Source organism: Cyprinus carpio, chromosome B25, assembly GCF_018340385.1.
Source record: "Cyprinus carpio isolate SPL01 chromosome B25, ASM1834038v1, whole genome shotgun sequence".
NCBI classification, from domain to species: Eukaryota; Metazoa; Chordata; class Actinopteri; order Cypriniformes; family Cyprinidae; genus Cyprinus; species Cyprinus carpio.
In genome coordinates this window covers 9478366-9591034 of record NC_056621.1, presented here as the reverse complement: position 1 = coordinate 9591034, position 112669 = coordinate 9478366, and the positions used below count along the sequence as shown (strand labels likewise).

General features: G+C 36.8%; 5 protein-coding genes across 8 annotated transcripts; 4 read left to right on the top strand and 1 right to left on the bottom strand.

Moving 5' to 3' along the window:
- Window positions 1-44457: 44457 nt before the first annotated feature.
- Window positions 44458-45356, top strand: LOC122142477 (C-C motif chemokine 4-like). The gene is made up of 3 exons (XM_042753390.1): window positions 44458-44613; window positions 44842-44959; window positions 45057-45356. The coding sequence occupies exons 1-3, from the start codon at window positions 44550-44552 to the stop codon at window positions 45184-45186; spliced, it is 312 nt and encodes a 103-aa protein (XP_042609324.1). The 5' UTR covers window positions 44458-44549; the 3' UTR covers window positions 45187-45356.
- A 17645-nt stretch (window positions 45357-63001) lies between these two features.
- On the bottom strand, window positions 63002-63969 carry LOC109081976 (C-C motif chemokine 4-like). The gene is made up of 3 exons (XM_019096921.2): window positions 63823-63969; window positions 63477-63594; window positions 63002-63380 (listed from the first exon to the last, which is right to left on the bottom strand). Exons 1-3 carry the CDS (start codon window positions 63884-63886, stop codon window positions 63251-63253), a joined length of 312 nt encoding a protein of 103 aa, XP_018952466.1. The 5' UTR covers window positions 63887-63969; the 3' UTR covers window positions 63002-63250.
- Window positions 63970-75459: 11490 nt separating this feature from the next.
- LOC109082195 (C-C motif chemokine 4-like) lies at window positions 75460-76266 on the top strand. Its single transcript, XM_042753389.1, has 3 exons — window positions 75460-75584; window positions 75805-75925; window positions 76022-76266. The coding sequence occupies exons 1-3, from the start codon at window positions 75521-75523 to the stop codon at window positions 76149-76151; spliced, it is 315 nt and encodes a 104-aa protein (XP_042609323.1). The 5' UTR covers window positions 75460-75520; the 3' UTR covers window positions 76152-76266.
- Window positions 76267-78861: 2595 nt separating this feature from the next.
- On the top strand, window positions 78862-80136 carry LOC109078060 (monocyte chemotactic protein 1B-like). The gene is made up of 3 exons (XM_042753105.1): window positions 78862-79062; window positions 79229-79349; window positions 79630-80136. The coding sequence occupies exons 1-3, from the start codon at window positions 78993-78995 to the stop codon at window positions 79736-79738; spliced, it is 300 nt and encodes a 99-aa protein (XP_042609039.1). The 5' UTR covers window positions 78862-78992; the 3' UTR covers window positions 79739-80136.
- A 3279-nt stretch (window positions 80137-83415) lies between these two features.
- Window positions 83416-111707, top strand: sept15 (septin 15). 4 transcript variants are annotated; one of them, XM_042753721.1, is made up of 14 exons: window positions 83416-83706; window positions 88736-88832; window positions 97087-97193; window positions 100929-101029; window positions 101195-101329; window positions 103215-103332; window positions 103436-103528; window positions 104421-104517; window positions 104927-104938; window positions 108026-108077; window positions 108238-108363; window positions 108865-109000; window positions 109112-109257; window positions 110082-111707. In XM_042753721.1, the coding sequence occupies exons 1-14, from the start codon at window positions 83668-83670 to the stop codon at window positions 110119-110121; spliced, it is 1299 nt and encodes a 432-aa protein (XP_042609655.1). In that variant the 5' UTR covers window positions 83416-83667; the 3' UTR covers window positions 110122-111707. The 4 variants fall into 4 exon arrangements, with proteins under 4 accessions (XP_042609655.1, XP_042609653.1, XP_042609657.1 ...); XM_042753719.1 differs by having other exon boundaries at window positions 88733-88832; XM_042753723.1 differs by lacking the exon at window positions 104927-104938 and having other exon boundaries at window positions 83418-83706.
- Window positions 111708-112669: the final 962 nt, after the last annotated feature.

The following is a 112669-nucleotide window of genomic DNA, read 5'->3' as shown; positions in this document are numbered from 1 at the left end:
TAGTTTTATTAAAGGTCAGTAGTGCGTGTAGATGTGTGGACTACAAAACATCTAGTAAGAAATATGAACATGAAATCCTAATAAATAAATATCAAAAGTAAGATTCAGCGTTTCAAATCCCATTCCTTGTTAACCAAGTTTTCTTGTAGACAACAGAGACACTGTGCTAATCCTGGTAAACATACAATTAATTCATATAACTGTAAATGCTTCCAAAAAGATATTTACAAACATCGGTTTTTTTATGGGTGTTTAGTCAGTCCCACTTCTTCATTAATAAATCATTTTTATTGCAATCTAATATGGATCAAATGCAAAGTGAAGAAAAACTGGGTTGTTACCTTGATGCACTGAGGCTCTTTACGATGAGTGCGCTTAAAATTCATCCTCAAATGTGAGATTAGCAAGGCTGATCTTAACCAAAATATTCTTTACTGTGCTTTACAATAAAGAGATGCAAATGTGACACAATACAAAAAAATCAGTGAACATTAGAAAAGTTTATGAATGTGGAGAGAAAGTTTCTTTTTTTTTTTTCCATACTAACTTAATGTATATGATGAAACACCATTTATTTCCCATTCACAACAACTCTGATTACTTATTTCTTGCAAAACTAGCTCTATAAACTTTATACCTAATATTTATCTAAAGGGTCAGTATTCTTATTATCTCATATCTTCTTCATCACGTCATGCCAGACCATAGAATGAAAGGGGAATTATCTGTAATGTGGGAATTTCTAAGCCCAACAGGGCTACAATTTTTTTTTGCATTTCCAAAGATGACAAGAGACCTGGAGTATATGGAGTTGTATCATCAGCACCACTGAACATCTATCTGCTTGACCTGTCTTAAAATGGGTTTGAGTGGGACTGGACAGCGAGTCTGGCTGCGCCTGACCTCTGCTGACATGGCTGAATCAAGGGTTATTTTCTGTTTTGCCCATGTTTGTCTTTTGTTTTTGGTGCTGTCTCTTGTTTTTCCCATTTGTCCCTAGTTCCTCCTTCAGTTAGTTTGATTAATCATTTTGTTCTCTGGTATCTCATTCATTATCTCGTTAGTCCTGGCTATTTATTCTCCCATTTGGCTTGGTTGTCTGGTGTTTGCCTATGCGGTGGTTTTGTGTGCTGTTTGCCTTACTATTAAATACTACTGAAACAACACAATCTGAGCACAGAACGGTCCTACAAATCTTTCATGATTTAATGGGAAAAGGCATTACTTATTCTTCAATTTCTGTAGGGAGGTTTATTATGCTTTTATTATTCTAGAATACATTTTCATAATTCATATTTATTTTGTTTAAAGGATCTTTCTGTTTATACCAGTTGAATGAAAAATGTTTTTTGTGTTTGTGTATACAAATATGAGGTTTACATTGTAATGTTTTTTATTATTAAAATAAGCTTGTTCTTGGATGGTGATCTTTCATAATAATGCATGCTTTCTTGAACACCTTTAACATGTGAACACACATTAAATTCATGTAAATGTTGAATTTCAGGAGAAACAGTATTTAGATTCTGTTCTTGGTCATGATAATAAAATACACATAATAATATACATACTTTCTATCCAGTTTCTTGAAATACACACCATATAAAACATTGAAATGAATCCTTTTATTACTAATTTAACAAAAATGAATACAAAGTAGTACATAAAAATATGCAGTCCCCATTATTTGAAATAACACACATTCACATTTATTAAGCTGAACATAAGAAGGCCCAAAAAAATAGAAAAAGTTGTATGTTGCTTTTCTGAAGCATATTTTTCATTTTTTTGAATCTGGAAAAGAAAAGTTGCCACATTTTCATGTTATGGAGCAGCAAAACATAAAAAGAACGAGGAAAAGGATGAGCTTAAACAGGTCATATGAAGCGATTTTAAGTTTTCCTTTCTCTTTAGAGTGTTAAAAGATGTTCGTGAATAGATAAGATTCCCTAAAGTTGCAATAGACTAAAGTCTCAACTCGTATAATCAGTAATTATGTTCCCACTCTGATGGCAACAAATAACCTCATTTGTAATGGGTTTTATTGGTTTTTGTCTCGTCGCGAAGCCGGGACACAAAAGACGGCATCAACAGTATGGTGAAGGGGCGTAACATTTCCATCACACGTGCTTTTGAGGTATGTCGTCCAATCACAAGGCTCTGATAGCTGGCCGATCAGAGCACACCTCGCTTTCAGACCGGATGAGCTTTGTATAAAATCGGCGCGTTTCAGAAAAAGGCGAGAAAGAATAATGTACAGTATATGTGGAAAAATAATGTGTGTTTGTGAATCTTGAAGACCCCATAACCCATTTCTTACACCAATACCAATAATGTTCATTTTTAGCAACATCATACACCCCTTTAAAACAACCTCTCACTGTTCATGCTAATACTCAGAATGGATTTACATGAATGTCCTTTATGAGGAATATGTTCTGCTATGTATGATAAGAGGGTGCTCAGACTTATTCTGGACACACAGCATCTGAGATTTCTTCAAGCTCTACAGATCTTCGACAGATTCTTTCTGACATTGTGGAAGAAACATCTTGAACAATGAGAAAACCTGATGTGTTGGGTTCCTGGGGATCTTCTGCTCTGTGCAGATGAAATGCTCTTTTTTTTTTTTTTTTGAATTAAAATGAAATGTATTGTTTTCAGATTATTTTTGGCGTTCATTTGTTGCATTTAGTGATTTAAAAAAGTGGTGAAATGATCAACTGAAAACTTTTGACTTTCCAATTTCATCACTATTGCACTTGAAGCGGCACCCAAACTAAGGGTGTGTGTGGGCACTAACCTGAAGATTTATCTGAAACTGGTGAATCTTACTACGGACCAGCAGAAACTGTCCCAACGTTTTCCATGGTACTGTCCTTAGTCATCTGCCCCCTAAGGTGGGGGTTTTTTTCAGTCTGCTAGATTTTTCATGTAAGATAACTTCTGGAAATGGAAAACTTAGATTTATCAAATTTTTCCCAAAGTATTATGTGAAAAACCCTTTTATATTTTTCTCATTTTTTCAGCTTCTGTTTCCCTTGATGTGGCGCAAATACCCGTGTAAACAAAACTAAAATGTGGGATTCCTTGAAAGGCGAAATCATACTGGGCAGCAGCACTGCCCTCGACAGTTTATTGTGTGAGTGTCATAAAACTTTTTAAAAACTGAAAAAATCTCACTTTTAAAAAAATTTAAATTTATTTTTTTAATTGGGTTTAAGAAAATTGCTTTTTTTTGTGTAATCCAGGGCCAGGGGGTGAACAAATATTTTGCTGAAATGAACAAAATCAACAGCCCAAAAAAATTAACCTTTTACTTTTCTAAAGTGTTTTGGACACTTTTTTATTATTAAAATAAAATAAAAAAAATACAATTTTTTATTTAAAATCAATTTTAAAGGCGATACCAAAATTTTAAAAATTAAATAAAAAATCACGTCTGACTGGGGCCCTGAAATACTCAACTTGGTCTCTTGAGAACTTGTGCATACCGGGGGATAGTATAAATTTTCCCCAATTTGAAAATGCCAAAAGCCCCAAAAATCCACCATCTCTAATACATTAGAGTGGCCCCCAGGCCCCCGTCCATCAAATCGTACTGAAAAAAACCAGCGGGTAGATTTCCTTAGTCTAAATGTTTATGGGGGCATTAGGGTTGGGTTTAAAAACAAATATTCATTTTAGTCAGCCAAATAACTTTATGGGGTGGAGACCCTTAAAAAATCACAATTTTTTTGCCATTACTGCTATAAAAGCTGCCCTTTTTCTTGTTATTACATTTGCAATTTTAGTTCTGTAAAAACTGGGCTGAATTTTTTTAATTCCTTTAGACCAACGTGTCCCCTAGAAAAAGAAGTGGTTTTTTTTTCTTTGAAAGGGGTTCTTGGTCCGACAAGTAGTTTAAGTTTTAATTAAAAACCCCGAACCATTTTCAAGGGCTTTTGGGTTTTTGGATAAAGGGTCAAGGTTAAGACTTGAATTTGGGACCACAATTCAGATTTAATATTAAAAACTTTAGATTTTAGTTTATTTTATGCGAGTTTGACGGGCCCGCAAAAGAGGAACGTTGTTTTTTTGCTGAAGCCGTTTTTATTAACGAAAGAAAAGTACTTGGGACTTTTTTAGAAAAGGGCAAAGCAGAAAATTTGGGTGAGAAAAGAAAGGCCCTTAAAAAAGTCTCAGTCTGCGGGGGTTTTACTCAAATGGATTCTGAATGTCTTTAGAGGGAAAATTCTGTGACTATGATATAAAAGGGGGCTCAGAGTTTTTCGGCCAACACTCCAGATCTTCAAGCTCTACAGCTTCTACAATTTTTTCTGTCTTGTGAAGAACCCTCTTTAAGAATGAAAGCCCAGGGTTTTTTTGTTCCGGTGATTTTTTGCGTAAAGGGGACTTCAAGCGGTGAGTGCTCTTTTTTGATTACAGACAAGGTCTATGTTTTCAAAATATTTATGGAAGTTGAAGTGCATTTGTTTGCATTTTTGGTCATTTACAAATTATTTGTTATAACAGCTTATAATCTTCTTGAAAACATTTTTCTTTCTTAGGATTTTTGCACAGAATACAGATTTTTGATATTTCGCTATCTACTCTTCCAGCTGTCTATTCAATTGATGCGACACAATCTGGTGTTGTGAGATTCAGTAATGGGAAGAATTCCTGTGAAACATGGTGACATCATACTCCTGGACCGCAGCAGCTGTCTCCAGACCGCGCTAATTGTGTAGTATCATCCTTAGCTATTATTTCATTTTCAAACTAGAATGTAAACATCATAGTACACGCTTCTGAAGTCTTTTGACTTAAATCATGTTTATGTGTTTTCCTTCCTTTTAAGACAAGCGCAGGGAGAGAGTTTCTGCATTGATCCAGAGACCACCTGGGTGAGCGGCCAGTTGCTAAAGGTGTGGAAAACCAAAAGAACAAAACTGCTACAGAAACTAATTTTCCAAAACAACAACTGCTACAGAATCTATGCTACATCAACAACAAATGCTACAAAAACGACTGCTACAGAATCACTTCTACCTGCATGACAACTGCTACGACAGCAAAGCTCAGACCTTCCAGTCTAAAGCAAGCTACACTTTTTCTATTTTTCTATTCCTGTTCTCTGCATTTCATTCTGTATATATTAACAAAGTTCTGATGTGTATATGAATAGTATTCTACATTTATGTAAATAAATCCATCTTTTTTTAAATAAAATATAAATTAATGATAAAATTATCGTCATGTAGTTTTTTTTCCTTTAAGGATTTAGTCTTATCCTTTTATTAGATTGCATTTAACTTACTTTAGATTTATTTAAGGTCATCTGCGTGTAGATGGTAGGGATAGAAAACATGCTAGTAAAAAATTGAACAAATCATATTTCAAACCCATTCCTTGTTACACACGTTTCTTGTAGACAGCAGCGACCACTTGTGCAAATCCTTGTAACTACAATTAATTCATATAACTGTAAAATGCTTCAAAAAGACATTTACAAACAAATACTTTATTTTTTTTATGGATGGTTTATTCAGATTCACCTCTTCATTAATAATTCTTTTAGTGCCAATCTAATATGGATCAAATGCAATTGAAGAAAACTGGTTTTGTTACTCCTGATGCATTGAGGTTTCATGCTGAGAGGGGGTTGATTTCAAATTCAGCCTCAAATGTTTGAGATTAGCATGCATTTAGTGTGATTAAGCATTTTTGGTTCACGTCTGGTGTCCCGCATTCATAATCTCGTTATTCCCTGGCTATTTATTCTCACGCAGTTTGCTTGTTGTCTGGTGTTGCTAGCTGTGGTTGGTTTGCTTGTTTGCCTACTATTAATACTACTGAACACACATTCTTAGCACACGGTCTACAATCTTGTTCAGATTTCATGGGAAAAGGCATTACTTTATTCTTCAATTTCTTAGGGAGTTTATTATGCTTTTATTACTCTTGAATATATTTTTATAATTTATATTTATTTTGTTTAAATTATCTTTCTGTTTATATTTAACCAGTTGTATGAAAAATTGTTTTTTTTTGTGTTTGTGTATACAATATGAGGTTACATTGTAATGTTTTTTTATTTAAAATAAGTTGTCTTCTGATGGGTGACTTTCGTAATAATTCATGCTTCCGTGACCCTTTAACATGAAAACAATTAAATTCTGTAAATGTTAATTTCAGGAGAAACAGTATTAATCTGTCTTGGTCAATATATAAAATACATCATAATTAATACTTTCATCCAGTTTTCTTGAAATACCACGATATAACTTGAATGCATCCTTTATTACTAATTTTTTTTAAAATTATGCAGCCAGTACATAAAAATAATGCAGTCCGTATTTGACAATAACCACATTCACATTTATTGCTGACCATAAAAGGCTCAAACAACCTTAGAAGTTTGTGTGTTGTGCCTTTTCCTGAAGCATATTATTTAATTTTTTGAATCTGAAAGAAAAGTTGCCACCTTTTCATAGAGCGGCACAAACATAAAAGACGCGAAAAGGTGACGCTTAAAGAGAGTCATATGATGGCAATTTTAAGTTGTCTGGTGATCTTCTGCTCTTGCAGGATGACCTCAAGCGGTGAGTGCTCTTTTTTTTTTCATTTTTCGAATGAACACAGAACGGATCGTTTTCAATTTATTTTATGGAAAGATTCCTTTGGTGATTTAAAATGGGGTGGCATGGGATCAAATAAAAGCTTTGTCCTATTTCTCATATGTCAGCTACCATTGCACTTGCAGGCGGCAGCAATCCTAGTGGTTGGAGAGTTTTCACTGTATGTGAAGATTCCTGTGAAACTGGTGACTTCTTACTACAGGTCCAGCAGCAACTGTGGCCAGACCCGCTATTGTGTTAGTATCACTGACTCTCATTTTCCAAACATGTAAAGTCCAATTCTGTAAGCCGACTCCTTAAAAAACTTTGATCCAACTTTTATTTCTGTGTCTTTCCCATCAGGTTTCAGACAAAAGCAGTGAGGACGTTCTGTGTAGATCCATAGACCCCCTGGGTGAAGAGTTATATTGATAAAGTGGATAAAAAGACATCCCGTCCTAAACTGACGCTACCAGTTTTCTATTTGAACTGTGCTTTCATATTGTATGTTTTATAATCCTGTGTTATGCCAATGTGCATCTGAAATAATTTATTTACGGAATAATTCATGTGATTGGTTCAGCTTGTTTAAATAACATAATCAGTTGATAAATTAATCATAAAGGTAGTAGCCTAATGGTTTTATTCTCTATTTAATACAGTATTACATTTTATTTAATGTTTGTTACTTATGGAAACAAAGCATTGTTTAAATATCTCATCATGTATATAGATGTATTATAATGATACAGTATACAGTAGATGAATACATATGAAAACCACATGCTTAAAATTCTTGCTTTTTTCTGCTGATGTCCACAAACTGCCATATTCATACAGTTTTGGCACCTTCACAGAAAGACACACGCCATCAACGTCATAATCACCACAGTGCTCAGACAACTTTTTCAGCTCCTAATTTGTTTTATTTATTTTATTGATATCGAAATCACGTCCCAACAGAAGTACGAATAGGAAATGGAATGGACTTTTCAAGCAACTAATGCTTCATTTATTTATAGCCTAAAGAGGACCCAACCACCAGAGTAACTAGATATGTTTATACGCAATATGCACACTAATGTCAACATAAACTGTATATAATAAAACGGTCATCTATTGTTAATTGGTAATGTTATGGGCATCTTTTCAAGGCTGTAAAAAGCTCGACTACTGTCTGTTTCACTGTTTGCAATGTTTGGTGCGTTTCTCTAACATAAAGAATAAACAGGTCCCATAAAAATTATTTAAATTGGCCCACTATGCATAAAAGCCACAATGTCCCTTTTAAAATTGATGTATCTGGAAGCTGCAGAAGGTTGTTTGCAAGTGATTTGTGTTGGTTAATGGAGCATTTCCTCAAATCTGTTCCGAGTATATTTTGTCTACCCTCATGCATAATGAACTTGGTGCACTTTTTCACGAGAATGCAAAATCGTAGGCTACCAAATAAGTACCTATCCTGGGGCAGTTTCCAAGATAAATGACACTAGAGGCACCTTTATTCCTTTTCCACACAAATTTTACAGAGTTCGTTATTGTAATTTTCTCGCACAATTACTTGAAGACTATCTTGTTATTACTGTCAAAACAGACTCAGATTGAAAATTGATGCTTTGGAATGTTAGCATCGCACTATACACGTCATATCTATGGGTTTTCCATAGCTGGGTACACTCTCATAAAAAAAATGTACAAAAGCTGTCACTGGGCTGTACCTTTTTTCAAAAGGTACCTCCATGGTATTTGTACCTAAGGTCCATTTTGGTACCTTAACGGTACATATTAGTACTTAAAGTGAACAAAGTAGAACCCAATGTAGGTACAAAAGTGTACATTTTTGAAAAGGTACAAGGCCCCAGTACAGCTTTTGTACCTTTTATCTCTGCGAGTGTACAGTTTGTTCTGAAGCTCTACGGAGTACGGAGACATATTTGAGAGGCGGGAGCAACTTTTCCATGGGGGCACAAAAAAGATGACGCTGAAATGGCATAGATCGAAAGCGGTGTTGGTGATGCCAGGTATCAAATATGCTTTATCCTGGCAGCTACTATCAAGATCTGATATATAAGAAGTTTAAGATATATTTGGAGTTTAAACTGTGTTGTGCTCGCTATGTGAGGAGGACATTACTTCTTTTATGCGTTGTGTTTTTTCTTCACTAAGTTAATTTAGATGTGTTTTCTATTTTTTTTTCTGCCCCTTCCTTTTAATTATTTCATTTTATAAATTAATAAAAAAAAAAGAAAACGAGTCACAAAGTGTCATAAGCACAATCAAATCCTTATATATAATCACATTGCACCTGAAATCAAGTTAATGTGTAAACGGCCGATTGTCCTGCAGTGACCGCATAAATCGGTTATTATGCACTTAGGGCTTTTGATTTTTTTTTTAACCCTCCCGGAACACTTCGGTATAATCTCAATGATTTTTTCAGTGCTCTTAAGTACAAGCTTTTGGGAAACAACCGTAATATAAGATCAGTCGACTCGTTTTTACGCACTCTTAGGCTTACTAAGCGTTTTAGAAACTCCCCTGGGCTGGGTTTTCCCGATAATCGATGATCTTTGCGCTTAAGAGCATTTTCTAAATGAGTAATTTTACGAAGCGTCGTTTATTGTTTCGACGTGCGTTTCCCAAAAGTGAATTAGGTGACATTTGTAAGATTATGTCTCATGGTCATATTGTGCAAAAAGTCATTTTAGAAAACAATGCAAGTTTAGACATTATGTTAGGTTATGAGATGGTACTCGCAATCGGAAATTATGATTTTTTTTTTCTAGTTCAGACACTCAAAAAATTGATATCTCACATTTTAGCTACTCAGTGTTATATGAGGCGTAGGCAAGACACAAAGCTTATTGATCGCCAGAATCATGGAGGTCAAAACACTCAGGTATGATACTGATAGCTGCTTCATGGGAATACATTATGAAACTCCCTGGTACTATTTCTGTTGCAATAATTTAGAGAAATTGTTTTGTTTTTTTCTGTTGATCCTGGGGTGCGTTTTTCCTACAACTAACGAACTCGCTGATGTACCCCATAGTACGATGCATCGTTGTGGAAACGAACTAGCTAGTCACGACTGTTTCCCGGAAACCATGGTAACCGTGTCGGCAGTCTCGTTCAAACTCGTTGGTTTTTGAGCTGCTATTCCTTCTTCTTCTTCTATCTAATGGCTGACTGTAGCCATGAGCAGCATAACACAGCCAGCCTACATTAATTTGGTTTTATTTCAATCTTTTCCTTCGCCTCGAATTTGAAATGACGTTCGTAGGAGTCGGTAATACATCATTTAGTTGTTCGCGCAATACATTATATACATATATGCACACCGATTTAAACATGTCTCTTTTCTGATCCCAATGTCTATAATTTCACAATTTGTCATAATAACTACCATTTCTTTTATTTTTTTTGTTAATAATTGGTAGGCCGACATACTGCGAACAGCACAGTTGAAAAAAATACATGCGGTTTTTAAAAAACTGGTTTGATGTAGTGTTGCTGGACACCTGTGGCGTCACCTTATCCTCAATTTTTAATATGTAAGTCTTCTTGCCATTTCAGCACCATGGTGTTACATGAAAACGGACATGAAAAACTGCAATTTTCAAAGTATGAAATAGCAGTTCTTTTGGATGGAGGTGGAAATTTAAGAAAGTCCCAGCTATTTTTCAAAGCTAAAAAAAATACTGCAGTACAAAATACTGACAAAATTATAAGAATCTGGGCCAGGAATTACATCTCAGAAATAAAAATAAATTGAATGCTGGTTATGGCTACGTAATCAAGCCCAGCAAGAAGTCAGGTAGAAGTGGAGGGACCTGGCGCAAGTGTGAACAAAACGGAGGGCTGCGGACAGCTTTATTGGCCATCCTGGTGGGCCTTGTTATTGCCCATTGGATAGAATCCATTGGGGTTGACAATAGAATGTACATGCTGAGCAGCAAACCTGAACCAGGCCTTTGTGCCACTTCAAAAAGTTCAGGACTCCAACCTCACGCCCCTTTCTCTACACATAGGGCCCCATTCAACGATCAGGGCTTCACATTTGTCAGGAGGGCGAATAAGAGAACAAGAGACGCAAAAAAACGCCTTACGTGGCAGCTTCAGTTGTTAGCTACACTGCATTATATGCTGTTGCGAAACATCCGGATTTTATAGAGAGTCGCAGTGTAGAATGGATGATGGGCAATGGGTACCATAGCAAATCATTGGTCCCAAGCTAATAGGACTGGGACATAAACCAACCGTTGATGTGTCACAAGCGTATGAATGAAACATCCTGATTGCCCCCAGAGCACTCCTGACGAAATACAGTATGGGCCCCGCTGCTCCATGTAACTCGGAACAATCATCTCCCAGAAGGACTTATTGCCAGTCATCGATTGGCAACCATTATCCCGATTGTACAAGCACGGTGGTAAATGAGCCCTTGTACATTCCTACCGGAAGGGCTGATCCAGCCAAGAAATGTTCAAACAGTGGTTGTGATCACAAGGGGATGTTCAATGACAGTTGTAGCACAATGGCCTTGAGCACTCTTTGACTCTTTTGTGTGGGCCACGTTCTGGCAGTTGTTTGCAGGTGGCTCTGAAGAGGGTGGCTAGTGATGATAGCTGGCTGCTGGGGGAGGGACAGTGGATAGCTTCTTTACCCCTACCTCCTGACACCTGTGGCAGCCTCCAGCCACCATGCAACCCCCTTAAACTCTTTCTTTTATTATGACCTCAACATCTGACTTAATATATTGTTTATTATGCCCATTATGGCCCCCTGCCCCCCCAGTCTTTAAATGAACAAACACGATAAAAAATACTTATAACACTAGAAATAACTATATTCTAATTCTGTAAAAACAATCAAACATCACTTCAGGTATTGATAGGTACATTTTGGTTACTATTTTGGGTACATTCTTTTACAATACTGTGATTTGGATGTAAACATTTAATATCAGGAAAAACTTTTTAAGACCATACGTTTTACCACTATGATTATATGCAGGAAATCTGCGTTTATGTATAATTTAAAAATAATCCTCATTGACGAATAATTCATCTTTTCTTCGCACAACATGAAATGAAGGCTGTGTTACCAAACTGCATTAGTTAATGCTTTCAGAGGGCACTTCGGCCATGGACAATAATTGCGAGGGCCATGGCTTGCTATTATAGTTTTCAAAGTGACTTTGTGATGTAAAAGTATTTTACAAAGGTGAAGTAGGTAAGGAATCTACGCACCAAATTCTTTCTTCCAAATCACGGCCTAGTGGATGGTGAACGCTTTCGAAAGGCAAATAGGGCAAAGGGGTCACGATAAACTCTGACTAGCACACAGCCCAAGGTGCGGCGCAAATCAACGGACGGTCCGACCACAGCAAACTAATGACGACCTAATCCTCTAACCAAGGGTGTAAGAGGGAAGGAAAGGTGCGAGGAGCTGTCGTTTTCCAACGATTCACAAGTTGCGATGGACGTTTTGAACTATGGGGTTTCGGGAGAAACACCAAATACTTTGGAAGCTCTGTTGGTAATGACGGGAAAACTGTGCGACCATAGTTGGGCTAACCGATGCTTTTGGGAAAGCGCACACCCCTGATTCTGTAATATTGCGTTGTGGTGCTACCCACTGGGTGATGACCCAATTAATAAACAAAAAAAATTCACTAAAAGCAATCTTTGTTGTTTAACGTCTATTTATAAACATTCATATATATATATATATATATATATATTATATATATATACATATATTATTATATGATAGATATATCCATATAGATAACTCCAATAAATATAAAAAAAAAAATAACTGCAGTGGCTATGCATTCATACAACAGCAATTTCTTCTAGACAACAGAGACTACTTAAGCACCTCCTCATATATATATAGTAATTTCTATGACCTGTAAAAGGTTTTAAAAGACAGTTACACACCTAAAAGTAAAGGAAATTGGGTTTATTACTGCGAAGAAACATCATGCATTGAGGTTTCATGTTCAGTGCATAAAATTACATGCTTAAATGAGACTATCAAAAGCCAGTATTGAGCAACAATGTTCCAGCCTGACTGTTGCAGAGCATTAAATACAAGAACATGTACAAAGTGATGCAATACAAATGGTTGGAAAATGCAGAGGTTGGTGATTTTAAACACCACGCCTAATGAAAACAACAGTGTTTAATTCCATTCACAATAAAAGCTGCATTCCTTTCCTGTTCTTAGTGCCGCATCGAAAAACTGCGTGGGTAGCACTTGTTTTCAGCTTAAGAACGTGTATAAGCTTCGTATGATGGTTTTTGTAACCTGCCCTCATTTGTATAAAGAATTTCTAACAGTTTATACGAATTGGTCCCCCGATATTCCATGAACGAATTAACCATGGTTTTTATTACAATACAACCAAAACTATGGCTTACCTAGTGTTGTAACCTACTATAGTTTGCTACACGAACCCATTAGTTTTAAACCAGGTGTATTTGTAGTAAATGCAAAGGGCATAACGGGTAGAACATGAAAATAACCAGGATACGTATGTGTAGCTAAAACTATGGTATTATATTGTCAATCAAATGCCAAAAAAAAAATAATTGAATACTACACTTTTACTATATATAAAACCATGGTTAATCAATTTTTCATAAAGGACCTCCCTGGCTACATAGAAAGGTGAAGGAAAAAACTGATTTATGAGAGCAAAATACTCATATCCTGAGATAAATGCAGTCCAGAGGAAAGTCACAAGTTAACAACGGTTAAGGGTCAATGGGTAATGGGTTCAACGATTGCAGAAAGGTTATTCAATGTTTAAGGGGTTAAAAAGTGTAAGTCTTATCTAACAGTATGTTAGACCACTTGAAAGGAAAGCAGCAGAAATCAACACAAGAAAACAAAAAACAAAATGTTTCGACCAATTTCATATTAAGTAAATTACTACAATTCCTATCGGCAAAAGAAATGCAAGATGACACACATAAATCCAAAAAGGTATTCATATGTCCATGTTTTACGTGTGTGTCATAAAGTCAGTATTGACTGTTTACGATGCTTGTCAAGATGTCAGAATTGTAATATTTCTTTTTGCAACATAAGTAATTGCATCGTTCTGTTAGTTTTATGAAAATGGGGAAACATACAAATTCTCATGAGTCATCATTGCAAATTCCATGAATGTATGATCGACAGTAGGCCCGGTAGGTCTCTCTTATCCAGAATAGCGGACAGGTGAAATGTTCAGACACCAGATACCATGCTGAATAAGACAAACCGCTGAATGGCAACAATAAATCGTAATCCTTCCTCTATAACACTGAAGAAGATTGCAATAAAAATAGAATGCAGATGAGACAACGAACCGCGTTTAATTCGTTCATCATTTTCATATTTTTAAACATTTATAGCCTAATCAAATGAATCTTTGAATAAACCAACCTTACACGGGATTAATACTGTTATGTAGACTCAATGGTGGTCGCAGTATACAGAGTAGCCTTTAGCTTTGTTACTGTACTTAAAGATGTTGTCAACGACACGCTGTGGCATAACGTTTACAGGGTTTTTTAAAACCTAAAAGAGTCTGGGTCTAATATGTTGTTTATCTTAAAACGTATACATGTTTAAGATTATTTGGTTAACTAGCCTCAGTAGACATATGAATGTTTTCTTCAATAATCACTAACTGAAAAATAAAGAGTCTTAATTATTGTTGCTGATCTAGACTGTATAGTCTAACAACGTTTGCCGTAGTCTAAACGACAAGTACTTGCTAGTGATTATAGTCCCAAATGAGTTTTTCACCACCTACATTAGATACGGATTCATCCTTTGGAATAGAAAGGAAAGGCTGTGATGTTCAGACAGAACATAACTACAGTAATTATCACGGATTGAGAACGTGATGCCCACTCTGGGGTGCATATTGGCCAGGAGGTGTTATATATTTGTTACGGTGCTGGTAAAAATGCTCTCCGCCAGCGTAGTGCCTAACCCTTCAGGCCTTGATTCATCATGTCGAATATATACCTGTTAATGTGTAGGTTGTCATATGGATTATTGAAACAGCAAACTTTAATAAACCACCACTATTGTGGTACGGGTGAATGATCAGAATGGTGAAAATGATAAGTTTTCTTGTCGAATGCATCGGCAGTGCTAAGCTTCTCAGTCAACGACAATACTGCATCAACTCCAAAACTAACGCCTAGCCATGTCAACAAGGCAAAGCAGTACTGATCTCCATATAATGGTTATTTTTGCAGTAAAATCAGACCAGGCATTCACGAACAGTGGATTTGTGTGTAAAACGAATCAACGTAAATGGACAACCTGTATCGTGCGTGAAGAATATAATCACTAGTAAAATTTAAGTAGCCTATAATAAAAATTGCAAAATAACATCTATAGCTATCCTATCACTCCTGTCTGATTCACTTAAGTACATACACAAGACAAATTTAGAGCTACTCTTCTGTACTTTGACCAACTACATGTGTAAAAATTCGAAAACATGGATGTACTTTTACATTTACTGAAGATAAATATTTTCATTATGTGACGTATCTGTACTTTTCACCTGCAATAGTAACTGTAATCTATGTGATACACTGTCGTCCACCAACTAGTTTATCACATTGAAAATATGCGCCTATTTGTAACATGTAATTTGTGTAGTGCATCGATTATATTATTTATTTGAATAATATGATGAATCATACACCCAAAGTTATACAGTACCAAACTATAGATATTGTCACAATATAATCTATTGCCAAACTCCATATTTTATGTCTTAGCAAGATGGTCTGTCTTTCCAGGAAAAAACATTCTTTTTTACATAAAGAAAAAGTAAGTACCAGACAAAAAAACAAAAACAAAAAAAAACAGGAAAGATATTGATCCTCATTCAGTGTTGCTTTCAACGTTTCTATGAAACATCTGCTCCAAAGAACTTCTCTCCTCTCTCGTCACTCACTATAACAGTGACCAAGCAAATCATTCAGCACACCACTTCTAGACCAGATTTATTTTGTGTGAGCGAGGATACTCTGAAGAATGAGGATCCTGATTGTCTCGTGTTGCTGCGTAGGGTGCTGGTTTCTGCTTCTTCTTCAGCTGGACTTCAAGTGGTGGGTAGTGATTTGACAGTATGTACTTCAATGCACATGAAAACTCATGCAGGTTTAAAAATAAATGTATAATTAGTGTGGGTTAAAGGTAACTTTGTTGACATTTTGGACACTAGTTCTAATACGTATGAATTCTGTGTTATTATCAGCTCCTCTGCACTCTGAATCATCATCATGCTGTGTCCAGTGGTCTATAAAAAAGAAAATTCCTGTTGAAGCTGGTGGGTCTTTTTTACCAAGACCGGACAACAACTGTCCCAATATCAGGCTAATTGTCGTAAGGGTGTCCGTCATAAAGGATTTTCAGGCTGATCAAAAGCGAAGCACTGATTCACGAAGATATATTTAGTGAATGCATCTCTTACCTAAAAGTTGTTTGTGATGGGTTTTTTGCGGCCCTAGGTTTCGAACTGCGGGCTGGAAGGGAGTTCTGTTTAGATCCGAAGACACAGCAGCTGGGTGAAACAGCCATATAGCAAAAAGTGAACAGACCACCCAGCAACACACAACAACCTACTACTAACAAAAGACTCTAAGCACTACACATGGTCTAAATACTGTATCTGGTTTTCAAAGCATTTTATTGGCTGGAAAATGTTTATAATATTTCTCATATTATTTCTTGTAGAGCGATTCATTTATTCTTGTAACATTTGTTTTTTTGGTAAATTATATTTCATTTTGTAGCAACCAGCTGCTCAAAGCATTTGCATTTCTGTATATTATAGTAATTAAAATTAATGTAAATTATGGGTAAATTGCAGTGTTGTTTTGTGGTACTTTGGACAGTGATCCTTTTTTATAATAAAAGCGAATATTTAAAGTTTTTTTCTCATTCGAGATCTTGTCTAATAATAGTCCATGGGTTTTCATCTTAGCTGATTCAAGGGGGCTAATATCATTTGTTTTGTCCAGCGTCTTTTTTGAAGATGCATTAAAGTGCTGTGGGTGGTTGGGTATTTTAAAAATGTGTCATATCAAAAATAGTGATTGATCTGTTGTGGTCATAATTACAGTCTGCGGATTATAATACGATACTTGTGCGCATTACCAAAGGCCAAAAGCAGGTGTTCCATAGATTGAATTAGTAATATTTTCCATAGTACTATGTTTTGTTAAGTATTATATACAATGCAACCTATCAATTATTAGTTCCTGCAGTTTTTAGCACACTACATAATTTTTCTCTCATCAGTATTAAAGGGGGGGTGTTCTTAACACATAATAGCAACTATTATTATAAGAAGGATGCGATTTTGTGGATTCTGCTCTCAAGATAGGTTTAAGCCGAGTGCACTGGGTCAAAAAAAAAAAGTGCACTTACTTAAAGGGGTCCATACTGGTATCCTAAAGGTACACGCCAACCAATGATAATCGCGCACCACCTTGACCCATGCCAGCCGTTCAAAGTGCAACATCAAAATATTACGAGTAAGTAGGTTTTTGAGTAGATGAACCTAAACCGCTAGTTTTAACAGAAACTTTGACATGGATTAAGCTGCCTGTAAGTATATGTGTGGAATTTATCTAGGTTTTCATAAACTCTGTCATAAAATTATAAAATCACAGGCAGGAATCACTCAAAAAATAAATGATGCTGGTTATGGATCACGAACAAGAAGCCCAGAAAGAAGTCAGGAATAAGTGGAGAGGGGACCCATGAAGTGTGACAAAGCGGAGGGGCTGCGGCTTGCGTTTTGGCCATCCTGGGGGCCTGTTGCATTGGAAGAATCCTTGGAAGTATAGATACATGTGCATCAGCCCAGGCCTTTGCGTACCAAAGTTTCAGGCCTCCAGCATCGGGCCGCTTTCCTTTCTGGGCCTCCTAACATCAGGCTTCACATTTTCCAGAGGGCAATAGAAGAAGTAGCGCCTTAAGTTCAGTTATTAGCTACGCACTGCATTATTATGCTGTTGGAAATTTTATAGAGGTGATGGATGATGGCCTGGGACTCAGCAAATCTTCAGTCAACAAAACTGTGACATAACACCTTTGCTGTTACGGCTTATAGAAGAAACATCCTGATTTCCCCCAAACTCCTGAGAGAAATCCAGCTGGCCAGTCAACAGTATTGACAACATATCTCTCAGAGTTATTATGGCATCACTGATGGCACCCCTTATCCTAATGTCAATCCCACTGTGGTAAATGAGCCCTTGGCCATTTAGGAAGAGGGAGGGCTATCAGCTGTAAATGTTCAAACAGTGTGTGATCACAGGGGATGTTCAACATTGTGTAAAATGGCAGAAGACTCTTTGACTCTTTTGTGTGGGCCACTTCTGCAGTTTGCAGGTGGCTGGAAAGAGAGGTGCTTTGGTGATAGCTGGCTGCTGGGAGACAGTGGATATCTTCTTTACCCATACCTCCTGACTTTACCTGTGCAGCATCCAGCCACCATTGCAACTTAAACTCTTTTTTTTTTATTCCTGACATAACATCTGTTAAATATTTTGTTTTATTTGCCAATATGCCCCTGCCCCACAAGGTGATCTCTAAATGAACAAAAAATTAAAAAATACTTATATATACTATAATACTATATTCTAATTCTGTAAAAACAACAAAATCACTCAGTTATTTATAGGTACATTTTTGTTACTTTATTTGGGTACATTCTTTTAAAATACTGTGATTTGAGTGTTAACATTTAATATAAGTGAACACTTTTAACATACCGTTTTTATAATATTGTTATATATGAGAAATATGCGTTTATGTATGTTTTAAAATACTCACTTGACGAACTCATCTTTTCTTCGCACAAAATGAAATGAGGCTGTGTTCCAAACGGCATGATTAATGCTTTCAGAGGCACTCCAGATGGACAATAATTGCGAGGGCCATGCTGCTATATAGTTTCAAAGTGAATTTGTATTTAAATATTTAAAGGTGAATTAGGTAAGATCTACGAACCACAACTTTCTTCCAAATCACTCATAGTGGATGGTGAACGCTTCGAAAGGAATAGGGCATAGGGTCGATAACACAGAATAGAACACACAGCCCAGGTGCGGCGCAATCAACGACGTCGACACAGCAAACTAATGACGACCTATGCCTCTAACCACAGGTGGAGAGCTGTCGTTCCAACGACACAAGTTTGCGATGCAGTTTGCGAATGTTCGTTTGAACTATGATTTCGGAAACACCAAATCTTTGAACTATGTTGGTAATGACGGAACTTACGACAAAGTTGGCTAACGATGCTTTTGGGAAACGCACCCCTGATTTGTAATATGCTTTGTGTGCTACCCACTGGTTGCTGACCAATTAATAAAAAAAAAAAAAAAAAAAAGAATTACTAAAAGCAATCTTTTTGTTTAACTTCTATTTAAACATTATATATATATATATATATATATATATATATATATATATATATATATATATATATATATATATATATATACATATAAATCAATAAATATAAAAAAAAAAATATTGCAGTGCTCTGCATTCATATCAACAGCAATTTCTTCTAGGACAACAGAGACCTTAAGGCAATCTCCTCATAATATACTAGTAATTTCATATGACTGTAAAGGTTTTAAAAAGACAGTTACACACTAAGAAAGTAAAGGCAAATTGGTTTTTTATTACTGCAGAAGAAACATCATGCAATTGAGGGTTGCTATGTTCAGTGCATAAATTCATGCTTAAATCGAGACTATCAAAAGCCAGTATTGAGCAAAAATGTTCAGCCTGACATTTGCAGAACATTACAATACAAATGTACAAATTGTGATGCAATACAAATTGGTGGAAAAATGCAGAGTTGGTGATTTAAAACCACGCATTAGTGAAAACCCCCAACAGTGTTAATTCCATTCACAATAAATCTGCTTCCTTTTTCTTAGCTCGCAGTGCAGCATCTAAAAACTGACCCCCCCTGTGGGTATACGTGTTTTCAGATTAAGAAAGTGTATAAGCTTAGGTATGATGGTGTAACTGCCTCATTTGGATAAATAATTCTACAGTTATACGAAGTGGTCTCCTTATGAAAATTAACCATGGTTTTATTACAAATACAACCAAAACTATGGTTACTATTGTTGAACCTACTATAGTTTGCTACACTAACCATAGTTTAACCATGGTATTTGTAGTAAATGCCAAGGGCATAACGGGTAGTAAATAAGTAAGTATTTGTGTAGTAAAACTATGGTTATAATTGTAATCAATATGCCAAAAAAATAATTGATACTACACTTTTACTATAATTAAAACCATGGTTAATTTTCATAAAGGCTGCTAAATAGAAATTGTGAAGAAAAAACTGTTATGGACAAAAATACTAATATCTGAGATAAAGCAGTAGAGGAAAGTCAAGTTTTAAAACGGTTAAGGTCAATGTTAATGGGTTCAACGATTGCAGAAATGTTATTAATTTTAAGGGTTTAAGGTGTAGTCTTATATAACATTATGTATACTTTAACATTAAGCAGCAGAACTCACACAGAAGAAAAAAACAAAAATGTTTCCCATTTCATATTAAATGAAATTAATACATTTCATATAGGCAAATAAATGCAGAAGATGAACACATAAATCCAAAAAGTTATTCATATGTCATGTTTTAAAGTGTTGTCAATAAGTCAGTATTGAATGTTTAGATGCTGTCAATATGTCAGAATTGTACATTTCTTTGCAAACATAAGTAATTGCACGTTCTGTTATTTTATGAAAATACATACAAATTCTCATGAGATCATATTGTGACCCATACTTCGAAATGGTGCTCTGAATGTCTGAGATGTAGGCCCTATGTCTCTCTTCTCAGAATATCTGACCCTGTGAAAATGTTCAGACAAGTTAATGCTGAGTAAAGACAGCACAGAGGAAACATAAATTGTATGTCTCTCTTCTCAGAATATCTGGCCCTGTAGAATGTTCAGACCAATTAATAATGCTAGAGTGACAGCCTGGAAGAAACATAAATTGTATCCTTCATATAACCTGAAAGAGATAACTAAAACAAGTAGAAAGGGATGAGAAAGAAGCGGTTTAATGCGGTTAATTTCATCATTTTTCATATTTTATAAAAACATTTATAGGCCTAATGCAAATGAAGCTTTTACAGGTCAAACATTAAACGGATATATACTGTATGTAGACCAATGGTGGTCAGTAACAGAGTAGCTTTACTTTGTTTACTGTACTTAAATTCCCCGCTGGCATAGCTGTTTACAGTTTTTTTAAACGCTCTACATGATGTCCTGTTTTATATTGTTTTATCAACAGTATACATTTTTAGATTATTGGCGCGTGGACTAGCACGATCATCAGGTAGACAAATATGAGATGTTTTCGTTCATCGCCATCTACTGCATAACACCAGAACATTAAAAGACCAGTTAATATTGTTAAAAACTATGCTACCACTGTATAGCTAACTTTCGGCTTGTGGAGTGCTAAGTTAGTATAATTTGTTAGACCTATACTTGAGTACCCACATATGTGGATTATCAACCACCTAACAGTAAGATAGATTTTCCTATTTTGGAAAAAGAAAAGGCTATGATGTTCAGCCGGCTATAACTTCTGATATTATTCAGATGAGAAAGTGATTGCCTCTCTGAGAATATTTTGCCAGAAATTCTTTCTATTTTTCTTAAAATGTTCTTCCCTAACTTCAGGCCTTATTTACTCATATCATATATATAACTGTTATATTCTGAAAAACAGCAGGCTTTTAAAACACTTTTTTCTTACTGAGCAGAGATCAGATGGTACAAATCTGTTTTCTCTCAGGTACATCGCTTGATGTAAAGCACCACAGTGAACATTACCACATCACTCCTAAATCAAGCATGAAAATCCATGTCAACAACAAAAATATATCTCCATATAATGGTTATTTGGTGTTGGAAAAATTCCAGGCATTTCGAGACAGTACAGTTATAAAAAAAAAAAAATATGTGCCTAATATAAAATTAAATTGAAAGTAGGCCGATATAAGAATTGCAAAATAAATCTATCTCATCAGTACTTTGTTTAATTAAGTACTAGATAACTAAATTTAGTACTTTTTTACTTTCATGCCGTAAAATTGAAAAAAGGAGTACTTTTACTTTTTACTGGAAGTAATATGTCTATTATGGTATTATCTATCATTTTACTCCAAATTACTTAATTTGTATGCTTGCTCCACCTTTCTTCATTCTAGATATGGCCTATTTAAAATTGAATTTGTATGTGCCTAGAAGTGATCTTATTATTTGAATTATATAGCAGATATACACCCAAATTATACTGTACACTGACTATATTATCAGATTATATTGCCCAAACTCCATATTTTATGCTTAGCCATAAGATGGTTCTATCTTTCCAGGAACAGCCCATTCTTTTTACCATAAAGAAAATGTAGTAACAGACACAAAAAACAAAAACAAAAAAAAAAGGAACAGATGGCAATTCACTCATTCCAAATTATTTAGCTTAAAGATTTACATGAACATCTGCTCCAAGAAATGCTCTCTCCTCACTGTATAGCAGTGCACAAGCAAATCATTCAGCACACACTTCTAGGACGCAGATTTTGTTTAGGCAGGCAACGATACATATGAAGAATGAGGATCCACCAATGATGCTCTCTGTTACTGCTGGTGCTGTTCTGCTCTCTTCCAGAAGTGAAAGCTTCAGAAGTGGTAGGTCGTGATTTGAACATTATAGCCACTTCAGTACAGTAGAAAGCTCAGTACAGGTTTAAAAATAAATATATAGTAAGTTTTACAGAGTAAACTTTTGACATTTTGGCCACTGAGTTCTAATACGTATGTGAAGTCTTTTCCAATCATCATGCGCTTGAGATCATCCTTCATTCTGTGTCCAGTTCTATAAAAAAGAAAATTCCTTTGGAAGCTAGGTAGGTATCTTTTTACCAGACCAGAAAAAACTATACCATATCAGCTATTGTATGAAATTATCCTCCTAAAGATTTTTTCGAGTCAAATCTCTGAATGGAAGTCCTAATTGGTAGAATCTCTTGCCTAAAAGTTTATTTTGAGGTTTTGTTTTTGGCCCTAGGTTCGGACTGCTGCTGGAAGGGAGTTCTGTTTTAGATCCAAACAGCAGCTAGGTGAGACAATACATATTACAAAGAAGTGAACAACTTGGAACCCAACCAAACCACTACCACTAACAGAAGACTCCTTTTCATACAGTATAAATGCTGTATCTTATTCCAACATTTATTAGGGGAAAATGTTTACTAATTATTTCTCTCTTATTTCTGTTAGAGCGGAGTATTTATCATAAATTTATTTTAAACTATTATTCATTTATGCACCGAAAGATGGATATCAAACGCAGTTTTCCTCTGTATTTAGTATAAAATTAAATTTCAATGTAAAATTAGTAAAGTTGCATTATTGTGTTTTATGGACTGTGCTTATGTGTTTTTATAATAAAAGTGAGATAATTAAATGTGTGTTATGTTCAAGATCTGGTCATAATAATCAGTTCATTTTGCATCTTAGCTGATTCAAATAATAAGCCATTGTATTTCCAGCTCATTTTTTGAGAATGGAATTAAATGCTGGTTGGGCCTTTTAAAAATACTTAGCACAAAAATGGTGATTGATCTGGTGTAGTCATAATGCTTACAGTCTGCATTGTAAATACGATAACTTTGAATTACAGGAATGACCAAAAGCAGGTTTTCCGAGTATATTAATTAGTAATATGTTTCCATTAGTAATAATGTTTTTTAAGTTATATATACAATGCTAACATATCCAATATTTACTTCATGCAGTGTTTATCACACCTACTAATTTCTCTCTCTCAGTATAAATGAGTTTTAAACATATATAGCAGCTATTTATTATAAGAAGGATGCATTTGTGGATTCACTCTCAGAGATAAAGTTAAGCCGGTGTCACTGGGGTCAAAAAAAAAAAAAAAGTGCACTTACTTAAAGGGTCCATACTGGTATCCCTAAAGGTACACAGCAAACCAATGATAATCCGCAGCACCTTGGACCCAGACGTCAAAATTGCAAATCAAAAATAATAAAGGTAGTAGTTCTGAGTAGATGAACCCAAAGCCGCTTTCACTTTAACAGAAACTTTGACATGGATTAAGCTGCCCTGTAAGTATGTGGAATTATCTAGGTTTTCATGTAAACTCTGTCACTGGGGTGGTACCTTCTTAAAAGGAACAATTTTGTACCTTTTATGTACTAATATATGTACACTTTAGGTGAAAACCAACTATGTTAACCATAGCATAAACCACATACTTAGGATGATCCTGCTGTAACAAAAAAACAATAGAAACCATCACAGAAATTCTAATGGTTTCCACTATAAATACCATTACAAAACATTACAAACCATCAACTATTAACCATTTAAAAATTGTTTCTGTATATGGTATGTTTTGGGCATATTGCATTAGGATAGTAGCGTTTTAACAATGAAAAAAAAAAAAAAAAAAAAAAAAAAAAAAAATAACAAAAGAGAAAACCAGCATTAAAACCAATAAAACCGATTAAATTCTCACTATAACCAGTAAAACCATTACAAATTCTGTGATGGTTTCTCTGTTGTTTTTTATACTGAAACAAAATTATAGGCATAAATGAATTTTTGTCTTCCTTATCCTGTGACCTATGCTGTATGCCCAATGTGCCTAGCTTACTTGAAAAAAAATGGAGTTTATTCAAATTGTGCTATTAGTATACCTCTCTTAAACTAAAAATAGAAAAATTGTGCTTTTAGTTTTACTTTTATGTTACTTCTGAGAAATGGGTTTTATGTTACTCCCTCAGAAATATACATCAAAATGACATTTTAAATATACTTGACTTATACTTACAAAAAGTCTAAATATATTTGAGCTATACTTTATGCTCCTAGAATCTGTGTTTTCTTTCATTTATATATGGTAGAGGGCAGCTAGTACACATCTTCTGTACAGAATTTCCAAAAAACACAAGTGAAGAGAAGAAACGAGAAACAACAGATACTAGCACATGTAATCTAACACAATCATCTGACATGAAACAGCATCAAAACTGTAACGTTATGGAATAAAATGTCGACCGATGAAGGGGTAATAATTACAGTCAAGCTTTGGGGTGTTGATCTACTCCATCTACATGATTATCATTCTGAATCCAATTCATAGTCTTTTTTCAGCGTTTTGTTCAAAATGTTATTTCTTTATTTTTTTATGAAAGTTACCCACATTAAAGTGTTTAAAAAAAAGAATACATGAAGCTAGAATAAAATGTTTTTGTTTACAAGCAGATACCCTGTTCTTTCTTCGGATGTTTTGTATGTTCAGATATTCATACAACTAAATATATACAAATTAAAACCTAAATAGGGAAACAGTAGTATACTTAAAGTATGATGTAAAGTTCACTTAAAGAAAACTTATGAGTATACTTGCAGTATAAAACTACTAAACTAGTAGTTTATTGAGACTTTACTTCAAAGTGTACTAAGTATTCGTAACACTTTATAATAACGTTCTGTTATAAGTCATTTATAAATTATTAGTTAATGATAAACTAATCATTTACAAAACATGACTATACATTCATAAATGATTAATAAGTAATAAGTTAATATTTTAGTAATGTTTTATTAATTCAGTTATAAGTCACTTATAAGTTATTAGTTAATGATGAACAAATCATTTACAAAACATGATGTTCATAAATGATTAATGAGTGGTATGCTAACGATTTACAAATGTGTTGTAAGTTATCTTAAAAAAAGTTTAAATCATGAAATAAATCAAACTGATCATTAGTAGCTTTCTGCATCCCCTAATCTAAAGTGTAAACTATTCATCACTTATAAATGTGTTAATATCATTCTGTAGACCCTTTTTACCTGTTACAAATATTGATATGTACACAAGTTCTTTATAACACTGTCTGCAATCCCCTATCTAAAGGTGCTAAGTCCAAAGAGATTTGTATCAATTTTAGGCAGAGATTTCTTATCCGAAACAGAAGGATTATCCAGATTTGGGTACCCTCCCTGCTTGCTGTAGATATAACACCTCCACACCTATCGATAAGATTTTTTCTTGATTTTATTTGGAGCACTAAATCTCACACTTGAAGAATATGTTTTAGCAAACAAAAGGAGTGATTGGGGTCTTGACGGTCCTGAATTTGATGATACTAACAGATAGATTTAAAATTACAATTGGATTCAAATGATGTTTGCTAGAATCAGATTCTTTGTGGTATTTTTATTCCTCCTATATATATAAGAGGGTAGATGGCCTTTCTTTTTTGATTACAAGCCATTCCTCTACTGGTAAAATTACCTAATTTAAACTGGCTAGCTTTCATTAACAAGCTTTGTTAGCCTGTACAACTTTTCCCCCCACACACACCATCATATGGAATAATTTGGATATTAAAGTTAGAAATAAGATCCTCTCTTTTTGATAAAGGGTTTCACTGCAACATATATATATATTTTTTTTTTGCTGCTCGATTCAACTCTAGAAGGTGATTTGTTAATCTGAGGATGCTTTATGCATATCCATCAATGTCCCGTTCAGGTGTTAAGAATTTAACTATGTTATAAAAAAGCACTTCCTGATGGATTAATATGTTAATGAAGCTTCCCTTTGCCATGAGTCATGCACAAAACAACTTCGCAGTTATTTTGGAGGGGTTTCACTTTTAAGTAAGATATAATAATACATTATTTGTCACTTTCTCAATCTCGAAACTCAATTCTCCAAAAGGGGAATTTTAATTCTATCTAAAATAGATCATATACTGGAGGAAAACATGGTACCTACTTTATGGATTTCTTATGTGAAGTAGAACATTTAATTAAATCACTAAGATTAATTAATAACAAAAAAAAAAGTATTTCTTTTTTAGGAGATATGATAAGATATTTCATGTACCGTGATTAATACTTGGTTTGATGTATTTTTGTGTCTTTTTTGTTATTATTAATAATTCCCTTGGTTGGTTTTTTTTTTATATATATATAATAATTCTTTTTATTTACTTGTTCTGTCCCTGCTTTTTCTCTCTCTCTCTCTCTCTCTCTCTCTTCTCTTCCATGATTTCAGATGACTTTGGATGTATTGTTTAATACATTTTTTATGTAATGTATGCTAAGTTGTATCTCTTTAATGTCATTTTTGAATTTGCAAAAAAAAAAAACTGCCTGCGGCTGAGTCCATACTGTGTTTCTCGACACGAATTCATGTAAGGTCTCCAGGTAGCTGCATTAACTCAAAATGGCGATGACTTCTCTCTATATTTGCGGTCTCCGTGTATCGCCCCTCCCCCAACATATAATTGACAGACACGAGTTAAATGGTGCCAGAATCTGATTTATGAACATCCTGTGTCTTGGGCCTCCTGTGTTAAAATCATTCGCGAGAACGACCGCCAGGTGGCGCAAAGGGACGGATTGCGAAATGAATGTAATTGTAAAATGAAAGGAAGACGTAAAACAACGATAACATTATAATATACATTATCACATCCTTAAAAAGACATTAAAAAATAGGATGGATAGTTAGGCTACAGTCTACTCATCAAAAATTTAAAGATACGACCTTTACACAAAAGGCTCTTAGGTCATGCTAATGTTATAAACAAGGCTTATAGAGTATTATTATATTATATATATATATATCTAATCTATATAATATATATATTATATAGATATATTACGGATTAAAGCTAAGTTTTCATTTCGGTTCATTCTTGGTTAAAAAATAATACTAATAATTTCAGGTTACTATGCAGAGCGAAATGAGAGCGGTCCAGTTTCAATAATTCTCATAAATCTGTTATTATTCTTGATTTGTCAAACTGCTAACACTTTGAATTTTTGAATTATGCCTTTACTGTGTGACCCAAAATTGTGCATTGTGACTTTATCGCGCTGGCGGTCCACTTGGCTATTTTTTGTTCATTGTCGTTTTTTTCCCGTGCTACTGAAACAAGTGTGAAAATCCAAAAGCCTATTTACATAGAATAGAGTTTCGTTTCAAATGGGCAAGATTGTTTGGATTTGTCCGAAATGAGAGAAGATAAGGCACCAACTTACCTTATGTATAAGCTTTAAATTATTTTTAATTATTATTATTTTTTGTTTATAAGCCTATATTATTATACACTGCAATTATATTTATCCATTATTTGTAATTCTTGTTCTGTTCTGATAAATTTGTTAAATTTAAAGGATTTGTTGTAAAGTGAAGGGAACTAAAAATATCCTGTTGGTACAATAGCCTATAGCATTATTAGGCCTGCCGTTAATATTTCTAGATGTAATAAAATGCAACTCTCACAAACTTGAAATGTATTTTTTTAGCGTGTTAAAAAAAAAAAAAAAAAAAAAAACATGCAGCAAACGAAAATATTCGGTTTATCGGTTAAAATGTGTTATTGTGGGTTAACAAATTTACATTACTTATATACTTAGGAGGAACAGAGTATGGGCTAAATCTGAGGCTATGTTATTTACTATTTACAAGTTTCGTGTATGTTTTATATCAGCTTTATTTTTCATTGCATCCTGAAAACTGACTTTGGCATCACCTTCACTCCGCGCGCTCAATCTGCCTCCCGCAGGTGCTCAGCTGTGGACGAATTTCAAAATGTTTGATATAAAGGTTGCTGTCACATTTTATACCAGGATTGTTCATTTAAAAAAAAAGAAACAAAAATCAAATTCTATTGTTAGTTTTATGGTAACATGCAAATCAAGGTCTTCAGATACTATACAAGATACAACAATGATTCATTTAGATTTAACATGCAACTGTGACCTTTTACCGGTTTCAAAAATTATAAACTTCTTAAGATTTTAAAGTCAGTTTAATAGTGTGGAAATTCAAGTTGGATCAGTATAAAAAAGGTTTTAATTGATTAGTGGCGTATGGATTAATAAGTTAGCGTAACTTTTCCATCATAGCATTTTACGAACTGTATTCGTTTTCAAGAATAAGCACCCACTTTTTTCTTTTTAAATCTACTAATCGCTCATATATCTCCTGCAATCTTTTTTTTTAAGGAAGGTGCCGTCAGAGTCAAAGATAAGGCCAGAAAGCAGTGAGAAGAAATATGGATTAGACTAATTTGGCGTGGCATGGAGTCGATCAGTGTGTGGCACTGCTCAGGTGTTTATGAGAGCCCAGTATTGCTCTGATAGTGGCCTTCAGCTCTTCTGGATTCTTGGGTCTGGCATATCGCATCTTCCTCTTCACAATACCCCACAGATTAACTATGGGGTTAAGGCCAGGCGAGGCGAGTTGCTGGCCAATTAAGAACAGGGATACCATGGTCCTTAAACCAGGTACTGGTAGCTTCTGCACTGTGTGCAGGTGCCAAGTCCTGTTGGAAAATGAAATCTGCATCTCCATAAAGTTGGTCAGCAGCAGGAAGCATGAAGTGCTCTAAAACTTCCTGGTATACGGCTGCGGTTGACCTTGGACCTCAGAAAACACAGTGGACCAACACCAGCAGATGACATGGCACCCCAAACCATCACTGACTGTGGAAAACTTTACACTGGACCTCAAGCAACGTGGACTGTGTGCCTCTCCTCTCTTCCTCCAGACTCTGGGACCCTGATTTCCAAAGGAAATGCAAATGAATTTACTTTCATCAAAGAACATAAATTTGGACCACTCAGCAGCAGTCCAGTCCTTTTTGTCTTTAGCCCAGGCGAGATGCTTCTGACGCTGTCTGCTGTTCAAGAGTGGCTTGAGACAAGGAATGCGAAAGGCTGAAACCCATGTCCTGCATACGTCTGTGCGTAGTGGTTCTTGAAGCACTGACTCCAGCTGCAGTCCACTCTTTGTGAATCTCCCCCAGATTTTTGAATGGGTTTTGTTTCACAATCCTCTCCAGGGTGCGGTTATCCCTATTGCTTGTACACTTTTTTCTACCACATCTTTTCCTTCCCTTCGCCATGCAAGGTGTCAATAGTCGTCTTTTGGACAACTGTCAAGTCAGCAGTCTTCCCCATGATTGTTTAGCCTACAAAACTAGACTGAGAGACCATTTAAAGGCCTTTGCAGGTGTTTTGAGTTAATTAGCTGATTAGAGTGTGGCACCAGTTGTCTTCAATATTGAACCTTTTCACAATATTCTAATTTTCTGAGATACTGAATTTGGGATTTTCCTTAGTTGTCAGTTATAATCATCAAAATTAAAAGAAATAAACATTTAAAATATATCAGTCTGTGTGTAATAAATGAATATAATACACAAGTTTCACTTTTTGAATGGAATTAGTGAAATAAATCAACTTTTTGATGATATTCTAATTATATGACCAGCACCAGTTCGTCTTCTGCAAACTTTGCGAGTTTGACATTCCTCTCAAGATGCACATTAGATCGTTGGCTTTGCTCTGGTGTCGCGGTGAATGTTTTTGGTCGTTTAGTAGTGTTTGGATGATACATAGGCTTCGGAGCTGTTTCGGCAGAGGATGTGAAACATTGGCGGAGTTCCGAGTGCTTTCCAGTGTTGCCAGGTTTACTCAAAACCGCAGTTGCTACTCAAAACTAGCCCAATCGTGTTTCGAGAAGGGTTCCCCGGAAAAATTTGCATTCCAGCCACTAAATATCACATTATTGGGGTCACTTCAACCCACGGACATGTAAAGCAATCCACAGCAACAGTGATAAAATAGCCCAATTCCTCGGAAAAATCGCGGACGTGGCAATCCCGGTACTTTCCGAGCTGTCGCGTCGGCGCTGCTTGGGTCTCTATCAACAAAATATTTCATCTGTACGCTCACGTAAACCTGCACGCATGAAATCTCTCCGGGCCTGTGGTCGGAAACAAGGCTCCCGGTCTCCTTCGGCATCTCGCCTTCATCACTTCATCAACCTACACCTTTATAAGTATCATTTTTGTTTTATGCGCTTGGGCATAAATTTTATTCTCTGCAAGGTTATTTACTCAAACGTTGATTTGTAATGAGGCATTTCGAGGCTCGTTATTAAAGGCTTACAATCTTTATAGCCTACTGATAAAGATCGTTGCTCGAAAAAAATACTGATAAGTATTTTTTGTCTTAATCATATGCTTTTGTCTTTGTTTATTCAGTCATTGTTTCATTTGCGTCTATCTACAATAATTCCTATTCCTAGTTTCATTTGCGTCTATCTACAATAATGCTTTTTAGCTACTGGAATGGGGTAAGTATTACAACTTAAGTCTTCTGTTGCATAGACCATTTCTGCAAAGAGGTCCTTCTATTTTGGCACCAGCGTCCTCTGAATAAAAGCATGAACGTAAACGGGCACTTTTTTGTATGCTCAAACACTGAAGTGTTCCCAATATACAACATACTGACTAACTAAGCATTTTATCATACTTTTGTACAATCCGTGTTCTTTTACTATTCTCAGGGCATATTTAAGGTGATTAGCTCTAGCTTAGCTATGTGCCATTAGTTTGCTCTGATAAATAACTAGCTGGTGCTCTTTCTGTGTGGTGAGCATTAAAGTATTCCATTTTGTAACTTGCATTCGTTAAGGCCTTCTATAGTCTGATGTTTTTATGTACTTCCTACCTATAGATGACTTCCTCGCCGGATTTCCTCCTAAAATTTCGTCAAAGTTTGGACCTGAAGGTTATACTTACTACTATTCTGTTAATTTAGTTTGTGCTCCGTGACTTTAATGTCCTCGACAGTGCATGCTCACTCATAACATCTGCTTTAAAGTTATACAAAAATCTATGTGTAAGGGCTTTATGCTTTTACAGGATTCAATAGCTACTGAAGTTTAATCGGCTATTAATGTATCATTGTTTAAATTTAATGCATTCTTATCCTTCTGCAAGGGTTCACTCATCGGGTTCCCATGGTTAAATGGGGTCATCAAGCTTTGTGGGAATTCCATGGCTGCAGATGCAGAGAACTTTGGCTCTCACCTCATCTTTACACAGGTCACTCTTTGGTGCGCTAGTAAAGTCATTTTTGATTTCACATGGATTTTAAGTTATAATCAGGGCTTGTTTGGTCATACCTGGCTGTTGCTGCCTTCACATTACACGGACTGTTGAGGCACTTTGCATAACTCTGCTATGGTGGTCATCAGGTACATTTGTCCATTACCGTTTATGAAGTTTTGCCTATTGTGGCCTTCACATGTCAGCCTATCGGGGACTTCGTTTAACACTGAGTATCTCTTTTTTATGGTTATGCTGATCTGGCTCATTTTCTATTTTTGGGAGGAGGATAGGTTTCCTCTGCAGGTTCTGGCAGTTAGATGGAGTTTTATCAAGCGTGCGTAGGAGTCTAGCCTAAAGAATTGTATCTGTGTATATGCTCTTATGTTACTGCTAGAACCCTAATTCTACCTCTATCAATTAACCTAAACTAATCACCTTTCTTACTCAATGCGGTGGTTTAGAATTCCTGTAATCTGCCATCAAGCTGCTATGTACATGATCGTCCTCATCGGATGTCCGTCAAGATCAGACTCTATTTCACGTAATGCTCAAGGTACAGTATAATACTCTTAGCAAATTACTGGTGGTGACTACTTCTCACATGCTCATGTCCAGTTTATCATGGTTTTTCACATACAATGGCCTATCGTGGTCATCTACACACAAGGCTTTCACATCACATAGTTTATAGAAATGTACGTTGCCTATCAACGTAATGTAATGCATGTGTTTAAGGTAAATTTAAGCAAATACTGGTGGTGGTGTCACACCTATTCATTACATCTACTCTTTCACCGCCTCTCGCAGGCTTGCGTCATGGCCTTAGCAGCTATACTCTCTACAGCCGCTTGTAGCCGTTCTCTCATGGCCTATCAGGGCCTTTCTCTCTTTGGCTGGTTCAGCTCCATGTAGTCACCTTTAGAAGCTGCGGTCTGTCACCGCTTCTATACACTCGGAGTTCAAACATCAGATATCAAGCTACTGGGAAGATGGTCATCCTCCGCATTTGAATCCCACATTAGACCTGAACCACTAAACATCTCAAGGAATATCAAGCTGTCCTCAAGGTAATCTATATGCAATTAATGGTGGTGGTACAATACCTCTTCATATTACTCCCAACAACCTCTATGATGTACTGTGGCTTAACTTGGCCTTTCTTTTTGTGGCCTGTCTTTCGTGGCCTTCCCCTCTGTTACCCATTTTGTGGCATTTCCCACCATGGTCTAATTACATGGCCTTCCTCTCTGTGCATACTGAGGCATTTCATTCTACTGATGCATATGGGACATAAAAGTGGAAACAATTCAGGAGTGTTGAAGTCGTCATCGGATTGGTTCTACAGGAGTTCTGCGAGACATGTCACGTTCTTTAATGTTCTGCTGGAAACAAAGATTACTGTGGTGCCAAACCCCCCTTCAAAAGAAGGCCCCCGTGTTTAAAACTGTGAGTGCTTATCAGGATCAGCTAAACACTGGATTTTTAAAAGTATATGAAATTATTTAAAGTTCACGGGATAGAATCTTTAATGTCAAAGTTTTACACACCAGTATGTTATTGTGGTGACATTTCTATGCCTCCAAACGTGACTATGAACAAAACAAACCGTGATTGGTTGTTTGACACGCCGGGGATCAGATGTCGATTGCAGCATCGGGGATGTGCTATTGACCTCAGTGGATGAAGAAGCTGCCCCCCTCGGGTGTTGTCGCCACTGCCGAATTGGACCCAGGGTTGACAGCCGTGCTTGCCCGGGCAGCTGTGAGCATCAGGATGGAGGTGAATACACCACCCAGCCCTGAGTGCTCATGGCTGTTGATTGGTTCTCGGTGTAGAGCACAGCTCACAACCGCGTTTTGCTCTGGTTCCTTTCTTCTCGGATGTGCATGGGGAAGTGATGTAGTCGTGGATGGCCCCTTTTTACGGCTAGAAGCCACTCGTTTCCTTCCTTCGTCCTCACTACCCTCAATGGCGGGGCAGCTAGTGGGTGCGTCGACATTCCCCAGCAGGAGAGTGTGTCCGCAAAACGCCGCCACTGGGAGGAATAGTCCGCGTCTCCCGTCCAAGGCCTGTAAGATGTTGGCCGCTCTCGCTGCCAAGGCTTACAGTGCTTGCGGGCCAAGCTGCCCCTGCCCTGCATGCCATGGCTATCCTTGGTGAGTATGACGGCACGTCTCAACAGCTAGCATGCCCAGTCAGTGCTGAGCTGCCTGAGTTCCTTCAGAGGCAGGACAGTGGTACCACTGAAACGCTTTCAGAGGCTCCTGGGGTATATGGCATCCGCAGCCGCAGTCACGCCGCTTGGGTTGCTTCATATTAGGCCACTTCAGTACTGGTTGCACTCCCGAGTCCCGAGATGGGCATGGCGCCGCGGTACACATCATGTCACCATCACACCGATGTGTCACCGCCTATTCAGCCCCTGGTCGGACCTTGCCTTTCTATGGGCCGACGTGCCCTTAGAACACAACAGATGCCTCCAACATGGGCTGGGGCACGACATGCAACGGACAGGCAGCTTCAGGGTCCTGGACAGGACCTCGACTGCTTTGGCACATCAACTGTCTGGAGTTGCTGGCAGTTCATCTAGCTTATGGCGGTTTCTGCCTCTGTTGCTAGACAAGCACGTGTTGGTCCGCACGGACAAGACTGCGCCTGTTTCGTACATCAACCGACAGGGCGGTCTACGATCACGTCACATGTCTCAACTCACCCGCCATCTCCTCCTCCGGAGTCAGACGCACAACAAGTCGCTTCCCACTAACAACACCCAAGAGCACAACAATCCAGCCGACAATGCTCTCTCACGACAGCTCACTTTCCCCGGGGAAGGGCTACTCCATCCCCAGACGGTCCAGCTGGCGGTGGTAGACACTATCACTCAGGCTAGAGCCCCCTCTACGAGGCAGGCCTATGCTCTGAAGTGGAGTCTGTTCACGAATTGGTGTTCTTCTCACCAAGAAGACCCCCGGAGATGCTCGGTCAGAGTCGTGCTTTCTTTCCTGCAAGAAGGTTGGAGCGTAGGCTGTCACCCTCCACCTTGAAAGTGTATGTGGCTGCCATTGCAGCCCATCACGATGCAGTGGACGGCCAGTCCCTGGGGAGGCATGACTTGAACGTTAGGTTCCTGAGGGGTGCCAGAAGGTTAAATCCTCCTAGGACACCCCTAATTCCCTCCTGGGACCTCTCTATTGTTCTGGCTGGACTTCAGAGGGGTCCCTTTGAGCTGCTGGATTCAGTCGAGCTTAAGTTCCTGTCTCTCAAGACAGCGCTCCTGGTCATGCTCACTTCCATCAAGAGGGTCGGGGACCTCCAAGCATTTTCGGAAGAGTGCCTTGTGTTCGGGCCGGCCTACTCTCACATTGTCCTAAGACCCCGGCGTGGATACATGCCCAAGGTTCCCACCACTCCCTTCCGAGACCAGGTGGTGAACCTGCAAGCGCTGCCCCTGGAGGAGGCAGATCCAGCCTTGGCGTTGCTGTGTCCCGTAAGAGCGCTTTGCATATACGTGGACCGCACCCAGAGCTTCAGAAGCTCTGAGCAGCTCCTGGTCTGCTTTGGAGGTCAGCAGAAGGGGAAGGCTGTCTCCAAGCAGAGGTTGGCCCACTGGATAGTGGATGCCATCGCCTTGGCGTACCATTCCCAAGGCGAGTCGTGCCCCCTGGGGGTGGGGGCCCACTCCACACGGAGTGTGGCCTCCTCCTATGTGCTGGCGCACGGCGCCTCTCTGGCAGACATCTGTCGAGCTGTGGGCTGGGTGACACCTAATACTTTTGCGAGGTTTTACAACCTTCGTGTACAGCCAGTTTCTTCCGGTGTGTTGAGTAACAGGTAATTGGCGGAAAGGGCTGGCTGGGTGTCACGCTTGCTGCGCCATTACCCCTAACACGGGGATGCGAGCGCCTTTCTTCTCCCGGTAGAGTTCCCCGGTTGGCGTACCCTGGTCGAGCATCCTCCAGCACCCTTGGTGGTCAGACTTGGCGGAGCAGTCTGCCGCCAGGCCCAGCACTGGTGTTAGCATGCCCGGAGTTCTGGTCAACCCCTGTACTGGGCTAGGTGTCCATTTGGCTTGATTCCCTATGGGTAATCCCATATGTGTATTCTTCCACGGTAAGGTTTCCCTCTTGGCAAACCCGTGTCTTCCCTTGACAGACCCGCTCTGTCAGTCTCTTCTGGCAGCTATTCCATCCCTACTCTAAGGTAGGACCTGCCTCAGAGACCCATTCCATATATAGTACTGCCCCCTGGGTCAGTCCATATTAGTATCTCCACATGTCACCTCCCTACGGGTAGGATGTGGTCTCCGTAGCAACCTTTTCCTAAGGCTCGCTTCCCCATCGTCTTGCCAAGCTGTAAGAACAAATAGGGAAGATTTGAAACAATCTTTCTCCGAAGGTTGAAATCCCTTCTACTAACTTTGTGTGGGCGGAACAGCAGTGTGGCCTTCTCCAGCAGCGATGTACTCACCCTTTGGCCCCTTCAGTACCAAGGTCAGTGAATTTGCGCTGGGGCTTTGGGAAGGTTACAATCTTAGTGTAGCTTTTGTGGCACACCACGGCTTGCCAACAATAGCAGCGCCACAGGTTTGTGACGGTGTTCAGGTTGTGGAGTTTTCCATATGACCCCATATGTCGTTCGACATAACTCGTAGTGACAGACAGATAGGGAACGTCTCGGTTACATATGTAACCCTCATTCCCTGATGGAGGGAACGGAGACGTCATGTCCCCATGCCACAACCTTGAACCATTCGCTGTTGCCGGGACACGTTCTCGGCTCCTCAGCGTAAAACCTAGTGAGTGGATGCACCTGCTGCCTATTTATACCCGTGGGCATGGGGAGTGGCTCAGGTATGTTAAATCCACTAGCCAATTTTCATCACCGTTTTCTCTTAAACTCAGAGATGATTGGCCTCCCAAGTGAGACCCCATATGTCGTTCGACATAACATCTCCGTTCCCTCCATCAGGGAACGAGGGTTATGTACGTAACGAGACGTTTGCACTGTAATTGTATCCTAAAACAAAAATCAAGAAAAAAAATGTACAGAAAGTTTCTGAGAAACTCATATTGTCTTATTGTCTATATTGTTTCTCAAAGGACCTTGTGGATCTCCGGATGTTTCCAGAGAAAAATTCCAGAGAGTCATCTTTTTTTTTTTTTTTTTTTTTTTGTCAAAAAAAGAAAAGAAAAGAATTATTGTTTTAGTCTGACAGATAGGGTTTTAAAGTGAATGTCTGACTCCCAAGTAAATCACACCTTTTTTTCTCACTAAATGAGATCTCACTAAAAAATTTTTCCCTTACTTGTGCATATTTTAGTTCAAATGAAAATGAACCTGTACCTTTAATCACTGAAAAAAAGGAAGCTGTGTGTTGTTTTCCTCAAGCACATTTTCAGTGAACTTGAAAGAAAAGTACCTTGAACTTTCTTGCATGGGCAGAAAGCAAAAAAAGGATGAGGAAAAGGAAGAGCTAAAAACAGCCCTCATTCTGCAATGTTGATACTCAGAAAAGAATTTGCATGACTGTATTTATGAGGAATATGTCTCTGACTATGTACAGGTGCATCTTAATAAATTAGAATGTTGTGGAAAAGTAAATTTATTTCAGTAATTCAACTCAAATTGTGAAACTCGTGTATTAAATAAATTCAATGCACATGTGCTAGATATTAATTATTTTCGCACATTTTTATTTCTAGCCTTTTTCTGCGTGCAGTGTGAACGCTCTGATCCGTTAACATGGGCTCGGAAAAAAGCGAAGAGGAAATGGAATGGACTTTTCAAGCAACTATGCTTCATTATTTTATAGGCTTATAAGAGACCCAAACCACAGAGTAACTATGATATGTTTATACTGCAAATATGCACACTTATGTCAACATACTGTATAATAATAAAAAGCGGTCATCTATTGGTAATTGGTAATGTTAATGGTCATCTTTTCAAGGCTGTAAAAAGCTCTACTGCTGTTTCTGTTTCACTGTTTGCAAGGTTTTGTGTCTGTTTCTCATATAAAAGCATACAGTTCCAATAAAAATGTATTTAAATTGGCCCACTATGCAGTAGAGCCACAATGTCTTTTAAAAATTGTGTATCTGGGAAGCTGTAGAAGGTTGTTGTAAGTATTTGTGTGGTAATAGTCTCACAGTAGAATATCTACATATTGTCTGTTCAGAGTATATTTGTCTACCTGGTCTCATGGCATAAATGTACCTGGGTGCACTTTTTAGCGAGACGCGAAATACGTACCAATAAGTACATATCACTGCAGTTTCCAAAATAAATGAACACTAGAGGCACGTTTTATTCCTTTTCACACAAATTTACAGAGTTTCAATTAATAAAGTGTAATTTTCGCACAATTACTTGAAAAATATAATGTTATGACTTCAAAACAATATTAATATGCAGGGAGATTTGAAAACTGATGCTTTGGAATGTTAGCATCGCACATATCCAGCTTCATATCTATGGGTTTTCATTGCGGGTAGGTTTGTTCGGTAGCTCACAGAGTACGGAGACGTACTTGAGAGGTGAGGAGCAAGGACTTTTCCATGGGGGTACAAAAAAGTTCTTTGGGACATATGGAAGAAGCTCCCAGAAAAAAAATGTTTTTCTTTTCCTTATTTTTTCGTTGTTTGTAATATGCACCTATGTTTGGATGTTAATTATGTAGGGTGTTAAGGTACTTTGGAAATAATTTAATGTTTTGTCTACGAATGAACTACATGTGGGTATGGAAGAGGATTAGGGCCAAGCAATAATAAAAAAATAAAACCATCTCGAGATTAAAGTCATTATATTGTGAGATTAAACTCGTTAAATTTCGAGAAAAAAAGTCGAAATACAATCAAAAAAAAAATCATAAAAACTTGAGAATAAAGTCGTTGTATTTCAAGAAAAAAACTCGTTAAATTTCGAGAAAAAAAAGTCGAAATACAATCTTGAGAATAAACTCATTAAATTTCGAGAATAGAGTCGTTGTGTTTCGAGAAAAAAAACTCGTTAAAATTTCGAGAAAAAAAGTCGAAAGACAATCGTGAGAATAAACTCATTTAATTTCGAGAATAAAGTCGTTGTGTTTCGAGGAAAAAAAAGTCGAAATGAAATGTAGAGAATAACGCATTCGATCAGTGTTCATTGCATAGCCTATATCTTTCAGTAACAAAGAAATACTATCAACTTTAGCTAATTATGACACAATAATAATTAGCACACGAACTTTAAAGAGAATTTGCAAGCGGCTAGGTCTTTTTAGAAGAAAAAATCAGTCCAATTTGCGCGATGTAGGCTACTCGCTTTTGCCCAACATGAAATGACAACCAGAGGACAAATGCAAGGTTATCGCTGGCTTCAACCAAATGCACTCTGGCACTTGGACAGCTATGATAAATTAAAACCGTACGGCATTGCCATTAATGGCGTGTAATGTAATGCATTTATTCTCAAGTTTGTATTTCGACTTTTTTTCTCGAAATTTAACGAGTTTTTTTCTCGAAACACAACGACTTTATTCTCGATATTTAGTGAGTTTATTCTCAAGATTGTATTTCGACTTTTTTCTCGAAATTTAACGAGTTTAATCTCGCAATATAATGACTTTAATCTCGAGATGGTTTTATTTTTTTATTATTGCTTGGCCCTAATCCTCTTCCGTATGTGGGAGATATTTTCTAGTGATTCATTTTGTTTTAGAGGGGCTGTTGATTTCTGCAACAGTAATTAAGTATTAGAAAGTTTCTTTGAACATGGAAAATAGTTTATATATACGTAGCTGGAATCTTAAAGGGGTAAATAATGTTATTAAAAGAAAGAAAATTTTAAATGTATTAAAGAGGGATAATAATCAAATGCCTTTGTTACAATCTAAATAATAAGGAACATCAAAAGCTTTGTAGGGATTGGGTTGGCAGATTTATTATTCTTCATTTTCTACAAAAAGCTGTGGTGTCTGTATATTACTACATAAAAACCTCCCATTCACATTAATAACACAAGATTCTGATGAAGTTGAATCATTTTTATAAAGGGTTCACTTTATGGTAAGGAAATTGTTATTGGATGTATATACGGCCCTAATAATGTTAATGAGAATTTTTTTTGTGTAAGTATTCAGTATACTGGCAAATTTAAGCTGTAATAATGTTATTTTGGGTGGTGACTTTAATTGTTTTTGACAAGAAAAGCCATTATGTATAAATGGGTTGGAGGTAGCCCTCCCTTAAAGGGAATGGCTATATATGATAAAAGACCTTATATCCCTAAAAATTAAGATTCGGTCATATGGGTAAACTTATGTTATTTAACAGAGTGTGGAAAGAACCATTGAGATCTTTGGGGGTTGGTTAAGATCCCAGCATGGTACCCATAATATGAAAAATTAAATATAAATCTATATACTCCTACTTATTTATTTAGTTATTATTATTATTATTGGCTTTTCTGTTGTGATCCTGATTTGTGATATGCTTTGTGTGCTACCCACTGGTTGCTGACCAATTAATAAAAAAGAAAAAGAACAAAGAAAAGAAAGCAATTATTTTAAAGACAGTAGTAAAGATAGAAGAAAAAATAAATAACTAAATAAATATAAAAATCCAATAAATTAACTGCAGTGCTCTGCATCCATATAGACAGCAATTTCTTCTAGACAACAGAGATACTTAAGCAACTCCTCATAAGATACTGGTAATTTTTATGACTGTAAATGTTTTAAAAAGACAGTCACACACTAAAAGTGAAGAAAATTGGTTGTAAATTATTGTAAAGAAACATTTCATGTTCAGTGCTTAAAATTCACGCTTAAATGAGACTATCAAGGCCAGTCTTGAGCAAAATGTTCAGCCTGACTGTTGCAGAGCATTACAATACAAATGTACAAATGTGATGCAATACAAATGGTGGAAAATGCAGAGTGGGTGATTTTAAAACCACACATAGTGAAACAACAGTTAATTGTACATTTATTTGCAAACGTAAGTAATTGTACGTTCTGTAGAACCATTTTACAAAAATACATACAAATTCTCATGAGATCATATTGTAATTCCATGAATATCTGTGACGTAGGCCCTATGTCTCTCTTCTCAGAATATCTGACCCTGTGAAATGTTCAGACAAGTTAATGCTGAGTAAGACAACTTGAAGGAATCCTTCCTTATAACACTGAGGAGAAATAAAACAGAAGTAGAAAGAGGATGAGAAAAAAAAAAAGTTTAATTCAGTCATTTCATCACTTGTTGGACCTCAGTAAGGCATTTACTTGAATATCTGTTGGAGAAATATCTCTTATACTCAGCAGGCTATAATAAGTTCTTTTGTGCAGAAACAGTTCACTCAAAAATTTTAATTTGCTCAAAAAGTTCTCATCCTCATACCATCCAAGATGTAAATGAGTTTGTTTGCTCATCACAACAGATTCTGAGAAATTTAGCATTACATCACTTGCTCACTAATGGATCCTCTGCAGTGAATGGGTGCCGTCAAAATGACAGTCCAAATAGCTGATAAAAACATCACAATCAGCTGCTTGAACTTTTATTCTGATGGCACCCATTCACTGCAGAGGATCCAATAATAAGCACCTGAGGGGGGTACATTTTCAACAATCGGTTATAAATTTCAGATTCAAATTAGACCAGTTTATGTTTTGATTAAAATGTTATGACCCATCTTAAAAAAAAAAAAGAAAAAAGAAAGATAATAGACTAATTTGTGAGACTAGCCTGAACCAGTTTATGCAGTGACTACTGACAAAGTCCCTTTAAGACAAGTCATGTCACTCGGCGGCCATATTTGAAACGCATCCAAGTGCAACTCCTATCTCTTTGAATGGGGAAACATCAAATTCTACAAAACTGTTCATTATGCTTATGATTAAATTTCATATTTGAAATCACCAAAGAAATCTGACAACAACTCTGTCATAAATGTTATTTTGCTCAAATAGCGTTATGAAAAGCTTATTATTCAGGCTAGATCAGTCAGTGCGCATGTGCAGTCCTGAGCGCACGTCTCAGAATGCTAACTGTTTCTATAGCAACCGGGACGCTTCTAACGGCAGGTGCAGTGACGCGCTGACTCTACCGATTAGCGATTGGCTCCTTCATTCAGAAGGCGGGGCTTCCTGTGATTGAGCAGCCATATTGAGCGTTGTATTTTTCCCCATTCAAAACTATACATGGGGGCGAGCCAAGATGGCGTCCGATGCAAACAGAGTTTTTTGTTGTTAGAGTTTGTATTCGTTTTTCACACCCACTGAGCAACTTTATAGTCCTTTAACTGATGTATTGAGTAAGGCATTGAACAATGGAGCAACAATTGTGTAATTTAGTAACCTTCAACCTTTAGAAATAAACACTTACAAAAGTTTATACTGACGTCTGAAAACTATATAGTTCAAAGATAGTTGGAATCTCTTCCCCTTTGGTCGTATGATGTAATGGCAGAAAAGAGACGAGGGCAAAATACAGATAAAGGAAAATTTGGTTAAGGAAGAGATCGTTCTGCTGACAATCAAAAAATGGATGTCATGGAGACTCATTCCTACTCTCGACGCAGTAGTCCAGAGCTAAAGTTAACTCCAGTCCTGGGTTCGGAGCCATGCATGCCAGATCCCAAGAAAAGTAAATCGGAGCCAACGCTTGCTGAGGTACAGAATAACATCGTGCAAATATTGGTGGAGAAAATGAATCAAAATACTGAAATCATACACCATGAGATAAAAAAAAAACAGAGAATGCATAAATCTTTAAAAGAAGCTACTGAATTTCTCTTCAAAGAGATGCATGATGTTAAGAAATACATTGTGACTCTTAAGGAAGTCAACAAAGAACATCAGAAGAGAATTTCAGAGTTGGAAGAAAGGGTGAATGAAGCTGAAAGATACCAAAGAAGATGGAATCTAAGGCTTTACGTTCTAACAGAGCAAGAAGGAGAGAATGTCATACAATGAGTGATTGACATATGCCGCGCCGTGTTACCGGAGGATGCAGATAACTTTCCTCATCACATTGATGTTGTTCATCGCATTGGGAGGAAAAGCGCTGGGAAGGTTCGACCTGTCATCTTGAGGTTTATGGCGAGATCAGCCAAGGAGCTCCTGTGGACGAGTTCGAAGGGATCAGAGTATCTTCAGTATAGAAAGTTAAGATTTGGAGAGGACCTAACAACAAAAGACAGACACGCGTAACAGACATTGGCCTCAAATCGATGCTGCGCGCATACAAGGGAAAAAGGCATTTTAGTCGGTGCCAAAGCTATAATTGACGGCAAAGAAATCCGTGGATAAAGTATGACTGATGTTGAAGCAGATGTTTAAATTTTTTGAGGTAAAGGTTAAAGGTTATTCTTTGGTTTCAAGATGTCAACTGGAAAGAAACCTTTAAGATCTCCAGACGTTGTTGTATCACAAATAAAATTAGAGAAGTATCATACAATATTGTTCATCGTATTTATCCTGTAAAACAGGTAATTGCAAAGTTTTGTAAAGATATTGACTTGAAGTGTGTGTTCTGTAAAGAGGAAAATGAGAGTATTGTTCATTTATTTTATGATTGTATTTATACAAAATTATTTTGGTGTGATTTTTATTTTTTTTGTTAAACAAAGTATTAATATTGAATTGCAGCTTAAAGAAAATGATGTTATATTTTTTTATGAGTATACTGTTGACTTCACAATTTGGAATATTGTGAATTTACTCATTATATATGGAAAATTCTTTATTCACAAATGTAAATGGCCAGCGGAAAAAAAAAACTAATTTTCATTTCAAAATAGAAATAGGTCACTACCTGTATACCTTAAAAGAAACAAGAAATGACAAAGCCAGAAAAACTGTAAGTTACTTTAAAGCCTTAAATCTATTCTTTGAATAATTTGTGATTATTTGTATTTGTTTACAGATGTGTGTTTTATTGTTTATTGCTTTTCTTATTCAATTTTTTTAAGCATTTGTTTTAATTAAATTTTAATGTTATTGCCCTTATGTTCTTCGTTCTAAAAACTGCAAAAAAATCCACCTATCCACCTTTTTCTTGTCGTAAAAATGGGCGCGGTCATTTGTAAATTCTGTGGGTCTGGCTTCCGGTCTCATCTGCCTCCACTCCGTCCAGCTATTTTTAGCTGAACAAAACAATTCGTTTTGCTGCTTGATATTGAAAGTTGGTGTGTCTTATCATATTATTTTAATGTATTATCTTAATTAAGAACACAATGGTTTGAAGTGCAAACAGTTTTACTGTTTACTGCACGTTGTTATTCTCCTCATTATTTACCTTTAGCGGCTAATGAACCGGACGTCTCACCCATAGGCTTACTTCCGTGTTGAAGAAAAAGGTGGATAGGAGTGACGTCTTGGGTATTCTATAGTCTTTGCTACTGATCACCATCATTAGTCACTTTCATTAATTCATTCAGTTATTAATAATATGTCCTTTTGAATTCCACAGAAGAAAGAATCTCATACAGGTTTGGAACAACAGTGAGTTTGTATTTTGGGGTGAACTGTTCCTTTTCATTCTGAATATGGCCTATTTAAATTAATTTGTGTTTGCATCAATTATATTATTATTTGAATATATATGAATATACAACAAATTATACTACCAAACTATATTATCAAATTATATTACCAAACCCCATATTTTATGTCTAGCAAGATGGTCTGTCTTTTCAGGAAAAACTATTTTTTACCATAAAGAAGAAGTAGTAACAGACACAAAAACAAAAAATGAACAGATATTGATCCTCATTCAGTGTTGCTTCAAAGTTCTGTGAACATCTGCTCTAAGAACTTCTCTCTCCCTCACTATATAACAGTGACCAAGCAAATCATTCAGCACACACTTCTAGACCAGATTTTGTGTGAGAAGATACTCTGAAGAATGAGGATCCTGATGTCTCTGTTGCTGCTGGTGCTGTTCTGCTCTCTTCAGCTGACTTCAAGTGGTGGGTAGTGATTTGAAATTATGTACTTCAATGCAATGACCACTCAATGAAATTCATTTCAGGAAACATTTGATGGTGTTTAATTCAATCTGTTAATCCCGTCAGCAGTTTTTCATGTCCAAGCATTTATTTAAACACGGAAGGGTTAATAAATAAATGTATATTAAGTTTAAAGGTAAACTTTTTGACATTTTGACACTGGTTCTAATACGTATTGAATTCTTTCAGCTCCTCATGCACTTGAATCATCATCATGCTGTGTCCAGTTCTATAAAAAGAAAATTCCTTTGAACCTGGTGGTGTCTTTTTACCGGACCGGAAGCAACTGTCCCATATCAGCTATTGTGTAAGTGTCCTCTAAAGATTTATGGAGTCAAACTGAACGAGTCTATTTGGTGAAATCTCTTACCTAAAAGTTGTTTTGTTGTTTTTTTCGGCCCTAGGTTTCGAACTGCTGCTGGAAGGGAGTTCTGTTTAGATCCAGACAGCAGCTGGGTGAAGAAGCATATTACAAAAGTGAAAAGCAGAACAACAACCTCTACTACAACAAAGACTCTAAGCACTACAGTTTAAATACTGTATCTTGTTCAGCATTTATTGGGGAAAATGTTTAGAATTATTTCTCTATTATTTCTGTAGAGCGATTATTTATCTTAAATTTGCTTAAATTATATTTCACTGTACACCAGCTGCATCAAAAGCAGTTTTCTGTATATTTAAATTAATGTAAAGTTGCATTGTTGTGTTTTGTGGACTTTAACATGTCTTTTTTATAATAAAAGTGAATTTTTAAAGTTGTCTTCTAATTGAGATCTTTCATAATAATAAGTAATTTTTCATCTTAGCTGATTCAAATAATCATTTGTTTTTCCAGCTCATTTTTGAGAATGAATTAATGCTGTGTTGGGTATTTTAAAAATGTATATTTCAAAAATAATGATTGATCTGTTGTGGTCATAATGTACAGTCTGCATTATAATACGATACTTTGAATTACAAAATGAAAAAAAGCAGGTTTTCCAGTATATTTATTAGTAATATTTTCCTTTAGTAATAATGTTTTTTAAGTATTATATACAATGCTAACATGCTAATTATTTAATTCATGCAGTGTTTATCACACCCACTAATTTTCTCTCTCAGTATAAATGAGTCTTAAACATATATAGCAGCTATTATTATAAGGATGCATTTGTGGATTCACTCTCAGAGATAAAGGTAAGACGGATGTCACTGGGTCAAAAAAAAAAAAAGTACACCTTACTTAAAGGGTCCATATTGGTATCCTAAAGGTACGCAGCAGCCAATGAGAATCGCAGCACCTTGGACCCAGACATCAAACTGCAAGTCAAAATATTAAGAGAAGTGTTTTGAGTAGATGAACCGAAACCACATACGTGGATGATCCTGCTTAAAAAAAAACAATAGAAACCATCACAGAAATTCTAATGGTTTCCACTATAAATACCATTACAAACATTACAAACCACCAACTATTAACCATTAAAAATTGTTTCCTGTAGTGTGTTTTGGGCCATATTGCATTAGGATAGTAGTTTTAACAATGGTAGAAATAAATTACCACTAGAGAAAACCAATATTAAAACCAATAAAACCGATTAAATTCTCATTATAACCAGTAAAACCATTACAAATTCTGTGATGGTTTCTGTTGTTTTTATACTGAACAAAATTATAAATGCAACATGTTTGTTTTTGCCCCCATTTTTCATGAGCTAAACTCAACGATCTAAGACTTTTTCTATGTACACAAAAGGCCTGTTTCTCTCAAATATTGTTCACAAATCTGTCTAAATCTGAGTTAGTGAGATTATCTCCGAGATAATCCATCCACCTCACAGGTGTGGCATATCAAGATGCTGATTAGACAGCATGATTATTGCACATGTGTGTCTTATGCTGGCCGCAATAAAAGGCAACTCTAAAATGTGCAGTTTTATCACACAGCACAATGCCACAGATGTCGCAAGTTTTGAGGGAGCGTGTAATTGGAATGCTGACTGCAGGAATGTCCACCAGAGCTGTTGCCCATGAAATGAATGTTTATTTCTCTAACATTAGCCATCTCCAAAGGAGTTTCAGAGAATTTAGCAATACATCCAAGCAGCCTCACAACCGACTTGAGTGGGCAAATGCTCACATTCGAAGGCGTCTGGCACTTTGGAAAGGTGCTCTCTTCATGGATGAATCCTGGTTGCATTGTACGGGGCAGATGGCAAACAGCATGTATGGCGTCATGTGGGTGAGCGCTTTGCTGATGTCATCGTTGTGGATCGAGTGGCCCATGGTGGCGGTGGGGTTATGGTATAAGCAGGCGTATGTTATGGACAACGAACACAGGTGCATTTTATTGATGGCCCAGTTCTTGCATGGCCAGCATACTCACCGGACATGTCATCCATTGAGCATGTTTGGGTTGCTCTGGATCGGCGTATACAACAGCGTGTTCCAGTTCCTGCCAATATCCAGCAACTTCACACAATACAATAAAACTGCACATTTTAGAGTGGGCTCTTATTGTGGCCAGCATAAGGCACACATGTGCAATAATCATGCTGTCTAATCAGCATCTTGATATGCCACACCTGTGAGGTGGATGGATTATCTCTGCAAAGGAGAAGTGCTCACTAACACAGATTTAGACAGATTTGTGAACAAGATTTAAGAGGAATAGGACTTTTGTGTACATAGAAAAAGTTAGATCCTTGAGTTCAGCTCATGAAAAATGGGGCAAAAACAAAAGTGTTGCATTAATAATTTTGTTCAGTTTATGTGTACAATTGTAAAATAAACCTTCAGTATTGTATGTTACTTTTTTTTGTCTGCTGTTTCATTATGTTTTGAATTTTTGTCTTCCTTGTCCTGTGACCTTTGCTGTGTGCCCAATGTGCCTACCCTTACGAAAAATAAGTTTATTCAAGTGTGCTATTAGTATACTTCTTTGAACTAAAATAGAATAGAAAAGTGTGCTTTTAGTTTACTTTTTATGTACTTCTCAGAAATGGGCTTTATGTAATATACTCAAAATTAAATTTAAATATACTTGACTTATACTTACAAAAAAGTCTAAATATATTTGAGCTATACTTGTGCTCCTAGAATCTGTGTTTTCGTTGTTATATGGTAGAGGGTGCTAGTACACATCTTCTGTACAGAATTTCCAAAAACAAGTGAAGAAGAAAAAGAAACAGATACTAATACATGTAATCTAACACGATCATCTGACATGAAACAGCATCAAAACTGTAACATTGTGGAATAAAATGTTGACCGATGAAGAGGTAATAATTACAGTAAAGATTTGGGGTGTTGATCTACTCCATCTATGTTTTGATTATCATTATGAATCCAATTCACAGTCTTTTTTCAGCTTTTTGTTCAAAATGTTATTTCTTTATTTTTTTATGAAACTTACCCACATTAAAGTGTTTAAAAAAAGAATGCACGTAGCTAGAATAAAACGTTTTTGTTTACAAGCAGATACCCTGTTCTTTCTTTGGATGTTTTGTATGTTCAGATATTCATATAACAAAATATATACAAATTAAAACCTAAATAGGGACATAGTAGTATACTTAAAGTATGTAAAGTTCACTTAAAGAAAACTTATGAGTATCCTTGCAGTATAAAACTACTAAACTAGTAGTTTACTGAGACTATACTTCAAAGTGTACTAAGTATTCAACTAGTAAACTATCAGTATACCTATAAGTTCACTATTAGTATAATTGCAGTACAAACTACAAACATAGAGGTAAACTAGTTGTTTACTCAAAGTTTGCAACTGTTATATTTAAAGTATACTCTTATACTAGAAAGTGGTCCAATTTAGACCCAGGGAGTATTGAAACAGAACACTTACAAGTATACTATTAGAACACTGATATTTGTATACTTGCTACAAAAAGTATACTTAAAAATATACTTGAACTTTACTTAAGTATACTTTATAAAATAAACCTCCACATTTCATTTCATTTAACTTCCTACTGTATTGAAGAGGAAAGAAGTAGCATGTTGATCTGCCAGCCGTAGGCCTTTATGCGGAGGACTCTGCTCAGATTTTCTGCATAATGATGCATTTAAAAGTTGATAGACAAACAGATGTTTATAAAAGTTCACATTATTGTTGCAGATGAAATATAACACAGATAACACCGAAAAAATATTTTTTCTAAGTTAAATGTTGATTATTAGTAATTCAAACCCATTTCTCCTTTTCCTTAGTTGTCTGATTAGTTATCCTGTTCACCTGATTTCTCATTAATTAATTCACTAGCTCCCTTTGTTTGCCCTGTATATAAACCTGGAGTTCTCCCTCCTGTTTTGCCTGAAGCATGCATTGAGAGACTTATTTGATTGATTGATTGATTGATTGGTTGGTTTGGAGAGTTATTCCCAGTATCCTTGAATCTCCTGCATCTCTACTGATTCCATCCAGCCCAGAATCTCCTATGTCACTGCATGTTTTGCCCAGCTCTTGTTCTCCTGTGTTCCCTCCCAGCCTCCTGCTCCCACCCCCTCAATCAGCCAGTTCCTCAGCCCCACCTCTGCTGCTGTCCTTCAGCACCTCGACATCTCCCACATGCTGTAAGGATCTGCCATGTGTCTTTAGGCCACCAGCTCCATCCAGCTTTCAGCCTCTGTGCCCATCGCTCCACCTCGGCCTGTCAACACATCGGTTCCCCCTTGGCTCCTTCCTCTTTCAGCTCCAAAGGAAACCATCTGCCATATGGTTTCTCCGGGTTTCAGGGGCGGACTGGTCATCTGGACATTCTGGAGAAGTCCAGAACGGCCATCCATCCATTGGCCGTCGGCCTGACTGATTCTTCATCAAAGAAAAAGTGTCAGATAAAGTGACGTTGACAGCCGACAAAGGGGAGCACTAATGCAATCTATTTTTGTTTATAAGAAACCGAAACTGCCGTATATGGCCCGCAGTAGTATGGTCCGCTGGATCATTTTAGACTCGGATGATCAATTTTAAAATATTTGAAATGTAAGTCATGTAAAGATTGCTTTCAGTTTATGATGTTAATACTATCTCCAACCTGGAGAGGTCGCTAGTTTCCAGCTGCTCCTCGTATTAATTTCAGTGTAGTAGGACGTGAACTCTAATGTAAACATTCACGATTATTAGCAAATAATAAATGAAAAACTAACCATGAAAACAGCATTTTCCAGTCAAGATTGTAAACAGATTATCTTTTTAACAAGTTCAAGGAAATACTACTTATGTTTGAAATGTTTGGGAAATGTGTTATTTAAATCATCATCACACCACTACGCACAACGGGGATGCCAGGGTTGCACTTGCCTCAAATTTCAAAGGTAAAGTGCATTGTCAACAAAAGCTTTTTGCCAAATGCATGACAGAAATGTTTGCACTGAACTATGTTCTTAGGGTTTCCGCGGGTCCTTAAAAAGTCTTAAGTTAAATCGTTTAAATTTAAGGCCATGTAAACTTTAAAATTATACAGAAACTCTTAATTATAAGAGGTCTGTAATTTGGGGACAGAAAGATAAGGATTGCAATATAGATTAGTATGTAGATTAACCTTCAAAAGGCTATGATTTCACTAAATAAACTTGAGCGCTGCACATTTCAAAGTCACGTGTGCTGCTTTGTGCTGCGGTTACGGGGGAAACTGCTAGTTCCGGAAGTGAAACCTGCTGGCAGAGAACAAATTAGCTTTTTCAGTAAGCCCATCTGCTGTTTTTGCTACATATTTTTAAATGTGAACCAGTGGATTGACAAAAAGCTAATGCATTATAAAAATCTAAACAATTAAGACACTAAGATATTTTTATGTAATTTAATATAATTGATTAATAATAGCCTAATTGTGTAAATTAATATAATAATTTATACTTTTGACTTTTCTTTAAAATTGTTTAAAGGCTGAAATGTGAAGTGCAGGTCCTAAAAGGTCTTTAAAGTGTCACGGTTGGTAAACCGTGGTCTCGGGTTTGCACTATGTGGGTGGAGTTTGTGTGCACTTGCTTCCTCACCCTTTGTTCCTGTTACAGAATGCTCTGACCAACATGGAAGCAGCAAGTTCCACGTCACTCTCTGAATTCATCCACCACAGCATCAACCGCATGGATCAGCAGCAGGAGAGCATCGTCAACACCAGACGTGCTGTCCAAGCGCTGGTGACACAGGTGTCCGAGCTCACCCAGCAAATCCAACAGCTGACGACTCCCGCTGCGCCACCCGCACCGTTGGTTCCCCGGGCTATCCCCGAACCCAGCTACCAACCTGAGCCATGCCTACCAGTTCCCGAGAGCTACTCTGGTGAGCCCAACTACTGCAGAACATTCTTAACAAAGTGTTCCATGCATTTCTCCCTGCAGCCTCGAACCTTTGAGACCAAGGAGTCCAAGGTGGCGTTCGTGCTGACTCTGCTTTCCGGGAAGGCTGCCCTGTGGGGAATGGCGGTTTGGGAGAACCGAGATCCATGCTGCGCCTCGTTCCTCTCCCTCTCCGAGGAGATGTGGAGAGTTTTCGACCAGGCCGTGGCCGGCAGGGAAGCGGCCCGCGAGCTGGCGGAGCTCAAGAAGGGGAATCTCTCCGTGGCAGATTACTCCATCCGTTTTCGCACCTTTCGGCCACGTGCAAGTGGAATGAGGAGGCGCAGTGGGATATGTTCCTGCATGGGTTGGCCGACCATGTTCACAAGGAGATCTACCTCCTCGAGTTGCCAACCAGTCTCAATGGTCTCATCGACTTGGCGCTCCGCGTGGATGCTCGCATCTAGCGCCTGGGGGCACACGCCTGTCCTACACGTCTCCCTGGCAACCTTGAGAGTGGCGGCTCGAGTAGAGAGAACACAGCCGGTCCCGTCTTCGATCATGAACCCATGCAGGTGGGTAGAGCTCGACTGACCCGGGAGGAGAGAGGCGGAGGTCCCAAGGACTTTGCCTGTATTGTGACGGCTCTGGACATTTTCTACTCTCCTGCCCAGTAAAAGAGCCAGCCCGGTAGTAAATTTGAGGCTACTATCGGGTGGGATCTCCGCTGGGAAGTCCTCAACATCATCCACTCTCCTTCTGCGGAAACTGAGATGGGCCAACAACACGCACACCTGTCACGCCCTTCTGGATTCGGGAGCAGAGGGTAACTTCATGGACATAACCCTTGCACAACACCTGAGACTCCCGATCACTTCTCTGTCATATCAGATCACCGTCAGCGCACTCAATGGCCAGGAACTGCCCTACATCACCCACACCACTGGACCTATTACCCTGCTCATCTCCGGCAACCACACAGAGAACATCCCCTTCCTCCTCATGGACTCCCCTGTGGCACCCATCGTCCTTGGTCACCCCTGGCTGGTCAGACACAACCCGCGAGTGGATTAGGGTTCCAACACTATCACCTCGTGGAGTGAATGTTGTCATGAGTCTTGTCTGGTTTCTGCTTGTCCTGCTGTGTCTGTTTCTGTGTTTCAGGAGGAGGCAACTGTTTTGTCAAACGTGCCCGCTGAGTACCTGGACCTGAAGGAGGTGTTTAGTAAGTCCCGTGCTGCTTCTCTTCCTCTGCATCGTCCCTATGACTGTGCTATAGAGTTAGTTCCAGGTAAGTCTCCGCCTAAAGGCAAGCTTTACTCTCTTTCAGTTCCTGAGAGGGAGGCCATGGAGAAATATATTTCTGATTCTCTAGCATCGAGGTTCATCTGCCCTTCCTCTTCTCCAGCGGGGGCGGGATTCTTTTTTGTGGGGAAGCAGGATGGTTCTCTGCGACCTTGTATTGATTACCGAGAGCTGAACAACATCACGGTAAAGAATACGTATCCTTTGCCGTTGATGTCTTCAGCCTTCGAGAGGTTACAGGGAGCATCCGTCTTCACAAAATTGGATTTAAGTAACGCTTATCATTTGGTCCGCATCAGGAAGGGGGATGAATGGAAAACCGCTTTTAACACTCCCAGAGGGCACTTTGAATATTTGGTTATGCCGTTCGGGCTCTCCAACGCGCCTGCGGTTTTCCAAGCACTCGTTAATGATGTGTTGAGAGACATGGTAGCTCAGTTCATATATGTTTACCTGGATGACATACTTATTTTTTTCCTCGTCTCTCCAGGAACACGTGCAACACGTCAGACGAGTGCTCCAGAGGTTACTAGAGAATGGGCTTTTTGTCAAGGCGGAGAAATGCCTATTTCATGCACAGTCTGTTTCCTTCCTAGCTTACATCGTCTCGTCTGAGGGAATATGTATGGATCCTGAAAAGGTTAAGGCTGTGATAGATTGGCCAAGTCCAGATTCCCGTAAGGCCCTACAGTGGTTTCTGGGGTTCGCCAATTTTTATCAGCATTTTATTCGCAATTTCAGCCAACTAGTCTCACCTCTGACTGCCTTGACCTCCCCCAGAACTACGTTCAGGTGGTCGAATACAGCTGAAACTGTATTCTCCAACCTCAAGAGCTGCTTCGTTTCGGCTCCCATCTTAGTCGCCCCTGATCCCACACGTCAGTTTGTGGTGGAGGTCAACGCATCAGAGGTGGGAGTAGGTGCAGTTCTTTCCCAACGCGCTGCCTCAGACGACAAGATGCATCCTTGCGCGTTTTTCTCCCATCGTTTATCTCCTGCCGAACGTAATTATGACATTGGTAACAGAGAGTTGTTGGCCGTCAAATTAGCATTGGAAGAGTGGTGTCATTGGTTGGAGGGGTCGGGGGTACCTTTCATCATCTGGTCCGATCATAAGAATTTAGAGTATATTAGAACTGCCAAAAGACTTAACTCCAGGCAGGCTCGGTGGGCACTGTTTTTGGGTCGTTTTGATTTTTCTCTATCGTATCGCCCAGGTTCCAAAAACGCCAAACCCGATTCTTTGTCACGTATTTTTGATCCATCCGAACGCCCGGTGACTCCCGAGTGTATTTTACCTGAGAACATAGTCATCTCATCACTCATATGGAAGGTCGAATCGAAGGTCAAGACGGCCTTAGAAGGGGTAACGCCTCCGCCTGGGTGTCCACCAAACCAATTGTTTGTTCCGGAGGAGTTACGGTCCAACGTGATTCATGGGGTCACTGCTCCAGTGTTGCTTGTCATCCAGGAATAAGCCGCACTAGATGCTTGGTAAAGCAACGATTCTGGTGGCCACTTATGGCTCGCGACATTCACGATTTTGTGTTGGCCTGCTCCGTTTGCGCCAGTAGTAAGACGTCTAACCGACCTCCGGATGGGTTTCTTCAACTGCTGTTTGTCCCTTCGAGACCCTGGTCCCACATCGCTCTAGATTTTGTTACCGCCCTCCCGCCCTCTAATGGCATGACGGTCATTTTGACCGCAGTGGACCAATTCTCGAAGGCGGCACATTTCATTCCCTTGCCCAAATTACCTTCAGCCAAGGAGACAGCGGTCACTGTGATTGATCACGTCTTTCGGTTACATGGCCTCCCGGTAGACGTGGTTTCTGACAGGGGATCCCAATTTGTGTCCAAATTTTGGAGGAAATTTTGTAAATTGTTGGGAGCGACGGTTAGTCTGTCTTCGGGTTACCATCCGCAGAGCAATGGTCAGTCTGAGCGGGCCAACCAGGATTTGGAGAGAACGTTGCGATGTTTGGTCTCCAAGAATCCTTCTTCCTGGAGTCAGCAACTCTCTATGGTTGAGTACGCTCATAACTCACTACCAGTGTCTTTCACGGGCCTCTCTCCGTTTGAATGTAGTTTAGGTTACCAGCCACCTATTTTTCCTAGTCTGGAATCGACAGGAAGGGTCGGCTGGGAATGCCAGGAGGCGTTCCTAGAGCGGAGGGTACTGTCACGGTTGGTAAACCATGGTCTCGGGTTTGCACTATGTGGGTGGAGTTTGTGTGTGTCACTCGTCAGCACTGATTGTTTCATGTGGGCGTCTCCGTTGATTGTTCATCTGCACCAGCTGTTACATTACCCGATCCCTACTTATTGCCCTGTCTTTCGTCTTGTGTTTGTCAGAGTGTTGTATGAAGTCTCCTGTTCGTTTGCCTGGTTTCTCGTTCCTGTTTCTCTGTGCTTTCATCATCGCTGTTTGTCTTACCCTGGAACCCCATCCACTCTTCACCACCGGATTCAACATCTCACCACCACGGACTGCTCATCTCAGGCCTGTGTCATGCTCTCCTGCTGCCTCACCTCACTGCCACTTCCTGGATCACCGTCAGTCATCGCCGCGACCATCCGTTGTTTCACCTGGATTTATTTGTATTTCTGACTTTAATAAACATTCTGATTTCACTCTTGCACTTGCTTCCTCACCCTTTGTTACCATTACAGAAAGCTTGTAAATTTTATTTAAAAAAAATCCTGCAGTTACCCGGTTATTTTATGGTACCATTTGGAATAACTATTTTTTTTTTTTTTTAATAAGCCATTTTTAACTGTCCTCTTATGTTGTTTTGAGAATGTTCTGTAATAATAAAAAGGACCTCTGTACATTTGTTTGTTGCAAATTTACAGACAATGCAACTGAGATGTTTATTTGTTGGTGTGATATTGCTGTCAACTGAAATTTTCCTTCTGAATTAGCTTAACTGCAGTTTTATAGTTTTATAGTTAATAAAATCTTTACAAACAAATTACATTAATTATACTTTATTTTCCTTCAATAAAAAGTAAATTGAGTAAGATGATGTAAAAGATGTGTGGATGTGAAAATGTTGGCCCTCGTCACTATCAAAGTTGCCCATCCCTGCTATGGAGCATGTAGCCTATGAGCACTATATTAAAATCCCAGGACACCCCTAGCCCAAACGTTCACTACTATTTATTACTTCGCATTGTCTGACATGAAGATTCCATTCATTTATAAAGAGACAGCAGTGATTCTACAATGGGTTACATTTGAGAGAAAGGCCTATTGAGTTAGAAAATGTAAGGTGATAAGTCTGATTAACATGACACACACACACACACACACACACACACACACACACTCAGAGAGAGACATGTGAATACTCAAATAGAATAATTCTGTTGTTTTAGGTTTCTAGATTCTAGGTTTATGCTTATTGTCATATTATACATTTTGCATTCTGCTCTTTTTCTATAGATTTCAAGTATTTTAGTTCATACAATAATACATTTATTTCAATCCCCTACTGATTTTTTTTTAGAAACCATCACATATAATTTGTAATGGTTTTACTGGTTATAATGAAATTGTATTGGTTTTAATGGAAACTGTAATGGTGCCTGTTGGTCTCTACTGTACTGTTAATTGGTCACCTTCTGTTGGTGGCTTTTGTTAAAACCATTACATCCTAATCTAATATGTCCCAAAAAACACACTACATGATACCATTATTTAATGGTTTTAATGGTTAAAAGTTGATGGTTTGTAATTTATGTGATGGTTTTTATTGTTTTTGTCAGAAGGTCCACCATGGGTTTTGTGATGTTATTTGCCATAAATACGAGAGAATTGCTGTAATATTGTGAGATAATAGCGACTGTTTGTAGTTTTGGTGGGCCTATTTGGGACACTTGTCACTGTAGCTCTACCTCTGTCTCCAGGACCATCAGCGTTGTGTGGGGTCATCGGCTCATCTGCTCCACCTGGGTCTCAACCTCCAGTGGTTCCATCGGTTGTCCCCAAGGTGTCATCTGCCTAGGTTTCACTATGGCTCCATTCTTTGATTCCACCCTGTGGCTTTGTCTCTGGAGCAACACCTGGCTCCTTTGCTCCTGATTCTATGACTGTTTTCTGCCCTGGACTCTTTCCTCATCCTTTGCTCTGTACCATCCTCCAGAGCTCCCCACCTTCCTTCCTTCCCTCCCTCTGGACTATGCATGGTATGAGGATGCGTCTTCCTGGGAAGGGGTGTACTGTTACATGTCTGCTATGTTTCACAATGTTTTGAGTTTTGTTTTCCATGGCCTGTGACCTAGTTTTCCTTAGTTGTCTGATTAGTTATCCTGTTCACCTGCTGTCTCTTTAATTAATTTAGTTCCCTTTTCCTCATTTTCAATAGTCTGGTGTCCCCTAGAGTGTTGATTTTGAAAATGGTTTCTTTTTATTCTCTCCGTTGTGCACTTTCATTGATTGCCACATTCCGTAACAACCATTGTAATATATATAAATGTGTTGGTTTCATGAACTGTATGTCTGTAAGCCTTACTGATCTGGGGTGCATTTCCTGTACATCGACGTAACTCACTGATTAACCACCATAGTATGATGCATTGTTGTTGAAACTAACTAGTCACAACTGTTCCCCTATACCATAGAACCTGTGTCGCAGATCCATCAAGACTGTTACCAAGGTCATATATCTCAACATAACGTTCTTCTTCTTCAATGTAATGGCGGACTATTGCCATGGGCACATACACCACTTACTGTAAAATGGTTTTCTTCTTTTCTTCTGCTTGCATTCAATGTGCTTTCGCAGTGACGTTACGTAGGAGTGGAGTAATAACGTAACCACACAACATTCATTATTTGTACAATAAAACATATATAGGTCTACACAGAGTTCAAATGTGCTGAGAAAGTTTTGGCCATCCTGGGTCCTGAGGCATTGAAAGGCATCCTTGTAGGCATTGATGCATCTGCATCGACCAGGACTTTGCCTTCGAAGTTGAGGCCTCCAACATCGGGCCTCCTCCAGTCTGGCCCTCCAACACCGGGCCTCCTCCAGTCTGGCCCTCGCACATCAGGCCTCCTCCAGTCTGGCCCTCGCACATCGGGCCTCCTCCAATCTGGCCCTTCAGCATCAGCAATGAGACCTGGTCCCAGGCTATTGCTCCCTTCCCCTGACTAACCACAGTCTGACGCCTCCTTGTGTGCTTAGCAACATCCTCCTGATATTCCAGAACACCAGCCATTAATCTCCCAACAAAGGAGAAACAGGGGACGTTGTGGCTGCAGTAAAAAGCTGCTTCAGTCTGAGAAGAATAAAATAACTGAACTCCAGGAAATCAGGAAAGAATTGACAGCCCTGAGGGAGCAGCAAGACAGACATCATCAGGAGGTAATGGCCTATAGGAGGGCTAATTTAGAACTATTAGAACAACAGGCCAGTAAGCCTTCTTTAACCATGTTTTTACCAACCGACAGTAAGTGCAAATGGCATTATTCATTCATTACTCAACATGTAAAATCAAATCCTGTGTGGCTGACTGAGCTTTGTAACTTTTTGAAACTGTGTATTTTCTTTTCACAGATCAACAGATGTTCCTCATTGCAAATGAGGAAAAAGGAACTAAATGAATTAATGAGACACCAGTTTAACAGGATAACTAATCAGACAACTAAGGAAAACTAGGTCACAACTAAGGAAAATTGTTGGTCCAGAGACAAAGCCACATGGTGGAGTCGAGGGATGGAGCCATAGTGGAAACTTGGCAGATGACACCTTGGACAACCAATGGAACCACTGGAGGTGGAGACCCAGGTGGAGCAGATAAGCCGATGACCCCACACAACGCTGATGGTCCTGGAGACAGAGGTGGAGCTACAGTTACGAGTGTCCAAGGTAATGGGACCAGACATGCTACTTCCCAGAGGGAGCCCGGAGAAACCATATGGCAGATGGTTTCCTTTGGAGCTGAGAGCGGGAGGAGCCAAGGGGGAACCAATGTGTTGACAGGCCAAGGTGGAGCAATGGGCACAGAGGCTGGAAGCTGGATGGAGCTGATGGCCTAAAGACACATGGCAGATCCTTACAGCATGTAGGAGATGTGGAGGGACTGAAGGACAGCAGCAGAGGTGGGGCTGAGATACTGGCTGATTGAGGGGGTGGGAAAAGGAGGCTGGGAGGGAACACAGGAAACAAGAGCTGGGTGAAACCTGCAGTGACATAGGAGATTCTGGGCTGGATGGAATCAGTAGAGATGCAGGAGATTCAAGGATACTGGGAATAACCTCTCCAAACCAATCAATCAAATCCTCCTCAAAAAAAGGCTCTCAATGCATGCTTCAGGCAAAGCAGAGAGAGAACTCAAGGTTTATATACAGGGCAAACAAAGGGAGCTAGTGAATTTATTAATGAGACATCAGGTGAACAGGATAACTAATCAGACAACTAAGGAAAAGGAGAAATGGGTTTGAATTACGAATAATCAACATTTAACCTAGTAAAAAATATTTTTTCAGTGTTATATTTCATCTGCAACAATAATGTAAACTTTTATAAACATCTGTTTGTCTATCAACTTTTAAATGCATCATGCAGAAAATCTGAGCAGAGTTCTCCGCATAAAGGCCTACTGCTGGCAGATCAACATGCTACTTATTTCCTCTCCAATACAGTAGGAAGTTAAATGAAGGAGGATGTTAACTGTGACAAGATGAATGACAGGCCAGATTACAGTGACAGGGTATGTATAACAGGGTAACAGAGTGTCCGTTAAAGACGCAGTTTTATGATGTGATACTGTAGTATGTCCCAAAGCATGTCTACTCTTCTACTACACACTCAAAAGTGTCCATTTTTCTTCACTAAAAGAGTACATACTTTAAGGGGATAGTATAAGTACCCTTACCAAAAAGTAGTATACTTCAAGTTTATTTTATTAAGTATACTTAAGTAAAGTTCAAGTATATTTTTAAGTATACTTTATGTAGCAAGTATACAAATATCAGTGTTCTAGTAGAATACTCGTAAGTGTACTGTTTCAATACTCCTTGGGACTAAATTGGCCCACTTTCTAGTATATAGAAGTATACTTTTAAGTATACTTTAAGTATAACAGTAGCAAACTTTGAGTACACAACTAGTTTACCTCTATGTTTATAGTTTGTACTGCAGTTATACTAAAAGTGAACTTATAGGTATACTGATAGTTTACTAATTAAATACTTATTAAATAGCAATGCACCGAACCCCTAACTGCTCCCCGAGCGCCGCAGCATAAATGGCTGCCCACTGCTACGGGTGTGTGTTCACGGTGTGTGTGTTCACTGCTGTGTATGTGCACTTTGGATGGGTTAAATGCAGAGCACGAATTCTGAGTATGGGTCACCATACTTGGCTGTATGTCATGTCACTTTTACTTTCAAGTATACTCATAAATTTTCTTTAGGTGAACTTTACATCATACTTTAAGTATACTACTATTTCCTTATTTAGGTTTTAATTTGTATATATTTTGTTATATGAATATCTGAACATACAAAACATACAAAGTAAGAACAGGGTATCCGCTTGTACACAAAAACATTTTATTCTAGCTTCATGCATTTTTTTTTTTAAACACTTTAATGGCGGTAAGTTTCATAAAAAAATTAAGAAATAACATTTTGAACAAAAAGCTGAAAAAAGACTATGAATTGGATTCAGAATGATAATCAAAACGTAGATGGAATAGATCACCACCCCAAAGCTTGACTGTAATTATTACCCCTTCATTGGTCAATGATTTATTCCACAACGTTACAGTTTTGATGCTGTTTCATGTCAGATGATTGTGATAGATTACATGTGTTAGTATCTGTTGTTTCTTTTTCTTCTTCCCTTGTGTTTTTTTGGAAATTCTGTACAGAAGATGTGTACTAGCGCCCTCTACTGTATAACAATGGAAACAAGGATTCTAGGATCACAAGTATAGCTCAAATATACTTAGACTTTTTGTAAGTATAAGTCAAGTATACTTAAATGTCATTTTATGTATATTTCTGAGAAGTACATAAAGCCCATTTCTGAGAAGTACATAAAAAGTAAACTAAAAGCATACTTTCCTATTTTTAGTTTAAAAGAAGTATACTAAGAGCACACTTAAATAAACTTCTTTTTCGTAAGGGTAGGCACATTGGGCACACAGCATAGGTCACAGGACAAGGAAGACAAAATTCAAAACATAATGAAACAGAGCAGACAAGAAAGTAACACATACAATACTGAAGGTTTGCTTTACAACTGTGCACATATACACTGAACAAAATTATAAACGCAACACTTTTGTTTTTGTCAGTATCTGGTGTGACCACTATTTGCCTCACGCAGTGCAACACATCTCCTTCACATAGAGTTGATCCGGTTGTTGATTGTGGCCTGTGGAATGTTGGTCCACTCCTCTTCAATGGCTGTGTGAAGTTGCTGGAAACTAGCAGGAACTGAAACACTCTGTCGTATACAACGATCCAGAGCATCCCAAATATGCTCAATGGGTGACATGTCCGGTGAGTATGCTGGCCATGCAAGAACTGGGAAGTTTTCAGCTTCCAGGAATAGTGTACAGATCCTTGCAACATGGGGCCATGCATTATCATGATGCGAGGTGATGGTCGTGGATGAATGGCACAACAATGGGCCTCATCGAATGTGAGCATTTGCCCACTCAAGTCGGTTACGATGACGAACTCCAGTCATGTCGAGACCCGATGAGGAAGACGAGCATGCAGATAAGATTCCCTGAGAAGGTTTCTGACAGTTTGTGCAGAAATTCTTTGGTTATGCAAACCGATTGTTGCAGCAGCTGTCCTGGTGGCTGGTCTCAGATGATCTTGGAGGTGAAGATGCTGGATGTGGAGGTCCTGGGCTGATGTGGTTACACGTGGCCTGCAGTTGTGAGGCCGGTTGGATGTACTGCCAAATTATCTGAAACACCTTTGGAGATGATTTATGGTAGAGAAATAAACATTCAATTCACGGGCAACAGCTCTGGTGGACATTCCTGCAGTCAGCATACCAATTGCACGCTCCCTCAAAACTTGTGACATCTGTGGCATTGTGCTGTGTGAAAAAACTGCAGATTTTAGAGTTGCCTTTTATTGTGGCCAGCCTCAGCATCTTGATAAGCCACATCTGTGAGGTGGATAGATTATCTCTGCAAAGGAAAAGTGCTCACTAACACAGATTTAGACAGATTTGTGAACAATATTTGAGAGAGCTAGACCTTTTGGGAGCAGCTGTGGCCTAATGGTTAGAGAGTTGGACTTGTAACCCGAAGGTCACAGGTTTGAGTCTCGGTGCTGGCAGAAGTTGTAGGTGGGGGGGAGTGAATGAACAGCACTCTCTTCCACCCTCAATACCCATGGCTGAAGTGCCCTTGAGCAAGGCACTGAACCCCCAGTTGCTCCCCGGGGCGCTGGAAATAGCTGCCCACTGCTCTGGGTGTGTGTTCACAGTGTGTACACTTCTCACTGCTGTGTGTGTGCACTTGGATGGGTTAAATGCAGAGCACCAATTCTGAGTATGGGTTACCATACTTGGCAAATGTCACGACTTTTCACTTTCACTTTTGTGTACATAGAAAAAGTCTTAGATCTTTGAGTTCAGCTCATGAAAAATGGGGGCAAAAACAAAAGTGTTGTATTTATAATTTTGTTCAGTGTAAAAACAACAGAAACCATCACAGAATTTGCAATGGTTTTACTGGTTATAATGAGAATTTAATCGATTTTATTGGTTTAAATATTGGTTTTCTCTAGTGGTAATTTTTTTTTTTTTTTTTTTGCCATTGTTAAAACTACTATCCTAATGCAATATGGCCCAAAACACACTACAGGAAACAAATTTTAATGGTTAATAGTTGATGGTTTCTAATGTTTGTAATGGTATTTATAGTGGAAACCATAAGAATTTCTGTGATGGTTTCTATTGTTTTTTTAAGCAGGATCATCCATGTATGTGGTTTTGCTATGTTAACATTGTTGGTTACCTAAAGTGTACATATATTAGAACATAAAAGGTACAAAATTGTATCTTTTAAGAAGGTACCACCCCAGTGACAGAGTTTACATGAAAACCTAGATAATTTCACATTCTTACAGGCAGCTTAATCCATGTCAAAGTTTCTGTTAAAGTAGCGGTTTCGGTTCATATACTGAAAACTACTACTCTTACTATTTAGACTTGCACTTTGACGTCTGGGTCCAAGGTGCTGCGATTCTCATTGGCTGCTGTGTACCTTTAGGATACCAATATTTAGTTAAGATGTCATTTTTGTAAAAAAAAAAAAAATTATTTTATTTTTTTGACCCAGTAACATCCGTCTTAACTTTATCTCTGAGAATGAATCCACAAATGCATCCTTCTTATAATAATAGCTGCTATATATGTTTAAGACTCATTTATACTGAGAGAGAAAATTAGTAGGTGTGATAAACACTACATTTATTAAATAATTAGCATGTTAGCATTGTATATAATACTTAAAAAAAACATTATTACTAATGGAAAATATTACTAATTAATATACTGGAAAACATGCTTTTGTCAGTTTGTAATTCAGAGTATCGTATTATGATGCAGACTGTACATTATGACCACAACAGATCAATTACTATTTTTGAAATATACATTTTTAAAATACCCAACACAGCATTAATTCATTCTCAGAAATGAGATGGAAAAACAAATGTTTATTATTTGAATCAGCTAAGATGAAAAATTTCTTATTATTATGAAAGATCTCAAACAGAAAACAACTTTAAAAATTCACTTTTATTATAAAAAAGACATGTTAAAGTCCACAAAACACAACAATGCAACTTTACATTAATTTAGATATACAGAAAACTGCTTTTGATGCAGCTGGTGTACAATGACATATAATTTAAACAAATTAAATATTTCTAACATTTATTCTAATAAAAGCATGATAAATAATCGCTCTACAGAAATAGAAATAATTATGAACTTTTCCCCCATTTACTACTGAGGAAGAAACAGTATTTATACTGTAGTGCTTAGAGTCTTTGTTGTAGTAGCGGTTGTTGTTCTGCTGTTCACTTTTGCAATATGGCTGTTCACCCAGCTGCTGTCTGGATCTAAACAGAACTCCCTTCCAGCAGCAGTTCGAAACCTAGGGCCGAAAAAACATCAAAACAACTTTTAGGTAAGAGATTTCACTAAATAGACTCATTCAGTTTGACTCTGAAAATCTTTAGAGGACACTTACACAATAGCTGATATGGGACAGTTGCTTCTGGTCCTGTAAAAAGACACCACCAGCTTCAAAGGAATTTTATTTTTATAGAACTGGACACAGCATGATGATGATTCAAGTGCATGAGGAGCTGAAAGAATTCAATACGTATTAGAACTAGTGTCAAAATGTCAAAAAGTTTTTCTTTAAACTTAATATACATTTATTTATTAAACCTTCAGTGTTTAAATAAATGCATGGACATGCAAAAATGCTGACGGGATTAATAGATTGAATTAAACACCATCAAATGTTTCCTGAAATGAATTGCATTGAGTGGTCATTGCATTGAAGTACATAATGTCAAATCTCTACCCACCACTTGAAGTCAGCTGAAGAGAGCAGAACAGCACCAGCAGCAACAGAGACATCAGGATCCTCATTCTTCAGAGTATCTTCTCACACAAAATCTGGTCTAGAAGTGTGTGCTGAATGATTTGCTTGGTCACTGTTATATAGTGAGGGAGAGAGAAGTTCTTGGAGCAGATGTTCACAGAACTTTGAAGCAACACTGAATGAGGATCAATATCTGTTCCCTTTTTTATTTTTGTGTCTGTTACAGACACATGTAACAGACCATGTTTATGGTAAAAAAGAATGTTTTTCCTGAAAAGACAGACCATCTTGCTAGACATAAAATATGGAGTTTGGTAATATAATTTGATAATATAGTTTGGTAGTATAATTTGGTGTATATACATATATATTCAAATAATAATATAATTGATGCAAACACAAATTAATTTAAATAGGCCATATTCAGAATGAAAAGTAACAGTTCACCCCAAAATACAAACTCACTGTTGTTCCAAACCTGTATGAGATTCTTTCTTCTGTGGAATTCAAAAGGACATATTATTAATAAATGAATTAATTAATGAAAGTGAATAATGATGGTGAACAGTAGTCACTGCATAAACTGTTCAGACTAGTCTCACAAATTAGTCTATTATCTTTTTTGTTTCTTTAAGATGGGTCATTACATTTTAAGTCACATCAAAATATAGACTCTTATTAGAATCTGAATTTTATGACCGATTACTGAAAATGTACCCCCCTCAGGTCATCCAGTGTATAAGTTTATTTTTTTAATTTTAGCATTACATCACTTGCTTACCAGTGGATCCTCTGCAGTGAATGGGTGCCGTCAAAATAAAAGTTCAAGCAGCTGATTGTGATGTTTTTATCAGCTGTTTCCCACATAGCAAACGGACTTGGCCCAAATGTAGCTTCAAGCTGGCACTGCTGGCCGGTTATGGTCCATGTGTGGCCCTAGTATTTAATCCAGTTCTGGGCCACTTCAGGGCCGTCATTCTTTGCGGTACTTGGGCCGAGGGAAAAGTGATTGTGTGGCCCGGATCTGGGCCAGAAGACATTTGCTATGTGGGTTGGACTGTCATTCTGACGGCACCCATTCACTGCAGAGGATCCATTAGTGAGCAAGTGATGTAATTCTAAATTTCTCAAAATCTGTTGGAATGAGCAAACAAACTCATTTACATCTTGGATGGAATGAGGATGAGTACATTTTGAGCAAATTTTCATTTTTGAGTGAACTGTTTCTGCACAGAAGAACTTATTATAGCCTATAAGAGTATAAGAGATATTTCTCCAACAGATATTCAAGTTAATGCATTACTGAGGCCCAAAAAGTGATGAAAATACCGAATTACACTGTTTCTTTTCTCATCCTCTTTCTACTTCTGTTTTATTTCTCTTCAGTGTTATAAGGAAGGATACAATTTATGTTTCCTTCAAGTTGTCTTACTCAGCATTAACTTGTCTGAACATTTCACAGGGTCAGATATTCTGAGAAGAGAGACATAGGGCCTACATCACAGACATTAATGGCATTACAATATGATCTCATGAGAATTTGTATGTATTTTCGTAAAATGGTTCTACAGAACGTGCAATTACTTATGTTTGCAAAGAAATGTACAATTCTGACATATTAACAGCATCTAAACATTCAATACTGACTTATTGACAACACTTAAAACATGACATATGAATAACTTTACAGACTTACAAATGACTCCTTACGAATATTCAGTTGTCATACCAATGGCATTATGTGTTCATCTGCAATTCTGCATTTATTAGCCTATGTGAAATGTATTCATTTTCTTATTAAAATGAAATGAGTACATTTTGTTTTGTTCTGTGTGAGTTGTTTAAAAGAATACATAATGTTAAATAAGACTACACTTTAAACCCTTAAAATTAAAAGCATTTCTGCAATCGGGGAAGTCGTGGCCTAATGGTCAGAGAGTTTGACTCCTAAACCCTAAGGTTGTGGGTTTGAGTCTCGGGCCGGCAATACCATGACTGAGGTGCCCTTGAACAAGACACCAAACCCCCAACTACTCCCCGGGCGCCGCAGCATAAATGGCTGCCCACTGCTCTGCGTGTGTGTGTTCACTGCTGTGTGTGTGCACTTTGGATGGGTTAAATGCAGAGCACAAATTCTGAGTATGGGTCACCATACTTGGCAGTATGTCACGTCACTTTCACTTTTTTCATTGAACCCATTAACATTGACCTTAACCGTTTTAAACTTGACTTTCCTCTACTGCTTTATCTCAGATATTAGTATTTTTGCCCTTAACAGTTTTTCTTCACATTTCTATTTTGCAGCCCTTATGAAAATTAACCATGGTTTTATTATAGTAAAAGTGTAGTATCGATTATTTTTTTGGGATATTGATTACAATTATAACCATAGTTTTACTACAAATACTTACTTTATTTACTACCCGTTATGCCCTTGGCATTTACTACAAATACCATGGTTAAACTATGGTTAGTGTAGCAAACTATAGTAGGTTCAACAATAGTAACCATAGTTTTGGTTGTATTTGTAATAAAACCATGGTTAATTTTCATAAGGGAGACCACTTCTTATAACTGTGAGAATTATTTCTCCAAATGAGGCAGTTACACCATCATAGGAAGCTTATAGACTTTCTTAATCTGAAAACACATGCTACCCACTCAGTTTTTAGATGCTGCACTAAGAAAAAGGAAGCAGATTTATTGTGAATGGAATTAACACTGTTGTTTCACTGTGTGTGGTTTTAAAATCACCAACTCTGCATTTTCCACCATTTGTATTGCATCACATTTGTACATTTGTATTGTAATGCTCTGCAACAGTCAGGCTGAACATTTTGCTCAATACTGGCCTTGATAGTTTCATTTAAGCGTGAATTTTAAGCACTGAACGTGAAATGTTTCTTTACAGTACTTTTTACATCTTTCTTTACATCTTTATTACTGTCTTTAAAATAATTTCTTTCTTTTTTTTAATCTTTTTATTAATTAATAAAACAGCGTGCATTTTTTTTACGCACATATATTTGTTATTCGTTAAATGTCCTTTATTTTGACAGAGAACTAGGCTACGTGGGAAAAATTATCTGTTCACTAATTAAGAAATTGTTGCATGTTTTATGAATTCTTTCTTTTATTTTAGTAAAACGTGAGGCACTGTATAATTTCACTCCCATTATTTAGGCCTAACTAAAACAAGAAACGAATAATAAAACGTCCTCACGTTTAAACTCAAGTTCTCTCATTATAATCAACAACGTGAAGGGAGCCTTCTTTACTCACTTCCATACAATTTAAGTAAAACTAAAAAAAATATAAGAAGAAGAAGAAGAAAAATAAAAATAATAATAACAAAAATAACAACTGCTGCATCAGCTGCATTAAAATGCAGGAGTGTTCATTAAAATGTCGCATCACGAGCAGGAGATGTGCTGTGGGGTTACATCATTTAAAGCGGTTACGTGATGCTGGTATCAGATAGGCGTTTATGTATCCTGCTACTATCAAGATGTTTGACTCTCCTACAGCAAAGGTGGTGCACCTTTACAATACAAAGGATGCAAATACTTTTCTTAATTCAATTGTAGTTCACTGGACTCTTTTGGGAAGGTCTCATTATATTGCAAGAGGCCTACTTTCTTTTCTTTTCTTTTTTTTTTCTTCCTCTATTGTTTTTATCATTATTATTACTAATACTGTCTTATGTTTCATGGTTTGTATTTATATTGATATAGAAGAATTTTAAGATATGTTTTGGAGATTTAAACTGTGTTGTGCTTGCTATGTGAGGAGCTTTTATTCTGCTCTACTTATCTTACAACAGACATTGTGGTGGTTAAACATCTGTCTTAGCTTTAGGTCCACCTCAGTACTTAACAATAGTTAATTTATTTTATTTGTGTTGTGTTCTTTGGGACATATGTAAGAAGCTCTCAGAAGAATTTTTTTTTCTTTTACTTATTTTTTCATTGTTTGTAGTATGCCCACATTTATGGATGTTAATTATGTAGGGTGTCAGTTTTTAAGGTACATTGGAAATGATTTAATGTTTTGTCTATACGAATGGACTACATGTGGAAGATATTTTCTAGCGATTCATTTTGTTTTAGAGGGGATGTTGATTTCTGCAACACTAATGAAGTATTAGAAAGTTTCTTTGAATATGGAAAAGTTTATATATGAAGGTACGTAGCTGGAATCTTAAAGAGTTAAATCCTAAGAATCGATAGATGCTGTTTTCACTTGACGCATGAACAAAACAAAAGTTTTGTTACTTGATATATGAAACAAAGTGCCAGATTTCAGATTATGTCAATTGTATTACTAAAGTTAAACAGTAAATACAGTTTTGGTGTTAATGTAACGTGAAAGATCATTTTAGCGCCTCAGTACAAGCAGCAGTGTAGAATTCACATGAACCGATCATCTCTTCCAGTTTACTTCTAGTTACGTTACCACAGCAAATAAACATGAACGATCATCAGAAGGTGTTGAAAGAAACGGCTTGTAAACAATGTCACAGAAAAGCCATTGAGTGAGTATAAACTCTAAAAAAAATTAATAGGATAATTTTGCTAAATATATGCACTAGTTGACATTCATTATATTTTTTTTACTAAACCTGTCCTTCAATATGTAATGTCATTTTGAGTAAATTATTCAAAGTAATGAGATCCACTGTTTAAATGTTTGTATGTCAGCAAACTGGAGAAGAAAAATAATATCATAAGAAATATTATTTTAAAAAAATAATAATATAAAAACAGCAATTTAAAAGTTTCTTTACAAATCACTGTAATGTATCAATTGACAGGGTTTATTGTATAGTTGCGGCAATAGTTGAGCGAGATTTTTAACTCAGCTTTAGGTTTATGTCCAAGTAAATCAATGACTAATGTTGTGTTTTTGGGATCTTGTTGTTCTGCATGTTTAAGAATGAAGATTAAAATCAACTGCAATTACATTCCGTGGAGTCCAAGTATCTACTTCAATGAAGACATGGAGACACTCATTAAAAAATATGTGGTAAGTGTATGTCAACCTGTATGTCCACCACAGAGTCCTGAGCTTAACTCTACTGAATGTCTTGAGGATGTGCTGGAGTCGATTTTACATAGCCTGTCCAAAAAGGAGTTGCACACTCTAATATTTCATTGGACCACCTATAGCTTTCATGACATTGTGCTTTGTTGTGGCATTGTTTAAACAACATTATGCATCATCACAGCATTTATTTCCATCAAGAGTTGCATTTATTTTTGGCCTGGATCTTGTATTGACAATGGTAGAGTCTAGCCACTCTGTAAAGTCGACTCCATCATATCCTCAAGACATTCAGTAGAGTTAAGCTCAGGACTGGTGATCAATTCATACATGAAAATGATTCCTCATGCTCACTGAACCACTATTTCACAAAATGATCCTGGTGAACTTTGCTATTGTCATGCTGGAATGTGTACATTGGTACGTCCTCCGACATGGTTGTTTAAGAAATGAAAAGCTACACACTGCATCAGTTTGGGTTAAAATAATTATTGCCAAACATACAAAAGCCAGAAACATAAAAATCACTGTGATAATCATCCAATTCCTGAAGACCCACCTACGGATGTTGGTGTGGAAGTTCTGCAGTGTCACTCTTGGGTGTTTGATGCTTTTTGGACTGATTTATGTGCTTAACTGAAGCTACGCCATGAAGCTCAAGTGCACGTTTGAAGAAAATCCTTGATACAACCAAGCTGTCACCAAAGAACTCTAAAGTAATGACAATCGAGATGTCATTTTTGAGGCCTCAAATTTTTGTACTTGAGTTTATTTAAGTGTTAAAAGGTTAAAATGTGGATGTAGAATGTTCCTTTCGTACTCGTGTACTCCTAAAATGTAATTAAATATGCAGGAAAAGTGTGTTGGTGCAAAGCCACTCAACCCCTGAGCCTTATGGCATTTTCTGTTAAAAATTGTTAAAATTAAATATATATATATATATATATATATATATATATATATATATATATATATATATATATATATATATATATATATATATTATTTTTCTTTTTTTTTTTTTTTTCGCATTTATTTCTGCAGTATGGTTGATTGTGGCAAAAATGTTTGAAAATGGTGTTTAACCTTAATGTGCATGTAAATATGAAGGCACTTTTTGTTTATTGTTGTTGCACACAAGTGTATGAACGCTGTAGCATGTCTTGCTAGCTCATATATAGCCAAATGCTTTGAAGCATTAATAAATTGATATAATGTAGAAGGTGGTCTTGCTGTTCTTTTTTTGTGTATTGTAGTTAGATTTTGTTGTAGCACAGTGTGATTGGGTGGGGTAGGATTTAAAATATATGAAATACGTTGGGTTTAAATTATGTAAATGTAATGCATTTTAAGTACATTTGGTTTATTACCTGATAATGCATATACATGTTTCTTATTCATTCAAAACAAATTAGATTTATTGGTATTATTACGTAAGTCTTATTACTTACTTGTTTCAATTATATAAGGTTGGCAAATTTAAAAATAAAGTTTAAGTTAAAAATATGTAATCAAAATGGATGGAAATTTTATATGCAATTAAAATATATAAATCTTAAGAATAGGGCCTAAATATTTTTTTTTTTTTAAGTGTACTTCTAAAGAGTACACTTTTTTTTTCTCACCCACATCATACTGCCTCTCAAATTGATTATATATTTACTTACCCTTATCTATTCTTTCCTCATTGGTAAAAACAAACTCTTGTTTGTATCCTAAAGCCTAGGAGCATATTTTTTTCTCATGGAAGCAAGCTAGTGTAAATCACATATATGATCTATTCTACAAAAGTGAATTTATGACAGGTGATAAGTGTTGCGAAGCATCAGAAGAGTCGGGATCCATTTGCAGCTTTATTGGATAACCAGACAAGACAGTAGTAGGACAATCCAAGTCAGGACAGGCAGAGAACAATCAGAAAACAATAAACAGTCCAAGGTCAAAACGAGTAGGCAGAATACAAGGGGACAAACGCTCAGTAGTGACAACCGGGGCAAATTAAGACTTCGCAGTGAGCTGGAGTGAGTGTGAGGCTTATACGTGTGAGTGTAATTAGATGCAGGTGTGTGAGTGCAATCAGTCCCAGGTATGAGGCATGATGGGAACTGGAGTCCGAATGAATATAGTCAATATTCAGGGGAGAGTTCCCTCTGGTGGTGAGAAGGAGGCGGTACAGGAGCCTCCTCTGCATAATGACTTTAGAAATATTCACAAGTTAGACATTATGTTAGTGTTAGGAATGGTTGACGCTCAATCGGAAATTATCATTTTTTGGAGAATTGTTTTCTTTGTAGTTCAGACACTCAAACATTTGTATCTATATTTTACTCAGTGTTATATGAGCATATATAGGCAGAACAAGCTTATTGATCTCCAGAAATCTTGGAGTGAAAACACTGGGTATGATATTGATGCTGCTTCATGGGAAAACATTATTAAACTCCCTGTTACTACAGTATTTCTGTTTGCAATAAATTTAGAGAAATGCAGTTTTATATAGTACATCAAGCCTATGTGTCACCATATACAGGAACATAAATACATTTTTCATCCTTTGTTGATGCTGACAAGAAAAGCCATTATGAATAAATGGGTTGGAGATAGCTCTAATTATAATGGGAATGGCTTTTTATGATAAAAGACCTTATATCCCTAAAAATTAAGAATCGGTCATATGGGTAAACTTATGTTATTTAACAGAATGTGGGAAGAACCATTGAGATCTTTACGGGTTGGTGAAGATCCCAGCATGGTATACCCATAATATGAAAAATTAAATATAAATCTACATACCCCTACTTATTTATTTAGTTATAAAAATATGGCGATATAAATTGGACATGGTTGTTTTTGTTTTCATCTATTATGTGTTATGGTGAATATTCTGTATGTGTTTTCTCTCTCTTTTTTTCTTTTGATATGTTTTTGTTACTTTTGTTTATATTATTATTATTATTATTATTATTATTATTATTATTATTATTATTATTATTGGCTTTTCTGTTGTGATCCTGATTTGTAATATGTTTTGTGTGCTAGACAGTAGTAAAGATGTAAAGAATACTGTAAAGAAACATGTTCAGTGCTTAAAATTCATGCTTAAATGAGACTATCAAGGCCAGCATTGAGCAAAATGTTCAGCCTGACTGTTGCAGAGCATTACAATACAAATGTACAAATGTGATGCAATACAAATGGTGGAAAATGCAGAGTTGGTGATTTTAAAACTACACATTTAATTCCATTCACAATAAATCTGCTTCCTTTTTCTTAGTGCAGCATCTAAAAACTGAGTCTAAAAAACGATTGTTTACAAATTAAGAAATTCAAAAAAATAAAGTATAAAAAATACGTATGAGAAATAATGAGAAATAATTTTCATAAGGGCTGCAAAATAGAAATGTGAAGAAAAACTGTTATGGACAAAAATATTAATATGTGAGATAAAGCAGTAGAGGAAAGTCAAGTTTAAAAAAATAAAAATCAAAATTAAAATGTTCAAAAATATCACAAAAATTATAAAAATTAAGAATTTTCACAAGTGTAGTCTTATATAACATTATGTATTCTTTGAAACAAGCAGCAGAACTCACACAGAACAAAACAAAATGTACTCATTTCATATTAAGAAAATGAAGACATTTCATATAGGCTAATAAATGCAGATGAACACATAAATCCATTGATATTCTATGAATATCTGTGACATAGGCCCTATGTCTCTCTTCTCAGAATATCTGACCCTGTGAAATGTTCAGACAAGTTAATGCTGAGTAAGACAACTTGAAGGAAACATAAATTGTATCCTTCCTTATAACACTGAAGAGAAATAAAACAGAAGTAGAAAGAGGATGAGAAAAGAAACGGTTTAATTTGGTCATTTCATCACTTGTTGGACCTCAGTAATGCAATTACTTGAATATCTGTTGGAGAAATATCTCTTATACTCTTATAGGATATAATAAGTTCTTCTGTGCAGAAACAGTTCACTCAAAAATGAAAATTTGCTCAAAATGTACTCATCCTCATTCCATCCAAGATGTAAATGAGTTTGTTTGCTCATTACAACAGATTTTGCGAAATTTAGCATTACATCACTTGCTCACCAGTGGATCCTCTGCAGTGAATGGGTGCCGTCAGAATGATTTCAAACAGCTGATAAAAACGTCACAATCAGCTGCTTGAACTTTTATTCTGACGGCACCCATTCACTGCAGAGGATCCAATAATAAGCAAGTGATGTAATGCTAAAATTCAAGAAATAAACTCATACAGTGGATGACCTGAGGGGGGTAAATTGTAAATTTTCAGCAATCGGTTATAAATTTGAGACCAGTCTATATTTTGATTAAAATGATATGACCCATCTTAAAGAAAAAAAAAAAAGATAATAAACAAATTTGTGAGACTAGTCTGAAACAGTTTATGCAGTGACTACTGACAAAGTCCCTTTAAGACAAGTCATGTCACTTGGCGGCCATCTTTGAAATGTATCCAAGTGCAACTCCATCTATTTGAATGGGGAACATCAAATTCTACAAAACTGTTTATTAGGCTTGCGATTAAATTTTGAAATCACCAAAGAAATCTGATAACAACTGCGTCATAAATGTTGTTTATTTTGCTCAAATAGGGTTATAAAAAGCTTATTATTCAGGCTAGATCAGTCAGTGCGCATGTGCAGTCCTGAGCGCATGTCTCACAACGCTGACTGTTTCTATAGCAACAGGGACGCTTCTAGGCAGGTACAGTGATGCGCTGACTCTACCGATTAGCAATTGGCTCCTTCATTCAGAAAGCGGGGCTTCCTGCGATTGAGCAGCCATATTGAGCGTTGCATTTTTCCCCATTCAAAACTATACATTTACATTTACATTTAGTCATATAGCAGATGCTTTTATCCAAAGCGACTTACAAATGAGGACAATGGAAGCAATCAAAAACAACAAAAGAGCAATGATATACAAGTGTTATAACAAGTCTCAGTTAGTTTAAACGCAGTACACGTAGCAAGGGCTTTTAAATAATATAATAAATAAAAAGAAAACAGATAGAATAGAAAAAGAATAGAGCAAGCTAGTGTTAGAGGTCTTTTTTATTATTGTATAATACATAAAAAAAAATAGATAGAATACAAAAAGATTAGAAAGGTAGTTAGGTTTTTTTTTTTTTTTTAAGAATATAATTAGAATAGTGAGTGCTAAAGTTAGAGGGTCAAATAAAGATGGAAGAGATGTGTTTTAAGCAAATTCTTGAAGATGGCTAAGGACTCAGCTGCTCAAATTGAGTTGGGCAGGTCATTCCACCAGGAGGGAACATTTAATTTAAAAGTCCGTAAAAGTGACTTTCTGCTTCTTTGGGATAACACAATCAAGCGACATTCACTTGCAGAATGCAATCTTCTAGAGGGCACATAAGTCTGAAGTAATGAATTAAGGTAAAAGGGTGCAGAGCCAGTGGTGGTCAAAAATCAAACACCAATAACTTTAATCTAACACCAACAGCTAGCCAGAGCCAGTGCAAATTGATAAACAGAGGTGTGACGTGCATTCTTTTTGGCTCATTAAAAATTCATCTTGCTGCTGCATTCTGGATTAATTGTAAAGGTTTGATAGAACTGGCTGGAAGACCTGCCAAGAGAGCATTGCAATAGTCCAGCCTGGACAGAACAAGAGCTTGAATAAGGAGTTTTAGCAATGTGGTCTGAGAAAGTTAGCTGATCATCAATCATAACTCCAAGGTTTCTGGCTGTTTTTGAAGGAGTTATGGTTGATGTGCCTAACTTGATGGTGAAATAGTGATGAAACGATGGGTTTGCTGGAACCACAAGCAGTTCTGCCTTAAGCAAGGTTGAGTTGAAGGTGATGGTCCTTCATCCAGCAAGAAATGTCTGTTAGACAAGCTGAGATGCGAGCAGCTACCGATGGATCATCAGGATGGAATGAGAGGTAGAGTTGAGTGTCATCAGCATAGCAATGGTATGAAAAGCCATGTTTCTGAATGACAGCACCTAATGATGCCATGTAGACAGAGAAGAGAAGTGGTCCAAGAACTGAGCCCTGAGGCACCCCAGTAGTTAGATGTTGCGACTTGGACACCTCACCTCTCCAAGATACTTTGAAGGACCTATCTGATGGGTAATACTCAAACCACTGGAGTGTGGTTCCTGAGATGCCCTTTGCCTATACGAGTGACATGTCTTAGTCTTTGCTACTGATCACCATCATTAGTCACTTTCATTAATTAATTCATTTATTAATAATATGTCCTTTTGAAATTGCCTATTTAAATTAATTTGTGTTTGCATCAATTATATTATATAATTTTTTGAATATATATGAATATACAACAAATTATACTACCAAACTATATTATCAAATTATATTACCAAACTCCATATTTTATGTCTAGCAAGATGGTCTGTCTTTTCAGGAAAAACATTCTTTTTACCATAAAAAGTAGTAACAGACACAAAAACAAAAAAGGGAACAGATATTGATCCTCATTCAGTGTTGCTTCAAAGTTCTGTGAACATCTGCTCTAAGAACTTCTCTCTCCCTCACTATATAACAGTGACCAAGCAAATCATTCAGCAAACACTTCTAGACCAGATTTTGTGTGAGCAGATACTCTGAAGAATGAGGATCCTGATGTCTCTGTTGCTGCTGGTGCTGTTCTGCTCTCTTCAGCTGACTTCAAGTGGTGGGTAGTGATTTGAAATTATGTACTTCAATGCATTGACCACTCAATGCAATTCATTTCAGGAAACATTTGACGGTGTTTAATTCAATCTATAAATCCCGTCAGCAGTTTTGCATGTCCATGCATTTATTTAAACACTGAAGGTTTAATAAATAAATGTATATTAAGTTTAAAAGTAAACTTTTTGACTCTAGTTCTAATACGTATTGAATTCTTTCAGCTCCTCGTGCACTTGAATCATCATCATCATGCTGTGTCCAGTTCTATAAAAAGAAAATTCCTTTGAACCTGGTGGTGTCTTTTTACCAGACCGGAAGCAACTGTCCCATATCAGCTATTGTGTAAGTGTCCTCTAAAGATTTTCAGAGTCAAACTGAATGAGTCTATTTGGTGAAATCTCTTACTTAGAAGTTGTTTTGATGTTTTTTCGGCCCTAGGTTTCGAACTGCTGCTGGAAGGGAGTTCTGTTTAGATCCAGACAGCAGCTGGGTGAACAGCCATATTGCAAAAGTGAACAGCAGAACAACAACCACTACTACAACAAAGACTCTAAGCACTACAGTATAAATACTGTATCTTGCTCAGTAGTTAATGGGGAAAATGTTCATAATTATTTCTCTATTATTTCTGTAGAACGATTATTTATCATGCTTTTATTAGAATAAATGTTAGAAATATTGAATTTGTTTAAATTATATTTTATTGTACACCAGCTGCATCAAAAGCAGTTTTCTGTATATTTAAATTAATGTAAAGTTGCATTGTTGTGTTTTGTGGACTTTAACATGTCTTTTTTATAATAAAGGTGAATTTTTAAAGTTGTCTTCTGTTTGAGATCTTTCATAATAATAAGAAATTTTTCATCTTATCTGATTCAAATAATAAACATTTGTTTGTCCAGCTCTTTTTTGAGAATGAATTAATGCTGTGTTGGGTATTTTAAAAATGTATATTTCAAAAATAGTAATTGATCTGTTGTGGTCATAATGTACAGTCTGCATCATAATACGATAATCCGAATGACAAACTGACAAAAGCATGTTTTCCAGTATATTAATTAGTAATATTTTCCATTAGTAATAATGTTTTTTTAAGTATTATATACAATGCTAACATGTTAATTATTTAATAAATGTAGTGTTTACTAATTTTCTTTCTCAGTATAAATGAGTCTTAAACATATATAGCAGCTATTATTATAAGAAGGATGCATTTGTGGAATCACTCTCAGAGATAAAGGTAAGCCGGGTGTCACTGGGTGAAAAAAAAAAAAGTACACCTTACTTACTAGGGCCCATACTGGTATCCTAAAGGTACACAGCAGCCAATGAGAATCGCAGGGCCTTGGACCCATGACGTCAAAGTGCAAATCAAAATAGTAAGAGTAGTAGTTTACCACTCAAAAACCACTACAGAAAACCAATATTAAAACCAATAAAACTGATTCAACTCCCATTATAACCAATAAAACCATTACAAATTCTGTGATGGTTTATGTTATTTTTAGTTAGTTAGTTAGTTAGTTAGTTAGTTAGTTAGTTAGTTAGTTAGTTTTATATGACAAACTTGCATATCCTTGGTAAAACTGCAAGTGGATAAAAAATAGAAATCATTTTAATTTCCTTTCAAGGTGTAGCTGGAACACCATGCACTTTACACAATTCACTCTCATAGAAAAACACTTTCACTTTCATCAAACGTTTTATTTATGTTAAAAGTTAGAAGATGATTACAAATGAACAATACTTGGGTTTGCCAAAACAACACTAGGCCTATTTCCTGTGTGAAATGCAATGTGCTGCATTTTCTCTTATGCATTTTTAGCACCTAACAGCTACGCAGAATAAAGAGGAATTAGAGGGTTCAGAGACAGACTGCTTTCTACTTTTCTATGAAAAGATTGTGTTACTGGCTCAGAGAATCAACAAGGGGATTTCTTTCAAAACGAAAATTAATTCACCATCTCTGTTTGATGTCTGTTTATATTTCAATAGTAGGATACAATCCAAATTTGTTGTTCCACAGAATATAATTCATTGCTAGTGTTATATGCGCCTGACATTGTATTGTAACATCTGCTGTCTTCTTAAGTATTTGTAAAATTCTGCTCAGAGTAATATAACATTTGATCTCGCCAGCAGCTCAAAATCTTCCAGTCTATAAAAGGTGTTGTTTCATTTTTCCAATTCCTCATATAACATTATTTTTTAACGCATATTTCATGCAAGCACTTTAAACAAATATTTTAAATGTGGACTTTTTTCCCTCAGGGTTATTACACCTAAAAGTCAATTTTGTGAGAAACCAGATGTGTCTTGGATAAAGACAATAACGTGAACTTCATTGAAAATGCAACATGCCGCCAAAATGATACTGTTTAAACGTTTAAATGTTTTTTTTTTTTAAATCTCCTCATTAACAGAGCTGGTGTGACAGGACAAACAAAGCTCATCCACAATCGACCCTCCTTCGGTCCCCCCTATCGGTATACTAACTTCATCCTAACAATCCACACCACTAAACCCTGCCAGTCTCCCCCACCCCTCAAATTCCATGCCCCTCCCGGCAACCAGTCCTCCCATCCTGCCAAAAGCCTAAAACACACTGTACGATTTTCGGCTGGGTGAGTCCAGATCCATATCTACACAGATACACACACACCCCACATATATGTGTGTAAAATATAAGATGTAAAATAAAGTTCACCTGGCGTCTCATTAATTCATTTAGTTTCCTTTTCCTCATCTGCAGTAATGTGTGGTGTTCTCTGGAGAGTTGATATTTTATACTCTCCGTTGTGCACTTTCATTGACTGCCACATTCCATAACAACCATTGTAATGTATGTGTCTATAAATGTGTTGGTCTCATGATCTTTATCTCGGTAAGCCTTACTGATCTGATTTAAACTTTAAATTGGCTTTTTTAATATAGAGAATATTGCATTTAAGTTGGTATATGTTAAGATTTCCTTTGTTTTATTGTCCATTATTAAAGTATACCTTTAAAGAACAATACTTTAATTAAAGTTAAACTCAGAGCATGTATTTTCACTTGTGTCCAAGCAGATGCTAATGAATGAACAGTAAAGGTTTGACAGAAGAACAATAGGCCTAATTTAAGTCATCATTATTTTAGGAGTTTATTTTAATAGGAAGACTTTTGTGAACAGTAGGGTATTTTTTCAATGCATTATTTTAGCACATTTAAAACCACATGCATAAAGAGGAAGAAGGTTCAAAGACAGTGTGGTTTTGTACTTGGAAAAGGCTGTGTCTCTGGTCCAGAAAATAAGCATAGGGGATTTCTTTCAATGTGAATACTAATTCACTGTCACTATATAAAGGACTGGCAGTTTACCACATGCGTTCACTCTCCCTGTCTCTCATGTGGTGTGTCAACCTGGAGAATGAAGACCTTCATGAAGACTTCATTACTGTTTCTAATGCTGTGCTGTACTCTGCAACTTACCTCAGCTGGTGAGTGTCTGTTTCTATCATAAAATGTAAAATTTCAGGCTTCAGATTTAATCTTTTAAAGAGGAAACTTCATTAGAGAACAAGAACAAGCTAAAACAGTTTTTGAATCTCTTTCTGATTATATCAGATAACCTGTATTTAATTTGTATTTTAAAAACCTTTTCAGGCACAATGTCAGATGAGTTGGCAAACAGTGTCTGCTGCTTTAATGAATCCAGTCGAATACCTCTGAAAGTGCTGGAGTCTTATTTCTGGACAAGTAGTATTTGCCCCCTCAAATTCATTGTGTGAGTATCCCCCATGTTTAGCTGTATACCTATATTATTAACATGCTAGCATTTAATTGTACAGTCCCGTTCCATATGTGCATACTATGTACTTATCATAATTTCAGTAAATGGGTAATAATTAAGTACTAACCATGAACCTAAACATAACCCATGTAATTACGTTATATTACCCAGTACTTTCTAAGCGCATGTACTGTAAAATAATATGCAACCACTGACATTTATTATTTACTCACATTCATGTTGTTCTAATGCTTTTGTCTGTAATCTTCTTTAGGTTCGTAACAATTAAGAATAAACAATTCTGTGGAAACCCTAAAAGTGCCTGGGTCAAGCGGGCCATGACGCACATAGACAAGAAAAGTGCTTCAAATTCAGCAAAATGAAACTTGAAAGATATTGTCTACACAGATACACCCCCACCTCACATATGATTAGAATTGTTAAAGAAACATTTCAGAGTGTTATTATTGTCATGTAAATCATTCAACTATTATTTGCCTTGTCTATTATCTAAGTATGTGCCTTTTACCATTTACCAGCTTAATGACTATTCAGTTTAGATTACTTTACCGTTTTATTGGATTTTGTGTCAAGTAGCAATTTTTGTGTAAATAGTATTTACTTATGTTTTAATACAATATGTATATATTTTTTTAATAAGTCTTTTGATTTATTTATTTCCATTGATGCACAATATTGTTTCCAAGTAAATTTTCTAAAAAGCCTCTTGCAAATATTATTGTTTAAATTGTATTTGTTAAAACTAAAAAATGAACAAAAGTAATTTAATTATAGTATTATTATAATAGAATTATATATTAAATATCATTATTAATATTATCAAAATTATTATTATTATTATTATTATTATTATATGAAAATAGGACACAACAACTTTTTGAATATTCCAATCCACTAGAGGGCACACGCACATCAGAAATACAGAAAGTTGACTGAACACAACTGAAATACAGAAAGTTGACTAACTGAACACAAGCTTGCTGCTTTAACTGTGTATACACATTTTTAAATATTTATTGGCTCCTTTTCCATTTTGCATTTACTTATACTTTTACTTTCAATACGTTTAATATTAAAAAATACTTTACATACTTAGTTATCAGATGAAACCTTTACTTAAAAATTCTAATTCTTAATTACTTCATCACTGTTTCTGATGCTGTGCTGTGCTCTGCAACTTAATATTTTAGCTGGTGAATGTCTGTTTCTTGTCATATTTGTTCTCTGCCACGAGAATGGGATGTAAAGCATTTCAGGCTTCAGATTTAAACTTTTCTGGAAACTGCATTTAAAAAATTTAAAATAGTTCTTAGTTATTTCTTTCTGATAAGGTTGGATATCCCTTATTTGATCTGTATTTTAAAAACCTGGAGGGTAAAAACATGTTGAATCACATTGTAACTCTTCACTTTTTCAGATATTAAAGCAATAATAAACATTAACAGGATCTGCTGCTTTAATGAAATCAATATCATAATACCTCTGAAATATCTGGTGTCTTATTTCTGGACGAGCAGCAGCTGCCCTTTCAAACACATTGTGTGAGTGTGCTCTCAATATGTTTAGATGTATGACTTATATTGTGACTAATCTTTAGTATTTACTTCATGTTCGTGTAGTTTTAATGCTTTTGTCTATAATCTGCTCTAGATTTGTAACAGTTCCAGATTCCAAGAAACAAAAGAAAGAAGAGATTCAGAAGAATCTATTCTGTATGGACCCTGAATATAAGTGGGTACAAATAGAAATGTTCAAAATTTTTGCATTTTTGCAATATTTGCATAAATAAGTCAAATTAAAAAAAAAAAAAAAGTATTGAATTGTAACATTTAAGAGAGTTACTACTGTGATGTGTATTATTCCAAAAAAAAAAAAAAAAAAAAAAAGATGACAGTGGCAAGATATTTAAACTCCATTTGTAACAGAAATGAGGGGGGTTTAGGAGAAACCAGACCCAGTCTGTTTTATATATATAGGTTATCAAACATTTTAACATTAATATTCTAAAGGAAATAGAATAGCATATTATTGTTATGATAAATAGGACACGTTGCTAGTTACTACGTTTTGAATATTCCACTAGAGGGCAGACGTACATTATTACAGATCATATACAGGTCCTTCTCAAAAAATTAGCATATTGTGAAAAAGTTCATTATTTTCCATAATGTAATGATAAAAATTAAACTTTCATATATTTTAGATTCATTGCACACCAACTGAAATATTTCAGGTCATTTATTGTTTTAATACTGATGATTTTGGCATACAGCTCATGAAAACCCAAAATTCCTATCTTAAAAAATTAGCATATCATGAAAAGGTTCTCTAAACGAGCTATTAACCTAATCATCTGAATCAACTAATTAACTCTAAACACCTGCAAAAGATTCCTGAGGCTTTTAAAAACTCCCCAGCCTGGTTCATTACTCAAAACTGCAATCATGGGTAAGACTGCCGACCTGACTGCTGTTCAGAAGGCCATCATTGACACCCTCAAGCGAGAGGGTAAGACACAGAAAGAAATTTCTGAACGAATAGGCTGTTCCCAGAGTGCTGTATCAAGGCACCTCAGTGGGAAGTCTGTGGGAAGGAAAAAGTGTGGCAGAAAACGCTGCACAACGAGAAGAGGTGACCGGACCCTGAGGAAGATTGTGGAGAAGGACCGATTCCAGACCTTGGGGGACCTGCGGAAGCAGTGGACTGAGTCTGGAGTAGAAACATCCAGAGCCACCGTGCACAGGCGTGTGCTTTTGAACCAGAAACAGCGGCAGAAGCGCCTGACCTGGGCTACAGAGAAGCAGCACTGGACTGTTGCTCAGTGGTCCAAAGTACTTTTTTTCGGATGAAAGCAAATTTTGCATGTCATTCGGAAATCAAGGTGCCAGAGTCTGGAGGAAGACTGGGGAGAAGGAAATGCCAAAATGCCTGAAGTCCAGTGTCAAGTACCCACAGTCAGTGATGGTCTGGGGTGCCATGTCAGCTGCTGGTGTTGGTCCACTGTGTTTTATCAAGGGCAGGGTCAATGCAGCTAGCTATCAGGAGATTTTGGAGCACTTCATGCTTCCATCTGCTGAAAAGCTTTATGGAGATGAAGATTTCGTTTTTCAGCACGACCTGGCACCTGCTCACAGTGCCAAAACCACTGGTAAATGGTTTACTGACCATGGTATTACTGTGCTCAATTGGCCTGCCAACTCTCCTGACCTGAACCCCATAGAGAATCTGTGGGATATTGTGAAGAGAAAGTTGAGAGATGCAAGACCCAACACTCTGGATGAGCTTAAGGCCGCTATCGAAGCATCCTGGGCCTCCATAACACCTCAGCAGTGCCACAGGCTGATTGCCTCCATGCCACGCCGCACTGAAGCAGTCATTTCTGCAAAAGGATTCCCGACAAAGTATTGATTGCATAACTGAACATAATTATTTGAAGGTTGACCTTTTTTGTATTAAAAACACTTTTCTTTTATTGGTCGGATGAAATATGCTAATTTTTTGAGATAGGAATTTTGAGTTTTCATGAGCTGTATGCCAAAATCATCAGTATTAAAACAATAAAAGACCTGAAATATTTCAGCTGGTGTGCAATGAATCTAAAATATATGAAAGTTTAATTTTTATCATTACATTATGGAAAATAATGAACTTTTTCACAATATGCAAATTTTTTGAGAAGGACCTGTAAATCGCCTCATAATCTGTTCTTCCGAGTCTGTTAATAATTAAAAATATGTCCCCATTTATTTATTTATTAATACATCTTTTTTTTTTTCTAAATCTTAAATACCAATACTGACATATTTGTGTGTGTGTGTGTGTGTGTTTTTTTTTTTTTTTTTTTTGAATTAGTGTGTGTGTGTGTTTGTGTGTGTGTGTGTGTGAAGTAGGCTATTGCATGCATATCCCGAGGCAACGGCATCTTTGCCCGCCACTACAAATACCACAATCCTTTGTAAAAATCCAGTGATCCAATGAAAATCGAGGGTGGGCGGGATTCTATGACATCACAACAAGCGGCCAGTCGCTGTCCAATAGGGCTTGCATTCTCTAGGAGGAGGACAATCGCCTTTCATGCTCGCAGCATTGTAACATTTTACTTATCCCGGCCGATGCTCACATGCTTGTTTTTGACCCGTGCACGTTTACTTCCCTTAAAAATCCAGTAATTTCGTCCAAATCCGAGTCAGCTGTCAGGGTTCATCATCGCTTCTGCACTCGACCCTTTTTGAGTCGACTCATCTTTTATGCCTGATCTATTGGGATTCGGAGTGGGTGTTGTCACAGGACAATGATCGAGAGACCCGACTCAGCTGTTTCCAGCGTTGCAGTGAGTACAATTTTCATGCATTTACGCAAATCTGTACAGAAAATACATTTAAGGCACATCTGGCTTATAGATTCATGGATTTGCATAGTGGTGGGCGGATTGATTCCTAGCGTGACTGACTGTCCCTCTAATCATCTGTTACGGCAAGCCGTTTTCACATCTATTACTTAAATCTTAGCATCTATTTTTTTTACTGATTTCACCAAAAACTATTAAATAGATGCTAGTACTTTTTCCAATGTTATCTAGTAGGCTACATATTCAAGTAGTAACCAGTACTCTTTCATTACATACATCTATTCTTTTTCTGCTAGTCATTATTCCAAGTCATTCTTTCTCTGTTAATGATAACAAATTGCAAATTCTGTGGTAATGTGTGGTAACTGTTTGTAGTACTAGTACAAAAGGTAATAACAACTGTTGGAATATATACAATACACAGATTCCCATAAAATTTAAAGGGGTCATATGATGCGATTTTCTATTTTTCCTTTCTCTTTGGAGTGTTACAACTCTTGGTGCATGAAGAAGATCTGTAAAGTTGCAAAGACTAAAGTCTCAAATCCAAAGAGATATTCTTTATCAAAGTTAAGACTCTGCCACGCCCCCCTAAAACGTCTCATTCAAACATGCCCCCACATCTCTACGTCACTATGTGGAAATATTTGCGTAATGCCACCCAAATGTTCACACAAAGAAAGAAGGCGTGGTTTCAGTAACTGGAGTTAATGTTGAAGCAGCCATGTCAGGGAGATGCTTTGTGTATCTAGGCGAAAGCAAAAGCACTTTAGTTGGCCTTCCAAAAGTAGATGCATTTAGGAAGCTTTAAGATTACTTACAACAGAACAGTAATGCATTTTATGGATGACCATTTTGTGAACCTATGAGAGGAGGTAATTCTGACTTTGCTATGACAATCTGGCGCTTCTGAATCAGCTACTGTAAGTATGTTTTGTTATTAAAGTATTTCGTGTGTGCACGCATGTGTGTGAGAAAGAGAGAGAGACAGGGTCACACAGTGGAGTCAGCTGTCTTAACCGTCCGTGGCTTGTGTACTGCAAACACATACGAGCTTCATCACTGTGTCTGTCACGCGACTCTGTTCCCCTTTCAGGCTTGAACTGATGGTAAAACTAAGGATATTATTAACTGTCTTTACATTTATTTTGAAAGATGAAGCTTGCGGTTATGGAAAGGGGCGTTACATTTCTGACGAGTGCTTGTGGTGTTCAGCCAATCACAATGCACTGGGTCAACTGGCCAATCAGAGCAGACTGCGATTGTCAGAAGGAGGCACTTTGTAGAAAACGACATGTTTGAGAAAGGCGGGGCATAGAGGACCTACAATAATGTACAGTATTTGAAAAATAATGTTTTTTGAACATTAAAGCATGTCAACACATTCTATTACACCAAATACACAAAATAATGATCTTTAAAAAAGCATCATATGACCCCTTTAACAGCTAGTATTTGCAACTTGTCAAAGCAAAGTAAATTTGACTAGTAAAGGAATAAGCACTAGTAGCCTATATGAAAACAAGTGTCTTCACTATTGGATTACTTTTTAGAAATGGATAAATAAGCACTAGTTACGTTAAAGTAGATACTAGCTGTTTTAAAGAAATAAATGTAAAAATAGCTTGCCATAATCAGGGATCCATAAACTTGATTCAAACCTTTATTTTATTGATAAACAACTATTAATAAAGTGAATTTAGTCACATGTGCCTTAGCTCATGTATTAAAAGGCTGCACTTTTATCCAAACTAAACTAAGAAACAAACTCCTCAGAATCATGTTTTTAGATCCAAACAACCCCTGCATTTTAAACATTACCCGGCCTCTATCAATAAAAATGTCCTCATACCATAACATTGTTGAGGCATATGTGAAATGGTGAATCACATATTTTAAAAATGAACCTGCGTGGGGTGGGGGGGCATATTGTGGTTGAGGCTGCACACATAATAATATACTGATTACCATTGACCTCAAGTCAGATGATTGTGATTGCAGATGCATACAAATGTATTTTTTGAGCACAGTAGTTGGGCTGTTAATAGCTATTTGGAGCAAATGAGAATGACAGGCTCTAAGCACGATGCGCAGCTCTTGCGGAGAGCAGTGAGTGGAGATGCATTTCAATGGGGTTAGAGAGAACAGCAGCCAAAAACTGTCACCAAGCATATATCACAATCCCATTTGTGTGAACTTGAAGGAAACTGACTTCATATGTCTGCTTAAAATCAAAATGGGGCCCTTTGGTTAAGAGTGAATACAAAAATAGCTCATAAAAGTGAAGTTGGTTCCAAGAAAAAAGTCTAGCATCAATTCTTTGCAGATGCCAATTTATATTATATACATTTAAAACTTTTAATACTCTTAAGTGCTTTTTAGGGCCACTATATTTAGGGTCCTCATATCAGCTGTATTATGCATCCTTCAAAGGATGAATTGAATAGTAAGCTTGTGAACACCCACATTGTTTCCCACCTATGCTATCTGCATCATTCAATCGAGGATGCTAGCATTGATATCGAGGGGTTCGATAATCATTGATTTGATTCACCCATTTGGTCAGATGTTTTGTTGTTTTGACATGTTGGGCATCAATGACATCAATCTTACAGTTACATAAGAGCGCTTGAAGTGTGAAAGCATGGAAAATGCCCTGAGCTGTTCACAGAGCAAGGCTATTTATAGACTGCTGTATGAATTATATAGTATGGTTTTGAAGAAGATGCTGTTGCATTTTACACTGCAAATGTCCATAAACTGTTAGAGGTTTCATAATCAAATTCATTTTGATATTTTGGTCTTTTAAAGGGATACTCACACACAAATAAAATCATCATTATTTGATGATGTTCCAAGGCTGTATGAGTTTTAGGGATGCACCGATATTCAAATTCTAGCCAATACCATATGATCATTTTTTTCTGATAATTATGTTATGGCCAATAAATAATAAATGGTATTGCTGGTTGTGCTTTTTACATGATTCTTTTTTTTTTTTTCATATTGTGCATTATTTTTTTGTCATATTGTACATTACAATGTGGCTGTTGCTATATTATTATGTACAATATAAAAAATAAAAAAAAATATTTGTCTAAATCAGTGATTCCCAAACCTGTCCATGAGGACCCCCTGCCCTGCACATTTTGTATGTCTTCCTAATCAGACACACCCAGTTTAGTTCTTGCAGTTCCTACTAACAAGCTGATGAGTGGAATCAGGTGTGTTAGATAAGGGAGACATACAAAAGGTGCAGGGCAGGAGGTCCTCCAGGACAGGTTTAGGAAGCACTGGTCTAAATAAATGGAAAAAGAAAACTCATTAAATTTTGGCATTGCAACATTATAATAAACAATATGAATAGTTAATACTTTATAGCTATTTTTCTGAAGATTTATTAGAGATGCATGTTGCATCGATACCATATCGGTTATTGGGCAATAATTTTTCTAATTTATCGGTATTGTCCGATAACCAATATGGTACATGTATCACGCATCTCTAAGGATTTTCTTTCCAAGTATGCTTTTTTGTGTTTTGTTTAAATGGATGTATTTTGTCTAAATGAAAAATAAAATGCTTCAATTTCCATTGCAACATTGTAATGTACAATATGAAAAAATATTTTTATATAATTTTCTAAAGATTGCATTTGACAGTATTATTAAATTAGTGTTTAAAGATTAACTTTAAGTGAGCATTAGCTTATATATTGGAAAAGGTAATATAAATGTAAAAACAGGGAAAATAAGATCATTTATTCTTGACAAAAAAAACATTAGAAATGTTACATCAGTACCATATCGGTTATCGGCCGATAATTTTTCTAATTTATTGGTATTGCTGATAACCAATATGATACCGATATAACGTGCATCACTAATGATTTTCTATCCAAGTATGCTTTTTTGTGTTTTATTTAAATGAATGTATTTTGTCTAAATTAAAAATAAAATACAAAAAATGCTATTACAACATTGTAATGTACAACATGAAAAATACTTTTTTATATTTTTCTAAAGATTGCAGTTTTACAGTATTAATAAATTAGTGTTTAAAGATTAACTTTAAGTGAGCATTATATAATGAAAAAGGTAGTATAAATGTAAAAACAGGGGAAATAAGATGGTTAATTTTTCTAATTTATTGGTATAATAATTTTCTTACTACGAATTCTAACAACATTTTCATTTTTGTTGAACTAATGAACTGTTTCCCAAAGAATCTATTGGGTTCGTTTTGGTTTAGATTGGTTTAGTACATCTGTGGTTAGGCCCAAAAGAGTTAAATCGCCCTGATAACTGTAGCCCTCCCCATTCAAAATATCTCTCTCTAAATTATGAGTATGGCCCCTACTAGTTAGTTTTCCATTGGCTTACCATGCATGAGAAGCTCCGTGGAGCCAACGCAGAGCGATCAATTGTGTTTGCCTCGCCTAGCGTGTGCTTCAGCGCTGTGCTTCCGAGAGCATGAGATTACAAGAGATGGAAAGCGACGGAGAGAATGGAATGGAGGAGCTCGAGAAGGACTTACAGCTGGACAAGGCGCTGGCTGTGATCTGGAGTGAAATTCACTGTCTCCATGACGACATTGAGTTCATGTTGGATATGATACGAAACGTAAATGAGCATGTGGGCTTCACCTCATCCCATGTGTCCTCCCTTCCCCAGCCTCTTGGTTTCCCAAAGTTTGTGTTTGGGCTAGAAAAGCGCTCAACCTCCTTGTTGGCCTGCAGCTGTTTTGGTGTGTTACTTTCATATGTACTTAACAGATCTTATCCTCAAATTAGCAAAATTCCATGTTATCCTTTGTTGTGGTATCCCTGCATGTGAGATTAGGAGTCGCTAAGTCATTATCCAGTGTAACTAATGTTAATATTAGCATAGCCTTTAAATCTTTCCTCTGAAGTCTTCTTGAACCCTGTTTTGAGAGGGATAACAGTAATGGAGGAGCCGTTCTGCTCTATAATCAGAGGAATGTGGAGTAAAGCTGTGTTCTCTTCCAGCAGAGGAATCTGGAGGGTTATGTCGGCTTCGCCAACCTCCCCAACCAGGTGTACAGGAAGTCCGTCAAGAGAGGGTTCGAGTTCACACTCATGGTTGTTGGTAAGTCGCAAAACTCTTTTGCTCACCTGTGACAAGCTCAGATGTTTGCAGATTAAAGTTTTTATAAGGTTTTAGACATATAACAAGTAAATATTGTGCTTCCGTTTCCAGCTCAATTAAGTGTGGATCTAATTAAGAACTCGAGAATTTCCTGTTAACATTAATAGGGTTGACACGTTTGCAGTTCAATTTGCAAGTATTGTGTTCAAGGTTGTGAAACTACAGTATGTTTCTTAAAAATGAATGTTAATGCTGATTTTTGTCTTTTTTTAACAAAAACTGGATGTCGTTGTGCCTTTAGAAAATATTAGGGAATCATTCATATAATGTTAACAGTTGATACACTTACAGTTCAGTTTGACATTGCAAGTCTTTTGTGAAAGGCTGTGAAACTAGATGTTTTTTTTTATTCATTTAATGCTGAAAATATAAAATTTTTTATATATTTAGTTCTATTTGCATCTATTATTTATGATGTAATCATGGCAACATAGTTAAATTTATAGAATACTAATGACATGAAAAGATTAAAACAAAAAACCATGAGATTTTAAGTTCGCATTCACATATAGAAAGGATGGTGATGTCATAATTACGGTTTTTTTATTATTATTATTATTTATGGTAGTTCATCACTTAAAAAAAAGATAAAATAGGTTGGTAACAGGGTTGTGCATAACCTGGGACACAAATTGTTAAGTTGTTTTAATAATACATAGACAAATAAAATCTTTAAAAAAACAAAAAACAAACACACATAAAGACAAAATGCTGGCTTTTGATTCCAAGTATTTTTTTTTTATCTAAAATTTGATGATAATATTTAAGCAAGAACAGGCCTAAAACTGCATAAAAATAAGAAGAAAATGAAAATAGTAACAAAAAATACATAATAATGTTGACATTGGCGATTATTTGGAAAAGTCTCTCTTTATATACATGAGGAACACAAATGACACTTTTTAATTAAATTGCTTTAATTAAATAATCTGTCTGTGGCTTTGCATAAAAGTGATTTTTTGCTGATGAACGAATGAGTAAATTCCCACATACAAGAGTAGATAAATGTGAAACGTTTGGATGATCAATACTGTTGTCACCATCACACAATCTCTGTGGTTTGGATGCTGTGACTAAAGCTATATTGGAAATATGGATCTCAGTGACATAACTGCTGCGGAGCGCTTCGCCATAGTAACTGGCTTTGTGTCTGTTAGCTTTTGCAGAGGGTTTGCTTTCCAGCTCTGGGGTGAAATAATCTCTTTATTTTTTCTGTTCCTCTATTCCTCTTCCAAGTTGTTACTCATTCCGTGTCTTTGTCTCTCACTCATTCCCTTCCTCTGTTATATAGGCTAGTTGTCTAGTTTGTGGTTTCCTGTTTGGTAAACCGGCCTTTTGAGATACTTGTACTAATGCCAGAAGTTGAGCCGTACTAGAATTTGTAGAATGCTAGTTGTGTTGCCTTGAAGGTGTGTGGGCCTGTTAAGTAAATTTACAGTGCTCGCAAGTGTAAATGTGTGGGCACATATTCTAGTAAAATTTTACTGGTTAAAATGGTCCATTGTCATTACAGTAGCAAAGTTACTTTCAAACCAAGCAGCTTTCTATTTGTCAGTACGGTGAAATTGTGTGACCATCTTGAACATGAACAAATCTGCATGAGGATCTTTTTTCGAATGCACATGAAATGACTGTTTATTCACAAAATTTTGCTGAGCTTCAGTAAATGCGACCTAAAATATCAAACTTTTATCCCGACTGTTTTGTTGACAATTGAGTCTTTAGCTGGTCTGTCTGTTTTTTTTTTTGTTGTTGTTGTTTTGTTTTGTAACCATACAGTATTGCGATTAGTTTTGCAGTAAAAATACAGTATAAAATAAAGTAAAAATAGTAATATTTTTAAATATGTTTACAGTTAAAAGTAACTATTGTCCATTTTCATATTTTATAATTAAATTAATTCTTGTGATGGTAAAGCTGAATGTTAAGCATCATTCGCCAGCCTTCAGTGTCACATGATCCTTCAGAAATCATTATAATATGCTGATTTGCAGCTGAACAACAACAACAACTAAAATATTTTACTGACACCGAACATTTGAACGGTAGTGTAGCTATCCACTGAATAGCACCACTGATCTTAATAAATGCAAATCTAGTAAGTATCAGCATCTGTCTTTAAGTGTTTCTCTTTCACTAATATTGAAATGTCACATTTTACCTCAGAAACAAGTTTCCCCCTCCACATAAATTCTCTCTAAAAAGGATTGTGCATATGTTCCACAAACTGGGCTGAAAATGTGATCTAAGTGTCACGTAATGGGGATTTTGTATCTACTTAAAGGCATGTCAGTGGTCTTTTAAAGGACAGAACTCGTCGTCTTGTTCTCTTGTCACTCATCCTGACAGACACCACTGGGCTTTGGCTGTGGACTCAATTTTTCCCTCCAAAATTTCAGGGAGGAAAAAATCTGTTTCCTGTCTTTTCTGTCTCTCTCAGTCTCCCTTGTGTTTTTTTCCACAAGCATTTCCTTTCTTGAGCTTTCCCTCTCAAACCAGCTGGCAAAATGTTTCTTCAGGGAGAAACCGTTGGAAAATGTGAAGAGTTTTAGAGGTTCATTTTTCAAATTGAGTTATCTGAGGCATGTTTGAGGTGCAAGAACAGGCCACAAAAAGATTCACGAAGTGAAATGAAACCTTGAGGTTTGTAGTCTTGTTAAAAATATGGTTTAGTCTGTTTTATTATTGAGTCTGTGTGGTAGAATTCACACCCGTACAAGCAATGAATAGAAAAAAAAATTGTTAATTGCACTGTTTGCATTCCTTCACAGTAACAACTCCAACAGCTGTGTTTGGACAAAACTTGAGATGTTTTAAGTGCTGATTTTTCTAATCGGTAGCTGAAGTCTTAAAACCGGACATTTTATTGAAATCCATGTCATTCAGAGATATTTTCAACAACACAGCAGCAGTTTGTCAGGTGTGGCTGCACTAGTGTATCTACTGCTAAGAGCTGCCACTTTTTTCGTACATTAGCATGCTTTAGGTCGGTTTTAAAGGTAGATCCCTGCCTGAAACACACACACACAGGGAGGAGATTTTAATCCCTGGATTATGAAGCCAAAGCTTCCCCTCTCTGGCCTGCCAACAGGTCATCTAACAACCCGGTCATAGAGCTAAGCCTGTCAGACAGTCTTAGCCCACACATGCTAATGTATCCGCCAGCGCACAAACAAACACTGGAGTATCTCTGGGTTTTCAAATAAACACTTTTAAAGTTTTGTTGACGCTGAAAAGGGGAATATTTTAAGTTGATGTCTCTTGCGCAGGACTTCTGAGGTTCTCCGCTCTCGATGGCTATGAGTGTATGAAGTAGAGTAACACCATTATGCAAATCCTCTCTCACTCTACAGAAGCCATTGATGACTTTCATGAGTTGGAGAGATCTTTGACCGTATGGAAGATATGTGTGATGGTAGAAATGTTGAAGTGGCTATTCAATTTCCAGTGCAGTCCACTTTGCTGATTATTATGAAAATGAAGCTTTGACATAGAAGTATTTATTTATTTTGTTAGTTAGTTTTTACAGATTCCTGAAGTATTCATTGGTTAAAGGGGTCATATGACGTTGCTAAAAAGAAAATTGTTTTGTGTATTTGGTGTAATGCAATGTTTATGCGGTTTAAGGTTTAAAAAAAACACATTATTTTCCAAATACTGTACATTATTGTTTCTCCTCTATGCCCCGCCTTTCTGAAACATGTAGATTTTTACAAAGCTCATCGTTCTGAAAAGCGAGATGTACTCTGATTGGCCAGCTATCCAGTGTGTTGTGATTAAGCAGGGTCCATGTGGTTAACTTACCAACTTTTAATTGTGTGAAGACTGCTATGAATGAGAACAATGGCTTTTGGAGAACCATTACTCTACCATCTGAAGCAGTTCTTTAAGCGGTTGTATATAATATTACAGATTCAGAACAGAAATTGATGCACATGGGAGAAACATAGTGCATATAGCTTAGGGCAGAATTATGTGTGTTTAAGAGTCTTGCATTGCCGGTGGGCAACATCTAATTAATTTCCACCATATCTGTAGAATTAATGTAGAATGTGTATGCTGCTCGAGCACATGCAGTCTATAACATCACACGTGTCACCTCATGGATCTTATTTTCTATGTAGGTCAGATTGATTTTCCTATTTAAAGTTACTGTGTGTGTGTGTGTGTGTGTGTGTGTGTGTGTGTGTGTGTGTGTGTGTCCGTGTGTGAGTGAGTTTTTTTCAAAGCATTGCTGATTGTTATCTCAGGCTGTTCGGAGATGAACTCTGACCTTTGTTGCCGAACAATGGATCTTATCACTACAGGAGCCCCTCTCTGAAAACCAGTTAAACACACACTTGCTATCACACATGCATTCTCACGTCCTTTAAATTCAGTAACTGTACTAAATACTTGATCCCAAAGCTCTAGTTTGTTAAAATTAAAATACTTTTTCCTGCTGTTTATTTGCACCAGCAATTCAACTTTGTTTATGTGTTGGGGTAGTGGGGCCTCTCTTTCGTTTTCTGTCCACTATCTGTTTGTTAAAGGCTAAGCAACTGTACGGCAGCAGTGCTTGAGCCCCTTTTATGAGGGGAAAAGAGTGAGTGAGTGAGCGAGCAGAAAAGACAGCAAGAGATGGGATGGCTGGGATTGGATGGGGGCAGGGCAGTGGAAAAGAGGAGGAGGTGGGAAATGTCAGGATATCTGAGCCCAGTAATGGGCCCTGGGGTGCTTTCTGGCCCAGAGCGTGAGGACAGGAAGAGGTAAAAAGATGAAAGTCAAGAAGAATGTGCAGAACCTCTTGGAAAAATTGTCCGTTCGTCCCAGTAATCTTTCAATAAAAAAAGATAAATTAATTAAAATAATTAACAATCAATTATAAAACACTTCTGATGATCGATTAATTATCATAATTAACAATCCATGTTAAAACACTTCCCTAAATTATTAAATGGATAGTTTACCCAAAAATTTAAATGTCGTCATTTACTCACCTTAATGTATGACTGACCTTTTTTTATTTTTATTTTATTTTTTTAAACACAAAAGTTACTTTGAAGAATGTTGGAAACCAAACCACATCAATTAAAAATATATATTATTTTTATATATTATTTTACTTTTTAAATTTGAGTAATTTTGTAATGCATTTTTGTCATTTTTTTCTATTTCTATTTTTAGAAAGAAAATAGAAAGTTTTATTTTTTTTTATAATTTTTAATTTTTCAAAAAGTTCTTGAATTTTTTTTTGTAAGTATGTTTTACTATATATTTATATTTTAATCATTTTACTTTAAAACAACATGAAAGTGAGTAAATGGTGACAGAATTTTAATTTTAGGGGTGAAGTGTAAAGACTTTTTGGGCCATAGATTTTTTTTAAAAAGACATTATTTTATTAACATACTGCATGAAATGCTGGTGATTTAAAATACTTTTGAATACCATTCACCCCCCACCCCCCCCACACTTTTTGAAGCTAAATGCAAACCATGTTAAACTGAGTCAGGAAGTGATGCTAGCATGCCCCTCTATTCTGAAATGTCTGTTCCCCTTATAGCCTGTCTTGGTCTAGTTCAGCATAAAACCAGTGGAAATAGGGTCTATTTATCTGCACTATGTGGTTGTTCCAGTCTATTAGCACCACTATCCTCTGTTTAATGGTTTTCCAGCGTCTCTGTTTGTCCTCGCTGGAGAAGCACGTGCTGTATCCCTTTTGACAGGCGTAGAAAAAGAAAGACGTTAAAGGGTCCAAAACGAGTCAGGGAGGTGAGTTCACTCCATTCATCCGTGGGTCTGATAAAGGTCAGCCAACTGTGAACTAGACCTGGATCCTTGCTGTGTGACTGAAGCATCTCGTTTTCAGAGATCATGTGGACCGATATTTAATTAAAAGAGGGGATGAGGCTAATTGGGTCTGGTTTTGCCCTGAGGGGGTGAGAGGGAAAGAGAGGGAGAAACAGGGCATTAGAGATATCTGGAGCTGGAGGCTAATCTACTTATTCACACCCGTTAAAGCAGTGGTATTGGGATTTCATGAATACATCTGCTGTGCGTGTGTATACTAATACTAGTGTGTGGTTTCTGTAATGCACAAGTTTTTACTAGCCTAAACTAACCCTGGAAATGGTTTGAGCAAACAAATTTGCAATTTATTTAGATTTTTGTATGTTTTCAGAAACATTTTATGTGGTTTTAGCCAATCAGTTATGCAATCAAAAGTAAACTACAACTATAACAATTATTTATTATATAGCAATTTATTGTTATATTTATGAAAAGTATTTTTGTGATCTGAATGTTTGCAAAATGTATTTTTTGTCGTAGTTTTGGGACTAAATCTAACTTTTACCATTGTAACCCATTGTTTTATCATTAAATAAAACTAGTAGTTTTTAAAATTTGATCATTTTTGATAATTTACAGCTGAAAAAAATATATAAATATTAGATAGAAACATTGCTTTAATAACTAACTGAAATAAAGAGAAATACTAAAATTAAAGAAATTAATTAAAACTTAATAGAAATATTAATATACGAGCACACAATGAAATTATTAAAACTTTAAAACTAAAATTAGAATGAAAACTGAAAATACATAATCTATTTTGTAATATTTGTAAATAATATAATAGTAGCCTATATAAATAATTCTAAAATAAAACTGTTTCGGTGTCAACAGCCAAAATGGCTGTCCAGAGATAGAATCCCAGCTCGAGGGCCTTTATGGGCGTCCCGAGTCCCAGCTCGAGGACCTTTCCCGATCCCACCCCACTCTCTCTCTCTCTCCCAATTCACTTCCTGTCTGCTCTCCACTCTCATATCATAATAAAGACAAAACACCAAAAAGAAATCTAAAAATAACGCTAGTTAAACATGTACATTTTGAATATATGTATCTTGCTGTACATGATGAACCAATCAGTTTAAGTTTCTTTGAATTGATTTGAAATGTATTCAGCTGTCGTCACTAGTTAGCATATGTTATATCCTGCATATGTTAGTGGAAAAAAAAGAAAGAAAAAGTGTCGTTTCCCCATGGTCTTGTTGTTGGTACATGGCTTCCATTAAAATGCCAGTGTAAGTGCAGACAGACCAAACAGTACTCCGTCTCTCTCTGTCTGTCTCTCCTCCCCCCTTTCCTACTCTTCCACTGGTCACCTCAGTTTCAGGTTACTGATGTCCTCACATCTTCCCCCCACAACCTCACACACATAGATGCTCTCACAGTCCAATCCCTCTGTCTTGTTTAGGTAAGTCTTTTTAGCCAGAGGCAAGAAGGCGTAAATTTACTTAGAAGACAGAGCGTGGGTTTGGTGTCTGTGTGTTATCTCTGGCACAGCACAGAGAACCTTAAGTGTGTATGTGTCCAAATATTGAACCGTTTTGGCTCCATTGGACACACTGGTAAGTGCACATACTTTTGCAAATTTACTTGATGTCATAATCAAGCCTAACAATCCAATCAAATATCAATGAACAATTCAAACTATTTTCCACTGAATATTGGTTTCTTCTTACAGTTGGTAAATGTCCACATTGGGCTTGGTGTAGTAAGTGAATAAGGCAAGATTTGGAAGTTCAGTAGCAGAGGATTGTCAGTGGGAAGATTTATTGAGAGATGCAGCTTTAAACACCCCCTCTTGAAGCCTAGGATCAAGCTTTGTGTCAAAAACGTGGAGTGAGAATGTGTATTTGAGTAGGTGAAGATGGTGTACATTGGTGGTCTTTTCTGCCAGATGAGCCCAAGCATTCCCTTCCCCCAATTCAAGAGATGTTCAAAATGACACAGCCTCTTGCTCATCAGTTCTAAAGAGAAGTGTGGAGTTGGCTAGAGGGAATGGAGTAAGCAATGTTGTATTATTACTTTAGAATAAAAGAGCTTTCTCTCTCTCTCAGTCTTCCTCTTTGTCCACAATGCTTTCCCAATATTCCCATGAATCTGCTGTCATTTGATTACTGTCTTCAAGAAGTTCTGGCTAGGGTCCCACATGTGCCATTAGTTGGCTTAAAAACAACAAACTAATTGTGTGTTTCTGTGTGGGTGGTTGGATGTGAGAAAGCTTTTGAGGATCTGTAGAGAATCTCATATTCATCACCTCCTGTTTTTAAGTATGGGTGTCTCCGTCTCTCTTGCATTTGGCATTTCATTCTGGCAAAAGTTAAGCACAGCAACTTAACATTTTTGTTCCGCTTTTCTGTTCTAGGTGAGTCTGGACTGGGCAAATCCACGCTTATCAATTCCCTCTTTCTGACAGACCTGTACTCCAAAGACTACCCTGGTCCATCTCAAAGGATCAAGAAGACTGTTCAGGTATGTCCTCTTTAGCTGACCTTTGACTCCTGATACTGATCCAGTGGTCTTCCCTTTATCTAACACTATCTCTATGTTAGTTTTCTCTCTCTTTCTTCCCTTACCTTTGACCCTTTATCTCCAGCCACCATTATCTTCCACTGCCTTGCAGCTAGATGTGACAGAGAGAAGCCATGAGGGAGGCTTCTGAGGTCTGATTTCTTATTCTTACCTTGGACCAGGAGTTGGCAGCCTTTTTTGTTGTAAACAAAGTGCACCATTCAAATGAACTGTGCTACCTAACTGTGCAACCTTTTGTATACAGCAGAATACCAATCTGTTTTCTTGTATGCCTCCACTGTTGTGCTGTAGGAACCAATTTTTGGTCTGTCTGAGGTGAATTTGTTGTTGAAACTGGCCTGTGTTGTGTTATCAGCAAGTTGAGGAAGTAAACATATCCACTCTGTTATCCAGTGGTTACACATGCAGTTGGGACCCACTGCTCTTCTCAGTTGAGCAGCAAAGTTTTGATAATTTTTAAGTGCTTCTTGTTAGATTAGCTGCATGACTATGAGGAAAGATTGGGCCTTATTGCATTAATAACACTCACACACTCAAGATTGCTTTTTGTCTTGGCAATTTCAATTCAGCCAACACACAAGTGCATTAAGACAGCTGGAGTGCAGAGCACCAAGCAGGCTCAAGCAATCACAAACAGATTCCTGCCTTCTGAAGGTCCCAGGCCAGAGCAAATGCTCCCAGACATCCCAGAGGAAAGAGACAGCAGAGTTTTGACCTTATATGGATTTGATAAACAAGGCAAGAACAGATGCTGAGGCTGGAACATCGGAAATCGGGGAGGAGACACTGAAAAGAGCTTGCGGTATGATGGAGTGACTCAATTGGAGTGTTTTTTTGAAGAGGATGGGAGGGGCAATATGAAGAGGTCTAAATTCCTCTGGAGGCAAGTAGGGTTCAGCAGAAGGTCAAGAATTTTCCCACGAAACCCAAAACCCGGCAATGACTTTCCCACCACCCTTGAGATGGGACGTGTTCCGAGGTGGCCCGGCCCTTTCTGGGGTTTTAAGTGCAGCCACTCTCGGTTTTCCTTTATCTTGATGAACAAACTCTGTCTTTGTTGATATCATGAGTAAGTTCACTGTTGAGGTTTGGATCCAAGTTGTTTTGTACCTTGGTCAAGCTTGGATGACATGACATGTCCTTTCTGAGCAAGTTATTTCAATTAGTGTCCAACTTGGAAAAAGCTATCCAATCATGCATGTACATCTCCTGTCTACTTGAATGAGCAAAGATTGAAATTTCAAGAACTTGTCTGCCATACTTATTTTACAGTAACACAGGGATGTCCAGTTGTGCTCCTAAAATGCCACTATCCTGCAGAGTTTAGCTCCAATCTTAAAGAAAAACACTTGAACTGACTATTCAAGGTCTTCCGGATTAATAGAAACTTAGAGGCAAGTGGGTTAGAGCTAAACTCTGCAGGACATTGGCCCTCCAGGAGCAGGATTAGGCATCAAATCACCAATAAAATCTGACTGATATCATAACTGGTCCAGCAAATGCATTTGTCTCTTGCAGCCGCCATGTCAAACTCTGTCCCCAATGACGTCATAAGTCCTTACGGTCCTCCTCCAAGTCCACAAATTAATGATGTAATGCCACATAGACTGTTGTATACATATCAGCTGTGACGACAGCATCATTGAACACTCTTGAGCACCCTTCTGAAACCTAAAATGACAAATGGGACACCCTACAGCCTCATGGACTTCACATACACAGGACCGTGAACAGGGCTTCAAATGTGATTTATTTCCACTCTTTTTTTTTTTGTGAGAAGCCTGTGTTTTCATCATTGTATCCGTTCACATGGATCAACGTTTGGGGGTTGCTTGTTTAGGGTTATTTGCTTTTCTCACAACTGTGCAGAAGCCAACCAAACACAGCCTCCACATCTTCTTACAGTTTGAATCCAGCGACTGTGGCATCTGTCACCCAACATCTAAACAAATCCATTCTCATTTGGAGAGGTGATGTTAAACCAAGGGACATTGCTTGTACCCACTGGAATAGGGCTGCACGATTAATCGCATGCATTTGTCATGCGTGTCTCATCAGTAAAGCCGGTTCCGTGATTAGCGGTAAATATCCGTCACCTGTTTTCACCACCGGGAGTTCATACACAGAGCCGTTAGTTCACCACTGACAAGCTACGCAATATCGTGTTCATAATCGAATGCGATTTTAATCTCAATTATGAATGAAATATTGCGTAGCTTGTCAGTGAACTCGGCTCTGTCCTCATAACTGCCGCTCCCGTTTTCAGGTGACCCCATTTACGCTAATCACGGAACCGGCTTTACTGATGAGACACGCAGGACAAAATGCATGCGATTAATCGTGCCAGCCCTACACTTTGAATCGTGGAAGATTCAGCTGATGGACACTCTGAATGCCACAAAACTACTAGAGTTTTAGATTTGATCTTTCCAATAGCCATACCTTAACCTAATCAAAACTTAAAATTTACATCCCATCACGCCCACTCCTTCATACCCAACCCAACCTTAACCTTCTCTGGCGTTTTCCCTGGTGGCAGGATACTTTCTGCAATACGCTTTGTCTTTAGCTGTTCCACAATGAATGCCCATGGTATAAATTTGTCAGCCTGGCCAAAGGCCATGTTGTGATGTGTGGCTGTCTAGTCCTCTGTGGTCACTTCAGGCAGGACATAGAGTCAGCGGCAAGGGTATTTATATTCCAAAACAATCTGCAGTGTTTGTCATAGCAGCCACACAAGGGCCACTCTGGTTGCGTCGAATGAAAATCTTGACATTTTTGTGGCTCTGTGTTTCTACATTTATTTTTCTGTCTTGTTGCAAACTGAAGTGGCCTGATGTGCCTCATAAACATCCTAGCATAAGCAAGGATGGAAGAGCTTCATTAAGGTTCACTCCACTTCCATTCCCCTCATTTTCTCCCTCCCACTCTCTCCTCTTTTTGAAGAACTAAGAAAGGTTGTGGTTGTTGTTTTTGTTAGCGAGAAAGTGTATGTGTGAATGAGAGTGCAGTTTTAGAAAAAGAGGGTCAGCCAAAAATAACCAGGCTTGTGAGAATAAGCCGGTTTTTACTGAAAGCAGCTGAAATAACTTCAGGAGATAATGAAGCTGAATCATAGAGACATTGGAGATGACTCTTTCAGTGTCTCACCTTGGTGCCTGACACTGGCCTAACCTCGAATGCAAATGATGTAGAAGATGACACAGAAACTCTCGTGAGATAACATCTGTTGCTAGCAAGGGGAAGGATGATGATTTATAACTTGACGTCATTTTAAAAACATGAACATGTTTGTATGTAGCAGCAGTGAATTTAAAGACGCAGCTTTTAATACAATAAACTAGTCAAACTCACTATTTGTTGGACCAACTAGCTGACCGTGTTACCTTGTAAATGCTTATTTGTTATTAGCATCTTTTGTATGACATACAGCTAATATTCATCAGTGCTTATGTTCTAGGGGCATCTGTGACCTTTCAGTTTGATGCAGGTGCAAAAGTACTAATGTGTATGCGCAAACCAGTTTTAACCAATCTCTCCACTCACATGTTTGTGGTTTGAGTTAGTTAGCAATGATGTTGTGCCAGTGACATGAATCTGGAAAAAAACAGGCAAGGTTGCTGTCCCAGGCTAACTCACATATCCTGTGGTAACAACTTGTGGTCCTAATTTCAGGTCGAACAGTCCAAAGTACTGATAAAGGAGGGGGGTGTCCAGCTCACGCTGACCATTGTCGACACGCCAGGCTTTGGAGATGCGGTGGACAACAGCAACTGGTGAGTTTAAGAATTTTGGGGGCATTTCAGATTCTTGGATGTAGTCAAAAGATAAGATTATGTTGGGTTTTATATATGATGGTTTCAAATCTGTTGTGATGCAATGGCTTCTCAATCTTTGCATCTGCCTTTGCTTTTCATCAGTCCTTCTCTTCTTTCTTTCAGCTGGCAACCTGTCATCAACTACATCGACAGTAAGTTTGAAGACTTCCTCAATGCCGAATCCCGGGTAAACAGGAGGCAGATGCCTGACAACAGGGTGCACTGCTGCTTGTACTTCATCGCCCCCTCTGGTCACGGGTGGGTACTGCACCCTGCACAAACGAAGCCTGGAATGAATCAACCAGCTTAAAATAGAAGCAACACACACACACACACACACATGTCCTGATTTACACATTATGCACTTTGCTCAGGAGTGGGATGATGTTGGAATTTTGTGCATGAATACCGTACAACTGTGGTACAATGAAGGCATCAGACTGTGCATTGAATGAAATGCATTAACGGGTGAAATGGAGAGACAGAGGACATATGAGCACAGATGGAGATGCATACTACCCACACCCAGATCCAAAAGCCTTACATAATGCCTACTAAACTGGGCTTGTCGTATGATAGGCATTGACTCTAACTAGCTTATTTGGCTCATTTTTGCTCAAATTATGATTTTTTTTTTTTTTTTTTATATCAGAAATGAGATTTGTAATTTATTGCAGGTGTGAAATTTATTGCAGGATTATTCTTTTTCTTTGTTTTTATTATAGTGGGTGTTTTTTATTTATCTTTTCAATGCCGTTATCTGTTGTTTGTGATTTTAAAGGAACCTAAAAATGAAAATTTTGTCATCATTTACTCACCCTTATGTCGTTCCAAACCTTTCTTATGTTGAACATAAAAGAAGATATTTTGAAGAATGCTGGTAATCACTTAAACATTTAATGGTGCCCATTGACTTTCATAATATTTTTTTTCCCTACTATGGTAGACAATGGGGACCAACAACTCTGTGGTTCTCCAAAATTCTTCAAAATATCCTCCTTTGTGTTCAACATAAGAAAGAAACTTACACAAGTTTGTAATTTATCATCTGTTTTCTCTGAATAGACAAACGAAGCACTGTACTTCTATATTTACATACAGTATAGTGTGACCCCGTAGCCCTGTGTCTACAAACAGCTATTTTCTTGCATGCCCTTTTTGAGAGGCCACCATGAAGCAACATTCATATCTCTGTGACCTTTGTGTTGCATCTTCAGTCTTGACATTCCTGAAATGTATAAAAAGCCCCTCAGTTGGCCCCCAATGCCACAAAAACACACACACACAAACCCTGCTTAGTGTAAGAACAGCCTCTTTGTTTGGAATCTCAAACGAAAGTGATGCAAAGAGAGACAGAGTGAAGCGCTCATTCCCTCCATGACATAATTTTTCTGGTTTGGAAGGAAACGATGAGAAAACGTTCAGTGCTGTGTGGTGGCGGCTCTGTGCCTCTGCTCTGTTTATTCATGCCCATTTCTGGTGCCTTACTTGTTTCAGTTCTATTGCATCACTTCAAAAGACATTTTTTCTGTTTAGTTTATGTGTAAGCTTCGCAGACTTATCCAATGTTTTACTTAACCTTACCGTTACTGTCATTGTTCATTATATTTATATTACCCATGTGCAAAACTATGCGAAAACATATGCTTTTTTTTATTGTTTTATTTTTAAGTTCTAAAATTATTTCCATGATGCACTATACTACAATAACCTATATTATATCATAAACTACTCTATACTTTTCTATACTGTATTCTATATGCTATGCATAGAAGAGTATACATTTATACCCCTAAGAGAAAATTGGAATAGTCACACCCCTTTATTTATTTATTTATTTATTTATACTTTAAATTACATTTTTTATTTATTTATTTATTTATACTTTATTTTAATGCATTTATTTATTTTACTTCATCGTTATTAAGTAGTAAATCAGTAGTTGTATTTTAAGAATATTTTAAATAAAAAAGGTAATATTGTCATAGTATAGATTTGCCATTTTGTACTGCACTGTATTTACTGTAACTGTACCTTGCTGTACAATAATAAATTTATTAATCTAAAAGAATAATGTATTAGCACGAAAACAAGTGTAAACTGTTAGACAAATTCACTTGTATTCTGAATCTTTTTTTTTCAGACTGAAGCCTCTTGATATTGAGTTTATGAAGCGTCTTCATGACAAAGTCAACGTTATCCCTCTCATCGCCAAGGCTGATACTCTCACGCCAGAGGAGTGTCAGCTGTTCAAGAAACAGGTGTGTGTTAATATGTGATCTTTACATATGATTTTACAGCTGAAGATTTGCATGTTACAGTTTTTCTCAAGTACTACAAACACTACTGTTCTCTCATCATTAGATCATGAAGGAGATCCAGGAGCACAAAATCAAGATCTACGAGTTTCCCGACACAGAGGACGATGAGGACAGCAAACTGATCCGAAAGATAAAGGTAAAGAGTCAATCCATTTGCTTAATACAAAGCACTAAAAGAAACTGTACATTGGCAGGAGTACAGCAGATAATTACAGACAACATTATTCAATATCAACAAAAAATAAAAATCAACTACAATTATAAACAAAAACTAAAATGAACAAAAGATTCAGAGTTGCCAAATTTGGTAAATGATAGTTTATAAATATGCTAAAATTTATATATAATTTGTGCATTTAAATTGTATATATACTTATATTTTTTATAATTTATAAAACAAAAAGTAATATGTATCATTCATTATTTATTATAAAAATGTATAATTTTTAAATACACAGGGAAAAGTAATTGCAATGTCTTGAGTGAATATAAATTTCTAATTATCCTCTGCAATATATAATCTATTAGAAATAGATTTTTGCATGGACAATTTTCTTTAAAATGATTTATGTATTTATATATAAAATCTTGATCAACTGGAAGTTGTCCGTAATCTAACTATAGAAGAGTCATAGAAAATCATTAGTCACAGTAAGTATCCTGAAGATCCTGTAAAAAAAAAATATTGTTCATTGTTAGTTCATATTTCCTAATGGATCAAGTGCCTTATTATGAAGCCTTACATAAATCTTACAAATTGAAATTTGACGACAGAAAAACAATGAGAAATGTTTTGTCTTTAAAGTCTGTAATTGTCCCAGCAGCATCAACAATGTTGTTTGTTTCTCTAGGTTAGCTTGAGGTTATTATTGATGACATGCAACTGCTGCAAAGCCAGTTTAGTTGACTGACCCGTCTGTGGCTCTGAAGTTCAGTGCAAATCTACATCAGACCCCCTGTGTCTGTTCACTTTCTCGGTGTGTGGTCGATACAGGCTCACTTTAATTAACTGTGGTTTGTACCAACAGGAGAAGATGCCTCTGGCTGTGGTCGGTAGCAACGTGGTGATCGAAGTTAATGGCAGGAAGGTTAGAGGGCGTCAGTACCCCTGGGGTGTGGCAGAAGGTACGTGCCGCATCAGCATGACCCATATGAGTTTGTACCATTTCTAAAGAGAACAGGGGTGTTCCAGTGCGCGTGAAACAAGTGCATGGGCTTGCTGGAAGATTTGTCTCTCAGGTCAAATGTCCTACCTGAGGAGTTCTGGAAAAGGGAGGGCGACGAGGTGTTAGGTTTACCAGAGAGAAAGATTGTCCCCCCCCACCTCTTTTCATCACAGGCCACAAATGACTTGTTGTTGTGGTTGTACCTCCTCCACATCTCTTTCTTTACAAAGCTCTCCTCCCTGAAAACTTTTTCATTTGGAATTGTTGTTGTGTGGTGAGCGAGTGTGTCTTTTTTTCCTTGGTTGTTTACGTGTCATTCTTTCTTTTCTCTTTTTTTCTTTCTGTCTGCTCTTTTCCATGACTGACAGAGGGCATTATTGGTAAACAAAACCATTTTTTCATTTATACGCTCTTCGTTAAGGCCTCCCCCTCTCCTTCCTCTTTCACCTTTTTGCTGCTCAGAATCTTTGCTGATTGTCAGATTTGTGCTCAACAAATAGTCATGGAGAAACCTATAAGCTGCAGCCCCGTAGAAAATAGAGCAACACTGCTCTCTAACATATTTATAGGTTCTTAATTACCCTCTATGTAGGGCTGGACGATATAGCTAGAAAATAGAGTTTTGCTAATATTTGATATGTACAAATGCATCAGAAAGTGTGAAACTATAAATGAATACTTTTGCTGAGATTTTAGTATACATTACAAATAAAAACCCTCAAATAAGAAAATAACACTTTTTAAAACCTCATTGTGTTATTATTGCATAATATATTTTAATTTGAGGTTTTGAAAACTATATGTGGGTGGTGTGTGTGTGTGTGTGTGTGTGTGTGTATGTATATATATATATATATCTGATATATATAAAATAATATATAATATATAATTTAGTAATATATATATGTAAATATGTATGTTGTAATGTAATTATTAAAAAAAGTAAAATATATATATATAATACAAATAATATATAATTTTATAACACATAATAATTTTTTTTCAAATATATATATATAATACAAATAATATATAATTTTATAACACATAATAAATTTTTTTCAAGAACTCAAATTATTTTATTGTATATCATTACATAATGTAATTTGTATTATAAAATGTGTGTGTGTGTGTGTGTATAATTACAAATTACTTCATACAATAATATAATATATAATAAAAACATTTGAAAAGATTTGAAATATAATCATACAGTTTTTAGTTTGGAAATATAGTTTTTAAGTATTTTTTAAAAAAAAAATGAAAATTTTCTATAAATTATCACAAGAAAAAAATTATATTTCCATTATGATTATATTTACTAATGTGGCAGTGTAAGTAAGCAGCAATATTTACTTGCAGATATTTTGCAACTCATAGATGAGGTGGGAACACAGAGCTAGACTAATAACCACAAATTAAAAAATTACATTAATATTTATGATGTTGCTTCATTTGATTTTGCCAACAAAATCATTGCAAATACATCATAAATATTTGATATATCACCCAGCCCTACTCATATGTTTAAACAAAACCTTGCATCCAGACATGCATGCCTCCCATTACTTCTTTCCAACCCCCATTTTGGATTTAAATACGTTGAGGGATACAAAATGTACCCCTGAGGTCAAAACATATATTTTTTTCCTTTTATATACATAATTTTATATTATAGTACATTGACATCATCATTTATAAGCATTTTTGCCTCAGAACTCTGATGCGGGGTTGAATGAGTGCTAATGTTTCCATTCTAACCTCTGATCAACACTGTCTTAACATACGACCCAATATAAGGGAGGCACCATCTATACCTGTAAGCATCAGGAGTTTGCTGTCCCATCAAAGAGGAAATTACAAATCCCATGATCCCTTTAGACATATGACTCCACCCCCTGCCCCTGCCCCTCCTCTTCCTAGCTCCATTTGGCTGGTCTCTCTGCTTGTCATCGCTATGCCATGTAACCCTTCCTACAACACACCATTTTTAGTCGTAGTAGCCTATGAATCACAGGTTGAGTGGGTGTTCCCTCAGGAGAGACTTTAGTCCCGCCCCTCCAGCTGCTCTCTCACAGGTAGGTGGTTGTAGCAGATGATTGACACGTGGGGTGGTCAATCAGCATGAGTTCTCCTTATAGGTAAGATGCTCACTTGGTAAAGCATCGTAGGGCTGTGTAACTGCTGTAACGGTGCAGGTTAGACTTGCAGAAAACGTTTCATCCTTTAACCATCTTCCAGAAAACAGTGTCTCTGGTCATGTGATGACAACCATGTTTGAACATACATACCTGTGTATGATCACATAACAGCAGTCTGAACTGCTAACCTGCTGTTAAGTTTTGTGACTGTTAACTGTTTTGATGTTTAATTACTAAATTGTGTTTTTTGTTTAATTTGACAATCACCTGACCTGTGTCTTTTGATTTTTTTTTTTGTTTGTCTGATATTGTTACCTGATTAATTTTGTTCCATCAACAACCTCAGTGTCTGATGCTGTTTGCTTATAAATGTGTAATTTGTAACTGTATTATGTTTGTTTTTAAATGTATTTTTTTTAAATTAGGGATGCACTGATATTAAAATTCTCTCTGATATGATCAGCCCATTAATTGTTTTATTTTAAGTCTTATTACCGATAAATGACAAATTGCTAAATTCTAAAAACTAAAAATAAATTAGGAATACAGAAAGCTTAAACTGTTTAAAGTGGATGTTGTCCTCACAACATTATAATACAAATTATTGTTTTCATGTTATGACCCATAATTGATAAATGGCTAGAGGTATAATTTTGCACTATTTAGTCTAAGTAAATGAAGAATACTGTACAATATTGCTCATCACGTTACGACCAATAATGAATAAATGTCTAGTAATAGAATTCCATTCTATGTTATCGAAATAAATTGAGAATAAATACTAAAAACTGAAATTAAGTTTAAAATGCTTCAGTTAAATTAAGCATCAACATTATCTTTTACAATAATTTATGACTTTTCAGATTTGCTATAGATGCAAAGGTTATCGAAATGTAAAAATAGAGGGAATTGAGCATGCAAAATTTCATTTTGAATATTGACCAATACTGGTAAATTAAAAAACCTTAGCTGATAACTGATATGGTATTGATATATCATGCATCCCTATTAACATTTGTTTCTGACTGCATATTTTATTAAAATAGAGGTCCAATCTCATATTAAGTGTCTATCATAACTGCATACATCCACAAAAAAATAATGCATTTTCATGTCAGCTTTTATTGTTACAATTAACAGTTTTAAAGCATTATATGTTATAGCCCTGCACATCAATATTCAAGTAGTGCCTACTTTTTTCTTGTTTAATTGCTTTAAAGATTGAATTTTGACATTTTAAATGAAAGCTGAAAATGTAATGTTTTGAAGGGTTTGAAAGTCTGTGTGATATTACTGAGCTAAAACATCCATTTCTTCCTGTTTCAGTGGAGAACGGAGAGCACTGTGACTTCACGGTCCTGAGGAATATGCTCATCAGGTGAGAAACAATGTGATGTGTTACATGAGAAAACTGTGAATTAACACTGTGTTCTATCCAGGCTCGGCCTGACAAGTGTCCAGCATCAAGTCATTGAAAGACAAATACTGAATTGGAGTTTTAATCAAAGTTTAACCTGTCATCAAACAATCCTTTGCAGGACTCACATGCAGGACCTGAAGGACGTGACCAATAATGTTCACTATGAAAACTACCGGAGTAAGAAACTAGCAGCCGTCACCTGCAACGGGGTCGACGCCACCAAGAACAAGGGCCAGCTCACAAAGTACGAGTACAGTTCTGTTTTTAGTTCAGTGTTTTGCCCCAAACAACAAACATGTTTAGTCTAGTGGTTAAAAATTCTTAAAAAGTCTCGTCTTCAAGGAGTAGTTCACCCAAAAATAAAAATTTTCTTAAAGTGTACTCCCCCTCGGGCAATCCAAGATATAGATGAGATAGTTTCTTCATCAGAACAGGTTTCGATGTATTTACCTCTCTGCAATGAATGGGTGCCGTCAGAATAAGAGTTCATTACATTCAAGTCCACAGTTAATGAATCAAAAGCTCCATGTTTGTAAGAAACAAATCCATCATAGTAAATTTTAACCTTAAACTGTTGTTTACAGCTAAAATATGAGCCTTTTGAATGTGGATTATTGTGATGTTTTTATTAGCTGTTTAGATTCTGACGGCACCCATTCACTGCAGAGGCTCTAATGGTTGAACAAGTTACATAATGCTATATTTCTCCACCTCTGTTAAAATTGTTGTGATGTCTCTTTTGTAGGAGTCCTCTGGCCCAGATGGAGGAGGAGAGGAGGGAGCACGTGATGAAGATGAAGAAGATGGAGACAGAGATGGAGCAGGTCTTTGAGATGAAGGTCAAAGAAAAGAAGCAAAAACTGAAGGACTCTGAGGCAGAGGTGTGTATGTGAGGACGCATGCGTTTGGTTTCTAGCGCCGCATTTTTTCCTGTTGCACTCTATATTTATCATGGCTTATATCCTAAAAATCCTTGGGCATCTTTGATGCAGTTGGAGCGGCGTCACGAACAGATGAAGAAGAATCTAGAAGCTCAGTACAAAGAGCTCGAGGAGAAGAGGCGCCAGTTTGAGGATGAAAAAGCCAATTGGGAGGCCCAGCAACGCATCCTGGAGCAGCAGAAACTTGATGCATCAAAGTGAGACTCTCATTTCCTCAGTGTCTTGCTTTCTCTTAAAATAGTCTTTCTGTAGCTCTCTGTATTATTCAGTCCCTAAATTATGCAGTAAATGTTTTTTATTTTTTTTTATTTTTTAAATAAATACAGAACCGCACTCATGCAGTAGATTCAAGCAAGCTGACTGTCCCATTTGTCTCTTGCATCCAAAAATCTCGATCACATTGAAAATCTGGATTCAGAGTCTGATTTGAACCTGAAATAGTTTTAGCATTTTAAAAAAGTGTAATACAAAATTAATATAGTGATTTTAGCGTATTTGAAATGAATGAATTTATTTTTAATTAAATTATTTTTTAATATTTTGTTAATGTTATTTTAATGACAGGTATGATTTAATGAATTCCCTAAGAGATATTAAAGACAGTCTGCATATTATAGTTTATGTTTTACTAAATTTTCAGTTTTTATGTTAAACTACCATTCAAAAACTTTGTGGTCTGTATGTTTTTGCTTTTCAGGATTTTTCAAAAAGTTAAAAACACTTTTGATAAAGTATTTATTTATTTAAAAGATCTATTTTTGTAACATTACAGATGTCTTTACTGTCACTTTTGATAAAGTATTTATTTCTTTAAAACCCTAAACTTGTAAATGGTAGTGTATATTGTTGCAAAGCATTAAAGCAGTGGCATAAAAAGAAAACAAAAAGTATTAATGTTAAAAAAAAATTTAAATACTAGTAATGGAAAAATATTAATAATTACATTTCATCATCTATAACTAACAATTTACTATTTTATTTAACTTCCTGACCAATGTTTTTGTTTCTTTGTGTTTTTCAGGACAATGGAAAAGAACAAGAAAAAAGGAAAAATCTTTTAAGGCATCATGAAGCTCCATTCCTTATAAAACCAGAAACTCCTTGCATCTCTTTTGAGGCTGTAATGTTCTATGACCCCATAAGAAACACACGCAGGAGTGCTATGGTACACTTTACTGCACATTTCATTGCATGAGTGAACGCTATGAAAATATAGGGTATTTTTATAGTCACATCCACACACAAATTTACCGCCCTCTTCTGGATTACTACAATATTACACCACATGCCCAGTGTGTCAAGTGCATGTTCTCAACCTTTCGATTAGATAGAGAATATCGACCAACATTCCTTTGAAACTTTAAATTCTGGTTATTACAATCAATACTTCAATACTTTGTTTGGGATCATTTCTCACACATTCACACATCTTGGCGTTAAGAAGGTCTCGTGGTAGGTTTGGATGGGTGTGATGGAGGATGTCACAGACGGACGGAAGCAAGTGGAACGAGTTTATACAGAGCTAAGCATGTATGTGTTGAAAAGCAACGCTATGGATAGATGGTTTATGGTCTTTGATTTCTGCTAGTGTGTGTGTGACTTGTGTGTTTCTTTGGGGTCATAAACATTTAAAGACTTGTTTTAACATTATTGCACAGCTAAATTATGACAATAACAGTTTTCCATGTGTTTAAACCCATTTGCTGGCTGTGTACGTAGATAATTGTGTCCCTACCATAGATGGTGTAATACAAAATGGCATGATTGTCAACATTAATAACAATAGTCATTTTTTGATATGGATGGATATAAAATAATTACAATAATCATATAGGATGTTGCTCGAACATTCTGCCTTAAAATTGCAGACTGTTTCTGCTCATTTTGTTTTATTTTATTTTTTATTGTGAACCGATTATGTCAGATGTGCTTCAACCTATTCCTAAACTGATCTGAGACCAGTTTGTTTCATTTTAATAGTTGGGACTTGGATTTTTAGTTGTTGGGGCTGGTCCTAGATCAGGGCTTGATGGTCAGTTTTTAACCTGAGTGATTTCAGTATATCTAAACAGATGCTATTTTAGCCATACTTACCCAGATTACCCTTTATAATAAACCCACTCTACATTCCAAATGGAAACGAGAATGGAAGAGCTCTTTAGTTTCTGTCGGATATTTTAGATTTGTAACACGCAGGCTTCAGGTCTAACACATGCCAAACAGCGTTTAGACAGCAACGTGCTCAAAACTCTCAATGCAAAGGGCAATAAAGAGTCCCTGTATGCCTCATGTGATCACACACTATTATATATATTTTGCAGGTTTGTCATTATGCAAGTTTGAAAACACTCCGTTCTTCCTGTTGTGGGTCGCTAAACCACACAGACGCTCTGAAGTACATGTTAAGTTTAAGGTTTTAGTAGAACAGTATTCTGGGAAAAAGGAAAAAATCTTTTCTTTAACCACATTTATCAATTTTTTTTTTACAGTAGACCTGAACATGACTCTAGACATGTGTGTTTTATTATTATTGTTTGTATATGTATACAAGTTTCAATTTCCGATTGTATTTCTTCATGTTAATATCTTCAACTGTTAATCTTTCTGCCTAACTGTACAATATTAAACACGAGATGTTATGCTGATACTGGTCGTGTTGTCATGTTTTCTTATCCGTGTTATCTGTGGTCCAACACTGTTTTTGAGGTTGTTAAATGTGTATTTTATTTTGTCTTTGTACTAAAAACATTAGCATAAAACCATACTTGACAAATATAACGAAAACAACAACTCTGCTCCTTCAGAAAACAGCAGAAAAGTATTTGAAGGTTCTTATGGTTCTTTGTAGCACTTCACAAAAACTCAAAAGAATTAGCAATAAAGGTTGTTGTCTTTGGGGTAGGATTGTTGGATGTTTTCTTCGGGTGGTTGTCTTACGGGTAAGATCGGTTTTCTTTGGGTGGTTGTCTTTGGGGTAGGATTTGTTTTCTTCGGTAGGGTGGTTTTCTTTGGGGTAGGATTTGTTTTCTTCGGCGTAGGATTTGTTTTCTTTGGGGTAGGATTTGTTTTCTTTGGCGTAGGATTTGTTTTCTTCGGCGTAGGATTTGTTTTCTTTGGCGTAGGATTTGTTTTCTTCGGTAGGGTGGTTTTCTTATTTGTATTATCTGTTTTTTTCGGTGTAGGATCTGTTTTCTTCGGTAGGGTGGTTGTCTTTGGTGTAGGATCTGTTTTTTTCGGCGTAGGATCTGTTTTCTTCGGTAGGGTGGTTTTCTTTGGCGTAGGATTTGTTTTCTTTGGTAAGGTGGTTTTCTTTGGTGTAGGATCTGTTTTTTTCGGTGTAGGATCTGTTTTCTTCGGTAGGGTGGTTGTCTTTGGTGTAGGATCTGTTTTTTTCGGTAGAGTGGTTGTCTTTGGTGTAGGATCTGTTTTCTTCGGTAGAGTGGTTGTCTTTGGGGTAGGATCTGTTTTCTTCGGTAGGGTGGTTTTCTTCGGTAGGTGGTTGTCTTTGGGGTATCTGTTTTCTTCGGTAGAGTGGTTGTCTTTGGGTTGTCTTGTTTTCTTCGGTGTAGGATCTGTTTTCTTCGGTAGGGTGGTTGTCTTTGGGATAAG

Bases quoted from the DNA above. Each gene is read 5' to 3' on its own strand.
- sept15 (XM_042753719.1), top strand. From the start codon at position 83,668: ATGATCGAGAGACCCGACTCAGCTGTTTCCAGCGTTGCA. The intron at 83,707-88,732 runs GTGAGTACAATT...GTTCTCTTCCAG, and splicing joins CAGCTGTTTCCAGCGTTGCA to CAGAGGAATCTGGAGGGTTA. The intron at 101,330-103,214 runs GTGGGTACTGCA...TTTTTTTTTCAG, and splicing joins ATCGCCCCCTCTGGTCACGG to ACTGAAGCCTCTTGATATTG.
- LOC109082195 (XM_042753389.1), top strand. From the start codon at position 75,521: ATGAGGATCCTGATGTCTCTGTTGCTGCTGGTGCTGTTCTGCTCTCTT. The intron at 75,585-75,804 runs GTGGGTAGTGAT...GAATTCTTTCAG, and splicing joins TCTTCAGCTGACTTCAAGTG to CTCCTCGTGCACTTGAATCA. The intron at 75,926-76,021 runs GTAAGTGTCCTC...TTTCGGCCCTAG, and splicing joins TGTCCCATATCAGCTATTGT to GTTTCGAACTGCTGCTGGAA.
- LOC122142477 (XM_042753390.1), top strand. From the start codon at position 44,550: ATGAGGATCCTGATGTCTCTGTTGCTGCTGGTGCTGTTCTGCTCTCTT. The intron at 44,614-44,841 runs GTGGGTAGTGAT...GAATTCTTTCAG, and splicing joins TCTTCAGCTGACTTCAAGTG to CTCCTCATGCACTTGAATCA. The intron at 44,960-45,056 runs GTAAGTGTCCTC...TTTCGGCCCTAG, and splicing joins TGTCCCATATCAGCTATTGT to GTTTCGAACTGCTGCTGGAA.
- LOC109078060 (XM_042753105.1), top strand. From the start codon at position 78,993: ATGAAGACCTTCATGAAGACTTCATTACTGTTTCTAATGCTGTGCTGT. The intron at 79,063-79,228 runs GTGAGTGTCTGT...AAACCTTTTCAG, and splicing joins TCTGCAACTTACCTCAGCTG to GCACAATGTCAGATGAGTTG. The intron at 79,350-79,629 runs GTGAGTATCCCC...AATCTTCTTTAG, and splicing joins TGCCCCCTCAAATTCATTGT to GTTCGTAACAATTAAGAATA.
- LOC109081976 (XM_019096921.2), bottom strand. From the start codon at position 63,886: ATGAGGATCCTGATGTCTCTGTTGCTGCTGGTGCTGTTCTGCTCTCTT. The intron at 63,595-63,822 runs GTGGGTAGAGAT...GAATTCTTTCAG, and splicing joins TCTTCAGCTGACTTCAAGTG to CTCCTCATGCACTTGAATCA. The intron at 63,381-63,476 runs GTAAGTGTCCTC...TTTCGGCCCTAG, and splicing joins TGTCCCATATCAGCTATTGT to GTTTCGAACTGCTGCTGGAA.